Source organism: Erpetoichthys calabaricus, chromosome 14 (genome assembly GCF_900747795.2).
Source record: "Erpetoichthys calabaricus chromosome 14, fErpCal1.3, whole genome shotgun sequence".
NCBI classification, from domain to species: Eukaryota; Metazoa; Chordata; class Cladistia; order Polypteriformes; family Polypteridae; genus Erpetoichthys; species Erpetoichthys calabaricus.
In genome coordinates this window covers 111,992,868-112,108,577 of record NC_041407.2, presented here as the reverse complement: position 1 = coordinate 112,108,577, position 115,710 = coordinate 111,992,868, and the positions used below count along the sequence as shown (strand labels likewise).

The 115,710-nt window shown below is 45.5% G+C and overlaps 3 protein-coding genes across 3 annotated transcripts; 2 read left to right on the top strand and 1 right to left on the bottom strand.

Moving 5' to 3' along the window:
- The first annotated feature begins 28,375 nt into the window (after positions 1-28,375).
- Positions 28,376-66,577, top strand: tlk2 (tousled-like kinase 2). The gene is made up of 21 exons (XM_028818425.2): positions 28,376-29,014; positions 31,805-31,887; positions 32,540-32,608; positions 33,826-33,895; positions 34,137-34,180; positions 35,242-35,340; positions 36,010-36,105; positions 41,174-41,266; positions 43,944-44,054; positions 47,009-47,145; positions 47,306-47,458; positions 47,853-47,919; positions 48,092-48,189; positions 48,452-48,533; positions 48,745-48,836; positions 50,397-50,486; positions 50,943-51,112; positions 54,244-54,382; positions 61,744-61,855; positions 63,387-63,494; positions 65,662-66,577. Exons 2-21 carry the CDS (start codon positions 31,807-31,809, stop codon positions 65,833-65,835), a joined length of 2,085 nt encoding a protein of 694 aa, XP_028674258.1. The 5' UTR covers positions 28,376-29,014; positions 31,805-31,806; the 3' UTR covers positions 65,836-66,577.
- A 5,625-nt stretch (positions 66,578-72,202) lies between these two features.
- Positions 72,203-101,240, top strand: mrc2 (mannose receptor, C type 2). The gene is made up of 30 exons (XM_028819063.2): positions 72,203-72,472; positions 76,873-77,268; positions 82,626-82,799; positions 84,304-84,468; positions 85,412-85,525; positions 87,173-87,316; positions 89,463-89,651; positions 89,737-89,891; positions 90,019-90,123; positions 90,675-90,790; positions 91,719-91,867; positions 91,994-92,211; positions 94,146-94,288; positions 94,358-94,454; positions 94,661-94,793; positions 94,939-94,971; positions 95,495-95,661; positions 95,755-95,822; positions 97,279-97,379; positions 97,477-97,622; positions 97,696-97,810; positions 97,948-98,111; positions 98,214-98,322; positions 98,587-98,828; positions 98,930-99,095; positions 99,170-99,313; positions 99,449-99,568; positions 99,960-100,139; positions 100,212-100,238; positions 100,321-101,240. Exons 1-30 carry the CDS (start codon positions 72,394-72,396, stop codon positions 100,539-100,541), a joined length of 4,380 nt encoding a protein of 1,459 aa, XP_028674896.2. The 5' UTR covers positions 72,203-72,393; the 3' UTR covers positions 100,542-101,240.
- Positions 101,152-114,469, bottom strand: becn1 (beclin 1, autophagy related). Its single transcript, XM_028819066.2, has 11 exons — positions 114,273-114,469; positions 114,107-114,186; positions 113,974-114,032; positions 113,691-113,781; positions 111,983-112,119; positions 110,493-110,687; positions 110,262-110,408; positions 107,796-107,945; positions 107,649-107,709; positions 102,246-102,388; positions 101,152-101,488 (listed from the first exon to the last, which is right to left on the bottom strand). Exons 1-11 carry the CDS (start codon positions 114,397-114,399, stop codon positions 101,320-101,322), a joined length of 1,359 nt encoding a protein of 452 aa, XP_028674899.2. The 5' UTR covers positions 114,400-114,469; the 3' UTR covers positions 101,152-101,319.
- Positions 114,470-115,710: the final 1,241 nt, after the last annotated feature.

The window sequence follows — 115,710 nt, the reverse complement described above, 5'->3', positions numbered from 1 at the left end:
AAAATCAAGTGAAAAAGAAGGGTTAATTCAGGACGGCAAAAATCAAGTGAAAAAGAAGGGTTAATTCACGACGGCAAAAATCAAGTGAAAAAGAAGGGTTAATTCACGACGGCAAAAATCAAGTGAAAAAGAAGGGTTAATTCAGAAGTGTAAAAATCAAGTGAAAAAAGAAGGGTTAATTCAGGAGAGCAAAAATCACGTGAAAAAGAAGGGTTAATTCAGTAGAGCAAAAATCACGTGAAAAAGAACGGTTAATTCACGACAGCAAGAATCAAGTGAAAAGGAAGGGTTAATTCACAACGGCAAAAATCAAGTGAAAAAAGGTTTAATTCAGGAGAGCAAAAATCAAGTGAAAAAGAAGGGTTAATTCACGACGGCAAAAATCATGTGATTAAAAAAAGGGTTAATTCAGGAGAGCAAAAATCATGTGATTAAAAAAAGGGTTAATTCACAACGGAAAAAATCAACTGAAAAAGAAGGGTTAATTCAGAAGAGCAAAAATCAAGTGAAAAAGAAGGGTTAATTCACGATGGAAAAAATCAAGTGAAAAAGAAGGGTTAATTCAGGAGAGTAAAAATCACGTGAAAAAAAGGGTTAATTCAGGACAGAAAAAATCAACTGAAAAAGAAGGGTTAATTCAGGACGGCAAAAATCAAGTGAAAAAGAAGGTTTAATTCAGGATAGCAAAAATCAAGTGAAAAAGAAGGGTTAATTCAGGAGAGCAAAAATCATGTGATAAAAAAGGGTTAATCCAGGAGAGCAAAAATCACGTGAAAAAGAAGGGTTAATTCAGGACGGCAAAAATCATGTGAAAAAAAGGGTTAATTCAGGAGAGCAAAAATCAAGTGAAAAAGAAGGGTTAATTCACGACGGCAATAATCAAGTGAAAAAGAAGGGTTAATTCAGAAGTGTAAAAATCAAGTGAAAAAGAAGGGTTAATTCAGGAGAGCAAAAATCACGTGAAAAAGAAGGGTTAATTCAGTAGAGCAAAAATCAAGTGAAAAAGAAGGGTTAATTCAGGACGGCAAAAATCAAGTGAAAAAGAAGGGTTAATTCACGAGAGCAAAAATCAAGTGAAAAAGAAGGGTTAATTCACGACGGCAAAAATCAAGTGAAAAAGAAGGGTTAATTCAGGAGAGCAAAAATCATGTGATAAAAAAAGGGTTAATTCACAACGGAAAAAATCAACTGAAAAAGAAGGGTTAATTCAGCAGAGCAAAAATCAAGTGAAAAAGAAGGGTTAATTCACGATGGAAAAAATCAAGTGAAAAAGAAGGGTTAATTCAGGAGAGTAAAAATCATCTGATTAAAAAAAGGGTTAATTCACAACAGAAAAAATCAACTGAAAAAGAAGGGTTAATTCAGGAGAGCAAAAATCAAGTGAAAAAGAAGGGTTAATTCACGATGGAAAAAATCAACTAAAAAAGAAGGGTTAATTCAGGAGAGCAAAAATCAAGTGAAAAATAAGGGTTAATTCAGGAGAGTAAAAATCATCTGATTAAAAAAAGGGTTAATTCACAACAGAAAAAATCAACTGAAAAAGAAGGGTTAATTCAGGAGAGCAAAAATCAAGTGAAAAAGAAGGGTTAATTCACGATGGAAAAAATCAACTGAAAAAGAAGGGTTAATTCAGGAGAGCAAAAATCACGTGAAAAAGAAGGGTTAATTCAGGAGAGCAAAAATCACGTGAAAAAGAAGGTTTAATTCAGGAGAGCAAAAATCAATTGAAAAAGAAGGGTTAATTCACGACGGCAAAAATCAAGTGACATAGAAGGGTTAATTCAGGAGTGTAAAAATCAAGTGAAAAAGAAGGGTTAATTCAGGAGAGCAAAAATCAAGTGAAAAAGAAGGGTTAATTCAGGATAGCAAAAATCAAGTGAAAAAGAAGGGTTAATTCAGGAGAGCAAAAATCATGTGATAAAAAAGGGTTAATCCAGTAGAGCAAAAATCACGTGAAAAAGAAGGGTTAATTCAGGACGGCAAAAATCAAGTGAAAAAGAAGGGTTAATTCACGACGGCAAAAATCAAGTGAAAAAGAAGGGTTAATTCACGACGGCAAAAATCAAGTGAAAAAGAAGGGTTAATTCAGAAGTGTAAAAATCAAGTGAAAAAGAAGGGTTAATTCAGGAGAGCAAAAATCACGTGAAAAAGAAGGGTTAATTCAGTAGAGCAAAAATCACGTGAAAAAGAACGGTTAATTCACGACAGCAAGAATCAAGTGAAAAGGAAGGGTTAATTCACAACGGCAAAAATCAAGTGAAAAAGGTTTAATTCAGGAGAGCAAAAATCAAGTGAAAAAGAAGGGTTAATTCACGACGGCAAAAATCATGTGATTAAAAAAAGGGTTAATTCAGGAGAGCAAAAATCATGTGATTAAAAAAAGGGTTAATTCACAACGGAAAAAATCAACTGAAAAAGAAGGGTTAATTCAGCAGAGCAAAAATCAAGTGAAAAAGAAGGGTTAATTCACGATGGAAAAAATCAAGTGAAAAAGAAGGGTTAATTCAGGAGAGTAAAAATCATCTGATTAAAAAAAGGGTTAATTCACAACAGAAAAAATCAACTGAAAAAGAAGGGTTAATTCAGGAGAGCAAAAATCAAGTGAAAAAGAAGGGTTAATTCACGATGGAAAAAATCAACTGAAAAAGAAGGGTTAATTCAGGAGAGCAAAAATCAAGTGAAAAATAAGGGTTAATTCACGATGGAAAAAATCAACTGAAAAAGAAGGGTTAATTCAGGAGAGCAAAAATCAAGTGAAAAATAAGGGTTAATTCACGACTGCAAAAATCAAGTGAAAAAGAAGGGTTAATTCAGGAGAGTAAAAATCATCTGATTAAAAAAAGGGTTAATTCATAACGGAAAAAATCAACTGAAAAAGAAGGGTTAATTCAGGAGAGCAAAAATCAAGTGAAAAAGAAGGGTTAATTCACGATGGAAAAAATCAACTGAAAAAGAAGGGTTAATTCAGGAGAGCAAAAATCAAGTGAAAAATAAGGGTTAATTCACGATGGAAAAAATCAACTGAAAAAGAAGGGTTAATTCAGGAGAGCAAAAATCAAGTGAAAAATAAGGGTTAATTCACGACTGCAAAAATCAAGTGAAAAAGAAGGGTTAATTCAGGAGAGTAAAAATCATCTGATTAAAAAAAGGGTTAATTCATAACAGAAAAAATCAACTGAAAAAGAAGGGTTAATTCAGGAGAGCAAAAATCAAGTGAAAAAGAAGGTTTAATTCAGGAGAGCAAAAATCAATTGAAAAAGAAGGGTTAATTCACGACGGCAAAAATCAAGTGAAAAAGAAGGGTTAATTCAGAAGTGTAAAAATCAAGTGAAAAAGAAGGGTTAATTCAGGAGAGCAAAAATCACGTGAAAAAGAAGGGTTAATTCAGTAGAGCAAAAATCACGTGAAAAAGAACGGTTAATTCACGACAGCAAGAATCAAGTGAAAAGGAAGGGTTAATTCACAACGGCAAAAATCAAGTGAAAAAGGTTTAATTCAGGAGAGCAAAAATCAAGTGAAAAAGAAGGGTTAATTCACGACGGCAAAAATCATGTGATTAAAAAAAGGGTTAATTCAGGAGAGCAAAAATCATGTGATTAAAAAAAGGGTTAATTCACAACGGAAAAAATCAACTGAAAAAGAAGGGTTAATTCAGAAGAGCAAAAATCAAGTGAAAAAGAAGGGTTAATTCACGATGGAAAAAATCAAGTGAAAAAGAAGGGTTAATTCAGGAGAGTAAAAATCATCTGATTAAAAAAAGGGTTAATTCACAACAGAAAAAATCAACTGAAAAAGAAGGGTTAATTCAGGAGAGCAAAAATCAAGTGAAAAAGAAGGTTTAATTCAGGATAGCAAAAATCAAGTGAAAAAGAAGGGTTAATTCAGGAGAGCAAAAATCATGTGATAAAAAAGGGTTAATCCAGGAGAGCAAAAATCACGTGAAAAAGAAGGGTTAATTCACGACGGCAAAAATCAAGTGAAAAAGAAGGGTTAATTCACGACGGCAAAAATCAAGTGAAAAAGAAGGGTTAATTCACGACGGCAAAAATCAAGTAAAAAAGAAGGGTTAATTCAGAAGTGTAAAAATCAAGTGAAAAAGAAGGGTTAATTCAGGAGAGCAAAAATCACGTGAAAAAGAAGGGTTAATTCAGGAGAGCAAAAATCACGTGAAAAAGAAGGTTTAATTCAGGAGAGCAAAAATCAATTGAAAAAGAAGGGTTAATTCACGACGGCAAAAATCAAGTGAAAAAGAATGGTTAATTCAGGATAGGAAAAATCAAGTGAAAAAGAAGGGTTAATTCAGGAGAGCAAAAATCATGTGATAAAAAAGGGTTAATCCAGGAGAGCAAAAATCACGTGAAAAAGAAGGGTTAATTCAGGAGAGCAAAAATCATGTGATAAAAAAGGGTTAATCCAGGAGAGCAAAAATCACGTGAAAAAGAAGGGTTAATTCACGACGGCAATAATCAAGTGAAAAAGAAGGGTTAATTCACGACGGCAAAAATCAAGTGAAAAAGAAGGGTTAATTCAGGAGAGTAAAAATCATCTGATTAAAAAAAGGGTTAATTCACAACAGAAAAAATCAACTGAAAAAGAAGGGTTAATTCAGGAGAGCAAAAATCAAGTGAAAAATAAGGGTTAATTCAGGAGAGCAAAAATCACGTGAAAAAGAAGGGTTAATTCAGGAGAGCAAAAATCAAGTGAAAAAGAAGGGTTAATTCACGATGGAAAAAATCAACTGAAAAAGAAGGGTTAATTCAGGAGAGCAAAAATCAAGTGAAAAATAAGGGTTAATTCACGACTGCAAAAATCAAGTGAAAAAGAAGGGTTAATTCAGGAGAGTAAAAATCATCTGATTAAAAAAAGGGTTAATTCACAATGGAAAAAATCAAGTGAAAAAGAAGGGTTAATTCAGGAGATCAAAAATCAAGTGAAAAAGAATGGTTAATTCAGGATAGCAAAAATCAAGTGAAAAAGAAGGGTTAATTCAGGAGAGCAAAAATCAAGTGAAAAAGAAGGGTTAATTCAGGAGAGCAAAAATCATGTGATAAAAAAGGGTTAATCCAGGAGAGCAAAAATCACGTGAAAAAGAAGGGTTAATTCACGACGGCAAAAATCAAGTGAAAAAGAAGGGTTAATTCACGACGGCAAAAATCAAGTGAAAAAGAAGGGTTAATTCAGAAGTGTAAAAATCAAGTGAAAAAGAAGGGTTAATTCAGGAGAGCAAAAATCACGTGAAAAAGAAGGGTTAATTCAGGAGAGCAAAAATCACGTGAAAAAGAACGGTTAATTCACGACAGCAAGAATCAAGTGAAAAGGAAGGTTTAATTCACAACGGCAAAAATCAAGTGAAAAGAAGGTTTAATTCAGGAGAGCAAAAATCAAGTGAAAAAGAAGGGTTAATTCACGACGGCAAAAATCATGTGATTATAAAAAGGGTTAATTCAGGAGAGCAAAAATCATGTGATTAAAAAAAGGGTTAATTCACAACGGAAAAAATCAACTGAAAAAGAAGGGTTAATTCAGGAGAGCAAAAATCAAGTGAAAAAGAAGGTTTAATTCAGGAGAGCAAAAATCAATTGAATAAGAAGGGTTAATTCACGACGTCAAAAATCAAGTGAAATAGAAGGGTTAATTCAGGAGTGTAAAAATCAAGTGAAAAAGAAGGGTTAATTCAGGAGAGCAAAAATCAAGTGAAAAAGAATGGTTAATTCTGGATAGCAAAAATCAAGTGAAAAAGAAGGGTTAATTCAGGAGAGCAAAAATCATGTGATAAAAAAGGGTTAATCCAGGAGAGCAAAAATCACGTGAAAAAGAAGGGTTAATTCACGACGGCAAAAATCAAGTGAAAAAGAAGGGTTAATTCACGACGGCAAACATCAAGTGAAAAAGAAAGGTTAATTCACGACGGCAAAAATCAAGTTAAAAAGAAGGGTTAATTCAGGAGTGTAAAAATCAAGTGAAAAAGAAGGGTTAATTCAGGAGAGCAAAAATCAAGTGAAAATGAAGGGTTAATTCAGGAGAGCAAAAATCATGTGATAAAAAAGGGTTAATCCAGGAGAGCAAAAATCACGTGAAAAAGAAGGGTTAATTCACGACGGCAAAAATCAAGTGAAAAAGAAGGTTTAATTCAGCAGAGCAAAAATCAAGTGAAAAAGAAGGGTTAATTCACGACGGCAAAAATCATGTGATTAAAAAAAGGGTTAATTCAGGAGAGCAAAAATCATGTGATTAAAAAAAGGGTTAATTCACAACGGAAAAAATCAACTGAAAAAGAAGGGTTAATTTAGGAGAACAAAAATCAAGTGAAAAATAAGGGTTAATTCACGACTGCAAAAATCAAGTGAAAAAGAAGGGTTAATTCAGGAGAGTAAAAATCATCTGATTAAAAAAAGGGTTAATTCACAACGGAAAAAATCAACTGAAAAAGAAGGGTTAATTCAGGAGAGCAAAAATCAAGTGAAAAAGAAGGTTTAATTCAGGAGAGCAAAAATCAATTGAAAAAGAAGGGTTAATTCACGACGGCAAAAATCACGTGAAATAGAAGGGTTAATTCAGGTGTGTAAAAATCAAGTGAAAAAGAAGGGTTAATTCAGGACGGCAAAAATCAACTGAAAAAGAATGGTTAATTCAGGATAGCAAAAATCAAGTGAAAAAGAAGGGTTAATTCAGGAGAGGAAAAATCAAGTGAAAAAGAAGGGTTAATTCACGACAGCAAGAATCAAGTGAAAAAGAAGGGTTAATTCACGACGGCAAAAATCAAGTGAAAAAGAAGGTTTAATTCAGGAGAGCAAAAATCAAGTGAAAAAGAAGGGTTAATTCAGGAGAGCAAAAATCATGTGACAAAAAAGGGTTAATCCAGGAGAGCCAAAATCACGTGAAAAAGAAGGGTTAAATCTCGACAGCAAAAATCAAGTGAAAAAGAAGGGTTAATTCACGACGGCAAAAATCATGTGATTAAAAAAAGGTTAATTCAGCAGAGCAAAAATAATGTGATTAAAAAAAGGGTTAATTCACAACGGAAAAAATCAACTGAAAAAGAAGGATTAATTCAGGAGAGCAAAAATCAAGTGAAAAAGAAGGGTTAATTCACGACAGAGAAGAGTAATATCTCTGTATGCCCAGAGGGGACTGGGTGGTCTCGTGGCCTGGAACCCCTACAGATTTTATTGTTTTCTCCAGCCTTCTGGAATTTTTTTTTGTTTTTTCTGTCCACCCTGGCCATCGGACCTTACTCCTTTCTATGTTAACTAATGTTGTCTTATTTTAATTTTTTATTTTGTCTTTTATTTTTCTTCTCTTCATTATGTAAAGCACTTTGAGCTACTTTTTGTATGAAAATGTGCTATATAAATAAATGTTGCTGTTGTTGTTGTTGTTGTTGTATTATAAAACATTTTAACGTCACGCAAGACAAGGCAGTGAGACAGAAGGACAGCTGCTGGACAGGCTTTTAAAATTACTTACGGGCAGAGCGACAATCAGAACAAACATCTTGGCAGACGCAGCACAAAGTCGACTGCTCCTTAGCATGCACTCAGTTTCCCCCATTCACAACACAAATTGGCAGGTGTATAGTGCGCCTCTTGGGAGTGGGGGGGGGTTTTGAGCGAAGCGATCGAGACCGGATCATCTCGGACAGACACTTTGACGTCACGCCCTGCTTACAAACAATTTAAAACAAGCTCACTGACATCTGACCTCGCAGTCGTGGCAGACACTTCAGGTGCTCCCAGCTCTTAAAATAACGACAAGCACAGCACGCAGAAACCCAGCAGATGATCCGATCGCATTTCCTTAGCGTGCGTTCAGTCCTCCTCCCCCCCCCCCACTTCATAACGCGCAGAGCGACAAGCAGAACAGGCATCTTGGAAGAAGCAGCACAAAGCCAGCAGCTGATCCGTCCACATCTGCTTAGCGTGCGTTCAGCTCCCCCTTCACAATGCAGACGCGAATTGGCAGAAGGACTGCTGCTGTACAGGCTTTTAATTGACTGACACAAAGTGCGACAATCACGACACACAGCCGGCCAGCAGCAGCAGCAGCAGCAGGACACCAGCTGAACTGATCGGATCTCTTTAGTGTGCATTTGGATCCCACCTTCACAACGCGAGCAGCGTTATTAGTGTCGCGAGAAAGATCTAACCTCGCCCGGGCAGGAAATTAAGGACAAATAGTGTTTATACAAAAATTTTAAAGTAAAAATCAAAATAATGTAACAATTCCCATGACAATAACAATCTCTTTAAATTGTTTATCCGGTAAACTAAACTTGAGGGTGGACGAGAAAAGTAAGCAGGGGCCGAAGCCCCCTAGTAATAATAATAGTATTAATAAATCCACGATGTAGGGGTGGATCCCTGTATTGTCACATTTAGCTAAAAGTAGCTTCACTGACAACTAACAGGAATGTTCCAAATTCTCAATGGTCCAATATTAGCAGATGTAATGTTGTCCCGATCAGCCACCAAGGCACTCTATGAAGGAGAATTTGAAAAGCAATGTCAGAGACGTCACAACTGGCAGAAAGACATCAGAATTGGAAATCAGAGAACAAGCATCACGTCTAACCTAAGAATACAAAGACCATAGTAATGAAATGAACAATAAGCCACGTTGTCTTGAAGCTTCTAGTGTGACTCTGTTTGGAATCAGTCGGGTTTTATGTTTTCATCTTTTATTTCCTCTAATATTTTGGACTATACCTGGTTTCTTTTCAAACAGATAGAAGTTTAGATTTCTATAAAGTTTGGGCATTATCTTACTGAAACTGCCCTGTTGTTTATTGATTCCAGTAACCCAAAACCAAACTGTAAGTGTTAAAAGGTTCGATAGTACAACACTGCTGTGCTCAGTCAAGTTTAATCAGGTCCGAAATAGCAAACTTGGAGCAGGCAGTGTAATGTCATACGTGGATTTATAAATTACTATAAGTTAGATTTTTGAAAAGCAGCTGCATACTTACATCTTTAGCAAGTGATAAATTGCTTTTTTGTTCATCATTTTTGAAAAGCCTCAGGAATGGACTTCTATCCTTCACAATGCCATTCTTGCTTATCACACTAACTTTACAGATTTAAAATAACATTTTGGTCCTTATTTCATCATCCAAGGGGGGCTGATGGCTGCCAATACGCTTCATTCATCTGTACCTGTGATGTTATTTAAGGCATTAGCCGCCGATGGAGGGTTTGTCTTTCCTGATGAAGAAATGAATGATGAGATGGTCAGACATGACTTACAGGATTTATGCATTGATATAGTCACTTTCACATTAAAAACAGGAACACATTTGGAAGACAGAAATAGGTAATAAGTTACAAAATCATAACTCATGACGTCTACAAGAGAAACTCGTGAAAAACCCAAACTGAGGAAGTGGATAAAACAATGATTGTCAAAGAAGAATACTTGAGAGTCTCGGCTTTAATTGAGAAGCATGGTGGCCATTGGTAGCAGTGTAACCAACTGTCAGTGTGCTGAGGTTGACACTCCAGCTCCACTTGTGATTAGCCAATCCCAAGTCAGTCAGAAAATGTTTAATTGTGACAGCTACTACTAAAGATTCATTACTGGAGTTTGTGGAGTTTTGGCCAATTAGAAATGCCATTATTAAACATATCTCTCCATTGGTATTCCTGATAATAAAGCACAGACATTATTGATGTTCAGTTTGTGATTGTTCAGAACTGCTTTTGTCAAGTATTTGATGTTCAGGTATTGATTATTATGGTCTGTGTCTCGAGGGAAGAGTGTGATTTTTTGAACGCTGTATAGAGAGTTAGTTGAACAGGGTTAGAAAATAAACAGCATTAGAAATATTAATCTGAGTGTGACTCTACTTCAACCTAAACAAGACTACAAGTAATTTTAAGATTCTTTTATGTTTACAGCCACAACTGTTTCATGGATATCTCTGGCCACACATATAACCCTCGCTTTAACTGGAGCAGAAAACATTTGGAAACTTGAGTCTTGGAGTCCTCAATGTTTTCAGCAATTATAGGTTCTCAGTCTTCAGTTCTGATCAACAAATGTCTTGTCATTTCAGTATCAAGATTTCACAGAGGTTTTTAACAAAATGGTTCCTGCACAGTATAACATTAGAAATATCTAGACAAGAACAGGATAGTTAGCCTAACAAACCTTACCAGTCCCATCCATTTAGGGTCCCTAACTTCCTGCTCTCCACCACGCTCCTTGCTAGCTTATTCCAAGAGTCTGTGGTTCTCTATGTAAAGCAAAGGTTTGTAATGTTTGTGCGAAATTCACCCTTCACAAGTTTCAAACTGTGTTCTTGATGAACTCATTTTCATTGACTCGACTCTAAGGTCGAGTCCCATGATAAGGTCAGATGGTCAGATAAAAACAAATCTGCGGGGGTTTCAATGCCAAAGGACCACCCAGCCCCCATCTGCCATTCCACCGTCCACTAAACATGAAATCAATGAGAATCGACTCCTTTCGGGAGGACAAGATCCAGATCACAGTAGTAGAAACAGAAAACGCCAAAGGCTACTTTAAGACCCGGGTGAGTCAGGCATGGCAAGCCAGTTTTGGGGGAACAGGGCACTGAGGACAAGCACTAAAGTCAGCATATTCCACTGCAATGTCAAATTGGTATTTCTTTTCAGATCAGAAACATAGGAGTTGGAAACAAACAATTACCATATATATTCGTGTATAGGTGGGGTCTTGAAATCGATCATAAAATCAGACCTTGACTTATTCGCCCGTTCAAAAATATGACACTTTTTTTTTTACATCTTTTTCCTTCCTCCAATCTCACATCATTTTAATTTAAATCCAGCTTCATATTTTCTTCTTATCGAACGCTCCATCGTAGATAAGGGATGCTCTTACAATAAACGTTTTGAATATAGTACTATATAGCGCTTGACCCGGCACAGACTCACACTGAGGCACGTGTATAAAACACCAAGACTTTTATTTTCTTCACCTGTGGGGCACGTCTTCCCCGTGAACCCCACAGGCAATACACAGTCCCAAAAACACTCCAAAACCAAACACAACATTCCCTTCTCGTACCACCACTCCCCCCGGCAACCTTGTCCTCTAACTCCAGATTCTGGCCCAGAGTGGTGCTTGCCTGCCCTTTTTATAGCCCACCCAGAGGTACTTGATCACCTGCTTCTGATTGCACTTCCAGGCGGGGCTGTGGAGTTGTCCAGGCTGGCTCAGGGACCCATGCAGCATCCACTGGCAGCCACCCCAGATCCCAACAGGGCTGTGGAGAACTCCATCTCCCATTGAGCCCTCCATGAAACTGAGGTACCATCCTCAGCCAGGGAGGCTGCCACCAAGCGTCCCGGAGGAGTTATTGAGCAGTCCATGATTGCTCTAACCCGGAAGATATGTAGAAGGGGCGTCCCAGCTGGGCATGGGACCCGTCCACCCGCCACATTGTGTATGAGGGTGAGTTACAAAAAGCACAAAACTGTGCAAACATTGGAATAGTTTGGGTATTACTGTGTGGTCATGTAGGCACAATACATAGAAAAAAAAGGCTGTGTGCTCCATGGTGACTCTCTCAGGTGGCCGTTGGCATATCATAATCTCTTGGACCAATAGCGTTGGTTTTATACCGGATTCAACTTATACAACCAACATTATAAAATTGTAGAAATTATACGGTAAAATCAAGACCCGACTTATCCACAGGAGAACTTAAACATGAGTATATACGGTACCTCCATTATCAGCCGTTGTCTGTGAAACTTCTCAGGAGTGATGTGGCAAAAAATAATCAACAAACCCGCACTAATGGAAAGGAACAAAAGAACATCCCATATCCACTACAATCAAGATTACAAAGCGGAATTGGAAAGGCCACACAATCAAAAGAAAGAAAGCAATAGTAACATTACAAAACAAGCATTAGAGTGGAACCCACATGGAATGATATAAATGAGAATATTGTCATATATAATACTAGATACTGTAGGTAATATGATATCAATCAACAATGGCTATGGAACTTTACGATTCTGATCATGCATTCAAATACAATGATGATGTGTCAGCAATAGTAAATAGTGATAGAAATGTGAATGTTGTACTGTCATTGCTGCAATAACTATAACTCAGAAATGTATTTCACGGGGTGCATATGGGGCTACATTTAGCTCCTGCTGGGACTTGTAGACAAACCTTCACTCTCCAGTAGCACGGCTCAAAAATATTTTGCCTTTGTTTTCTGAGCCCTTCTCTTCTCTCATAGTGCAATCATCTTTTCAACCTGCAACTCCCTCACCATGGCTTCTTGTGACATTAAAATTGCCATATTTAGCCTGTGTTCATTTTTGGATAAGAGTGACATGGAAACAAGGGAAAGCCCTATAATGTATTGCCCTTTGCATGCTTGCATTTTATCATAGGTGGTCTTTTCTTGTTTTCGCACCCCTCACATTCCACAGCAAGGGGCCCACTGATAGCTGCATCACACGTTGCTGTATCAGCTGTGGTTCATGATGTACCTACACCATGAGAGCTGGAATGGTGCTGATCGCCTGGTGTGTTGCATATCAGGAAGTGGAGAGAAGGGGGACAGCATCGCCAAGTGAGGAGAATTTCAGTGACTGGTTAGAAACATGCCATCTTTTCCTTTAAGGGAGGGTCTGTACATGTGACTGTGGACTGGATTGTGGTTTTGACACAACAATCAGAGTGGAACCAGAATGGACACATAGAGTTTGGCCTGAGGGAAGGGATATAGTGGAGCTCCCCTCATGCTGAGAACCTGTAGAGGTGCCAGACTGTAGCTGAAAAGCATATGACATTCTTATTACAACAAAACAAAGTGTTATATTGATTTACATTAAATAATTTAGTAGTTATTGTGCTGGAAGGTGTACACATATCTGGTGTGATAGATTCTGCAAACTACATCACTCTAAATGTCAAAGTCATAGGACATTGAAAAATTTAGGAGCAACTGCAACAGTTGAGACTCCACAAGCGTAGCCATTGTCTGATGGCCTGTAATTCCCATTCTGGCCCCTACTTTCATTCGATTCCATAATTTTGTTAGGTGTGCAATTCTCTTTGACTGTCAGTTTGAAAATTGTGCATGGTAAGATGCTGCCAGTTTCTTCCAAGTGCTTTCTCTTCAGAGTGTCATGGAGGTTGGGGAAGCCACTCTGTATAAGTGAAACAAAAATGCAAAAATCAGAAATCAAACGTTCTTTACAAAATAAGTTTAAGAAAGAACTAAATTAATGGTAACAAGATTGAGTTTTTATAGCCAGGTCATAGGAAATGATGTCACTGGGGCTGGAAACGGAAGTGATGCCAATGGGGCCATAACAGGAAGTGATGTTAACAGGCTCAGGCAGGGTTTCCCTTGGTTGGTCAGCTGGTGAAAGAGAGAAAGAGTTAGTGAACACTGCCACACCCTGGTCAGGCATGTCATTACTGGCTTTTGGGAATGTTTTCTTCCTCCTATTTGCACGTGTGTGACACGGCCCCCACCTCAGCCCAGACCCGTTGGGTTGAGCATGTCTGAACCAAGAGGTTATGAACCTGACAAAAAGCATCGTGTTGGCGTGGGAAGAGCCTCAATGATGAACGAATGAACACTTGTAAGGCTGAAGGTCCTTGTGACATGCAGATTTGTTTCCTTGTGTAAGGCCATCCACTGTACGAGTGCATAGTCCATAAACAAGGTGAACTCACGGCCCAGGAGATAATACCTCAGCTGTGTAATCTCCCATTTTATCACCCAAGCTTCCCTTTCCACCACCACATATCTAGTTTCCCAGTCCAGCAGTTTCCAGCTCAGGAACATAACGACAGGGTGTTCAACACCATCGGCGCTCTGGCTCAGCACAGCACCAGGACCTGTGTCCCAAGCGTCTGTCTCGAGAATGAAAGGTAAAGAAAAGAAAAGATAACCGCTTTCACCCCCAGTGCAGACATAAGGGCCTGGTTTAGGTTATTAAAGAAGCTTCTGCTTGACCATCCCATGCCACAGTATTTGGGGCAATCTTCTTTGTCACATCTGTTAAGGGCACAACTCTCTCTGAGAAAGAGAGCACAAACTGGCAATAATAAAATGCTAGACCGCGAAAGGTTTGGACTTGCCTTTTGGTTATCAGACAGGGCCATTTACATAAGGCACCAACTTTGGAAAACTCTGAATTCACGGTAACCCTGCCCACCAGGTAGCTCAAATATTTGGCCACAGTTAACTCAAAGAAAAAAATTTTTGAATGAATTTGAAGACCGGCTTTACCCAGTGTATGGAGCATTGTTTGGACTTGCTGTAAGTGTTCCTTGCATGTGCTGGAATAGATTAGAACATCATCCAGACGCTGAAAGGTTGCTGGTGCCCCATGTAGCCCAAATGGAAAGACAGAATACTGCCAGTGACTGGAGCCTGTTAAAGAAACCTGCCAGCTCTGGAGGTCTGCAGCTTCACTCCTTTGGGGTTATTGCTGTTTTATGAGTCGTCAAATTAATGTTGTTGACAGTCACCTGTTGTGGTCATTTTTCATGAACGAGCAGAGAGTTGGCTTCAAGTCAACACCAGTCAGGAACACAAAAAAAAAATAACACATGAAGAAGAAGCTCAGGGTGCACTTGCAGGTGTATTTACAAATGTATATTTGTCCAACTTACAGTAAGTTAGCTAATGTTACATTAATTGCCACTACACTTAAGCTAGCAGTTTAATGGAGTAATGGAGTATTATGTGTATTAGTTTTAATATTGATTCTTTAAAAGATATTATCTGTTTCAGTACTCAGCTCTCACATAGCTGGGGATTATTTATTACCACCATGTAAATTTCAAAACTGACACACTTTGTTAAAGGCTTCTGACATTAGTCAACTTATGTCACTGTATTGAGGACACATTTGTAAATGTCACTAACACACAGACAGCTCTCTGGATCACTAGGTAGTTAATAGCAGAATTGTGGAAAAGCACTAGGCATGAAACTGTGACATCCAAAAGGAGAATTCAGAACTTTAACTGTTGGTTTGTTTTATTGGCAGCTAACATCATTGATTTAGTTACGGCTCTGATGGACACCCGGGCATCAGCCTGCCCAAACCCCAACATGATCACAAAAGCAAAGTCCTTTATCAAAATAAATGAAGGTTATATTTTAAATACCTCCAAAAAAGTATTTACACAAAGCACAAAACACTTGTCTTTCTCTCTCCACAAAATACTCTCTCTCTTTCTTACCACCGCACTGCCCTCCTCCAGACAAATGTTGCCCATCTACCTCCCAGCTCCGACTCGCCTGAATAAGACCCGGGAGAACCTCTGGTGGCAGGGCGATTGCCTGATGGAAGTACCTCCGAGTCACACGGAAGTCCATTATTAGAGTAGGGAGTTTGCTTCCCTGGAATGCCCTCTTGTGGCACCCCATGACACCAGCAGGGCTACCCTGCCAGACTACATTTCCCGGCATGCCCTGCTGGCTTCCCACTAGGTGTGGATATCCGAAGCTGCTGCCATCTAGTGTGCTGGGGGAATAACAGTTCCCTAGTGATATCTCTACTTTTATAGGGGCTGTCCGTCCATCTCTTCTTTCCGTGTCTGCTTCTTTTCCTGGCTGGGATGTCCATTCAGCTCGTGTGGCATCTACCAGGTGTTATCGCTGTCTGCTGTCATTGGAAGGACAAAATGATGTCTAAATATATTCATAAGTATATGTGATACATTCATGTGTTCATTTTTTAAATATCTAAATATTCAGCTTCATTTTGACCCTACATTTGCTGCATTTAGTAAGTTTATTAGATAGATAGATAGATAGATAGATAGATAGATAGATAGATAGATAGATAGATAGATAGATAGATAGATAGATAGATAGATAGATAGATAGATAGATAGATAGATAGATGCAGTGGCATTAGTACTTTTTATTTTATTATTATTAGTAGTAGTAGTATTTTGTAAATATTATTAGCAGTATTAGTAGTAATAGTTGTTGTATTTAACATTATTTTGTTTATCTATAATAATAAAAGGCAAAGCCCTCCCTGACTGACTGACTGACTCACTGACTCACTCATCACTAATTCTCCAACTTCCCGTGTAGGTGGAAGGCTGAAATTTGGCAGGCTCATTCCTTACAGCTTACTTACAAAAGTTAGGCAGGTTTCATTTCGAAATTCAAAGCGTAATGGTCATAACTGGAACATATTTTTTGTCCATACACTGTAATGGAGGAGGCGGAGTCACGTATCGCGTCATCACGCCTCCTACGTAATCACGTGAACTAAAAACAAGGAAGACATTTACAGCACGAGTCACACATGGGAACGAAGGTAAATGACGTTAATTTTTGACTGTCTTTTAATACTGTGTGAGCATACATATTAACACATGTGCAATTAAACGTGTGCATTTACGGGGTGATTTCTGAGGCTTAAAAGCTCACCTTTTATCAAACGCGGGAAGAAAGGTAACTGACGTTGTTCACTGTCTTTTAATACTATGTAACCATACATATTAACACATGTCCAATTAAACGTGTGCATTTACGGGGTGATTTCTCAGGCTTAAAAGCTCGCCTTTTACTAAAAAGGTAAATGCAAAACTATTTTCAATCAGTTTATTGAAACGCTCCCGTTAAGGATTGCAATAACATATTCGCGAGATAAAAGAATGAAGTAGGGGGAAATGGAGGAACAGCCGCAAACAGCGAAGAGCAAAAAATTAATTAAACAATTGAGAACGGAGCGAGTTAAGCATACAAGCATGTTCATAAGGGAAACAAAGCACGGTGTAAAACGTAAGTTTAAATTAAGTTAATAGAAACGCTCCCGCTGTGGATTGCAATAACATATTCGCGAGATAAAAGTTTAATGAGAAGACACGAGGTATAAACGAAGCACACGCCGTGGCGCAACGTTAGGGGCAACAGTTTCAACCATTCTATGATCTGCTTCTCGCAACTGAAAGACGGCACATGGCGGATGTTAGCCGACTTGCTGACCGCAACGTTAGGGGCTTCAACTATGGCGCTGACGCAACATCTCAGTGCCAACACTTTGCAGACTGTACTTAAAAGACACGCCCTCCTCACTGGACAGTTAAAAACACCAATCAAACTAACGATGACATCAAGTATTACCCAATCAAAAATAGGAAAGGAGGCATCTTCATAAAATGCGTGTGGGATGATTTGCATGAGACGCTGCTTTAAAAAAAAAATGATAAAAAAAATACGGGATAAATCCCGTCCAGTATTGATTCAAAACGGGACGCGCAATTTCATTCTCAAACGCGGCACGATTCCGTATTTTAAAGGACGGGTGGCAACCCTACAGTGCCAGGTAACCACCCATACAATCAGATTGTGATTCAGACTAGGAATGCAATGAATGTAATTACCCCGATCTACATACAAGGCGAAAGTCTTGCAACATTCAAAGATGATGGTTTGGGATAATTAGTACTTATTAAGTACAACATTGAGCATAAAAGAGCTTATGAAGCCTTGAACCGAAAAAAGCAAGATCTCAGAGATCGTAAAAAAAAAAAAAGGAGGTAATGTCGTTTTACTCGCTGTACATTTTAGTCAAACATTACCAGTTATTCCACGAGGGAGACCAGCAGATGAACTCAACGCGTGTTTAAAATCCATGCTTCTCCCACGGTCGGTTATATGTCGCGTGTTCTCGGGTAGGTACACCAAAAAATGTATACATTTAAGCATGTAATGGGCAAAGAAAAAATGAGGTATGCCCGAAGGCACTGCAGTAGTACTCAATGTAACTTTACTTCTTAAATGTTAATGTTTTACTGTTTAATAATTTATACGCTTCTTATATATTGTTCAAATTCTTTTATCAAAATACCAGTGACAGCGCAATGCACGATAACATGGAGTGAATACACCATACGCATCTGCCCACGGCCGCCCTGGTGTGCGCAGATAGGAGTTGATTCTAAAATAAAATAAACATAAAAAGAGTAATACATTTATCACCCATAAAACGGATAGCAGACGTGACGTATTATATGTGTACCACATTTCAAGTCAATACGTGAAACGGTTTGCAAGCTACATGTGATTTAAAATCCTGGACAGACCAATGAAAAGCCACGGTAGCAAATTATAGAAGAAGATTTTACTGTTTAATAATTTATATTTATATGAAATGTGCTTCTTATATATTACTTCATATTCTCATACGATAATGATGTTAATGTTGTTTACATTGATTTCTATGTTATTGTAAGTGCATCTATGTGTGTATATGTATGTATGTATGTGTATATATATATATATATATATATATATATATATATATATATATATATATATATATATATATATATATATATATATATATATAAAATATATATATAAAAAATATATGTGTATATGTATATATAATATATCTGTATATGTGTGTATATGTGTGTGTATATGTGTATATGTGTATATATATGACAGCAACACTCATAACAATGACAACACAATTACATTGACAATCATGTTACGTTATTTTTAAAATGTTTCCTTTACTTTTTCATAACCTCTTTAACACACTACTTCTCCGCTGCGAAGCGCGGGTATTTTGCTAGTTATTATTATTACTATGCCAAATTCCCTATCTATCTATCTATCTATCTATCTATCTATCTATCTATCTATCTATCTATCTATCTATCTATCTATCTATCTATCTATCTATCTATCTATCTATCTATCTATCTATCTATCTATCCATTGTTATTAGTAGTAGTTTTAGTATTAATATAAATATCATTGTATCACATATCACAAGTGACACCCTGGACCATTATTATTATTGTTGCTATTATTATTATTAATTAGGCCTTAATATATAACAGAAACAAACCAATTGGTATATCATTGCCAGTAAATACCATTGAAGTAAAAATCTGAGTGCCTACTGAATTGCATCTGACCTTATCATGAGACTGACTCATCTTTAGAGACTTGAGCTCATCAAGACACTTGAGAAGAATGACCCCAGATTGGCTTGGGGTGGCATTGGGCATTAATCTTCTTCTCCTGTTCACTGCAACAGTGCTTAGACCTGAGGGTCGTCTGATCTTAGTACCGCACTACACAGACTGGTCCTGATCCGTGGCTAGTGCAATACTCACATACACTGCAGGTGACTCCCTATGCCCCTTATGGAATGAAGTTGACTAAACTAACTAAACAACAGTTTGATGTCCAAATCAATCGGTAATGATTATGTTGATTCTTGATTATCTGCCAATTCACCTAGCTTGGTATCATCTACAAACTTAACCAGCATGTTACTTATATTCCTATCCAAATCATTTATTTATATTAAAAATAGCAGCAAAAGCAGCACTGACACATGCTAGATGTCACTCTTAACTTCACTTAATTCTGAGAAGGTCCTTCACACCATCGCCCTCTGTGCCCTATGTCTGAACCAATTCTCCACCCATCTGCACACCACACCCTGAACTCCAAATTCTTTTAGTTTGGTAAACAACCTCTCATGTTGCACCTTATCATAATGGTTTCTGAAAATTAAATAATATCATAACCACCTCTCTGATTTCAGCATATTACTAAAACACTGCCTCCCCCGTCTGAACTTGTACTCACTGCTCACTACAACTCCTGTTCTTGCCATATGCCTTTCAGTCTTCACTTTAATAATCCCTTCCATTAATGCACATTAAGCTTGATGGACTATAGTTGATTGGATCTGCCCGCTCTCATGTTTTTTTTCTAACACAATCATATTTGCTGTTTTCCAGTCCTTAAGAATTCCACAACGTGCAGTGACTATTGAAAAATAGGTGTGAAGGGTTTACATCTACACTCAATAACCTCTTTAAGCACACATATGAAAAAATATTGTTTGTTAGATTTTACATTATTTAATCTAAGCAATATTTCTCCCTCTACAATCTTCAAATCCCCCAGTACCTCCTTAGTAGTCCCTGTTACTGCTAGTTTATAGCATTTGCTATTTAACTGTCTGTTTTGACCATTGCAGCACCCCAATCCCAAAACACAATCTCACAAACCCAAATTCCAGGTTTCAAATAAATATATCTTTATTACAACTATGATACCTTAGAAAGGCTTCTTTTTCCCCCATTTGCAAAAAAGCACAATACAATTCTTTATTTTCTCTCACAGTTTTCTTCCTCCATTCCTCCCAGGTGACCTTTGTCCATCCTCTACTCCTGACTCCAGTTCACCTTGATAAGGCAAAGTGGCTCATTTTATAGAGAATCTGACAGTACTTCTGGCACTAGGGCATAGCGGAAGATCCCAGAAAACTGGGATCAGAACCCACAGAACAAAACAAGCTGCCTCATGGGACTACAGATCCCAGCATACCCTGCATGTGTACAAATGGGTACAGAGGCCCAGGGGTGCTACCATCTAGCATGTCAAGGGAGAATGTAATCATGAAAGGTTATCTCCCCAGGTCCCTCCGTTATATTGGCCTCCTAGCCAGGTAAGGGTTTTTTCTCCCTCCCACTGGGATGCCAACCCATGTGTGCCAACCATCGCTCTGTATATTTCATTTCCCCCTAACTGTTCCTGATACATTTCACCTCTGCCTCTACTGTGCTTTTGCTACTAAAATACTGAAAGAATCTCTTTGGGTCATCCTCGGACTTTTCTGCTATATGTCTCTATAACTGATTTTTAGAATTCCTAATATTCTTTTCAAAGACTGTTCTCATACTCTCATATGCTCTGCGGTTAGATAGGTGTTATTAATATTGTACGCCATATTCATCTTCTTTTTTCCTTTGCACCTTCTTTTTCACGTCCTTATTTACGCACTGCAGATTTTTGTTAATTAGTTCCTTACTACAACTTTTGGGATGTATCTGCCCTGCATCAATGTAAATGTAAATGTTTTAAAGCCAGTTTTCTTAAAAGCTTATCAAAATTTATAACTTTTAGACTTGGCTGCATCTGCTCAAGATTTACACCACTAAAGTTAAACTTAATAGATTTAGCCTTTGCATCTGTGCTCTGCAAACACTGAAAACTGTATTTTATTTGGGTCGATTAACCCTAGCAGTCTAATCAACTCTACACCATGAATTCTATCCTAATTATTACAGAACACTACATCTAGACAGGCTGCCAACCCCCCGCCATATGCTGGTGCTTTTCAATATACTGTGTTAAAAAAAAAGTCACTGATTACATCTACAAATTCCTGCTCTTGTACGCCATTATTTGTAATGCTAATCAGTTAATATCTTGGTAATTAAAATCCCCTTTTACTCTAATATCAACCTCTAAACTTACCTTTTAAATATTATTAAAAAGATGCACACTGAAATTACTGTCTGCATTGGGGGAGTCTATAAGGCCTCTGACTCTAATGCTGTCCAAACACCCTCGCTAAGCTATGGCTTGTCATCCAAATCAAGAAGACCTGCATTTCAATTGTTTTACATAAACCGTGACCATCCTCCTTTCTTTTTGTCTATCCTTCCTAAAAAATGTGTAACCATACATGGGTCAGTGCGAGGGCTCCTGCTATTTTTAATACATACTGCTCAAAACAATTAAAGGAACACTTTTTAATCCAAGTATAGCCTCGAGCCAATGAAACTTGTGGGCCATTGATCTGCTCAATGAGGTAGCAGAGGGACTTGTTCATCAGTTTCAGCTGCTTTGGTGCACTAGAGGGGCAACAATGAGACGATCTCCAAAACAGGAATTTTTTCTGACTGTTTTGTCACTCATTTTGCATTTGGCTGTGGTCAGTGTCACTACTGGTAGCATGAGACCATACCTGGACCCTACAGAGCTGGCACAGGTAGTTCAACTTCTCCAGGAGGACACATCTATATGTACCATTGTCAGAAGGTTTGCTGTGTCTCCCAGCACAGTCTCAAGGGCATGGTGGAGACAGGCAGGCAGTTACTCTAGGAGAGCTGGACAGGGGGGTCATCAGCAGGACCCACCGGTATCTGCTACTTTGGGCAAGGAGGAATAGGATGAGCACTGGCAGAGCCTACAAAATGACCTCCAGCAGGCAGGCCACTGATGTGAATGTCTCTGAGCAAACAATCAGAAACAGACTTCATGAGGGTGACCTGAGGGCCCGATGTCCTCTAGTGGGCACTGTGCTCACTGACCGCCCAGCACTATGAACCTCAATTGGCATTTGCCATAGAATACCAGAATTGGCAGGTCCACCACTGGTGCCTTGTGTTTTTCACAGAGGACAGCAAGTTCACTCTGAGCACATGTGACACACATAAAAGGGTCTGGAGAAGCCATGGAGAATGTTATTCAGCCTGTGACATCGTTCTGCATGACTGGTTTAGTGGTGGGTCAGTGATGGTCAGTCTGGGGAGGCATATTCATGAAGGGACGCACAGACCTCCAAAGGCTAGACAATGGCACCTTGACTGCCATTAGGTATCAAGATGAATTCATTGAACCCATCATCAGACCCTATGCTGGTGCAGTGGGTCCTGTGTTCCTCCTGGTGCATGACAATGGCCGGCCTCATGTGGCGAGAGGATGCAGGAATTGATACCATTGACTGGCCCCCACGCTTGCCTGACCTCAATGCAATAGAACACCTCTTGGTGGGACATTATGTTTCGGTTCATCCGACGCCTCAGCCTGTCCAGGAGCTCAATGATGCCCTTGTCCAGATCTGGGAGGAGATCCCCCAGGATACCATCAATTGTCTCATTAGGATGCTGTCAGGCATGCATACAAGCACGTAGGGGCCATACAAACTACTGGGTACAATTTGGAGTTGCTTCAGTGAAATTTGGGAAAAATGGACTCGCCTGCCTGCCGCATCATTTTTTCACTTTGATTGTCTCTGAATTCAGCCCTCTGTAGGTTGATCATTTTCATTTCCATCAAATGATGTGCATCCTTTCGTTCCTAACACATTACCCAGTCCATATCAGTACAGATATCCAGTGTGATTTTTTTCCAATTGAGATCTGATGTGTTTTCAAAGTGTTCCTTTAATTTTTTTGACCAGTTTATATTAATGATTTGGATAGGAACACAAGTAACAAGTTGGTTAAGTCTGCAGATGATGCCAGGCTAGGTGGACTGGCAGATAATAGAGAATCCATTGAATCTTCACAGAGGGACTTAGAGAGCATACAGCTTGGGCAGATTTATGGATGATAAATTTAATGCAAGTAAATGTAAAGTATTACGTGTAGTAAGTAAAAATGTGAGGTTTGAATGCACAATTGGAGGTCTGAAAATCGAGAGTCTACCTTATGGGAAGGATTTAGGAGTTGTAATCGACTCTATGCTATCAACTTCCAGACAGTGTTCAGAAGGCATTAAGAAGGCAAAGAGAATGTCAGGTTACATAGCGCCTTGATGTGTGGAGTACAAGGTCAAGGAGGTTCTGCTCAAGCTTTATAACACACTGGTGAGGCCTCATCTGGAGTTCTGTATGCAGTTTTGGTCTCCATAAAGGACATAGCAGCACATGAAAAAGTCCAGAGAAGAGCGACTAGGCTGATTCAGGGCCTAGGGCCTGAGGAAAGATGAAAAGAGCTGAGCCTATACAGATGATTACATCTTGCCTGAAGAAGGGGCCTGAGTTGCCTCGAAAGCTTGCATATTGTAATCTTTCTAGTTAGCCAATAAAAGGTGTCATTTTGCTTGGCTTTTCTCTACATTCATAATGGCTAACACGGTACAGCACCCTGGGACCTTCAAAAGTAAGCTTGATGTTATTTTGGAGTAGTTAAGTGGTTAGGACTGGCTAGTTTTTTTTTTTGGGCTGAATGGCCTGCTCTTGTCTAGATTGTTCTAATATTATTTTCATCCCCATCTCTGCTATTTAGCCAGGCTTATGATGTGTATCTCTGCTTCTAATACTGCATAATACAGAACATTCTCTGAACAACAGGCTAAATAATAAGTCCACCTGAGGGCATCATCAACCCACAAACAGACTTACTGTATATTACCTAATCTGGGCTGCAGTGTAGAACCCCATGAGCTACAGGGACCTTGTAACATAAGTTTAATATGTCACTGCCCTCTGTACAAAAATAGTTTATAAATCTACTTTTCTTTCTTTTCACATGCACAGTGGACACAGATTTAGCACATCTAGAACTGCTAGGCAAGCATTTTAAGACAAGACAAGTTAGGGACAACTGCAAAATGGGCAGTCAGACTGAGGGTCATTCTATGCTATTTCTGTGTGTCAAACTCAGCATGAAACTGTATCCTCTGTGCCTTGTTTGGAATGGGAAAAGCATTGAGCATAGGAAAGGCGCTATATAAATAAAAAGTATTATTATTATTATTATTAATGACATGATTCACCTAAGTGGGGGCCTGCATATGAAGAAAGAGTATAAAGCCTGGGAGCATTGCCTGGCACACCTGTATTATTGTATTATTTCCCTCTACTTATCCTTTACCTGTTTTTCAAGGGTAAGTGTTCTCGTCAAGTTCGTTATCGGGTTGGTCTACTGTTGCACTTTAAGGTGAACACACACATACATAGATATACGCATACACACAGACCCTCACCACAACAGTGCCCCATGAATGACACACACACGCTGATTAACCTTAGCACTTTAAACCACACAAGCTGTTTTAAAAGTGAGGTGTAAGGGAAGAAAACCTGCTTTGATTTGTATTCATCTGTTGTCTAGTCTCGAATAAAACAACACCTTTGAAGCCGACGGACGGATGGGAGATAACGTCATCTGATGCTGAAAATCCTTCCACTGCAGCGGTGAAAATGGCAGACTCTATATATCGGACCCCCACTCCCGAACTGGGTTCTTACTATGGCTTCCTTTCTCTGTTATGCTGAGTAAACCATCATTAAAGAAAGCTAAGTTATTTCTCCTATGTGATTTCTTACTGCCGTATCACCTTTTTATATTATATCTATACAGTTTTGTGTTATGTAAGATGCCGCAATTACAAAAAAAAATCATTCCAACAAAGGAGCTAGCACCCCCTGCAGGATACAGGCCTTACGATGAATTAAAATGAATTAAAAATAATTGTTTTTGATTTCTCAAAGAAATATTACTGCTGCTAGACTGGCTGGTCAAATCTTCTGTTTCCTGAAATAACTCGTCCACAACTAGTCACACAAGCACCATTGTCCCCGACTTTGCTCATCTCATGTGAAGCGCAGCTGGTGACAGGGCCAACTGTTGAAAAAGCATTTGTGGGCTGCTGGAACGTAAAATGTGTGAAGATGAAAATGATTTATCATGTGACTGCAGAGGCAGTTCTTCAGAAATAGTCAGGGACACCATGACAGCATCTAGTTCTAGTGACAGTGAATCATAAAGAGAGGAGTGATGATTTTTCTCAAATGGTAAACTATGATGGCCCTTCTGAATTGCTGTGCTATCACAAGAGTGTTTTACAACTCTGGAGGATGCAAGACAGATGGAGATGACCTCCGACAGATTTTTCAGAGTATGTTCATTAGTGATGGAATGTAAATGTGACTGGGCCCAACAAGTGGGCGCAACAACTCAAAAACCTGAATTTGAAATGTGCTGGTCAGTAAAACTTTACTTGAATAGCCTTGTGGAAAGCAGATCACAAGTCACAAACATGTCGGCTTATTTCTCAGGTGTTTGCATTTTGTGTTTTTCATATTTGACATGGCGTACTGTCCCTGCTGAAGGATCACTTGCTGTTCTTCAGTGGTGCTCTGATGGTTACCAAGTCTAATTTTAAACTTTTGCATGCCCTCTCTACACATATAATCTCCTCATCTCAGACAGCTGTATGAGTTCAGTCCTGTCCAGGGATTGTTCCTCCCCACGACTGCCTTGCGGTCCTACCCTCTCTACACCGTGTAAGTATTGCTCATAATCTCGGATGCCGTTTCTGTGGCACTTTATGTCCCTAGTGCATGCTCTCACCCTACGTGGCTGTTCAAGTCAAGAGTGCTCCTACAAATTAGTTGCTTTTTTCCCCCCCAGTACATTTAGGTGGGGCCCAAACAATGGTTCAAGCTCAGGGGCTCTTTACAGTGTAGCCAGAGCGAACCTGAAGAGAGGCATCCGAGAGGCCAAGGCAGCATACAGAAGGAGGATAGAGGACCATCTGAGGAGTAACAACACCAGGCAGGTGTGGCAGGGTGTCCAGCACATCACCGGCTACAAATCCAGCAACTCCTTGGCCGCTGAGGGAGACGCTTCTCTGGCAGAGGAGCTGAACATCTTCTTTGCCCGCTTTGAGGCGACACCAACAGCAGCTCCATCACAGCAGCCTGTTCACAACAGCAATATACTCACAGTGGAAGAGTGTGAGGTGAGGCGGGTGATGAGGAAGGTGAACCTGAGGAAGGCTGCAGGACCCGACGGTGTGGCTGGACGGGTACTGAAAGACTGTGCAGATCAACTGGCCGGAATCTTCACTAGGATTTTCAACCAGTCCCTCTCTCAGGCCACTGTCCCATCCTGCCTCAAGTCCTCAATCATTGTTCTGCTGCCGAAAAAATCCATCACGAACAGTCTGAATGATTTCCGCCCAGTGGCACTCACATCTGTCATCATGAAGTGTTTTGAGAAACTGGTGCGGAGTCATATCATTGCCTGCCTGCCTGCCAGCAGACCTGGACCCATTTCAATTTGCTTACAAAGCACAGATATCCATGGAGGATGCTGTGGCCACAGACCTTCATGCTGCCCTGACCCACCTGGAGCAGCAGGGGAGTTACGCCAGACTGCTCTTTGTAGACTTCAGCTCGGCATTTAACACCATCCTCCCACAACGACTCGTGTCCAAACTGGCAGATCTGGAACTTCCATCACTCACCTGGAGTTGGATACTGGACTTCCTGTCTGGTCGCTCCCAGAGGGTCAGTCTGGGTCTCCACACATCCACTGCTCTCAGCCTCAACACCGGGACGCCGCAGGGTTGTGTGCTCAGTCCGCTGCTCTACACACTCTACACATTTGACTGTGTCCCCACTCACCATAGCAACAAGATTATAAAGTTCGCGGATGACACAACGGTGGTTGGACTCATCTCAGGCAAGGAGGGTGAGCTGGCATACAGGGGTGAGGAAGAGCGGCTGTCAGAGTGGTGCACAGTCAATAACCTGCTCCTCAACACCAAAAAAACGAAGGAGCTTGTTATTGACTTTAGAAAAAACAAAACTGACATCCAGTTACTCATTGGCGGGGCCTGTGTGGAGAGGGTCCCGGTGTTCAGGTTTCTGGGTATTGAGCTGGAGGATGACCTGACCTGGAGCGCCAACACCAAGGAGCTGCTGAAGAAGGCGCAGCAGAGACTGTATTTTCTGAGAATTCTCAGAAAGAACCATCTCCCAAAAAATCTGCTCCTTGCTTTTTATCACTGTTCCATCGAGAGTGTCCTCACGTACGGACTATGTGTGTGTGGTACGGCAGCTGCACTTACTCAGAAAAGAAAGCGCTCCACAGGGTCGTCAGTACAGCGGAGAGAACAATTGGTTGTTCCCTCCCCACTCTGGAACAAATCTACACCTCCCGATGCCACAAAAAAGCAATAGACATTTCACAGGATTCATCAAATCCCGGTCATTGCCTCTTCCAGCTTTTGCCATCGGGCAAGAGATACAGAGCAATGAAAACCAGGAGAAACTGCCTTAAAAACAGCTTTTATCCAAAAGCAATCATGGCCCTGAACTCAGAATAAAACTGCTCCATATCATTCTACCAATGTGCAATATAGACCTTAAGTCAACAAGTGCAAATTGTATATTTTGTAAAGTACTTTTATTACTTATCGGTTTGTTATTATTTTCTCTCTTCTTGTCTTTTTAACTCTTATTCCTCACACTGAGTCGACTGCACCTTCAATTTCGTTGTTCCTTTGTAAAAGTGATAATGACAATAAAGATCTATCTATCTATCTATCTATCTATCTATCTATCTATCTATCTATCTATCTATCTTTCTATCTATCTATCTAACCCCTAAGTCTGCCCCTGGTCCGGGCCACAAGGATGATTATTTGAGGCAGGGTTCATAGTGTGGACTGAAAAGCAGCTGAGTGTGCACAGGACCATAGCGGGTTAGGGCTGGAAAACGGGCTTAAATGAGAGGGCGCCTTGGGGACGTGCGACAATGACGTCTCACACGTGAGAAGAACAACCAAAATCTGCTCTAAACCGAGCAGGTATGTCCAGCGGCGGTATATTCGGAATAGTCTATTCGGTGGTGGCGGGGAGGTACTTTTATATCAGCTAATGCCGCATTCCTCCCGAGCCCCCGGACGCGTTGAAAGCACGACAACCGCAAAGTCTGCTCATCATGACCGCGGCCAAGTGAAGTAAGCGCTGCACCCGCAGCAGCGCACGCAGGGGCGCCAGGGATTTTCCCGTCAGCATCCTCTCCATCAAGCGGGTCCAGGCAGCTCCAGTTTTCTGATTGGTTCACACTGGGAAGGTGGAGTGCAGACCACGTCGCAAAACACTCTCGCGAGAAATAATGTGGCTTCTCGATTATTGTTTACACTGTTAAAAAGAACCGAACCCGACCGATCCAGATTTTAAACAGAAGGAGAACCAGCAAAAGGAACAGCTGCATTGGCTACGGAGCCTCGGCACGAGCGCCAGCCGCTCGCCACACTTCAGGACGCCGCCCGGGCGATCGGCGAGGCTGCTGACTGGGGGCTTTGCGAAGTTGCTTCTCCGAAAAATAAGAAACGTCAAACGTGCTGTTCAGCTAAGGTGCCCTGCAATGAAGTTACTCCACAGGCGGCCTGCTGTTTGAAAAGCCAGGGCGGGACTGCTGGCCTCCAGAAGACGCTGTCGCGGAAGCAACCCGGGCCTGTTGTGCACGCACGGGGGTGGGGGAAACGGTAGCGCGGATTCAGGAAACACCGAGGATCTGCAGGCCGCCAGGCGTGAACCACCCCACCCCCCGTCTGCCACCCTTTGGGCGCTTCGTCGTGGGAGTGTTGGGTGGGGACAGACTAGGAGCATCATCGCTACCACCCGGAGAGTCGCCTTGACACTGGGGACCGGCTGATTTGAAACCCGCGCAGGTAAATTTGAAGATGCTTCTAGAACTCCGTAAGTGTGGCTGTAATTGCCTTGTAATTGTGCACCGGGGCAGGTACGAGGCCTTCTGGGGTGCTGCCCACTGACCTGGTCCCGTAAATCGGCGTGGCGGTGCGGCTGGGCTGCAGCTTTCCCACTGCGAGGCCCGTCGGGCTTTGGGGGTAGGAGGCTGACAGCAGAGCCTCGTGCCTTCGCGGTGTTCGGCGCTCAAGTTTTGGGGACCCCCGACTTGCTTGCTCGTGCAGAAGTGCTTCTCAAGAGCAGGCCCAACTTTAACTTGAACTCCTTGTGGGGTCAAATGGTCGCATCGTGTGGCGGGCAGCCCTCTGCCTCAAACTGAAGACCTTGACCAAGATGCGAGGTGGGTTCTGACTGGGTAGCTTCATGTGGTCAGCGCTGGGTGCCACCTCGAAATGACACTGCCCTCCTATGTTTGTTTCACTTGACAGCCCCCGGTGAGCAGACACTGGGGTGCCAGTGCCGGGGACCCAGTTGTTGTCATGTGCCAGTTTGTGACTTGTCTTAATTTGTTGTGAAAGGATTGTGGCACTTCCCTTTGAGGGTAATAGATGTGGCACACAACTTTTACCAACAGCCTGCTGGTTGGCATTTTAGGGCTGTGGCATCTTTGCAATTTAGGTGTTGAATTAAAAGGCGACATGCCAAGTCTCTGTTGTCTAGTTAATAAAATGGATTGACAGAAAACCAAAGGTCATGAAACCAAGATGGGAGAGGGCTACTGGAACTGAAGTAGCTCAGCAGTTGAGGATTGTGTAGACCACGCTAGCAATGGTGTTGCATAGCTGAACACTTGTGACGTTCAGAAGTATCCATCCATGTTTTTGACCTGCGTATACAGCTCACAGTTGAGGGCAGCAACGATGGGTGCGAAGTGGCAGTCTATCTGGGCACACATATGAAAACCCTCACGCTCGCTCCACCTGGCCCAGTTTAAAGTCAGAAGGTACCGTAACACACATGACATTGAATCTGTGGGACAATACCGCACACTGCAATGAGGAGAACATGGCTGGAATTTGAAGCCAGGACCATAGAGGTCCATCCTCGTTATTATCCAAGTTTGCGTTTTTTTAGCGAGCTTTTCTTGCTACCTTATAGTGAAGCACCCAGCATAGCACACCACTGGGCAGTTAAGTGCAATACCTGGGGCTGACAGTGTCGACAATTCATTTGGTGTAACATGCTGACTTGCAAGAATGCTTTGTTGTAAGCCTTGGCTTTCTTTAGTGTGGCTTAGCAGGTGAAATGTCTTCAAATAAGAAGATTCCTGGAGGACCCCCTGCTCTGCTCATCTTCTGGGATTGGGGCCCTTTCACTACTGGGAATGGTGAGGAGCGACATTGAAACTCGTCGGACTCTCTTTAGGCTCCGCTTGATTCTTCTGAAACAGTTCACAGCTGGTTGTCTGATGCAACTTTGATTCCAACCTAATCAGCAAAATAGCGAGTGGATTTTGTGATGTGTTGTGCCTAAAGTGTTTAATAGATATTTTACACGTGTGTTTTTAAATCTGCATGCATGATGACTTATTAGGAAAAACGGGCTTCATCTCAGCAAAAAACACTTCACCAGGATGGCCTTCAGCAGCTCTCTGTGCTATTCCAGACTATTTCATGTCCTGTAGAAGTGAAACTCCAGTCCAGGCTTGATCAGGTAGGTTCACTAATGAGAACAACAACATTTATTTCTATAGCACATTGTCATACAAAAAGTAGCTCAAAGTGCTTTAAATAATGAAGAAAAGAAAAATAAAAGACAAAATTAGAAATTAAAATAAAATAAGACAACATTAGTTAACATAGAAAAGGAGTAAGGTCCGATGGCCAGGGTGGACAGAAAAAAAAAAAAAACAACTCCATAAAGCTGGAGAAAAAAATAAAATCTGCAGGGGTTCCAGGCCACGAGACCACCCAGTACCCTCTGGGCATTCTACCTAACATAAATGAAATAGTCCTCTTTGTAGTTAGGGTTCTCACAGAGTCACTTGATGCTGATGGTCATACAGATGTCTGGCTTTTAATCCATCCATCATTGTTGAAACATCGTGGTGCTTTGAGTAGATGGTGGTGGCACAAGCCACCACCAAAAGGACACCGGAAAAGGAAACAGAAGAGAGAGTAGGGGTTAGTACAGAGAATGTGACAGGAGTCCCAAGTCTTGTTTATTCTTAACCTTAATCTCTTAGACTCTGTTGTGTATCCTCAATGGCAGGTAGCGTCATGTATGATAACTGGGCCTCGGCGAGTTCTCTTCAATGCTGCTTTTACTTTGCCATGCTCTCATCGCTGCACAAATGGCAGTCTACTCCTAATCCATCATTTATCAAGCCTGCTTAATCTGGTTAGGGGTGGCCTTGGAGCCTTTCCCAGCATTCCCTGGTTAGCACATCAGTCTTTTACAGGGGCACACCTTGATTCACTCATATGAGGGCAGTTTGAAGTCACTAACTGAGCTATCCTGTATGTCTTTGGGAGGTTAGTGGAGAGCCCATGCAAACTTGGGAAAACGTGTCAAATCCACGCATACCATAACGTGAATACGTTGACATTCAGACCTCGTCTCTGGGGTAAGGCACTAGCCCGATGGCATCATGGATTGTCTGTTAACTTGGGTTGACCTGGCGAAGTGTTAACACAACGAGATGCATCATAGTGTTGTAAGAGTTAAATAGATGGAACATGAGAGCTGGAAAAAGGCAAACTGTCTCCTCTGGAAATGAGAAAGTTTACAATAATAATTTGTTCTTTTTTCAGAAATGATGGAAGAGTTGCATAGTCTGGATCCTCGGAGGCAAGAACTTCTGGAGGCCCGGTTCACTGGCGTGGGGGTCTCTAAGGTGTGTACGTTTCTTGCTCTGCTGTTATATATTGAAGTGACTGGCCTTGTCTCTTAGAAGGAAGTTAGAGACTGCAAGGTACGTTGTTGAGCATGTGTGGTGCTTTACAAGGTGACGATTGACTTGTATGAATATGTTGAGTCCTCATTGATTGAACATTAATAAACATGAATCCACTCCTAGTTTAAGAGTGCATTGGGGGGGGGGGGGGGGGGGGGAATAAGCATATTAAGATCTTTATCAGTTTTCATGATGACATTCTGTTAAATGTATCGTGGCACACACTTAATTGTTAGCACCTGTGGCAGCTGTAGAGACAGGAAGTCAAAGTTTAAATCATAAAGCGCCTTGCATTTGTCAAGGATCACTTGCAGCAGTTTTCAGTTATTAAAACTGTGAAAAATTGTTTTAATATGGAAATTACAGTGCTTTTATAAAATTTGCTGTGTGCTGGAATTAAGAGGATCCTGCAAAATATTAAAAAGTTGTCTGCTGAAGACATTTGCTGTTGGCGTATCAAGTCTGTTTGTTTTTCATTTTCCTTCCCACATAGGAGAGTGGACTGATGGGGGTGGTTGGTAGGAGAAGGGTAATAAATCATTTTAGAAATTTCACTTTGAATTTTTACTTTGTTTTTTTTTTTCCCCTTTAGGGCCCACTTAATGAGTCTTCCAATCAGAGCTTGTGTAGCGTGGGGTCTCTGAGTGATAAGGAAATTGAGGTTGGTACCTTTAATACTTGTGTGTGTGCTCACATAAATGAGATTTGACAATTCGTGTTCCTCATAAGTTACCGAATTGTCTTTGCTTTCGCTCAACCATTGTGCTGCTTATTTTGTATCTGATGGGATTTTTTTTTTCGCTTGGAGTTTTATTTTGTCACCGAGATGGTTGACATCCTTATTAACGCAACAAAAACATATCTGCCACAAAATGGTGCAGGTCAATGAGAATCCGGATCATTCTGAAGCGTTTTCTTGGACTTTAGTGCAAGCTGTCTTTGGTAAACTTTTGTCTTTTTATATTGTTTGCTTGAAAATCCATTTATCCAGGTATTGACTTCATTTCTGACAGCGTAGTGCATTACAGACTTAGAGTTTGTAAACAGTCACCTCTATATTGGTTACAACCAATTAACCTCAAAGAAAGTGAGCAGCTCCTATCAAAAGTATGAATACACCTTTGTGCACCCGTTAATTGCAGTGAATGAACATTTTTTGGAGACCCAGACCTGTTTTCACAGTCGTGATTGTCCCAAATAGTCCCAGCTGCACATGCTTGCCCACTAGCAGGGAGTCGAATGCAGCCGTACTTCATGTTATTAGGGTTAGGGTCTTCTGTTTTAGGAGCTGTTACTGAGCTGAAGATTTTTTGAGACACATTGACATTTTTACCCCTTTGGCTTCCTGTGGTGTAGTTCTCTTAAAGAGTAACCAATGAGTAAATATGCACTGGCGCACCTGCAAAGCCATCAGGCCTGCTATATTGTAAACATAGCCTTTGATATTGGGTACCATTTGAGCACTGTGGAACCAGAATAGTGTGTGCTTACGCCAAGTGTGAGAGGAAACCATTCCTTGTCCTACTTGCTTGAGTGTTTTCACTAGAATTTCTCTTTAGTTCTTCCAGTTGTGGTCCGTGTGTGTGTATTCCAGTTTCCTGCCAGTGGCACTCTCCAGCACTGAAATGATTTTCCTGTTCATGTGTTGACATTTGGGATGTGCCCATTTGAGTTTGGAATATCTGTGCCTGCACTGTGCTTTTGATTGACCAGTGGAGTGAGACGTCCTGAGTTGTGGCTGTCATCGTCCACTCTTGGGTCTGCTTGCTCCTAAGCATGTCAGACACCCTGCAAGAACTGGTGTTTGGGTTTTGTCTCACTTTTACACAAACTCAAATTTTTTTTTTTATCTTTTTTTATATGCATGCATATATATAGACTCCTGAAAAAAAGCAAAATGAGCAACGCAATAGAAAGCGAAAAGTGGAGCCATATGACAGTAGTCAAGGTAAGGGCTTTTATGTAATATTTTATATTTTCCTTTTTCTGGTTCATAGTCCAGTGATGATTTTTATTACACTAATGTCTTATCCAGCTTTTTTATTTTAAAAAAAAAAAAAAAAAAAAAAAAACAAACTCCAGGGTCTGTTATGTATACTGAAAACTCAGACTTATGATTTTAATGGCTATCTGTTGATCCAGGTTGACAAAATTGTTCAAAATTAAGTTGTTTTTTTTTTGTGCTGCAGGGAAAGGATCGGCGAGAGGACATAAAATTAGTGATTATTTTGAGGTAAGCTTTCATCCAAGGAGAAGTTGAAAATAATTTGAGGCTAATGTTAATACTCCGCCAACTGCACAGGTTTGCTGAATGTAATCTTAGACTTTTCTTTATTTCCGGTGTCTCTCCCTCCCTCTTTAGGAGTCGGTGCTGCAGTGCCAGAGTAGCACAGTTCACCCGCTCTCATCCGTTGCCTTCTCAGAGGTACCCTCTCTGACAGCTAGCAGAGAAGCTTCTTTCAATTGATGCTTGAGAGGATGACACTGTAATGGCCCTGCACGAGCTGCAGTGTAGCACTGTGGCGAGCTACAACATATTCTAGGAGATCTCCGTGTAGAGGCCAGCTCACGATAAATTACTTTATATAGAATATTTTTTTAAAGACTTCTCCTGCCCACTTTCTAAAAGTTCCATCCTGCCCCTGTGCAGAGGACTAAGTATTAGTGTATGGATGACTAATGTTCTCATGTCCTCCACCTCAGGTGCCTTTTCCATCTCTGCTGAAGAGAAGTCACATGAGAGGATGACATTTAACATCTGGATATAGCACTTGGGTATTGTGGGCAGCAGCTCTATTTCTGCCACAGTCATTAACAAAAATATTTTACCTATGAGCAGAACATCCATTTTGAAAACATTGAGTTTCTGGATCAGTAAAGACAGAATGTTATAGGCCATGGTCTAGGTGCTGGGCTCAAATTGTGCAGAAAGAAAAGCACTCGGGACAACCTTGTAGTTTTCATTGATGCAGATAAATTGAAGGTTTTGTAATAGCTTTCCAGTCAAATATCGGTTATCATAGCAGACCTATGCAATGCTGTGTGATAGGTGACGATGAAATCTGGCTCACTCACATGTTGTCATATCACTGAAGGCTATGGTAGTATTGTATGGATGGCAAGTCCTGGCTGCTGTGTCTGCCATGTGCTCCCTAAATTCAATAAAATAAGTCATTACCAGACATGGTGTAATATGACTGGATATCCTGGAAGTGCTGGTTTGCAATCTGGCAGGCCTAAGTTCTTTTGCTAGACTCTCAAAGCTTGCTAACCTTCATTTTTTGTCTTTTACAGTTTGCTGGTGGCAGTGGCCCTGGAACGAGTCCTGGCAGAAGTGTCCCCCCAGTGGCACGATCCTCTCCACAACATTCCTTATCCAACCCACCTCCTTCAGTGAGTGTTTTTGAGGAATGTTTAGTTCCTTCCATCATTTAGTGTGCCTTTTACTTTAATCACACGTTTATAGACAAGCACACACTGCAAAATTGCATCTCTGTTGAAATGCACAACACAGCCCAGATTGGAACTTGGTGAGTCCACCAGCTGAGCTGTTTTTGTCCTCCATTTATTTTTCCATAAGTAACGGAAGAGCAGACTTACAAAGCAGTTAAAATAAGTTTAATCTCCAACAGATTCAGCTTTGCAATTTGTTGGCATGGTAAAATAGTGGATGTGCAACCATGCGCACTTCACATATTCTGTTTGGGAAAAGTTGATTGAGCGTTTGTTTGTTTTCTGAAGAGTGCACAGTTTAGCCATTTGTTGCTCACCCAATTCTCCTTTCTTGCTGCTTCAAAATAAAGTTTGCTTGCTCATGAGACCAGTATGTGGCTGAACCAGAAAATATGTTTAATGTTAATGTGGTCAAACAAATAATTCATAGCTAAGACACTTGTTGGTTTAATGGGTTGTGAGTTGACTAGTCTGGCACACAATGCTCTTTTGTTGTAAAAAGCTACAGAAAGGCAGACAGCAAGTGATGGGAAACCCCACAAAGACTCACATGGCTGTTTGTACTTTTGGAAGTTAGTTTGGTTTTTTAAAAGACTTTTTTTGTTTCAGATACAACAAGGAAGCCCCTCGTCCAGTGGCTCGGCAAACACTGACCATTCCTGCAGCTCACAGAAGCCCTTCTTGCTGTCTCACAAAAGCACACAGGTATGTGGAGTATCATTTCTCATCTCTGAAGCTAGCGTCTCTAACTTGCTTTTTAAAGAGTTGTGAAGAGGCAAAGTTTGACTTATTTGGGGGATGAATGTCATGCTGAAAAATAGGAAAATATTTTAAGAGACTCGAATTACTATTAAATACCGCAGAGCAGTCATTGTGATGCTAGAAAGGACAACCGGAAGAAGCTGTCGTCTTAGGTCTCAATACGTTTCGATGCATTTGACAGATTAAGGTACTGTCATAAAAAGATGTTTTGTAAAAACACACCAAACCCATGTGTTTTACGGTTGCAGTGAAAGGCCACAAGTTCAAACATGAAATAAACTCAACAGTGTAAGGAATATGTCCAAATTGAAGTCGCATAGCTTTTAGTTTCACAAGACATGTCTTTTTGAAGGAACTGTTGAAGTTAAGTTACCAGCCTGTGGTGATGTTTTTTATTTAGACCGCTCTGTATTAGTCAGATGTAATCCAGTAGTAGTGATTAAAATGTTCAAAACAAGCAGGGCTGTGAAGATGACACTCCAGCACTGAACAATCCACATGAGTGAAGCCCAATGTAACTTGCACCGTTTGGAAGTTTTAAACCATAATGATGATAAGGAGAGTCGGAATACTGTAAGAGGCCATTTACTGGTGTTGCTTCAGAAAAAGAGGACTTTGTGCGCACACTTAAAACACAGAGATGATGTTTTGCTTTGTTGTCAGCCTCACCTGCGCACCTTTTGGCCTTTTAAGATGTCTAGATGTACAGTGATCCCTCCTCCATTGTGGGGGTTGCGATCCAGAGCCCCCCACGAAAGGTGAAAATCCGCAAAGTAAAAACCATATGTTTATATGGTTATTTTTATATTGTCACGTTTGGGTCACAGATTTGCAGAGAAACACAGGAGGTTGTAGAGAGACAGGAACTTTATTCAAACACTGCAAACAAACATTTGTCTCTTTTTCAAAAGTTTAAACTGTGCTCCATGACAAGACAGAGATGACAGTTCCGTCTCACAATTGAAAGAATGCAAACATATCTTCCTCTTCAAAGGAGTGCGCATCAGGAGCAGAGAATGTCAGAGAGTGAGAGAAAAGCAAACAATCAATAGGTGTTGTTTGGGCTTTTAAGTATGCGAAGCGCCGTGCGGGAAGCATGTCGCTTGACAAAGCAGCTGCAAGGAAGGGAGCAATGTGAAGGTAGTCTTTGAGTGTTTTTTAGTCGAGCGTCCGTATCCTCTAGGGGTGCGAACAGCCCACCCTGCTCACAATATATTCGAGGAGTTTTATTTAATTCGTACTCTGATTGGGTAGCTTCTCCGCCATCTGCCAATAGCATCCCTTGTATGGAATCAACTGGGTGAACCAACTGAGGAAGCATGTACCAGAAATTAAAAGACCCATTGTCCACTGAAACCCACGAACCAGCAAAAAATCCGCGGTATATATTTAAATTAGTGCTGGGCGGTATACTGGTTCATACCGAAAACCGTTTTTTATTTTTTTTATGATATGGATTTTTCTTATACTGCAACACTGGTTTAAATTGCCTAAACGACGTTCGGAACGTGGCACAGCGGGAAACTGTTCAAGTGGGGACCTTTTTCACTGCTACACCGCTAAACACAGATTTGTTGCACTAGGGCTCTTTTTCACTGCTACACCACCAAATAGTGGGCGGTAGCATAGGAATGCTGCGTGGTGAAAATGGACAGAGAGTCTGGAGATTCTTTAGTTTTAAAAGGTCAGATGTGTAAATACTGTTTCTATACTACTGGATAATACTGCAAGCCAAGTTGTACTTGTTTTATTTGTTTTAAATACAGTATAATGTACCTGGGTACTGTGTAATAGTGTGACGACATGTTTTCAAACCCCGTCATAAGTTATATAGCACATTAAATGCTTTGTGTTAAGTGATTCTTAAACTGACTTCTTCTTGCACTAAGAGGAGGCGCCGGCAGCGAACCCCGCACAGAATATATTCACTTCATGATCTTCCTTCTCTCTGAACATTTAGAATGCTAAAATAAATACAGTAATCCCTCGCTATATCGCGCTTCGCCTTTCGCGGCTTCACTCTATCGCGGATTTTATATGTAAGCATATTTAAATATATATCGCGGATTTTTTGCTGGTTCGCAGATTTCTGCGGACAGTGGGTCTTTTAATTTCTGGTACATGCTTCCTCAGTTGGTTCACCCAGTTGATTTCATACAAGGGACGCTATTGGCAGATGGCTGAGAAGCTACCCAACTTACTTTTCTCTCTCTCTCTCTCTCTTGCGCTGACTTTCTCTGATCCTGACGGAGGGGGTGTAAGCAGGGGGGCTGTTCGCACACCTAGACGATACGGATGCTCGTCTAAAAATGCTGAAAGATTATCTTCACGTTGCTACCTTCTGTGCAGCTGCTTCCTGAAACGACATGGTGCACGGTGCTTCGCATACTTAAAAGCTCGAAGGGCATGTATTGATTTTTGACTGTTTGTTTTTCTCTGTCTCTCTCTATCTCTCTCTCTCTCTCTTTCTCTGCTCCTGACGGAGGGGGTGTGAGCTGCCGCCTTCAACAGCTTTGTGCCGCGGTGCTTTGCATACTTAAAAGCCAAACAGCCCTATTGATTTGTTTGCTTTCCTCTCTTTTTCTGACATTCTGTCTTGTCATGGAGCACAGTTTAAACTTTTGAAAAAGAGACAAATGTTTGTTTGCAGTGTTTGAATAACGTTCCTGTCTCTCTACAACCTCCTATGTTTCTGCGCAAATCTGTGACCCAAGCATGACAATATAAAAATAACCATATAAACATATGGTTTCTACTTTGCGGATTTTCTTACTTCGCGGGTGGCTCTGGAACGCACCCCCCGCGATGGAGGAGGGATTACTGTAATTTTCATGGTGAAATGCATTAAAGAATGCATTAATCATATGGGGGCACGGCGGCGTGCCTGGCTTGCATTTGCATGTTTTACTGGTGGGTTTACTCGGCGCTTCAGTTTCCTTTCAAAGTCATGTAGGATGTGGGGTTTTGTTGTGCTATATTGACCCTGCTAGTGTATGTTTTGCTTATATTCATCCTTTGATGTGCTGGCGACTCGTTCAGAGATGGGCGCAACTCTGAATGGATGGCATAATTAAACATGTATAACGAAGATATTTTTAAAGTTCTGAACACTCCGTGGGCTAAGTTTATAACTAGTTTTAATTTCACAAAGACGTTTATCGTGTGGTGATTGGTTATGTGGAGAAACTAAAACCCCAGTTCCTATCCGTCCTTTTTCTATGTCAGATAGAGACAGCACGCGTGCAGTAAAGAAAGCCCGCTCAGAAGAACATGCATTGAATTCTGTGTTCGTGTCTCCGACCACCAGATCACAAACCCAACATTTATACAATATTTCAGTTAAACCTGTGCGATACCCATTCATACATCCAGTTTTTTGGAGCCTCGTCACACCTGCGATAAAGTTCTCTACACTGAATCATAATAGTGCAACTATCAGTAATAATACTATTATTTATTTTATTGTTATTATTTATTAGTTTAAATATTATGCAGTTTAATGATGATAAAGTTGTTTCAAAAGTCTCTTTAACGTGTCAGTGGACAGAGATTGTTAACATTAACAGAAAGTGTAGTTTTGGTTTACAAAAAATATTTACTATTTATTCCTTTTCTAAGACATATTCAGTGCAAATACAACTTTTGACAAGCACTTCTGGATATTTTACTAAGTCTAAGTGCCTCTTTGTATGGTTGAAAATATGTTGTCAAAATTATAGTTTAAGTTTTTGCAAAATTTGTTCAATAAAAAGGTTCTATATTTTGACTGCATCTGTCATGCAATGTGATACCTTCTCCATTAGTGCCACCCCCTTGAAAACTGTCACTTTATGGGGCAATGCAAACCTGTATTAATACTTGTGTGCACATTAAAATGTTTTTTTTTTTTTGTACAATGTACAATACTCTTGACAGTGGAATAGATTATTCTTAGCCAGTAATTCCAGTGGAAAATGTGGTTAACATCCACTCATGCATGGGGAAAAAAATACCGTCGAATACCGTGAAACCGGGATAATTTAGAAAAATACCGTGATATAGAATTTTGGTCATACCGCCCACCCCTAATTTAAATATGCTTACATATAAAATCCGCGATAGAGTGAAGCCGTGAAAGTCGAAGCGTGATATAGCAAGGGATTACTGAACCTTCATATGATTCCCTCTTCTTTTTTTTTTTTTTCTTTAGCAGTTCTAACTGTGGTGTTTTATTTATTTATTTATTTTTATAGGTGTCTCTTTGCAGTAAAAAATTTATTTAAACAAATCCTACTTGCATCTTTTTTTTATACATAAAATATCTTAATTATGCTACTAATGTATAATTATGTACATACTTATTTATGCATAATCCATACATATCTGTTGGTAGAGGAGCAATGCACTGTTTTAATTAAAAAGCTCTGTTTGCTTATAAAAAATAAACCAATTTAAAATCTGTTGCAGCAGTACCCCAACCCAATCCCTGGGACAGCAAGCTGACATGGCAGACTGTGGTAAACCTAACTGAAGAGTGCAATTTAAAAAGGCCTGCATGTTAAAAGGAATTGAATTAATGACAGGACAAATTATCCAATCAAAAATATGAAATGTTGGATAGGGCTGTCTACAGTAACAAGATGCTTGTTTTAGACATTTAGAAATATTGAATAATCAGGCTGTACTGCACATTCAAAGACGACGTAAATCTGTATATAAATATGACAGTCCTCCTTCCTCCATGACTAAATTTTGAAATACAAAACTTGACCAGACTAGCGTAAGAAGTGAAAACATTTGGGAACTGAATTCAAATTTTACTTCATACCATTTTTTTTTTTTTTTTTTGACATTTTGTAACATTGTTTTTCATCTTGTGCTGTTGAAGGCACAAAGAAGAAGGTAGTAAACTCATGTGTGTGATGTAATGCATGCTGGCCTGACATGCCAGTAATAATTTGACTGTACTCTGTGCTCTTGACCCTGCTGCTCTCATGGCACTTGAGAATTTTCTTTTTTTTTTTTTTTACAGTCGGATCTCACAATAGAAAAACTCGCTGCCTTGGAAAACAACAAGAATTCTGACCTGGAAAAGAAGGAAGGCAGGATAGATGACTTGTTGCGGGTGAGAAAATGAACAACAGTATTTTCTGTCTTGAATTGCAGTGTTCAATGTTGCTTTGTGATAATATTCACTACATTAGTAGCAAGTGATTGTTTTTTGGCATTTAGATAGATAGATAGATACTTTATTAATCCCAAGGGGAAATTCACATACTCCAGAAGCAGCATACTGATACAAAACAATATTAAATTAAAGAGTGATAACAATGCAGGTATACAGACAGACAATAACTTTGTATAATGTTAACATTTACCCCCCCGGGTGGAATTGGAGAGTCGCATAGTGTGGCGGAGGAACAATCTCCTCAGTCTGTCAGTGGAGCAGGACGGTGACAGCAGTCTGTCACTGAAGCTGCTCCTCTGTCTGGAGATGATCCTGTTCAGTGGATGCAGTGGATTCTCCATGATAGACAGGAACCTGCTCAGTGCCCGTCACTCTGCCACAGATGTCAAACTGTCCAGCTCCGTGCCCACAGTAGAGCCTGCCTTCCTCACCAGTTTGTCCAGGCGTAAGGCATCCCTCTTCTTTATGCTGCCTCCCCAGCACACCACTGCGTAGAAGAGGGCACTCGCCACAACCGTCTGACAGAACATCTGCAGCATCTTATTGCAGATGTTGAAGGACGCCAGCCTTCTAAGAAAGTATTAATCTTCTCTGCCAATTGTATAGACAAAGTTATAAGCTAACCCACTTAATTTTGATCAGTCAAAATGAGAGTTCTGTAGTTTTTAGAATCCATTTTTATATGTAATCATTTTTTATTTTGTCAGATTAATTAGTCTTCATTTTCTATAAGGCCTTTCTATAGCAAACGCACAATTCCAAGGAATTTTACTAACACTTCACATTTGTTTTATGCACTTGAAGTGCAGGAACATTATTTGTATTGACCCCCACTGCACGTCCAACCTACCTGGAGAGGGGTCTCCCTTTGAACTGCCTTTCCGGAGGTTTCTTCCATTTTTTTTCCCAACTAGGTTTTTTTTTGGGAGTTTTTCCTTGTCTTCTTCGAGAGTCAAGGCTGGGGGGCTGTCAAGAGGTAGGGCCTGTTAAAGCCCATTGCGGCACTCCTTGTGTGATTTTGGGCTACACAAAAATAAATTGTATTGTATTAAGTGACCACCCTGAACCAGCAACTCTGAGAGCCTAACTTTCATTTCTAACCTGATCAGTGTCTGAATGGAGTTTGCATGTTCGCACTATAAACCAAGTGTGCTTAACGCAAATATTGTTTTATAGCTGGATATTTGTAGTGTGCCAATAGGCATTATATTGTATAAACATTTAACTAAAAGTTAATTGAAGAAAAACTCAAAAAATCAAAAATACATAAAAAAACTAAAACTAAAAAATCTTAAAACTCAAAAAATACTGCTTCTGATTAGAAGTCATGTAATGTGACATTGGCTTAAAAATCACTGCCTTGTGATGGATATGAAAGCAAGAGTTTTTAAAAGACACTTTAAATTTTATATAGGGAATTTGATGCAGGCAGCATCATTAGAACAGTTCAGACAAGAACAGGTCATTTAGCCCAACAAAGCTTTCCAGTCCTATCCACTAAATTCTTCCAAAATAAAATTGATTTTTGAGTACTCCTAAAGTCCTACTGTCTCCACACTATGTGGTCCCTTATTCTGTGTGTCTGTGGTTTTCTGTGTGAGGAAAAATTTACTAATGTTTGAATTTTTCGTTAACATTTTCCCCACTGTGTCCCCATGAGCTTGCTGAACTCATTTTAGTGTCCCCGTCTTGACCCACTGGATTAATTGCTTTCCCTATCATTTTAAACACTTCAATCATGTCTCCTCATAATCTTCTTTTGCTTAAACGGAAGAGGCTCAGCTCTTTTTACCTTTCTTCATATATAATGTGTGTGTGTGTGTGTGTGTATATGTATGTGTGTGTTAAAAGTTTAGAAATAAAAAAACTGTGTTAAGATACGTGACCCATTTTCTCCCATTGTGGATCTCTCGCTACAAATATATTTATTTAAAATAGCAGCAGCCCTAGCTCGACCACTGAGGGTCACCACTCTTAGTATCAGCTGATTTTGATGAGGTTTCTTTCACTATAACCCTCTGCTTCCTGTGTCTAAGCCAACACTCAGGACTGCATCTCCTTTTAGTTTGATGCCCAACCTCTCATGTGGCACCTTATCAAATACTTTCTGAAAGTCCAGATAAATAAAATCACACGCTCTACTTTGATTATTCTTTTGTGGCTTCCTTGTAGAATTCCATCGTGTTAGTAAAACATTACCTTCCTCTTCTGATCCCATGCTGACTGTTCAGTAAACCTCCTCTTCTGATGTGTTCCCCAATCTTTTTTTTTTCTTTTAAATAATTACTTCCATTAATTTCTCTTGATACACATTAAGCTTACCTGCCTATAGTTGCTTGGATCTGCCATCTTTTATGTAACAGAATAATATTTGCTAATTTTAGTCCTTTGGAATTTCTTAGTGCACAATGACTTCCTATAAATAAATAATAATAACTCCAATAATAAATAGAACTCCACGTATCAGTGATGCGCAAATGCTGTTTGTCTCCTGTACTTTCATTTAGAAGTTCTAAGTGAAATGTAAAAGCCAGTGGGCCCCAATGAATAAAGCAGAATTACAGAAAGCCGCGTAGGAGCTACCACATTCTTCATTTGTGTCTTTCTTTTCCAGGCAAACTGTGACCTCAGAAGGCAGATTGATGAGCAGCAGAAAATGCTGGAGAAGCATAAAGAACGGTTAAACAAATGCGTCACGATGAGTAAAAAGCTGCTAATTGAAAAGGTGGGTCTGCTAACATTCAAAGATCATTTAAGTTAAGCATCAGGAAGAGTAGAAGAATGAAACTTGATCCATTTGCTTTCATATTACTTTATTTTCCAGAAGTATTTAATTTTATTGCGGGTGGCACAGTGGGAGCGCTGCTGCCTTGCAGTTTGGAGACACGGGTTCACTTCCCGGGTCCTCCCTGCGTGGAGTTTGCATGTTCTCCCCGTGTCTGCGTGGGTTTCCTCCCACAGTCCAAAGACATGCAGGTTAGGTGGATTGGTGTTAAATTGTCCCTAGTGTGTGCTTGGTGTGTGTGTGTGTGTGCACCCTGTGGTGGGCTGGCGCCCTGCCCATGGTTTGTTTACTTCCTTGCGCCCTGTACTGGCTGGGATTGGCTCCAGCAGACCCCCGTCACCCTGTAGTTAGGATATAGCGGGTTGGATAATGGATGGATAGATGGATTTGGTTTTATTGCTTTTAATTCCACTCCATAGGGTGCCATTACTTTGGCAGCTCAACCATCTTTAGAAGTTCTGTGTATTTGGGTTTTTGTTTTTTTTGTTTTTTTTTTATATATAAAGAATAAGTACAGAAAATATTGAATTTAATTAAAAAAAAGAAACACACCCATCAGCATCTTCTGTTTCAACTCAAACCAGCAGTGAATGAAAGAATTTTTGCTACTGTCTGAGCGCATCCTATTTTAACAAATATATGCTTATGCCTGTGAAAACTTCTAACTATCCTGACCTTTGTGTTCATCACTGAATTGATTTGATAATATAACTGCTAGCTGAGGGGCATGTCAGTGCCAATTGAGTTGGCAGAGTGGAAATATGTAGAGGTCTTCTTCACAAGACTTGCTAGAAAAGTAATCAATCATTGTAAGCGGCATTTGAACTGTTTCGGAGAAGGCCAGTTTGTGCAGATTCATAATCGCAGCCATCTGACTAAAAATCTGGCACAACAAATTGGGTGTTATAAGGTTTGGTGTTACTTTGGTATCATTGGCATGGCAAATGACTTGACAGAGCTGCACCACTCCAGACACGGGCTCTGCAATATTTAGAGTAGTGGTGTATTGTTTACGTGGTCCCACTTTAAATTCTGAATTCAGTGCAGGTTCGATCCACCTTTAAGTTTGTTACTTACACACATTTAAATGGACATAAAGTAGATCTAATAAGTTACACCATCAGACCCCCTTTTTTACCCCCTTTGTGTTGCTGGAAAATAAATACTTGACCATGTCTTGTTCTCTGATTGCAGCTTCAGTGCCTTTTATTTTCAGCGGAGTTCAGTATGAATTGAAGAGACTGTTCCATTATACGCGCTTACACATGTTTAAGAAGTGAGTTTTGCAGACACCTCATCTCCAACTAACGGTTTAGAATATCTGCCTTTCTGAATTTGCCCAGAAATGAGCTTTGGTCTAAAGCACATCACAGTGAACATGGATGAACTCTCAGAAATTCTGTTTATCTTCTGTGGCTCAAAGGTTCAAAACTGAGGATTACTTCCGATTCTGGGCAGCTCCTACAAACCAACTATCATATGCCTATAAAACATAAAAAACAGACACAGATTTCACATTTAATGGTGACCCTAAGGGCCGGTTTATACTTCACGCTCACAACGCTTACGCGTCATGGCTGCCACTCGTTCCCTGTGTTCAATTGACACGAAGCGTCCTCTGAGCACGTCTTCAGAAATGAACGCAACTCTTTGCAGATTGGTGGGGGCGGGGGGGCGCAATGTGATCAGGGCAGAACGTGACGTCGGAGTCTGTGTTTACTATCAACATGTGACAGAAAGCCGCTTTGCAGATCCTACAGGCTTGATGCTGTGATGTCTGATGAGTGGTTCGATGTGGTGAAGCAAAATGCAGACATACAAATGCATTTGTGGTGCTTTTATATTCAAGCGTCTCGTATTCCCCAGCATAATAACACAATACATTTTAAAAGTCTCACACACCATCTTCTGTGCACCTTCACAACAGCATCAGAATGTCCGGCAGCGTATTTGAGCCACAGTGAAAAGGTCTGTTTTGTGATTAAAGTGGAAATTTCAGCTTTAATCTCGAAATGTCCAGTTTAATCGTGTAGTTTATTTTATCATTAAAGTGGACCGTCGTAAACATCATCTTAAAATAGACCCAGTTGTTAATCGCTATGTGCTTCTGGAGATTCCCCCTGAACTGACCGCAGCGACAAGCAGCAATCGCCACACAGAACACGTTACGTTTATGATATTCCAGCTCTCTGCACATTTAGAATCCTTAGATTTATACTTGATATCACTTTCATGATGAAATGCATTAAAGTATGTATGTATGTTACATTTTACTGATAATTGTTAACTTAATTTAAATAATACTGTTAATAGTTACACATGTGGGGGCAGCACAGTGACAAAGCGGTAACACAACTGTCTCGCAGAAAGTCCCGTCCCTGGTGTTCCCTACCTGGAGTTTGCATGTTTTCCTGGTGGGTTTCCATAGTGTGCTCTGGTTTCCTTCTGAAGACATGAAGGTTTAGGGATTTAGTGATGTATGTGTGTGCTTGTATTCACCTTGTGATGAGCTGATGCCCTGGCCAGGCAATGTTTCTGCCTCACGCCCGATGCATGCTGGAATGGGCGTACCCCTGGATTGATGAGATGTAATCATTAATCATCCCTTTGTGCAATAAACGCCTTCCTTCGCACTCCACAGTCGCTTATAGCATTTAAGATGTTTCTGTACACTGCACTGCATTGGCAGATATGAGCTATAGAAACTCGAACATAATGAAACCATTAAGAAAACAAAGAAGGTCCAACATATGAGCAGCAGATTGGATCATTATGTAATTAACAGATATTTCTGTAGCTTCTGTTGAAACTTGGGAATGTTTTATCAGATCATAGCAGCTCGGCCAGTGCATGTAAGCAGCATTAAGGTTGCACTTCTTTTTTTCCTTCTTTAGTCCAAACAAGAGAAGATGGCCTGTCGAGACAAAAGTATGCAAGATCGGCTGCGTTTGGGGCATTTTACTACAGTCAGGCATGGGGCATCCTTTACTGAGCAGTGGACGGATGGCTACGCCTTTCAGAACTTGATCAAGTAAGCTGATGCTGTGATCTTTTTAGAGCTAAATCAAATGGTCTTCACTTCTAAGCCTTATTCAGTGCTTTGTCTCCTGAGTCTTGGCTATCTGTTCAATTTACCCCAAGCCTCTGCTGTTCGCGGCTGATTAATTGTACCTCTTTGGTGTTTAATTCAGACAGCAGGAACGAATTAATTCTCAGAGAGAGGAGATTGAAAGGCAAAGAAAGATGTTAGCCAAACGGAAACCTCCAGCGATGGGTCAAACTCCTCCACCAAATCTTGAACAGAAGCAGAGGAAAAACAAGGCGAATGGAGCTGAAAATGAAACGTGAGTCATGGTGGACAAGAAGATGCTTCTGGATGGATTGGGCTTCAGAGGGCAGTGTCTGATTTTATTGCAAATGCATGTTAACCTTGAATAATTGTATCTCTAAAATTGAATGGACAGCCCCCTTATGGAGGTTATGGAAACTGTTCAGAAGTAACTTTTTAAGGTTTAAACGGAAATGATAAAATTGAGCATGTCAGGAGACTTATTTTGTATTTGGCTCGCCCTGGAGGGACTTAAGATGTTAACGGTTGCTTATATATTTTTTACATTTGGAGGACAGACCGGTTAAGTGTCTTGCTCAGCACCGTATACTGAATCAGAAGCAATAGAAATTTACAACATATGTTAATCCTGCTTGACCTTAAATTCTTACCATTAATCTTTAAAATAGGTTGACTCTTGCTGAGTACCATGAGCAGGAAGAGATCTTCAAGTTACGACTCGGTCATCTGAAGAAGGTAATTTTATGGGTTGTTTCTTAGAATGTCATGGCTTGCCAATGCTGTGTGTCCTCTTGCATTTCTCTTGGTTTGTCCACCGAATGATTTGAAAAACATGCAGTAGATTTTGCAAAGGTTTGGAGCAAAAATGTATCCTGAAATTGCTATTGAAATTTGATGTGTTTTATAGGAGGAGGCAGAGATTCAAGCGGAGCTGGAACGGTTAGAGAGAGTTCGAAATCTACACATCCGTGAGCTGAAGAGAATACACAATGAGGACAACTCACAGTAAGTTGTAGTTCAGCTCCAAGCTCCTGTGAAATGAGCAGTGCTGAGGTGACCACCACTTGTCTTTCTCCAATGGCTTAAGGAGCCTCGTGGTCTGAAGTGTGGATCTGATGTGTCTTGATGTTTACATACGTGATTCTTGAAGCTCGTGTAGAGACCGTTAGGGGTGGTTGGTAACAGGTCCTAAGCTTGTCGTGCTTTGTCATTTATAATAAATTTTGCTGTTTCAAGTGGTCTTTTTTTTTTTTTTTTTTTTCTTCAGGTTTAAAGACCACCCTACGCTTAATGACAGATATCTTTTATTACATTTGCTGGGAAGAGGAGGTTTCAGTGAAGTCTACAAGGTAACTTTTAGAAAATGATTTTCTCTCCTTCTGGTTTTCTCGGTCTGCTGTTTTGAATCTTTATCTTTTAAGCTTGTATTTGGTTTGACTAGAGCAGGGCTAGCAAGATGGGGCTCTGCATATGTTTCTGTGCATTTGATTTCCACACCATGAGATTTTTTTTCCACCAAAGGTCACTTGTGTTTTTTTGTGATTTTATTTACCCCCCCAGGCCTTTGATCTAACAGAACAGAGATACGTAGCTGTAAAGATTCATCAGTTAAATAAAAACTGGAGGGATGAGAAGAAAGAAAACTACCACAAGTATGTCAACTGTGCTCGTTTGTCACGCTAGTGAATGTCTGCCTTGCTATCTGTGTCACTTTGAGGTCCTTTGTATTAGTTGATCATCAAGTCAGATTCTATCCCGCTGTCCCCTTAACTTCTTCAGACACAAGCTCTTGATGTGCTTTCTTCCTTCTCTTTTTAGGCTGTTTAGGTCCCTGAACATGAAGTCCAGTACTTTCTTTGATTTCTCTTTTATTGTAGTCATTTTAATTGCCTTGTGAATACTCTCACTTTGGAATGTACCTACCATCTTCAGTACCTTCATATTTTGCTGCAGGAAGCACCTAAGCTGACAGGTTTTTTTTTTGTTTTTTTTTGTTCAAGTTTTAAAAGAGTGAAAGGCCCAGATGGGGTTATGGCAGGGCAAGGGCAGTGACAGAGAAGGCACTAGGCTTGGTGACTTTCTGTGGAAATGCAAAGCTTTAGCAGAGAGCCGGACAGTGTTGTTGCTCCTGCTACTTTGTGCATGTCCACTAAGAATATTGTCAGACACAGAACTCTCTCCGTGAATATTTTAAAAATTTATGTTGCTCTAAAACTTAAACCTTTTTAATTGGGCATACTGCAAATGCCAAGAGACAATTGGAACATAAATCACCAAGGGTGTGGTGGGCATAACAGGGGATTCATATAGAACTCTTACATCTTCTCATTCAGAAGAGGCAATTTTGTCTAATTTAATGTGTAGTACAGTAATCCCTCCTCCATCGCGGGGGTTGCGTTCCAGAGCCACCCGCGAAATAGGAAAATCCGCGAAGTAGAAACCATATGTTTATATGGTTATTTTTAGAATGTCATGCTTGGGTCACAGATTTGCGCAGAAACACAGGAGGTTGTAGAGAGACAGGAACGTTATTCAAACACTGCAAACAAACATTTGTCTCTTTTTCAAAAGTTTAAACTGTGCTCCATGACAAGACAGAGATGACAGTTCTGTCTCACAATTAAAAGAATGCAAACATATCTTCCTTTTCAAAGGAGTGCAAAGCAAGCAGTCAAAAAAAAAATCAATACGGCTTTTTGGCTTTTAAGTATGCGAAGCACCGCCGGTACAAAGCTGTTGAAGGCGGCAGCTCACACCCCCTCTGTCAGGAGCAGGAAGACAGAGAGAGAGATAGAGAGAGATAGCGAGAGACAGATAAAAAAAATCAATACGTGCCCTTTGAGCTTTTAAGTATGCGAAGCTCCGTGCAGCATGTCCTTCAGGAAGCAGCTGCACACAGCCCCCCTGCTCACACCCCCCTACGTCAGCGCGAGAGAGAGAGAGAGAGAGTAAGCTGGATAGCTTCTCAGCCATCTGCCAATAGCGTCACTTGTATGAAATCAACTGGGCAAACCAACTGAGGAAGCATGTACCAGAAATTAAAAGACCTATTGTCCGCAGAAACCCGCGAAGCAGCGAAAAATCCGCGATATATATTTAAATATGCTTACATATAAAATCCGCGATGGAGTGAAGCCGCGAAAGGCGAAGCGCGATATAGCGAGGGATCACTGTATTAGTAAATATGTGTTATGACTTTTCTTTTTTTACAGGCATGCCTGCAGAGAATACAGGATTCACAAAGAGCTAGATCACCCCAGAATCGTGAAACTCTACGACTACTTCTCTCTCGACACAGATTCGTGAGTAATTCGATGATCTTCCTCACTTTGGAAAGCCAGAGCTGAGTGTTTGGACAGAAACCTGCATGTTCACATTTTCTGTTCTGTTTAATGTTGATCACATTAATGCATATTTCTGAAGTCCCTTGACTGCCTCTGTCTTTTGATGCTGTGACTGCATTGGACATTCAGTCGCACGTAGAAGTCTGTAAGCTGTTTGAGGCTCAGGGATGAAGTCATTTGAAGTGCCAACTGTGTCCAACAGCAGGCGATGTGTGGGCTTCTTTAATCTCAAATGCCTGGGCGTGAAACTGATTGACAGGCAGCTTTTTAACCAGACAACTGGAATTGCACCTAGAGAAGTGCTATCTATCTGAAGTGGTAAGGTGGCCACTGTCCTGTTCCACTTCAGGTCTGGTGTCAGAATGTGGTCCTAGAGAACTATTTTGGTGACTTATGTTCTTCTTCTTTGTACAGGTTTTGTACGGTTTTGGAGTACTGTGAGGGCAATGACCTTGATTTCTACCTGAAGCAACATAAGCTGATGTCTGAGAAGGAAGCTCGCTCCATTATCATGCAGATTGTAAATGCACTGAAGTATCTCAACGAGATCAAGCCACCCATCATACATTATGACCTAAAGCCAGGTTTGTGATTGCATGTGTTCCAACAATTACATGCAAGTCTTTGCAACACTCTTTTCTATATGCTTGTTGCTCAGTGAAAGAAATTCAACCTGGTGGGTAAAATACCCCTACTTGGCAGACCTTTGATTATTTTTGGGAGAAAAGTATGAATGGAGATGGGATGTTGGCACAAAACGTAGTACTGTTGCCTTGCGTATCCAACTTCCTGGGCATTGTCTTGGTGGGGATCTGCCTGCGTGGGATCTCCTCCTACATCTGGAAAGACACGCTGGCTTGTTTAATTGGCAACTCTAGAGTTGGAAGTGCAGTGCTGCAGACTTTATGCTTAGGCTGATTTCTGTTTTATGGAAAATATTTTGATAAAAATGTAGCAGCTATGAGTAGTGTAACTCTGAGAGAAGTACCAGAATATTGAGATAAATTTGTGTTTTAGATAAGCTGCTGTTACAGAGCGAACTCTTTGTCTGATGAGGGACAATTGAATATTTTGGATTTAGGGTTAGGGCAGTTGTGGTGCAAGTGTTTTAAATCTGATGGATAGCTGCTGGTTAGATGAAAGCAAATTATTTGGCAAGGGCACAGAAGTACATTCTGAGCAAATTACTACGTAGTGTGCACAAACCAAATGTCCCTTGGCAAACAGGCCAGGCATGTGGAGAGAGGCAACTAGATGTCCCCCTCATGGGTTAGGGCAGCATTTTCATACAAAAGTGTGTTTTTGTAATCTAATTTATATACTGCCTTAAAAAACTGCAAGATATCTCAAAATATCTCAATACTGTGATTCACCCTGCTTCGCCATACTACAAGCTTCTTGGCGTCAAAACTGTGCTTTTGCATTTCAAAGCTATGTTTCAGCAGCTGGTATTAATGTTTAATTTCCTGATTATTTTTTTGTTTTTGTCTCTTTTCTTCCCGTTTAGTTGATTTCCTTGTTAGTTGTATTTTTGACAAAACTTGAAATGCTTAAAAGAATACCCCACCCAAAAATGTTTTTTTAATGTTTGTTTTACCCCATGTAGTTTATACTGATGGCAGAGAAAACATTTTAGTCTTGCATTTTCATACAGAATGAGAGAAAGCTTGTAATAAGATAATAGAAATCAAATCAGTGCTATACAATGGCAGACAATATGAAAAATGTCCTTGAAAAAAATTCTAATGTTACTTGTGCCACATAATCCATGTGCCTGTTTTCCAGTTGTATGCTCAAAATATGCGACAATGCGTGTATTTTTTGTTAAAATATTAATACTAGTTTCTTTCAGAAAGATCAGCACACATCAAAAACTGGAAAACACAGTCCCATAATAGTGTCCTTTAGAATCGAGGACAGGGCTCTTGACCAATGAAATGAGGAGGAAAGACAGATCATCAATTCAAATGCACTCTTGACCCCCTGAAGCAAAACTGAGTGCCATTATGAACAAAGCAATGACTTTCGGAGGCAACCCTCTCTCTCATTGAGTTTTTCTTGAACCCCTATGTTGTAATCTTGCTACCTGACTAGACACCCTAAAACTCAAATGAAAAGTGCTTATGGTTCAAGCTCTGCCGGGGTTTAAAGTTCCCCCCCCTAAAAGTTTTAAGCAATGGTCTCTTGAAACTGCATCCAACAATGGGAAGTGTAGGATGTTGCTCACAGGGTCATCACTGCCTTGTAAAATGGGCACGATGTGAATATTGGCATTGGCATGAATGGCCATGGAGTATGGGTGAAGTTACCAAGGAAAGCAAACCTCAGCAATTGGTCAACTTTAAACTAGAATATGATCGGCACAAAGGACCAACCAGCACCTTGCTGGACTGTTTTTTTTTTTTTTTTTTTTTTGTTTTCTTCTTATTGTCTGATACCCTGCAGTTTTTGACTTTACATGAAATGTCTGGCAGTGGCAGTCTTTTCTTTTGCCAGTTTTACTGAACTATCTGAATGTGACTTCCAGCTGGCGGGGATATCAAACTTGGTGACTCCAGTTGTTGGATCTCTTTGGCTTGAGGATGTCCGATTACTTGATGTGCCATTTTATTGTCCTTTTTTCATTGTATTTGTGGGTCAACCAGCATAAGACATCAGACAGATTAACCTTTTTTCTGTCTGCGAGTCCGAAACACCTGTGGTTTTATTATCCCATACCGAATCATTAAGCTTTGTGTGAGTATTTGTTAGCTGGCACAGATAGGCCACAGAGCCCCACATACAACATAAGAGAAAACCAAGCCAAATCCAAATCCCCACCCAGACAAGTTCTAGACCAGTTTGACTGAACTGCAACGGTTGTCAGACTAAACAACTGGCAGTCATGGGAGCGTACTGCGACGACCTCAACTTGCTATGATTATGTGAGTGATGTCTGCAACTGAAATTGGTTGGAAAATTATATATTGTGGTGGGGGTTTAAGTCTTTCATTCGTGCCTCTAAAATAAACATTTCATCATAACTGAGAAACAACAGTTTCCAACACTTATTCAAGAAAATCCGGTTCAAGTTGTGTCGGTTATCCAGAACTCAGCCGGGTGTGTGGATTGTCCTTCAAGGCTGCAGTCTCTCACACAAAGGGTCTCAGAAATTCATGCCCATGGCATTTCTGGCACTTCGGAAACCCTGTGCCGACAGAGCGGGTGTTATGTAAATGTTTTCTTCCTTTGAGTCTGTGGCTCAGTGCCCCCTCTAAAACATCACTTGAGTCTCTCGGAACAGAGTCATCCTGATGAGGTCATGTCTGATCCCGGCAAATCCTGTGTTTTTGTTTGCACTGAGATATAAATTGGTTCTGCACAAAGATTTTTTTGTTTGTCCCCTGCCCCCCTTAATATTTCACTGTGGTATAGGTATCCTGCCTTGTGCCAACAAATGTATTTTTTATTTCTAAACTGTGCTCAGATTTTAAAATGGATGCTGGACATGTCTGAGTAGTGTCATGTAAAACTTGAGCATTGCCAGCAGTATGCATTCGATTGTGCTGAAATGTGTTAACGTTTGTTGTGGTCCTCGGGCAGAGTTTGTGTTCTCTTTATTATTCTTGGAGAGTCAATGTAACGTCTGTCTGTCTTAGTGTGTTTTTGTTTTTTTCCCCTCTAGCGTTTGCCGTCCTCCTATTATGTTGTCATCTGATGATCTGTTTTCATGCAGGTAACATCCTTCTGGTAAATGGGACTGCATGTGGAGAAATCAAAATTACAGATTTTGGTTTGTCTAAAATTATGGACGATGACAGCTATAACTCAGTGGAAGGAATGGAGTTGACGTCGCAAGGTGCTGGTACATACTGGTGAGTATTTCGTTTTATGTGATCAAGTGTCTGCCTGTATTGTAAAAGCGCTTAATGAAACTGTTTACAAGCACATGTGACCAGATGTTGAGAGTGAGGGTAACATACCCTAACCCAGTGCTACCTAATATACTACCAAAGCAGACCACAGCAAACTGTAAACCATACGGCATCGAGGTTAGCTCTAGGATTTAAGGCGAAACTCGTGGACTAACTGAGGGTACGGCATCGGTGGTGAGGTAAATTGATATTCCAGTTAACAGCATTCCTGGAGATAATGACCTTTTTAGTGTCCTTGTTCAGACCTCAGAAATTAGGGAAGGAGAAGATGGTAAAGTTTTGTTTGACCTCAGATGTTTTCTTGAAGTATGTTTGTTAGCGTATATCATTTTGATGCCTTGGACAAGTCATTTCTGAATTGTGAACATTATGAATCTTTCCTCCTTACAAATGCTTTATAATCCCTACAATTCCGTTTATCCTTGCATGTACTGTTAAGAGTGTTAACAAAGTACACTTACACAGGTTTATAAATGGAATAGACTGCGAGAGGAAGCCTTTCTCTTGTCAGCCCTCCACATCACACAACACACAGAAAGCCACGGCATACCGCAGCAGACGCAGAACACCCAAGTAAAAGGGAAATCACAAAAGTTTGTAATTGGTCTGCCTCTTCAAGTCTTGAACTTAATTCAACTGCTTTGGCCTCAACAGGGTGCTTTCTGTCTTGCTTCCCACGTCTCTATTTCACTACACTTGGCGTCTCTACCTCTGCCAGTTCAAGGTTCATCCCCCTCTCATTTTAATTTTACTGTACATTCAGTGAACCTTTAAGGCCACCTTGTTCATTCAAAGTGCATCTCGGAGTCACTTCCAGCCAAGTTCAGAACTTTGTGCTGTGGTTGAAGTTGGCCCTTTGTTTACTTCTGGGACACCAAGCTAAACCCCCTCTTTCGGGGTCCTAATGTTCCTGCACCCTTGAGCTTTTTTCTTTTAAGTGGCCAGGTCTCCAAATCACTCCATTTTCATGGGATTGCACTGTCCCCTATGTTCCCTTATGAGATTGTATTGCCCTCTAGTGGCCAGGAGGTGTTGCTATCTCTGGTATTTCCTTCTTGTCCCTAGTCTCACTTTGAGTAGTTGGCCAGGCTTCCTTACCAAAATATTTGAAACTGGGCATAATGTTTGGGCTGGAATAACATTATTGTCTAACAAGGGAATATTTAACAACTGAAATTTCAAAATGTTTTGATATGGAGGAGCCGCCCCCTGTCCTGTGTTTTTTGTATATAGCAAATTAGTGGTATGAAGTACTTTCTAGAAAAATTGACTTTGTTTACAGGCCGTCTACTACTTTCATTTGTAGCTGGTTTTGATTCCTTTAGAAAAGGCAGTTTGCAGGGATTTATAGTTACCCTGAGTGGACAACTGGGAGGGATTATATGTAACCAGTAATAAAACACCAAAGTGCCGATTTCCAGAGTTCCAAGGATTCTCTTGTCTGTCATCCACACAATTTTCCATGGCATTAAATTTGGTTTTAGCCCTTTATTCTTGCCTGTTCTTAGAATCCCACCAGATATGCCTTTGGAGCAGTGCAGCCTGACATATTCCAGTGTCTCCGCCATCCAGGTAACTGCAGCAGGCTGGGTGCTAACGTGTGTGTTGTATTTGCTCCAACTTAGAATTCGTCATTTGACAGTAAATGTCTGGTAGCCTGTCAGTGGATGAGGTAGAGCTCCACTTTGGTGGGGTTTGTGGACCATATAAGATGTCTTTGTTGAGTGAAGGTGTGAGTTACAAATTTTAAGCTCCTGTTAAGAAGGCCTCCAAGTGTGCTTACAGGGCAGACCTGGTGGTGTTGGTGGGATTTCAGATTCTAGAGACCTTGACATATCTGTTAGTTGTATTTATTTTGCATGAATTGCTCGAGGTCTACAGAAATCAGCATAATCGTGATATGCAGTCATGTTCACTAAGAAAATATTGTGAAGAATAGCTGGCCAAAGAAATGTTAATTTTAAGACATAGAAAAGGTAAGATGTTTATAAGGAAACAAATTCTAATGGTCCGTAATGTGGTGTGTTTTGAAAGGGTCACAGACACCACAGGCACTATTCGAATAGATGTCAAAAGAATTTATTTTGTAATCTGCTTTCTGTTGCTTGTGCACGACAGTGTGGAACATCCGTGCCTGGTCCATACAATTAACCTGCCCCTTGTGTAATTGTGGGCTACCACAGCACAAGGCATAGTTGTAATGGCCGGCAACTACACTACCAAGACTGTTCCTTGGATCACCTGAGGCTTCTTGCTCTAACAACAAGCCGTACTCCTTACAAGTTGTCTTACTTTTCCCGACACAAAGAAATAAACAGAAAACAGTAACAGATATGTAAACTCAAACACGGATATATTGTAAATTGAAAAGACAAACAAATATTCAATAATATATATATATATATGTGTGTGTGTGCACAAAATACCACTATCCCAAATGATACCAGTGACGAATTATTATATAAGACACGACTATACAAATATTTACATCAGTTACGGGGACAACATTTACTGACGCAAGTATAACGGGCAGTAAACGGGACGATGAAAACAAAACGCACTCAGCCCCACTACATAGTGACTTCCACATTTTCCCTGGCAGTTGTTGCATTATGAAGAGTGATTAGGAGGCAGATGTCTGTCTTGTTCTTCCACCTGATCTCCACCATTTTGCCTTTGTGCCACATGGCTACTGCTCCACAGTGCAGCTTGACGTGTTCACACAGCCGATTCAGTCATACACTTCCATATACTGTACGTCATTTTTTGTTTTGTGGTTATATTTCAAACTTGTTGAGGTGAGGTATAGAAACTGTCCATTGTGACCATACAGAGGATGTAGTGATGGCGTATACTTTACACCGGTAGAGGGACATAGTGAGGTGGTAAGTATCGAGCTCCACACGTACCCAGGGCCTGCATCACATGGCATGTAGAGCTCAATGGCGAAAAATGTCCATTTGGATGTCGTATCTATGACAGCCTTCCCTTGTAACCCATGAGTTTTTTGTTAATATTTGTGTTATGAACAGGAATGTACTTTCTGCATATTTTTGATGAATGCCTAATGCACTTAAGCACAGTTTGTACAGTTTAGGTGCCGGATGATTGGCTTCATCATAACCATCGTGATTAGCGAAGTGCAGGTACGTTTCATAAAGAGTTAAAACAACACTCTCATAACTTTCTGAAAGTGGGTGTTACTGGGCATACTGATAAACACCCACATGTCATCTGCAATGTTAAGAAAATGGTTTGCTGTGACTTTTCGGAGCCTGCTCAGCATAGCGGTTCATTTACACCACTGTTTTCTCCACCAGACTATCACTGACAAACCGTAAATAGTCCAGATAAATCCTGATCGTTGGGTTTACCTGAAAGTGAGCAATGAGGAGGCAATCCTATGATTGTCTGCAGTGGTATGAAGGTGACACCAAACATGAACGTCACTGAAACCTGGCTGGTCAGCATCTACTGAACAAGGTGTGCGTTTCACTGTCCGTCGCAACATTGGATGACATTGTAATCACTCTCGCTATCACTGCTCAGCTAATGGTTCCGTTTCAGTTTGATCTCAAAACTGGCTTTAGTTTCCTAATGTGTTTTTGATTGAAGGCTCCACCCCTCATGAATATTGATGAGATACCATTGAGCACCCTAAACTAGCAGATATTCCTGATTTTTTTTTTTGCTGCATGATATTATTTCATCCACTAGATGGCAGTGTGACAGTCCTGTTTCGGGGGCTTCTTTCACCCTCAGGTTGCCTCTCAATCCCCAGCAGCCATGCTGCCACTCTTCGGCAAGTTGCTTCATCACTTCAGCTTCCAGGTCACTCTGCAGACCATCAGCCTCTGAGTGTTGACCACACACTCCCTCGAGGGACTTCCTTCTGGCTGTCTGCCTTCTCTTTTTCTGGCTCAAACACACTCTCTCTCTCTCTCTCTCTCTCTCTCCTGCCTTCTCTCTCCTTCCGTTAACCTCCTATCATTTGTTTTTCCTTTTAGTTCTCTGATCTCTCTTTTTCATTTCTTTCCCTTGATCTGTTACTGTTTGATTCTCCGATCCTTTCTTTCACACATCGCCTCTTTCTTGTATCCCCTCCGCAGGTGCAGCATTTCCATCGTGCACCACAGGAAGCTGCTGAAGCAGTTGAGACAGACCACACTCTCATGCGCCGGTGCCGTCTCACCCCAGTTACTCCACCAACCCTTCACATGGTGCCGCAAAAATTAAACTTGACCTTGCCAACCTCACACAAAATATCCTCCCAACTCCACCAGATATGACCTGCTAGATGAGAGAGAACCTGATGTTTTAAACATATGCCTTCAAAAGGACTCATTGTGTGTGTTTGCATGTGTACGAATACATGACAGGGAGCATTACATGATAGTAATCTGTTATCGATATGAGGAGCTGATCGAAAAATGTCCAGTTTAAAGAGCTGCGTCGGGCAGTCCTTGATCGCTGTCCCTTTTTGTATTTATGTTACATTCAGTTCTAGTGGGTGTTTTACTTTGGTAACAGCATTCCTGATGTTGCTTTATGATATTTGGTTTTTTAAATCAAAAATGTGGAAATTGGCTTGACAGTAACAATACCCAGTGTAAAATATTCTGAGATCGATGCACAATAAACTTCAATAACGACTGCGAAAATCTGCTTGTGAGACCACAAAGTACAAGACAGACGAAATTTTTCCTATTGTAAGATACAATCGGTCATCGCAGCTCCTCTCATACTGGATGTGAAACTATGGCCATTGAAGTGGAAATTGGGCTTCAAATTGTACCAAAGTCACCCAGCGTATGGATGGTACACAGCAAACTCTTTTGTGTTCTGCAATAGAATGGGATGCCATGTTTGCTTCTTGCCATCCACTCAGTGCTGCTATGATCATCTCTGCCTCCCCGTGACGTGTGACTCTTTTTATTTGATTGCTTCCTATGCCAAAACATCATTTCTTCCTCACTATAGGAGTGCGCCCATGCATTGTGTCACACAGCAGCAAGGCAATACTTGGGCAAAATAACACAGTATTTTTTTTTTCTTATTCCTTCTTTAAATAAGCTTAAGTTACACAGATATTTTACGTCAGTAAAATAAGTATTGTGTTAGGTTCATTGTTGCTTTAAAAATATATATTTTCTAGAAATTATTTTGGTTTAAATTTTCATATTTGGCTTCCTCTGGTGACGCATTTTTCATGGTAGTTTATGCTTAAAAGTTCAATCGCTGGTTTATGTATGAAATGTATGCAATATTTTCTAAAGGATTAATCTATCGACTAATTTTGTCCAAATAATTCAGACAGGTGTTTGAGTTTGTCTTGAATAATTTGATAAACAGAATTTGAAAACAGCAGGATATTGGGGGGGGTGGACAACTAAAATACCCCCTAAGAAGACAAACAAGATAACTCTTATTAATCAGGTATTTAAAAGTGTTTTTTTATTTTTGTTTAATAATGGACTGATCAGCATAACTTGGCGTCTGCAGTCTGACTTGAGACGAGAGCAGATAAGTAGGTTTGGGGCTCTTTCAGACCCACAAAGGATCCCCTCGGACTCCTCACGTGTCGAGACAAATGGTATTCTTAGACATCATGAGTGCACTGTAGGTTTTAGGCTTATGAAACGTAAAGCAGTGTAAGAAGACTGCTGTAAATCCAATATTCTGTACTCTTGCAACCACAGAACATTAAATGATTTTAAGTTAAACTTTTCCATAACTGTTCATTTTTGCACTGCCACCTGTTCTGAAAGGTAGTGACTGCACAACAAGCACTGTTTTAAAATCCCCATTGTTTGTTATCGCCATTATCACAGTTAAATGTTTTATTATTTCTGGAAATGGTCACAAGCATGGCTGAGAATACACTCAAAGGTAGGTGCTTTGAACACAGGAAAGGAGCTATTTAAATACAATGCATTATTATTGTGTTTGCATTTTATTGTGATTTCAAAAGTGGCCTACTAGATAAGTTAACTAGCAGGGTACCACGTAAATGTGCTTTAATAATCCATCAAAAATCATGTGTAAAAGGTTCTGTGCAACATGCAAAGGAACTCGCACAGAACTGTCTCAGATTAGTGCAAATCTATCACTCCTGCATGTGAACTCTGATTCTTAGTGTGATGAGAGGAGTCACAGAATCATCCGGAATGTTCAAGCAAAATTTTACAAAAAACCCGATTTAAATCTGTTAAGTAGTGAAAAGCGGACAGACAGATAGATAGATAGATAGATAGATATAAAATCCAACATCAATCTGTATGTCTATCTATCTATCTATATATCTATATATCTATCTATATATCTATCTATTTAAACACGGACAGAAATTTATCATGTCAGTATTTAAAGATTGCACATGCAGAGAGGACCCTTACAAATGAAAACAATATCAGCTGTTGACAAACAAACAATGCAAAAATGTCTCATTTTCTTTTTTCTCCCCCCAAATAATGCACACCCCAGACTTCGACACTAAGCGGTTCTCCAGGTCAGGCCAGGTGTCACTAGCACGTGTTACACTGTGGCTTCAGGGTGACCCCTCGTAACTGGCACCCGACATGTCGTTGTGCTTTGCAGCCTGATATCTTCCTGGCTTTCTTCTCAGTGCAGTCAGTGGTTTGGATGTGGACTCTTACGGGTCTGCTGTACCTCCTACATTACCTCCTGTGTCCTGCTTACAGGGTGTATTTCCAAGTTGAAGTGCCCCCTTGTCTATTTAAACAGCATTTTTACTTCTTAAATTTATTGACATTAAATCTTACCTGCCGCATGCCCCCTGTAATGATTCTTCTGTAATGGTCTGGCTGACTTGAGGGGGTCCTCTGTTCCACGTTGCTTTGTGTCATCTGCAGTGCTAACCAACTGAGTAGTTCCCTTCTTCCCAAGGTATATAAACGGATCCCTGACGAGACATCCCTTCAGCATTGTGGAATTCATTAAAGGCCCCTCTGCCCATAACCCTTTACTTTCTGTGTCTGAGCCACTTTTCGGTCCATCTGCATGGTGTGCCTTGTTTTAGTTTGGTCACTGGTGTCTACTGCAGTCTGTGGGTGGTGTGCTGGTCTTGGCCTGTCATCAAACCTGCCTTAAACTAATGAATAGCAGCCAGTAATTGTAGGTGTGCCTGCCATGTAAGTGAAGGTCCAAGTATTCAGACATGTAGTACACTCCATACGGAAACAATATGCATTAAGAGAGTTCTGGAATTGGGTTGGGATTAAGTTTTCTTTCCTCCCTGAATGATGTCATTGACGCCTTCCCTTTTTTGTTTTCTCATGTAGGTACCTTCCACCTGAATGTTTTGTAGTAGGAAAAGAGCCTCCAAAAATCTCCAACAAAGTAGACGTGTGGTCAGTGGGCGTCATCTTCTATCAGTGTCTGTATGGAAGGAAGGTAATTTCTGGAGTTACTCTGAATTTTGGTTTGTATTCTGTGAGATTTCACTACGTTTGCTTCACTGACAGCCAACCTACAATCAAAGCCTTCGTCTGTTTTTCATGAAGGCGCATACATATTTGAGATTAAAAAGGTCACTTCTAGTGCCTGCACATTTTCCTAAAGCACAAAATGAGTGCAAGATGTTAAATGAAAATTCATGTGATTGTGTCTTTAACTTGAGTATGCAAAACAGAAAAAGGGTTGGCAGAGGGATGCCCGTGCTGGACTGGTACTCCATCCAAGTTCAGTTTCCTGTTCTGCGCCTGATGCTGCTGTGATAGGCCCCTGAGTCTCCGAGTTGGGTTGTTCAGGTCGGTCGCTGTTATGTTACACTGGGATCTTCAAATCAGACAAACGCGGAAAGACACAAATGTAACAGGTTTGTAGTGCGCTGTTAAGTGTACGTTACGACGTCTCTGTGCGGTGAAGCCTCCTCTATGCTCCATGCTTGGCAAGGATTCAGCTTCACTCGGAGACGTATTTTTGTTTTAGTGAAGTGTGTATTGAAGACAGTTTTACATGTAATCTGCCAATGGTGCATTTTTAGAATTTTGTAGAATAACAGGCAGAGGCTGACAGAGAGTCTGTTCCAGGTGAGCTGCCGGTGCCCAGAAGATCTTCTTGGCTTCTTATCATAGATTTCGCTTGGTTAAATGCAGAGATGCCTTTTTTCGGGTTCATATCTATATTTCCAAGTATGTTGTCTGCCAGAAACAGATGCGTTATTCCCTGTCATAAGCTCTTTTATTGGGAAGCTCTTTAAATATTGTGCCTGGCTTGAATCAAATGCTGAAGAATCAACAATGCAAGCCAGAAATGTCCAATTGCTTCTAGTAAGTTTAGTGTTTAATATGCTGGTCTAAAAAGTGCACAATTAAAGTGGACTTGTCCTTTAAAATAATCAGTCACAAAACGACAGTCAAGATGTGACATCCAGATGAATAAGGACGGACGGACGGACTTGAATGGCTCTGCCACCATTTTTCAACAGCAGGTTCATCTGAGCCTTCTCAGTACAGTCTGGATCGCTGGTCCATCCATCCATCCAGTATCCAACCCGCTATATCCCAACTACAGGGTCATGGGGGTCTGCTGGAGCCAATCCCAGCCAACACAGGGCGCAAGGCAGGAAACAAACTCCAGGCAGGGCGCCAGCCCACCGCAAGGCACACGCACACACTAGGGACAATTATGGAATGACAAGGCAGGATCACTGGTCCTTCGTCATTAAAGTGTATTGTTATTCAAAAACTGCCTTCTGACATAACGATGAAGAACAACAACACAGAAATTGAAGGAAAGGTAAACTTTAATAGGGCCAGAGGTGTTTGGGGCACCGTCTTTGGAACCTACACAAGTGTTTTGCACTATAGTAGACCACTTTAATAATCATTCTGAGGTAAGAATATTAATTTAAATCGACATTTTAGTGATTACATGACCAATGGTGCACATTCATGTCTTTTTTTTATTTTCCTTTTTTAAGCCATTCGGCCATAACCAGTCCCAACAGGACATCCTTCAGGAGAACACCATCCTAAAAGCCACAGAAGTCCAGTTTCCGACCAAGCCAGCTGTTTCTCCAGAAGCTAAGGTAAAGCAGACATTGACTTAACCTTCACTAACGTTCACTCCCTGGCCAAGTGTGTATGTGTGTGTGTGTTCCAGTTAATGATATCGGCCATGTAAAGGTCACATTTTATTACTCAGTTTAATTGTGATTAGAGAAGTCCTGCTTGTACACACAAGGTTCCTTCAAGAAGAACGTGTATACACCAGTATGGCCGGCACTGGGAACATAGCAGACTGACGGATCTCGAAGACGAGTTTCTTAAATTCAGGGCTTGGGTACAATTCTCGTACACAAAATGCCAGCTTACCTGAAACTACAAAACAGCTTCTGTGTCTTCTCTTCAATCATCCCATGTAAATATGTCTGCTACTTTAAATATCGCCATATCCTTAGAGAATTAATTTTGCATCAGGGTGCTGCTGGAGCCGAGGGTCCGTTGTGCAGGCGTTTTCTCTCCGTCTAAATCTGGCCTGCCTTGTACTTGGTGCGCTGGCCTCGGGTGCATGAAGGGGTTTAAGAAAGTTATGAAGTGAACGCTTATTGTATCCAGCAGAGGGAGCTAGCTGTCTGGGAGTGCAGCCCTTTAAATCAGCGTTAAGAGTTAATGTGCTCCCCCACCCCGAGATGAAAGCCTGCCGCTAGCTGCTTTAGTGCTGATAGTTTCTGCTCCAAGTTGAGGACAAAACGCAGCTGTGTTTTTGTTCAGCACAGCAAAAGATGCCATTGGCAGGCTTTCAGCTTTTTTGATGTTTAAGTTGTTTTAAAGTTTTTCACACCCTTTGTGAACCAATCAAGTAAAGACCCTCTTTACAAGTCACAGACACATTTTTTCTCTTGTTATTAAGAGTATAAAGTTTAACATAACGGGGACCTTTAGCCTTTTAGAAGAGGGAGACACAAAAAAGCACTTGAGCAGACATTTGTAAGAATCGTTTTTGAATATATTGCTATTTACTGTACACTACATCACAAGACACTCTACGTTGCTAAAAAGGTTACAACGTCGGACTGAATACTTTAGACAGTGGCAGACATGAGATGTGCGTACCTCTGGTAGACAAGTGGAATAACATGGAGGTTTGCCTGCAGGTGTCACGCTCATGAACAGTTGAGTATAAAATTACAAAATGCCTGCACAGCATCAGTGATGGACAACATAATATGGCAAAGCTCTACAGAGAATGAAGAAGAGGAGAAGGAGGAGGTTAGGAGCCCACGCTGATACAGCACATCTCTGTACCCACCACATGACAAAGCAACTCAGGATCCCAGATTAGGACCCGAGTGCAGCCCTGTGATGGGTGACGCCTCCGTACCACACCAGTTCAGATGGAATGGAACCAGTGGGAGGTTTTTTTATGGTGGCTGGAGTGCCAATTCTTCCACCAACCCCCAGGTTTTCCCTGTAGGTTGGAGGGCCGGATGCAGATTAACGTCATACCCGGGACAGGAATGAAGAGGACATACTGAAAAAATCATAAAAGAGGCAAAAGCAAGACAAAGTAAAGTAACGGAGCGACAAAACATTTCGTTTGAACTTCCCCTTCCTTATTTGCAAGAAAGTTTGAAAATTCGGAGAGCCTGCATGGCACAGATTATACCTATCAAGACAAGTGGGGCACCTGAGCAACATGACATCAAAACCAATTAATTTTGCCAGAACATTCCAGTGGCTGCTATTGTGGATGTCTGGTGTTTTGATAGCGTAGACGGGGGACGTCCCCGTTTGCAGAGCAGGATGGCATGAAGTCACATGTTGCACTTCGGCCGCTCATCTTCCTGGCACTGTTTGGGCCATTGCTGCGAGACCTCAAGTGCTGCAGGCAGTAACTGAAAACAGCCATCAGTCGAGATCTGATACGTGTCTGTCTGGTGATACGAGGACCAAAGACGAGTGTCTTGGAATGGCTTGTGTGTGTAGTTCTCGTCTTGGCCATTAGTATACCTTGGTGGCTTTGCCTGGTTTGGGTCGTATATCTAGGAGGAGCATGTCATTGTCCCAGTCTTCTGCTTCTCTTTGCCATGTCATCCCCTGTCGTTGTCACAGTTCTTTTGGCTTCTCTGACCAAGTGGTCTTCTCCCTCCAGCACAAAAATGGGTCTGATGGCAGATTTTGTGACGTGTTAAAGTTGTCCTGGGATTCCAGTGATTTAAAAATGTCTGTTTTTGTTTTTTTTTTTTTTTTTAGGCTTTCATCCGACGCTGTCTGGCATACAGAAAGGAGGATCGAATCGATGTCCACCAGCTGGCCAGCGACCCCTACCTGATGCCTCACATTCGAAAGTCGGTGTCCACCACCGGTGCTCCAGGAACTGCCATCCCCTCCACGTCAGGATCCTCAAACAGCAGCGCCTCGAACTGAGTTACGGATCTTGGACACTCGCTTTGAACACCATGCTCTAAGGAGGGACGACGCAGCTCAGAGAGAGGAGGGCCAAACAAAGGGAGAGAAACCCAGGAAGGGCAGCCACTTGGGTGTTGATGCCATCGGCTTTTCTGTCCTTTGAAGAGTGGAACAAGAAGAAGGGAGCGCAGGCAAACCATGTGTCCGAGGTCTTGAGACAAACGACAGCTCTGAGCGGCTGGTGGTGGCGACCATGCGGAGGGAGGCCCTTAGACCGCCGCAGGCCTTGGCGCCCATGCTGCGAGGGCCCCTTCCTTTCTTAACGTAATCCTTGCTCCAGTTAAGACCTTTTCCACAGAAATGTAAGCACAAGAGTCGGGCGTGGGGTAAATATGCATTAGAGCTACTAGCCTTCCAGGACGTCTGGCTACCATTTGGTAGGGTTAGAATTAGACGGGTTTTTTTGTTTGTTTTCATTAACATTTTTAAGAGATGAGGGATGATTACAGGCTACAGTTTGTTGGTTTGCCTTTATAAATTGTGTTTTAATAGAAACCAAACTGGAATCGGCCCTTTTTTGTGAAAAGGGCCTTCACTGTTTGTACTGCATATGCCCCAAAGTGCCCCTGCCTCCCGTGGCTTTTACTTTTTCCCCTCTTTAGAACCTTTTCAATTTGGGCGTATTTTGACTTGGGGAAGAGAGGGAGGAGGGCAGTCTACATGACAAATGCATTTAAACCATTAAATATGAATTATTGAACGCACTTGGGAAGTCTGGTTTCTCTCCAGGCCTTTAGTTGTTCTCCTGATGACTTCTCTTGTGGTACTTATAGCTTTTCTGTGTGGTGTGGGGGGCATTTTGGGGCTCCTGACCTTTGAATTTGCACTTTGAGACATCCTGGCTGGCCGGCCGCGGGCGAAGAGGCTGACATCACTTCTGCTGTAAACGCAGCTTTAACGTTTCAAGGGACGAATACCGGCAGCGACTTTCAGTGTCATCTCGTCTGCTTCCACGCGTTGGCCTTAGTGTTCCGCCATCAGGGTACTGCAAGGTGGGCAGGACGGGAGTGAGCCCGGGTACGGTAGGTCCTGTCAAGTGCGGCCATTGCCCCTTTTTCCGCCTATTGTGTCTCCTTTTGACTTTTTCCATTCCAGAGTTGACTCCGGTTTGTTGGTGCCCAGGACAGGTGGTGGTAATCCAGACGCTTGCACAGCACCAGTTGGGAGGTTGAGATTAATGTAAAATGCAACGGTTTGGAATGCTGCATACGTGAAGAACCGCCACGTGGTATGGGAGTTGAACCCTGGCTAACCAAGATACCTGATCTGTGGTACCAAAGGAGGAATTCCTGGAACTCAAATTCCCCCAAGAATGTCGGCCCAAATAAAGTGAAACACTGAGGGAGACAGGCTGATGTACACTGGCGCTGCTCCCATCTGTTGGACCTGCTGTTCTAACACCAGCTTTTATTTTGTTAGAGGTGATGCCCATCCTGGCAGTGCTTGGGGACACACTCGGGCACACCCGCATTCACAAATTAAAGGCACATATGAGGACACCACGCGTGGCTTTGAGATGTGGGACTGTGACACCGTGGTGCAGGTTTGGGTCATCGAGTGGCCGAATGGCAGCCTTTGGCTCGTGGTGTGACGTCTTGGCCTGCCTGAGCTCTCTGTGTCTCCGGCTCCCTTTGGACTTGCAAAGGAAATGGCGGCCAGCGAGGCTTCTTCAGGTGCAGCCAAAGCTTTGCTCCCATCCATGGCTCTGTGGCTCCACGTCCAGCTGCTGATGTCTGCACTGCAGGTCAGTGAAGCAGCAGGCGACCACTGAAGAAAGCCGCGTGGGAAATGAAGACACGGATCCCTCGAGACCCACACTCGGTGTTATTAAATACTTGACCCTTTCCTGTCCATTTTGTTCTTTGACGTTTTCTTTTTCTCTTTGTTGTGGTTTCTCCTTGACTCGTCTGCAGCTGGAGGGGTGGACATTCGGTCACTTTTTATTTATTTGATCACAATTGCTTTAAAGTTTGTGGATTAGGGAGGTAGATGAGAGTCGTGAGAAATGGCCCACCCTCTGCTAGTTCAGGCTTGTGGGGCGACGGGAATAGGGGCTGAGCGTCCTGGGGGCTTTGTATTTAAAAGTGGGATCAGAATTACTAAATAGTCACGCGCCTTCAAAGTTTCTTCTCTTGGGTGAACATTAGAAAAACTTTTGTGGAGAAGAGGCCAACACACGTGGCCAGTGCTGTCCGTCCGTGTCTTGAGGAGATTTAGCTGTGGACGCTGCTGCCTTTCACGTCACTTCGACTTTCTGCCCCTCTGCGTTTCATTTCACAGTCGCTCACTCACTCTTCATCACTTGCTCACTCCAGTGAATGAAGGTGAGCGCCGCGGCGGGGCTAACGCGCATGCGTGATGACGTCAGACGGCTGTGGAGCCTGAAGTTCGTCCGAGCGCGAATTCGAAATCGAGCGATAAGCCGCCCGCCGGCCACTTGTCGTAGCGTGTGTGGCAGTGCAGTAAAGCTGTCGACACGTCACCGAGGGCTCCAGTTTCTCCGGCCTCCATCACACAACCAGTGAGGCAATCAGACTGCGAAGACAAAGACACGAATTTGAGAGGAGGACACGACAGACAGAAAGGCTCGGGCGGTGAAGCGACCGCAATGTCGACGTGAGACCGCAGGTGCGGCTCGGGGATGTGACGGGGGAGGCTGACATATAGCGCCATGGCGGGGCGTCCTACGAAGTGACGTCTCAGGGACCCCCGCTTGGTCCCTCCTCACGTGTTCACCTCTATGCCTTAAACGCAGGGGCAAAGGGGACTTTGTGTGAAATCTCACAGGCCTTGCCGAGGAAGAGTCCCTTCTGGTCCCACAACTGTGAAGCACTTCGATAAACGACAGACCACCAGAAGACAGAAAAAGGGGACACTTGAACGATTCTTAATGAAACTGTTAAATCGAAATCCAACTGTACAAGCTCATTTAGACAAATATGTTGCTAATGGTGGACCATCCATCCATCCATTTTCCAACCCGCTGAATCCGAACACAGGGTCACGGGGGTCTGCTGGAGCCAATCCCAGCCAACACAGGGCACAAGGCAGGAAACAATCCTGGTCAGGGTGCCAACCCACCGCAGGACACACACAAACACACCCACACACCAAGCACACACTAGGGCCAATTTAGAATTGCCAATCCACCTAACCTGCATGTCTTAGGACTGTGGGAGGAAACCGGAGCGCCCGGAGGAAACCCACGCAGACACGGGGAGAACATGCAAACTCCACGCAGGGAGGACCCGGGAATCGAACCCAGGTCCCCAGATCTCCCAACTGCGAGGCAGCAGCGCTACCCACTGCGCCACCGTGCCGCCCATAATGGTGGACCTCCCTTGGAAAAAAAAAAACAAACCATTGATGTTATTTCAGAGAAGGTAAATCAGCTGATTCGTGTCGTTCATGCGTCCTACAGAACTCCTCAAGTCCTTGCGCCACCCGTTGAAATTCTTAAACAGAGCAACGGCTCATCTCAGGATGACATCTCGTCCTGTTTTGAATAATCAGAGCAGTTTTGGCTTCAGGCGCTCGCTCGCTGTGTGGAGTTTGCATGTTCTCCTCCCTGAGTCCTCACACACGCAGGTTAAGGTTGTGTGTGGGTTCGCCCTGGGACCCTCTCCAGAAGTCCGTCCTGCCTTGTGCCCAGCGGTTGCTGCTCCTTGACCCAAACTGCTTTGCAGGCACAGAGTGCTGATATAACAACACCCTCGTCTCCCGCTTTCCTCTTTTATTCACATTCATGGGAGAGAATATGCTTGAAAGAAAACAAAAAATCGACCTGTGTTATTATATGGCCATTGCTATTTGTCACTCTTTTGTCACTTTGATAAAAATCCTCTTCTGGGGTCCCAGTACTGCACCAGTGGTCTGTCTAATTTGAGTCCTCAGATTCCAAAGTTCCACACGTGTGACGCTGTCAGTCACTTCTGTTTGGACATTTAAAGTGTGAGTACAAGTGGCGCATCTTGCTCATTTATTTGTACATCTACTTAAGTAAAATGCTTCCTTAATGCCTGCAGCTCTGCTCTAAAACATCATCCAGTCGAGTTGTGGGGGTCCGTGAAGTCCTGCTGTCCACCACGCTGCTTGGTCACTCATTCCAACTGTCTGTGCTTCTCTTCTTAATATTTGTGAGAAAGTTTCCAGCTGTGTCCCCCCCAAACCGTGTTCTTGTTGAACTCATTTTAATGTCGCCATCTCGATCCACTGCACTTAAACACTCCAGTCAGGTCTCCTCTTCATCACTGCGAAGGCTCGGCTCTTTTAATCTTTCCTCATAACTCGACCCCTGTAGCCCCCTGAATCAGCCTCACTGCTCTTCTCTGGACTTTTCAGGACTCCAGATGAGGCCTCAGTAGTGTGTTATAAAGCAGACCCTCCTGGGACTTGGACTGCACACATCAAGGCGCTATATAACCGCGCACTCTGTCAGCTTTCTGCACACGGTCTGGCAGTTGATAGCACTGAGCCCACCACAACTCCTTAAGGTGGACTTTCAATGTTCAGCCCCCCATTTTTACTTCCTACGTGTCATACTTTACATTTACTGACATTAATTTATTGTTGTGTGCCTGCCTGCTGTCCGAGTCCCTCTGTGATGATTTAACTGATTCTCGGTGATCTGCAGTCCACCTATCTTGGTATCCTCTGCCAACTTCACCAGCTTGTCCTTTATATTCGTATCCAACTCAATTTTAAATATTAAAAAACTTCAGCTGCCCCAGCACTGCCCCCTGCTGGTCAGCACTCAACACCAGCCAGCCAATTCTGATGAGGACCCTCACACCATCACCCTCTGCTTCCTTTATGTCAGGGGTCTCAGACTCCCGGCCTGGAGGGCCGCAGTGGCTGCAGGTTTTCATTCTAACCTTTCCTTAATGAGTGACCTGTTTTTGCTGCTAATTCACTTCTTTTGAATTCATTTTAGTTGACTCGCTCTTGAAGACTCCGCCCCTTAATTGTTTGTTTCTCCTTAATTAGTTGCCAGACAATAACGAGATACAAAATGAGCTAAAACAGGACCAGCAAACTGTGTCCATCACTCAACATCTGAAAATAAAGAAAGACGAGGGTCTCGGGAATGTCGAGCTGCTCAGGACCCCGGTGCTCTTAGAAAAGAGAAAATCCACAACGTCGGACGTGTCTGCTGTGGCACAATGAGAGCAGCGACACACCAAGGAATTAAAGAACGAGTTTAATGAACGACAAGACTCGGAGCCTGTTGGAGATTGAGGCCCTGATTTAGGTGGTCTTCTGTCGGCTCCCTCACTTCACATTTCATTTCTGTTTAAGGAAAGACGTGAAGCGATTCAGAGGAGTAAATCTTAAACAAAAAAAAAAAACCACAAGTCAATTAAAATGAACTCACAAGAAGTTAATTAGCAGCACAAACAGGGCACTCATTAAAAATAAAGGTTAGAATGAAAACCAGCAGCCACTGTGACCCCTGCTCCAGACCCCTGCTTTATGGCCATTATAACATGTATAAGGAAATGTGTCTGAGCCAGTTCTGCACCCACCTGTGTGCCACACCCTCAACTGGCACTTCCTTTAGTTTGATGCCCACCATCTCGTGTGGCACCTTACCCAATGCTATTGGAAAGTCGTCCTGGTAAATAACATCATCTGCTTCACTCTGATCGTATCCTGTTGTTCTTCCTCATAGAATTCCAGCATATTAGTAAAAACACGACCCTCCTCGTCTGAGCCCACGCTGACTGTTCTTGTTCTGTGCTGTGCCATCTTATTTCTTAATAATTCCTTCCATTAAATTTCCTCTGATGCCCATTAAGCTTACTGGCCTGTAGTTGCTTGGGTCCACCTGGTCGCCCTTTTTATATAAGTTGTTGGATGAGGGTCTTAGAAAGCTCGTGGGCCTCCGGGCACATGCCAACTGTGCCCAGGTCGTAATCTGGCTGCCATTCGATCATGTTTGGGGTCCCTTGCTGGCATTGGGACAAGTTCAGAGAAGGGCTATTTGTCACAAACGTTCTAAGCCTGGGGACGTTTGATTTTTTTTTAACACTTTACTAGAATAAATGTGTCATTGGCGTATTGCTATTTTTTGGAGATGTCTGTGTTTTTTGAGCACTTAGCCTAAAGAAAGACCACCTTGTATGGCCCTGTGCGTTTTTGACCCCGAACCCCAAGCGGCTTTTTTTTACCGCGTGTCCTGCGCCTCTCGATATGACAACGCCAAACACATCGGCCTGAACACTCGGAACCGGCATTCCCGTAAATTCCCCTCCCATCTTTCATCCTGACCGAATCCGCCGAGGAAACAGCGGCCCACACATCGCTTGCGCGGGCACGAGCGCGCGCGTCAACGTCTCCTCCTGCGGCGCGTGCTGACGCAGCGTCTGCTCGGCGCGCGGCCACTCGGGGTCGGCAGGGGACGTGGAGACCGAGAGACGCTCACTCGCTCACTTTCCTGACTGGCGCGCGGTCGGTCGGTCGATCGCTCGCAGGCACACACTCGTCGCCCTTCGCCGGTGGAAGCAAGCTTGAGCCATGAGGACTCGCGGCCGGTACGCCTTCGCCCGCGCCTGCTGGGGATGCGCCGTGTTGTGCGCGCTCGTCGGCGCCTCAGGTAGGACGGGCTCGATTCGGTGGGTTCGGGTGGGCGGCCGCGTCGGAATGTGACACGAGCTGAGTGAAAACAGATGTGGAGGGAAGGGGGGGATGGGGCCGGGAGGAGAGGGGCGAGTCGAGCGGGGGCCACGCTTCGCACTTTCGGTGTCAGCGCGCGGACACTTCGCCTCTGATGCTGCCGCCGAGTCCCGTTATGTGGCTCGAGCTTTGGCCCCGTGCGGGGATGTGGTGACGCGGAGGGAGGGAGTGCAGGGCAGCAGTCTCGGGGAGCGCCCCCGCATGGCGAGAGGCAGGACTCGTGAGCCGCTGACTGACGTCGGGGGTCACTTTGTGCTTCCCTTTGCCCTGCCTGAGGTTGTGCCCTCTTATCACATGACCCACCTTGTTATGTAGTGCTGCGTGGCACCGTTTTCTGCTTTGCCCAGTGAAGTGCCCAACAGGGCTCTCAAATATGGATGTCGACGTCTGCACTCTGTTTAAATGGCTGGCCGAACCATTCTGGTGTCTTTAGGCCAACTTTGTGCCAGTCCTCCGTGAAGGGCGCTATACAAAAGTAAAGGACAGTGCAGGTATGGTGAGGACATTCCAGCAGACGGACGTCTCTCCCTTGGATTGGACTGGCTGACGGTGGCATCGCTTGCTGCTCGCTGGTGGTCCCACACTGGTGGTCTCACATTTCTGCTGCTTACACTTAGTTCTCATTGCTCCTGAGCAAAACTCGGGTGGACGTGTCAATGTCTGAGGTGGTGTCCTGCACATTCACTTGAAACGGCTTCATGTCTGAGGTTTGCTGTTTTGTGGATGATTGGCCTCCTCAGAGTTGATGAACGTCTAGTCCAAGCCAGGCCACCAGAGTCCCCCTCGGTGCCATGGAAGGGTAGCTGGCACAATGGGCTGCCCAGCGCACGATCACCAGTGGCGCCCAGGAGGCTTGAGGTTTTATTTAAAAGAGTGAAGTGTGACAATGGTGTCATCTGTGAAGCTGTTTGTGCCATGTGCAGGCCGAGCAGATGTGGTCCTGGTGAGGGCTACAGGCCAGGCAGGTGGTCGTTCAGACTGATGTTCTTTGTGGTGGTAAACACGGGACCACCGGCAGGCACACCAGCTTTTCTACCATCAGGCCCTTCCTGGTGTTCAGACACAGAAAATGGTTGGTTAGCTCCAGTGGCTCAGCCTAATCGTGCCATCATTCATGCCAGTGTTCTCTCCAGCATAGGGAGTAGCCTACGATGGCCCTGACGCTTTGCCACAAGTGTCTGTATACAGTCCCTGCATCGCCATTTGGCCTGCTTCAGTGCCCATGCTATCCTGCATGATGCCATCTTGTATTCCTCCACGTCACCCGATGCAAGTCCAGAGTTCTACACAGCGATGTGAACGTTCAGAGTGTCGTGTTCTGTCGGGAAGGCCCCTAACAGTCGCCGATGGGACGATATTTCCTGCCAGCGTTGCTGTAAGCCCCCCAACATCCCTGGAGCTGGACTGGGACGAGACTCTGTGCCCACAAGAAAGGCACGTCAGGCTTGATGCGGAGCGTCTGGAGATTTGTTTCGTTTTTACGTCGCAGTTCCATCTCACACGATGCACGTGAGTCAGTGCCAACCCTAGCGGCAATGGCTGAGAGTCGGGGAGCCAGGCTGGGCGGGTCAACTGTCTGATTTCAGGGCAGACTCAAACAATCGACTCATGGGTGCCAGTCTGCCTACAAAAAGCGAGAAGAATTGAGAGCCCCCAATGAGAAGGAGAGTCCAACCTGCAGCTGGGAGAAGTGAATGTTATGGAGCCGCAGCCTGGCGTGCCACCCTGCCACCGGTCAGCCTTGAGGCTCCTTCACTTCACTTTGGTCGAGTTGTTCTCGCCCATCCTGGTGCTGGAGATGTGTTGCTGAGACCTTAGTCTCGTAGAGGCAGCTGTGGTGACAAATCAGAACGGCATGACGTGTCCTATCATTTGGAGTCCAGTTCCACCTGCCATTAAAAGACATTTTTGCTTGTGGATCTTCTTCTTCGATAGTCTGCCTCACTGGTTTCTGTTCAGTCAGGCTGCTCCATTTGGTGCTTGCTGCATGTCTGACCCCTCTGATATTCTCCGTCCCCACCTTGGCTGATCTCTTGATGGTTTCTAGTTGGTTTTGCTTCACCATCAGCGGACCCAACTGAGACCCCTGCTGGTCTTCGTGCATTGAGCGGTTTTGTCTTCTTATGTTGACTTATTTTCTTATTAAGGTGCCACATAAGGCCAAGGCTGGTTATTTGCTATCTGACTGGCATTCCCGCCGTCGTCATTCGCCAACACGTCAGCCACGGGACTGGACAGGACCATCCGGGCTATCATCCTCCTCATTTTTTTGCTGTTTCTGTTATTCACCCCGCATTGTTTGACGCCATGGCGGAGGTACAGTTGTCATCTTGTCAGTCATCTTGTCATCTCGTTGTGTCCCGGAGAGCAAACTTCCTGACATGATGAGCTTGTGTGGCGACCCAGCCGGAACCCCACCAGACAACATCAAACCGTCCACGCAGAAATCTCAGATGACGCGTCCGATATCGAAATGGCTACGCTATACGGTCTTAAATATTTTGGAATGAATGAAGTGCACTCGGCCTCAGCCTCGTCCATTGGCCAGAAGCCCCCCAGATGTCCACAGATATGAGGCCTGTTTTTAACTTTTAATCTCCAGTTGCTCACCTCTCAGAGCACATTCCGCCATGTTGAGGTGACATGAAGAGCCATGGTAGCCAATGAGACGCTGTTACCGGGCAGAACGGAGCAATGGAGGAGAGGAGTAGGCGGGGCCTCTCATTCCGAAGCTCGATCCCATTGGACACACTCCACTGCTGAGCACCAGCGTATCTTCTAGAAGTGATTTATTTGGCGACATTTGACTAAGAAGCGCATGGCTGACGTGTTGTTGGCCTGACGTTTGGGCTTTTCACGGACTCGCTGCAGTTCGGGCTCAGCCTCCGTTTAAGTCCATTTTAGCAGGAATTGGATCATTGCTGCCGTCCATCCCTCTAGAAGAGATCACTAAAAACCGCGAGGGGTGAGTAACAAATGCAGCAAAGAGCACTTTTGGGCGGTGAGCCCCTTGAGTGTGGCTGGACAAACGAGCTTCTTCCAGAGGTCGCCGGCTCCATGGCAGAGGCCTCCTGTCCGTCTTGGGCTCTTTTTTCACTCCCTGCTGCTCGCCCCTGGCCCTGTCTTACTGTGGGACCCTCTTACTGTGGGACCCTGTTTTGGGGCCAATGCTTAAATCCTGATTGCCCTGCCTTGTCTCCTTTGGTGCCTCACTGTGCAGCCCAGGATGTTGAGACAATTCTGTAAGGTGCCCTTTAAAATAAAGGGTGCTCAGCTTTTCTTGGGGAGATCCCACCTTGGCACCAAATCCCCACCATTTGTGATTCCCTGCCCTGCAGCCCTTGAGCTTCTCACCATTCGGCTTGGCGCACTTCAAGCTCCGCTCAGATCGCTCTTTGGTGATGGAGGACGGCGCGTGTGGAGAGACGAGAGAAGCGTCGGAGGCCGCTCGGGCTCCTTAGCAGGGATAAACACGACAGGGACGGGCGCAGAGAGGAGCGGGCAGCACAAGGCAGTGAGGCGTCTAGTTGCTGGCAGCTGTAAGTGGAGAGAAGAGGAAAAGGAGCCAAGAGACTCTGGGGGCGGCCCGAAATTCAGCGCAGATCCAACCAATTGGGCGCCAAAGGGCAGCGAGAAGCACCCTGGGTTAACCCCTCGTTTTCTGGATGCAGCTTCCTTTGCTCTCTGGTATCTTTGGTGTCCCTGAAAGCCTTTTGTCCTTCTGCCTTGCTACCCGCGTTTGAGGCATTTCTGCCAGGTCTCGTTATTCTTCGACTAACTGAACAAGCAAATAACGTAACAATCCTAGTAATCTGCCCCCCGCCCCCTGGGTCTCCACTGGCCAGCGTCCAGGAGGGTCCCCAGAGAAGGTAAACCTGCAGGCTTAGGCCCAGTCCTGCAGCGGCTCCTACTTGGCATCTGACTTTCCTGGGTTAGGCCCTGGCTGGCTCTCGAGATCAACACTGAACCTCGTCATGGCAGGCTAAGACCCCCACAGGCCCCTGGGTGGCTTAGCTTCTTAAGTGCTGATCGTAGCTTTAAGAGTGCGGTGCTGAGACGCCGGCTCCTCGACCTCTTCACTCAACAGGGGTGGCGGGGTCCCCCTTTGGTTGGGGGGGGCACACACCCTGAACTGGCTGAGAGGTGGGTGGGCATGACTGGCATAAGCTTAGAGCTCGAGATGGACAAGGTGCAAAGCTTCAGCAAATGGAGGCAGGGCAACAAATACCCGAGTGAATGAATGTGACCGTCTGCATGTGACATGTGGCCCCCCTGGTGACACTGCTGCCATTTAACTGCCTTTGTTCCTTTTCTCTCCAGATTCAGGTGTGTTCCTCATCTACAACGATGGCATGCAGGGCTGCCTGGAGGCCAGAGATTCAAGTGTGTCGCTGTCACGGACCTGTAACACTTCGGCAGGTGCCCAGCAGTGGAAGTGGGTGTCGAGGAATCGTCTCTTCAATCTGGGCACCGCTCAGTGTCTTGGGGTCTCCGGATCCAATTCTACCTCGGGTCCCCTGGGCTTGTACAGATGTGACAAGGAGTCGGCCAATATGCGGTGGAGCTGTGGCACCCTGGGAGATGTGCTCACCCAGACTATTTCCTTACCAAGCGCCAACGGCTCCTTCAGCCCACCCGAGCGTGGCGACAAGGGACACAGCAGTCAGTGGAGGATCTTTGACTCCAGCCAGGATCTCTGTGCCAAGCCCTACCAAGGTATGTGGTCCTGGTTCATGCAGGTCGAGTCTGCATGCGTGCCCACAGCTTGGCCTCTTTATCTGCTGGGATGAGAGGTCTGTTCAGCTGGCAGCCTGTTGGCGCGTGAGGGGCACTGGCAGAGGACCTGATGAGGTGGAGGGCTTCTCAGGGGGTCAGTGAGTGTGAGGGGGAGCCAGAAGTGGTGGGATGGCTGAATTATGGACCCTCGCCTGCCCACTCACGGCACTGCTAAGCGGCTGTGGCTGTTCATTTGCCCGTTTGGTGGGCTTGCAGCCTGCTTGTTTACGCCATTTCTTTTACTGTTTAATGAGTTTCGTGTTGCTGAGGCTGAACAATATGGTGGACACTGGCTGTTTTATTGGTGTTAGCGCATTTGAAACGACACAAATTAGGGTTCAAAGCTGTTCTGATGGTGGGCTCACCTTCTTGTTCTTCTTCTTTAAAGCCTTGTGCACACATTAATGGTGCTGCGCTTGGGTGTGGATCGGTGCCCTTTGGGACTGGTCAGCTGAAGTCCAGCCTGTCCTGCTTGTTGGTTACGCGTCCAGAAGTGTTCCTGTATAAAGCGGGAGGCTTTAAGAATGGCTGCTGAATTGGCATCACCGGTTGGCTTTGTGCCAGGTGCTTCTCTGTGGCACACAGTTCTGTCAGACATGTTCCTGCCATTCCCTGCCCGCTAACATGAGCACTTAGCAGGTAAACGGGCACCGTCTGCTGGAAACAAAAAGTTCCCTTTGTGGGACCACCGCATGCGGTGAAGTGCGTCCCACGCTGATTGCTGCGGCAGAGCTTTACATCAGTCACCTGTCCCAGGACAGCAACCCATCAGCACCCGCTAAACTGCCCACGGCGTTTCCGATACGTGGAATAAGTCATTGCATTGTTTTTGATTCCATGTGCCGTCTCCCAGCATTCATTTCATTTATTTTTGGAATTGTTAGAAGGCTCTGACTGTGTAAGTCGTTCAAAATGAGAATTAATGGCACCTGAGCTGTGATTGGTGGGGGGCGTCGGCTCCTTCTAATTAATATTAAGTTTGTAATGAGGGATTATGCTAATTAGCCCATGGAGGTCACCATTTTCCATTTCCAGCCTGTCAGAAGGTCCACATTTGGGGGTCCCCAGGCTGTGCTCTGAACTTGTCTGCAGTACGGACCCCCTTGTGCGCTCCTTGTAGTGCGCTCTGCGCCCCGACATCTGTTTTAATGAAGTGTGCACATTGTCCGTTTCAAGAGCGCGTGACTGCCAGCTGAAGACCACCATTGTCCTGTGTAGGATTTGACATTATTGAGATAATCTCGCCTTTGTCTCGTTTGTTTGGTTACGCTTCCTATTTAAAGCCTGATGACTGCGTTTTCTTCAAAGTCAAGAATTAACATTTAAAAGAGCGTTGAAGCGCACACTCGCTCCCCCGTGGCATCGGTGCCCTGCTCTGTGCGCCCGTTTGTGTGCGTTCACGGTCAGGCATAGGGTGGCACGTCTGATGCTGTCCTGCACACCTCTGTAATCAGGAGTCCATTGTGGGGGGTCGCTGCGGCGTGGGGGGCTCGCCCTCGGGGTCATCCTTTGTACCTCCTCTAACCATTCCCTGATCCCAAATCTTTTAATTTGCCAATGGAAAGTGGCAGCCTGACTGGCATGCATTTCCAGCCGGTCACCGTCTTTCAACGTTTGTTGGGTTGCGGTGTGAGAAATGTGACAGTCGCCCGGAGGCCATTGGCTGCGTTTGTCTGACATTTGCTCCGCGGTCCTCGTCTATCTTCAGGTTCTTCTAGGAGGCACTGGGAGAACTTGGCTAGGCAGCCACGTGCGGGGGGAGCTCCACCCGCCCACTGAGATGATTCATGGTCAGGGTCCGTGGCAGTTCACTTGGCAATGAGGGTGGTCTGCATAATAAAGAGTATAAAGGGGGAACCTTAGGAACCGCATTGTCGGCCCCCCGCTCTTCTGCTGCCATGAAGTGTGGACTAGCGGGGTCTTCTCAGGCGGTTATTTTCTACTTGTATTCTGTTTGGCACTGGAGGGTCTTAATATGAGGGTTGTGTTTCATCTCCTCTTCCTCCTTTCAGTGACGTCGGTGTCTCTGCTGCTCTGCTCTTCTTTCTCAAGCACATCCTTCTTAGGGTTCCTGAGATTCTCCATGTTGGCTAATTAAAGCAACAAGAAGCGTGAGAGCCGAAGTCGTCAGTGCGCCGCCTCAGAAGATGGCCGCCGCGCTGTTAGTTGGCTTCACCATTGCATTGCAGGGTCTGACGTGGTGCCCCCCCCCAATCCCCCTCTTCTTTAGTCTCTATGTCTACTGTGTGTATCATGTAATAATATGAAGTCTCTAACACACCGAGCGCCTAACAAGCTTTATGCCTTTATGTTCTTGTCACCCGATCCTTAGGGTGCAGCCAGGGGTCTGCTAGTCAAGGTCCCCTCACCCTGACACAATAGCAGTTAGTTTGAAGTCAGCAGATTGCAAGGGGCCTTTGCCATATTGTTACTGTGTCAGACATGTCCCTCCCGCTGAAGTCGTTTTTCAAAGACCCCAAAGACGCACCTCCGCCCTGCCTTCACGCTGCCAACAAGTACGCTGACATTGGGGTGTCCACATTTATAATTTAGAACGTATTCGAGCACTTGGGGGCTACGTGCACGTATGGTGGTTTGACATCCTGCCGTCACACAAAAATAAAATGTTAGCTCGGGCAAAAGTGCCACGGCCATTGATGGGCAGCGACCTGTACTGGGCAGTACTGTGAAATGGAGGGCACTTTACAGCTGCTTAGACTGGGGGGTCTGCGGCAGCGCAGCATGGATGTCGGTGGCCTGCAGAAGTGATGCCCGTCATTATACAAGTACGGGGCAAAACCCACGCAGTTGTGATACCCGCCTGCGTCGACGACAGGCTGTTGGTGTTGGAGTACCATTAGGGTTGTAAGATTAAACTCGATGAGATCAACCAGCCTGACTCATGAAAATGGATACCAACACGCAGAATCTTCATAAACATCCTGAGTGGTCTGCCGTAACGTCGTGATTGTCGTCTTAGTGAGAGCTCCTCCTTGGGGACGCGCACATAATGGTGGCCAGTGCACCGTACAGACATGTGGACATGTGGCTTGGCCAGTGGCATGGGACTAATGGAGGAAACATCAAAGCAGCCAGTGAAGGAACTCGGGAAGAAGTCTGATGAGCACGACGTCCAGGCCACAAAGGTTTATGAATCGGGGCTTCAGACCATCTGCAGTGGTCTGCACTGTGCCTCAGACGAGGGTCCCTCTCCTCCTGTGACCGAGATTTTGAAGGGTTCTGCAGACAGCATTGCCCACCACGCCCAAGAGCCTCAAAGTCTGGTCACCATTCAGGGAGCGCATGTGAAGGTGGTGCATTGCTACAAGTACTTGGGGGTCCGCATCAGTGACAGGCTGGACTGGCCTTGTGACACAGAGGGACCGGAGACAAAAGGGCAGAGCAGGCTACTCGTTCTTGGGAGACGCTGTAGGGAGTGACGCCCTTCATGGCCTCTACAGCTCAGTGATGGCCAGCGTGGTGTGCTGGGCCAGTAACGTCACTTGAAGAGAGGACCACCAAAGCAACCGGCTCATTTATGGGACACACTCCGGACCCCCTGGAGGTAGCGGTGGAGGAGAGACTGAAGCCAAAAATCTATCTATCTATCTATTATATAGTGCCTTTCACATCTATCTATCTATCTATCTATCTATCTATCTCTCTATCTATCTATCTATCTATCTATCTATTGTATAGCGCCTTTCTATCTATCTATCTATTATATAGTGCCTTTCACATCTATCTATCTATTATATAGCGCCTTACACATCTATCTATCTATCTATCATATAGTGCCTTTCATTTCTATCTATCTATCTATCTATCTATCTATCTATCTATCTATTATATAGTGCCTTTCACATCTATCTATCTATTATATAGCGCCTTACACATCTATCTATCATATAGTGCCTTTCACATCTATCTATCATATAGTGCCTTTCACATCTATCTATCATATAGTGCCTTTCATTTCTATCTATCTATCTATTATATAGTGCCTTTCACATCTATCTATCTATCTATCTATTATATAGCGCCTTTCACATCTATCTATCTCTACCTATTATATAGTGCCTTTCATATCTATCTATCTATCTATTATATAGTGCCTTTCACATCTATCTATCTATCTATCTCTTATATAGTGCCTTTCACATTTATCTATCTATCTCTATCTATTATATAGCGCCTTTCACATCTATCTATCTATCTGTCTATCTACCTATTATATAGTGCCTTTTATATCTATCTATCTATTATATAGTGCCTTTCACATCTATCTATCTATCATATAGTGCCTTTCACATCTATCTATCTATCTATCTTATAGTGCCTTTCATATCTATCTATCTATCTATCTATCTATCTATCTATCTATCTATCTATCTATCTATCTAATAGTGCCTTTCATATCTATCTATCTATCTATCTATCTATCTATCTATCTATCTATCTATCTATCTATCTATCTATCTATCATATAGCACCTTTCACATCTATCTAGCTATCTATTATATAGTGCCTTTCATATCTATCTATCTATCTATCTATCTATCTATCTATCTATCTATCTATCTATCTATCTATCTATCTATCTATTATATAGTGCCTTTCATATCTATCTATCTATCTATCTATCTATCTATCTATCTATCTATCTATCATATAGCACCTTTCACATCTATCTAGCTATCTATTATATAGTGCCTTTCATATCTATCTATCTATCTATCTATCTATCTATCTATCTATCTATCTATCTATCTATCTATCTATCTATCTATCTATTATATAGTGCCTTTCATATCTATCTATCTATCTATCTATCTATCTATCTATCTATCTATCTATCTATCTATCTATCTATCTATCTATCTATCATATAGTGCCTTTCACATCTATCTATCTATCTATCATATAGTGCCTTTCACATCTATCTATCTATCTATTATATAGTGCCTTTCATATCTATCTATCTATCTATCTATCTATCTATCTATCTATCTATCTATCTATCTATCTATCTATCTATCTATCTATCTATCTATCTATCCAAAGCCATTGTTAGTTTTCATGCCTCCAAGCTCCTGATTGAACAGAAAGACATAAAAGAGGCAAACAGAATTTCCGGCCAGTTGGCAACAAAAGCTGAAAAGTCCAAAGTCTGGCGTCTGCAGAGAGCCCACGTTTAGAGGGTCCACGGCGTAACAAGCTGGGCCAGAAGGCCTCCCACATATCTATGCCTCATTTTCTCATTTTCTCCTTTCATGTTATGTCTCTTTTCTTTTCAGAAATCTACACCATTCAGGGCAACTCCCATGGGAAGCCGTGCACCATCCCCTTCAAGTATGACAACCTGTGGTTTCATGACTGTACCAGCACAGGCCGCGAAGATGGCCATCTGTGGTGTGCCACAACTATGGACTATGGAAAAGATGAGCGGTGGGGCTTCTGTCCCGTTCAGGGTAAGCCTGCATTGTATCTGTGCCATCTGTTTGGGCGTGCGAGTGTTTGAGCTGGCGCCCGTGCCATCAAAACCAGCAGTGAGTGCAGGAGCGCCGCCCGTCTGCAGCAGGTCTCCCTGGACATGTGGATAGGAACTGGCAAGCCAGGTCAGTACAAGTGGGTGAGACCGCGGCTGTAACCAGTAAAGAAAAGGTCGGTGACACTCGGGTGCCACCTTGCTAACCTTAAGAAGTGAATCTGTGAGTGTGACTGATTGTTGATGGCAGACGGACCTTGACGGCACTCTGCTGGTGCTCCTCTCACTCTTGTGAATGGCCTGTGCCCAGTGCTGCAGTGATGGTCTGAGTGCGTCTTCTTGGCACCACAGCAAGTTATTTATCAGGTGAGGCCGTTGGGGGCTTCCATCGCAGTCACAGGTCACCGCCAGATACTAAAAGTCCAGTTTAAGGGTTCCGCTGGCCAGAAGACTTTGGTCCTTCAGTGAATTAGGGTTAGGGTACCATGCGCTTCAGGGCCCACGTTGGGGAGGGCAGCACACAGGAATGTGGCTCATGGACTAAGCGCCACCCCCCCCCCCCCACCTGCTCAGGTACCTTGAGATTCGCTTCCGAGTTTGAGCTCAACGTGAACACCTGGCATTGTCATCAAGCGCCATGTCTAGGATTAGGCCCAGCAGCTCTGCCATATGTAGTGAGCATTTGGCGCAGTAGCAGGGTTACGGTTAGCCGCTCTCTTGTCCACTGGCACAGTCTGGGCAGGAGTGATTACCCTCCAGTGTCGCCGATTCCTCGTTTGATCAGCTAATGTTGGCTCATCTTCAGTCCTTGCGTCAGACTGCCACCTCCATGGCGTATTGTGCCCAGCACAATGGACTGTTTCTCCATCTTAAACGACAATACGCTGGGCCGTTGCCCGTGAGCTGAGAGGCCAGTCCTGCACTTAGTGGTCGTGCAAACTGCTAAATTACAGGATGAGGTGAAAAAGAAATCGCATTTGCTAAAAATGGAAACCACAAAGGGGGTAGAGAGAGGCAACTGCTATGTTGGCGGAGGCGCAGATTCTCGTCTTCTACTCGCATTCCAAATGAAGAGCAGACTTAAGGACTCTCGGTGGCTTTGCTGGCCTGACATCACTGCCAGCGGTGGCTTCTCAGATGGTGACAGGGACAGCTCTGCTCGCTTTGTCAGCTGCTGTCCGTAAGATGAGCAGCAACTCAACTTGGCACGGCCTTTGTGATTTGGTTTCTTTGTCCCCCCAGGAGACTGTGAGCCCCTAAAAGCTCCAATATGGGGCACGGGCACCAGGGGCTATCGGCTTTTAATAAAGTGTGCCAAGCGAGGAGGCTGAGGCAATGAAAGGGTTATTAGCAACGCGGCCAGTGCGTTTGCAGCCCGTTGTCTTGTGCCAGGCTATTCCTGAGAACTGCGAAGCTCAGGTGGCACAGGCTAAGGCACCGAAGATGGCGTCCTCTTCACCGTTTGCTTTCCTGTATTTTGTTTTTAGGTTCTGGCTGTGAGGCCTTCTGGGACAAAGACCTGGTGACGGGCAGCTGCTACCAGTTTAACTTCCAATCGACGCTGTCGTGGAGTGAAGCCCGGGTGAGCTGCCAACAGCAAGGGGCCGAGCTGCTGAGTATCAATGAGATCCACGAGCAGACGTACATCAACGGTGGGTGGCATCTTGCATGTGACTACTTGGGCTGGGGGCATCAGGTCTGTAGAGTCACCCCCATGAAGATGAAGCTCACTCGCTGAGACCAAACTGCCAAGGCTAGAATTGCATTTGGCCTGCAGACTGCGGGTGGTGAAAGGCGCTATATAAAGAGGAGCCCCTGCGGTGCAGTGCATTCTGGGTCTTAACGAGCTGTCAGGGTTTCTGAACCCTTTATGAGGTGAGACGATGGCAAAGGGAATCTTCCAGAATGTCTGAGAGCTGGCAGCGGGTCCTGGCAGCTGAATGCTTGCCCGCCTGCCATCTTTGTCAAATCCCCATTCCCGTCCCTGGGAGATTCGCTTCTTTGGGATTTGCACAATACAGTGAAGACCTTGGCGGGGCAGCCTGAAACATGCCTGGCGCAGCCAAAAGGTGGGGGCAAAGGTTGCAGCAAGTAGGAGTGGGGGGTTTCAGTGGCACGGATAGCCTGGCGAGGCTCAGCAGTGTGAAGGACATGGCATTTTACTGTGCCTTTTGTTGTTGCCCGTGCCCTCGCCACCATATGCCCTCTTGAGCTCTGAAGAGAAGATGAGGGGCTCTGCAGGGAGGCTGATGGGTAGCCATGTGGATGAGCCTCGCGCCCGGTCAGCGCTTCTCTGCTCCTCTTGTTCGGTTTGTGGCTTTACCTGAGGGGAATGCGCTCACAACTGGTGCCCCTTTACCTCCGGCTGGCATGCGCTGACCACGAGATTCCTTGTGGCTTCAGAAGTGACCTGGCAATTCTGTGAGACTGGTGCCCGTCGGTGCTGTGCTTCTTCTCCTTTTCAGCGGCGTGCAGGGCAGGGAAGCGGCACAGACGTGCTTCTTGTACGATGCGGTTCAAGGTGTGAGAAAGGAAGTGTGGTGGCATTAGCGCCAGCCTAACTGCCATCTGTCTTTTGTGTCTGCTTGCTTGCAGGTTTGCTGACCGGCTACAGTTCCTCCCTATGGATCGGTCTCAATGATCTGGACATCAATGGAGGCTGGCAGTGGTCAGACAGCTCGCCGCTGAAATACCTCAACTGGGAGGCAGGTGTGTGGGGGGGCTTGTTCAATGGGACAGCGGGGGGGGGGGGTGTGGGGGGGGCTGGCATGGCATCTGGGACAATTTACAGCCAACTGAAGGGAAAATCTCCGTGGCTGAATAAGGAAGTGGCAGAAGGGAGAAGCTGGCCAGACGACTGGTGCAAGTCCAGTAAGACCAGTGCCACCCATACGCTGCAGGAGAGCACGAGGAGGTGATGCGTGCCATCTCCCAAGCGTCATCTCTGTGAAGCCTTCGCCACGACTGCAGGGGGTGGATGGTAACGGAGCTTTCTGAGCTTTAGCTGAAGTGGGGGTCCCTCAGAGGCGGGCGTTTTAAATGAATCCAGTGGTCTGCATGACGATGTCGGGAGGAAGCAGCCCAGTTTGACGAAGACTCCAAGCTGTGGGAGTTGAGTGGAAAGTCGAGGAAATCGTCACAGGTGGAGTTCAACATATCAGATGGCGAGTGAGAATATCAGACTCCACTACCCCATGGGGGATGTGCCCCCTAATGACAAAAACGAGCAGGTCAAGTGCCCTCCGCGCCAGCAGTGGGCAGGATGTTAGTTTATATAGCGCCCTGCTGTGCTGTGTGGGCCAGGCTGTTGTGGCATTTTCCATCGGGGTACACTGAGGAATGTGCTAACTGAGAACAATGAAACTCGTAGGCATTGTCACCTACTGCCAGCCAGCTAAACGTGTGTCTGCTGCACTGACAAACTGATGACAGGATGACAGAAGCAGCAGAGCAGACCACCGGCCAGCAGTCAGAGAAAAGTCCCACATCCTCAATAGAAAGAACGCGGCGCCCTTTGAAGCCCACCGTGGCCCACCCTGAGCAGGACGGTGACGATATGCCAAGGCGTCTGTTATAGCAGGGCTACCTGGCGCTGCCCGTGGTGGGAAAAAAAGCAAATTTCAGCGACTAAACCATCGGAGTGAGACAACTTCACATACGTGTGTCCTGGGGACAGTCCCCTAATGGCACAGGGGCCATCGCTACAGAAAATGACATTCCGAGTGACACGCAGCCTGGGGTCTTCCCCTGTGAAAATGGGGAGCCGTCCAGGGGGGGTCAAGCGCACGTCCCTGGTCTGGTGGTAGAGACGGCTAAGACCCCTCCAGCCCAGGTCCGGAGGCCCAAGTGGCTCTTTGAGAGATGGACTCGAGGTCACGACGTCAGCTTCGGGAATTCATTGCTGGCTTTCCAAAGATGGACTGAGAACCCTTAAAACTCTGAATATTGTCGGCTTGTGAACGGAGCATCGGGCTAATGTCGTATTGTGAGGACCAAGCCAGGGGAGTCCTGGGACGAGTGACCCGACTGACCACCGGGGACGGTGGGGCTGTGAACGTCTTCTCGGTTTACGTGGGCAGAGATTTACAAATGGCATGAGGAGAAGGTCCGCATGGCACCACCCGGCGGCTCCTTCAGCCACCACCTTACTTAAAGGAGCCGAACCAAAGTGAAGAAGATGCCGGCCGCAGGTACGCTTGACCCCCCCCCATTAAATAAAGACCCCGTGCAGTGGAGCAGAATGTGACTCGCAGCCAGCAAGCTGGGGTGGGCTGACACGAGAAAGCAGGATGGCAAAGAGAGTGGCACAAAGTGAAACGCGCCGACTTGTAACACTTCCTCTGCTTTTCTTTTCAGACCAACCTGACAACACAGAGGAGGAGAACTGCGCCATCATCAGAACCGAGTCTTCTGGGCGATGGCAGAACAAAGACTGTGGCATTGCTCTGCCCTACGTCTGTAAGAAGAAGCCCAATGCCACCCTGGATCCATTTCACACTGGTGAGAAGCCTTCACGTGGCCCTGCCGTTGTGCTTAGTAATTCATGACCAGTCCAGCCCGAGGGCCCAAGTCTGGAGAAACTGGCGATGTCCCGCAGTTGCTGTGTCCTCCGTTTCCCGAATGTGTGTAATCTAACAAAGTCCTAAACCGGTGGAGGTAAGAGACCACATGTTGGGCCCCCCACCTACCGGCATTTACAGCTGTGAGCGGACTTGAAGGGGAGGAGCAGCAAAGGGTCCGAGCGCATTTCCAGACTCCCACCTCGCACCCGCGTCACTCTCACCGTCCTCACTTCACTCCACAGACTGGCATCCCCCGTGTCTGCCATCCAACAGGACACTCGGCAGCCCTAATGGCTGACCTGTTTGCCTTAGAGACGCGCTGCCCTCGTGCTGCCGGGCCACAGATCCTTCTGGTGAGTGCCAGGGTGTTCGGTGGACCGACAGGGCAGCGTAACGCATCCCATTGGCTGTTTAGCCACTGACACTGGGAGACTCCCACCCCCCCAGAGCAGCATGGCTTCCATCTCCTGTTCTCCTTCAGGCCTCCATGATAACCCAGCAGTGTGTCACATGTGTTGAGGTGACCGATCATCTTCCACGTGAATGAAAGTGATGAAGGATGTGTGCAGTTAGACATGGAGATGAGGTAGAGATGCCAGCTGAGGAAAAGTGCAGAGGCTGTAGAGAAGATGAAGGTGGAAGGTGACGGGCACTCTGGGGAAGCAAATAAAAACCTTAGACAAGCAGCTGGGGGGCACAAGAAGCCAAGAGGTGGGAGTCTGGTAGGCAGTCGCAGAACGAGGAACGAAAGTTCAACGTGGAATGTGGGCAAAGATCGGATAGAAGTGTCTTCATAGCAGCGGGCAGAAGGAAGGCCGTGTAGGGAAACAGTTAGTATTGGGCAACATCCGACATCGATGTCCAGTTTTAAATCAGTCAGAAATCTCTTCAGTTTCTCAATTTGGGAAACGCCAGGAAGCAGAGGCTGGCGGTGACGTGGCATCCCATCCAGGGTTGTGCTCTCTGCCCTCCTGTGATTCCACTTGGATGAAGAACGTTATCAAATGGATGGACTGAGGCTGCCATCGGCTCCCTGACAGCACCCAAGGAGAAGCGCCCGCGAGTTGGACCAAGCGTTAGCGGGCATCGCCACAGCCTCACTTGCACTCTGCTCCTCTTGGCCTTTGGTTTGCCAGGCCTCTCGTTGTCCTCTCAGCCGCACCCCAGTTGCCCCCCGCCCAGGCCACATTAGATTAGGGAAGGACAGACGCTGTTGTTGGACTACGACAGGGCGATCCTTCGGTGGGACAGTTGGCCTTTTCAGAATGGTGGGTCTCATGGGGTGGGGGGGGGGGGCTTTTGATTGTGCCGCATTGAGTAAGTTTGGATGTGCGGCCCTCTGTCTCGTCATACAGCGCAGTGCGGACCCTCAAGCTGTCAGCTCGGCGTCGTCTCCATTTTACCCTCCGTTGACAGGAAATTGCAGCGTGAGACTGGCTTGGGGACAATGAACCCCAAATGGTTAAAGCCATCAGACATGGCTGATGACGGTGACGCTAAGTAAACTGAGCAGCAGCGCTTGAGAAACTGAGATAGGTGGGGGGGGTTGGGGGGGGGGAACAGAGCTGCAAATACAAGAAGGACAAGAGAAAGCTGGAGAAGGCCAGTTTGGTGTTTTGGGAAGTGACACTAGAAGACAAGCCATAAAGTGGCTGCCACATTTCCGGTGACACAGCATTGGTGTTTGATCTCTGCCTTGTCACAGATGGGGGGTGTAGGGGGAGTGCAGCTGAGATCATAGCTAAGGGGGGGGGGGGGGGGGGGGGGGGGTTGGCTTGTACCCTTGTTAGGCCTGGCAGGTCTGCCTTCATTGAGCTCGAGGGTCTCCACCCTGCTGCGTGTTTAGGGCACCAAGAGTGGCACCACTGGTGAATGTGAACAATGGCGTCAAGTCTGCTCCCAGAAGAGAATCAGAGGAGAGTGGCACTCGTGCCAGGTGGTCTCGCTGATCTCGGACTTATTTTGCTTCAAGTGTTGGAGACGGTTAGTAATGCAGCAAGTGGTCCGAAGGAGTTCGGGGGCTAATGGCCTGCCGGACCACCCTTGTGGGGACTGATGTGCTTTGACCTTCCATTCTCCTGCAGACTCCTGGGCCGACCAGAAGACCGAGTGCGATGGGGCCTGGCAGCAGTTTCAGTCGAGCTGCTACTACCTTAATACACAGAAGTTGAGCTGGCAGGATGCCAGAAAGAATTGCTTGACCATGGCATCGGACCTGGTGAGCATCCACACCCTGCCAGAGCTCGAGTTCATCATCAAGAACATGAAGCAAGGTGAGCGTGAAGTGTTGGCGTGTTGCTTGTGCTCGCTGAGCCTCTCCTTCTGGGTCAGTAACCTGGACCCCCGTGTTTTCTTTAGGTGCGGACGAGCTGTGGGTTGGGCTGAGTGACGCCAAGCAGCAGATGAACTTTGAGTGGTCCGACCACACACCGGTGCTTTTCACTTACTGGCACCCGTTTGAGCCCAACAACTTCCGTAATAATCAGGAGGACTGCGTCACCATGTGGGGGCCGGTGAGTGTCACACACGTCCGACGCTGGCCGTGCGTGTGCTTGTTTCGAAGGGGTCCTTGCATTCCGACTTGTCTTTCAGTTCCGTTCCGAGTTTTATTCTCAAGAAGTCCCCTCTTGTTCTTCCCAGGAAGGTCGTTGGAATGACAGTCCCTGTAACATGAGCCTGCCATCGATTTGTAAGAAAAGCGGCCGGCAGAGCGACAAGGGAGAGGAAGAGCACGGGTGCAAGAAGGTAACCCTGAGGTCTCGACGGAGTCCCCTTTGGAGTGTCCCTGCCTGCCATTTGGTCCACGAGCTGACATTCTGGGCCTTGAATTACAGGGGGCACCGTTTCCCTTCTTGAGCCCCCCACTTTCTCTTCTCGTGCTTTTGAAATGCGGAAGTGCGCTGAGGTGGAAGCACATTCCACTTTCATTGACTCCATATGTGGAGCTACTGGGAGTTGAAGCAGAGCACAGCACGTGTCCCTTTGGTGGCCGCTGACCCGGTGCACACACTCGCTCACTTCTTGTGCCATCTGCAGAAAGACTTGATTGGGACACGCTGCGAGGATGCCACCTGCCCTGCCCGGGTCTCCTACGGTGGCACCTTGTGCTGGTTTGCCAGGCTTGTGTTTCAGCTTGAGGATGAGTGGCGCCATTCAAAGGCCGACTGCCCGGTGGTTTGTGTACATCGAACGACACCAAATGCCAGCGTCGCTTTGGACCTGCATGTTGTTGGGCCGGGGGGCATTTCTCGGCAGACCTCCGGTGCCCTCACTTCTTCTTCTTCTTGTGTCTGCAGGGCTGGAAGTGGCACAGTCCATCCTGCTACCAGCTGGGTGAAGAGCTGCTTACCTTCGCGGAAGCCAGCAAGGTGTGCAGTGGACAGGCGGCGGGACTTGTCACCGTCACTAACAGGTACAGACTGCACATCAGTCACTTCACTTTGCACTCCAAGGTCTCATCTTGTATCCGACAAACCTTTGGTTTTCCAGCGGCATTTGGAAACTGGAAAGTGTACAGAAAACAAGAACAAACCAGTCGGGGGGCACCATTTCTTAGGGGACACCTGGCGAAGCTCAAGCAAACAGGAACCCAGCAGACTAAGCCGCCACAGATGAAGTGTTGTGCCTCGGGTCTGACAGTTCAAGGCCAGGCTTGGGCTATCGTTGGCATTTTGAGCACAGCGGTGGCAGGGGGTCTCCAAAAACTGAAAGAGTGTGGCACTAGGGGGCTGCGCCTTTGATTAGTGTTGAGCAACATCAGAACATATTGGGAGTCGTTGGACTGCATGTGTGGTCACTGCATGACTTGGGGAGTGGCTGTGGGCATCGTGCCATTCAGACAGACCACCGTGATCTGAAATAAGTGAAAGACAAGAGCAGGGCAAAGATGGCAGGAGAAAGGCCGGGCAGCTCTTTATTGTGCTTGACGCTCCAGTGCCACCATGTCAGTCAGTTGTGTGTTTGTAGTTTTAGAATGGTAAGAGGGAGGGGCGGGCTGGCATGGTCAGGTAACTCGCGGCAGTTAAATGTCAGAAGCCTATGCCTGGCGAGGTTGGGTGGTCCGCAGCAGGTATTCGCAGCCTGCTGTGTTTGAGTGACGTAGTAAGAAGACCGGGAGCCCCCCGGTTCACATCGAGAGAGGGTGGGATTGTCATTCCACGCTGGGCACAGATGGACTTTTCCGCCGTAGAGGGACGGGTCAGGTGGTCTGAAACAGAAAAGCTGCATTTTGTTTCTGTCCTTGTACTGCACATTGAAAACTGGAAGGGGGGAAATGCAGAAGGAAGCAAGCAGCTAAATGCCCTATGCCCCCCGGTGCTGACCACACGTCTCTTTGCCAGGTTCGAACAAGCCTTTGTCAGCAGCCTTCTGTATGGCCGCTCGGGAGACTACATCTGGACGGCTCTCCAGGACCAAAACAGGACGGGGACGTTTCGGTGGCTCGGTGGCGTTGAGGTCACCTACACCAACTGGAACAGAGAGCAGCCAGGTACGCCTCGCCCAGTCGAGATGGCTTTTCTCCCACAGGGTAGCGGAACTGCTGCATTATGAAGAAGGCAACTGTCGTGTCTGCGTACCTGAAGGAAGTGACCCCAAAAGTCTTTGTCTCCCTCAGGCTATCGCAAGGGAGGCTGCGTTGTCATGGCGACGGGCAGCTCCACGGGGCTCTGGGAGGTGAAGGACTGCGACACCACCAAGGCCAAATACGTCTGCAGACAGACCCTGGGGTCCGCCACGAGCCCCGCTCTCCCAGTGCCAGCTCCCACTCCCAGTGTGTCGGGCTCCTGCCCCCAGGGATGGGGCAGCTCTGGCACGCTGCACCACTGCTACAAGGTACGTGTGGACCCGGGTGGTCTCCCTTGGCTTGCGTGTGCCCCCCGTGCTGATGCTGTGTGGGGGTCTTCCTCTCTGCTTTGTCATGTCCCTGGCTGCCAGGTCATAACGAGGGGCAGTTTATTTGTGCCTGTGAGACTCTGTGATTCGGGGTTAGAGTTAGAGTGAGGGTCAGTGTGCCCAGTCTGTGGTGGGCTTACTGGCGATGCAAAGCCGCTGGCCCACCCTCATAGCCTCATGCCACTTGTGGCGCTTTGTTCGCTGTTGTTGTGCACAAATGTGTGCCAATGCAGACCCACTTGGCGTCTTGGAAGAGGAAAGAGCTGATTTTTTTTTTCATGCTGATGGGTGGTCTTTGTCCAATGTTCCCAAGAATGAACTGAAATGCTGCCTTATGATTGGATTCATAACTGCTGTTTTCAGAGCCCCCCGATTTGTTTCTCTGTCAAAAACCATCGGGTTATGCTGAGGGGCAGCGGACCCCGGGCAGTGATCTGTGCCTACGACACCAGACCCTTGGACTGTTAAGAGGGTCTTCATGTTAGTAAAGATGAGGTGTAGGCTGGAAAAAGGCTAACAGCTCGAGTATTTAGACGACCCTCGGGGTATGCGTCAGGACCCCCGAGGTCACATGGGTTAATGGAGAGTCCCCAGCTCTGTCCCCTCTTGTGTTATTAATGTGCAGCCAGACTCGCCACTCTTTCTTTATAACGTCTCCCACCTTCCCTTCTCCCTTTCAATAACGTACCATTGATCATCTTCGTGAATATTGGCATCCATGTCACCTGATGAATGCTGATGTGGACTTTCGGGGCACACGGACTTGTTTGGAGTTAGGGTTAGGGTTCCTCATTCGTGCTCTGCTCGTCTTCTTATGGCTGCCATGCTGTGCTCTTCATTGTGTTGTCCTTTCCAGTTCATGGTGGGTGAGCTGCTCCTTCATCAGTTTGGTTAAAGCAACGACATTTATTGGCCGTCTGTCCACACTGTAGAGCCAATCGGGCGTCACGGTACTTAAAAGCTTCTGATCCAAGCCAATCCCAAAGAGCCAATGGGGCACAGAATGCCCTCACGCCTGCCACCCAGGACCATGTGTTAAGGTGACGCTTGCCAGCTGGGCAGCCTGGTCTGAGGCGCTTTGCCCAACCCTGTCGTGAAGTCCAAGGGGGAGACATGATTGCTTCTCCCTAATGTCGCCCTAATATTCCTTTTGCTGAGTTACAGACGTATGAAATATTTTATCACGTTGTACGCAAACATTTCACACCACAACATCGGCGTCCTGAGGACAGGAGTGGCCATGGCGGTGGCTGACGTCGCTCAGTGCGTTGTGGTCCCCCTCTCCCTGTTTTTAATCCGCTGTTATTTCAGAGGGGCTTTTCTCGTTGTTCCTTTCACTTGTAACTGGTACTGAAGCAGCGGTGGGCTGGTGCCCCTTGACCCCTCTTTGTATTTATGTCACGGTAACTGATGAACCATCGCCGTTGTCCTCACTAACGCCGTTTGCTTGTCTTGCTTGCTTGATGGACCTGCAGCCCGAAGTCACTGTGTGGCTCACTAGTGGGTGGGCGTGCAGACCCCTTAACCGAAGGAGCGTTTGAGATTCTCGTGAGCGGCTGACGTGCTCGATAAAGAGACGCGCGTCTCCCTTGCACCTCGAGGACTTGTCACATCCTATCATTCAGCCCATTTAGGGTCCACGGCGCTGAAACAATTCCGTGATTCTGGCATCCACGTGGATAGAACCGAGGCCTAGAAGAAGGGGCCTACGGCAGCCATCTTTAAAGGACGGAGTATGGGGTCTTCTGTCGCTGATCGGTATCACATGAACCTGTGCTCCCGCGGGGCTATGCGAGGCCGATAGTCGTGGGGGTCCGGAGCAGCGATTTCGGCGAGTCGACTTCTGACGAGCGAATGCGGCTTGTGCTCTGCAGGTCTTCCACTACCAGCAAGTCCAAGGCAAACTCAGCTGGCTGCAGGCCCACCTCTTCTGCCGGGAGCGCGGTGCCGAGCTACTGAGCATCGCCAACTTCGAGGAGGAGCAGTTTGTCTCCCAGCTGCTGCACGACCTCTTTGGGTGAGTCTCGCCAGGCTGGGCGATTGAAAGGCTAGGCGCCCATCCTGAGCTTCTTCTGTTCCAACTCAGGTCGTCGGAGGACCACGAGCAGCACTGGTTCTGGATTGGCTTGAATCGCCGGAATCCTCTGGACAACGGGAGCTGGAAATGGAGTGATGGCTTAGGGGTGAGTGGCCTTTCTGAAGGGTTTGGGGTCAGGAGGACCGCTGGCCGTGTGAGAGACGCTCTCTGAACTTGTTGTTTTCTTGCAGCTCTCGCTTGTCGGTTCACCTTAGTAAGTCTCGAGCGCCCCTCGCGGTGTGTGTGTGTGTGTCCTGGTGGCTCCCTGTCTCCACAGACGCTCGGTGACCCATCCTCCTTTGTTTTCCACAGTTTGCCTACCACAACTTTGGGCGCCACTATGAATACGACATCCGCCAGTGTGCTGTGACAGACCTGGGCACCATGCAGTGGCTGCCAATGCAGTGCGAGTCGGAGTTGGACTGGATCTGCAAAATTCCAAAAGGTAGCGCAGCTTTCAGCAGGAAGGACGGGTGAAGGCCACCCCCCTGCACAGGCCGCCTTCATCCCAGGGTGGCGAGCGTGGAAATGGGCAGCAATGGGAATGCTGACTTAGGTGACATCTTGCTGTCATCTGCTTGTCTTTGCAGGAAGCATCGTGAAAGAGCCAGAAGTGACAGAAGGTACGTGTGTCTGATCGACTTGTCACCGCACCTCCGCTCGACTGCATGAATGCGATCACAAGGACAAGATGACATTTATCGGACTTTTCATGGGAAGGTGTTCTGTAGAAAAGCCGCAACTTGAGGCCTTCAGTCCACAGTGACGCCTTGGCAGCCCACACGCCAGTGGCTGTTGGTGACGTGACGCGTTTCGTAAGAGTCGCTCACGCCATACGCTCTCAGCGCAGCACCACAGCGGGATGCTTCAAGGTCTTCACGGACTTGTGGCCCTTAGGCCCCCGCTTTTGTGTCGTTGAGGTGAACTTGTGCTGCATCAGCTCAAGATTGTCGGGACGTCAGGCGGTCCTCTTATGGTGGCGGCAGTTTTTAGTAACCACCTTCAGACAGTTGCAGGAGCGCGGCCCACCACACAGCTCTACTTTTAGACCGATCCCGTAGCTTTTATCCCAATGGGGACTCCGTGTGTCACCCGTCGTGTCCTTGTGGTCGTAGGACTTTGCAGCTTCTGCTTTTCCCTCCTCAGACCCAAAGCTCAAGGAGTGGGTGACATTCCAGGACGCCGAGTACAAATTCTTCGACCATCACGCCACGTGGCTGCAGGCGCAGCGCATCTGTACCTGGTTTGGTGCGAGACTGGCATCCATCCACTCGCAGCAGGAGCTCAGCTTCTTAGGGCAGACCATCCAGAAGGTGAGGACTTGGTGTGACCGGGGCATGGAGGAGCTCCTGGCCGCTCCTCTCCTCTCCACTTCTCTTATTTGTCAGACACTTTTCCTCCCACAGCTCTTCCGAACGCAGGACCAGCACTGGTGGATTGGACTTCACACGTATCAGAATGACGGCCGCTTCAGGTAACCCTCCGAGTTACAAAGATGTCCTCCCTTCACCCGTCAGCGGCACCCTGCTCTGCTTTGCCATTTGCCCTCGGTGAGGAGTGAAGTTGGCAGAAAGCTCAGAAGTGCCGCTGATCAAGTGCAGTTGACGTTTATTACAGCAGGGGGCAGTGAGAGTCTGAGAGCACAACTGGTGGGCAGGGGGCACACTGTAGTTTGGGGTCCTGGTGCCAGCTGGTATTTGCTGGGATTTGGGGTTGGCGGTCTGGGAAGGGGGCTCTTTGGAATGATGAGGGTGGGCGACTGCTGAGAAAGTCTCAGTCCAGGCTGATATGAAGCCCACCGAGGAAGAGCAGCAGTGTAAGAGTTAGTTAATTAAAGAATACCCTAACCCATTACAGTGAAGGGTGGCATCGTGTGCCCCATCACCTGAGGCTGTTCTTTGATTTCGTCGCCCCCTTTGCCCCTCACTGACCTGGCATCGCCCGTCACTCTTTTTGACTTCTGAGTTTGCTCCTCTGGGTTCTTCTTTTTTTGGCTCAGATTGATGTTCAGAAGTTTGAGGGGCTTTGTGGCAAGCGTGCAGCTCCCGTCAAACACACGGGCTCTCCTGGGGTCTCAGGGTCCCGTGTGTCATGAGCAGTCACGTGAGACAATGACAAGTGACAGTCGGGGACCACCTCGGTCACCTCACGCTTGGGGGAGTGTGGGGACTAATGGTGTAGGCACTGGAGCGTATGCTGAGAGCGCATTGCTGTGCCCACCACATGCCGAAGCACCTGGATTGGGACCCCCCGGGTGACCCCTCGGCACCACACCAAGTACTCGAGAGGTGGTAGGGGTGCAGTAAGTGGTAAGCCTGAGACCCTCAGCTGTCCCATTTCGCGTCACGCGTGTCTTTCTGTGGGTACCTTGGAATTGTGACCCAAATGTAAAATGTGTGACATGAGTTTGGAGCTCACAGAGGACCCCCACATATTGCTGCCAATGGGGTGCACTGTGAAGAGGGATGCGGTGCCAAGTGTGGTGCTTCATCGTCACCGCTGACTCTCCAAAGTCCCAACGACCAGCGGATCTGTAAGATGGCACCAGTGCTTGTGGTCAACCAATCAGCACAATCCCTTGCCCAGGCCCCACCCACAACAGAGAAACGTACACACCCTGGGGGCAGAGTTACAAAAAGTACCAGGAAGTGCCAATGGGCCGAGCCCCAGTGGTGCCACATGATTTGGGAGTGTGGTGTGCGAACTCCGTAACGGGGGTCCTCACCTGCTGGCTAAGATGCCCCTTCAGTTGCCCAGCAGGTTATTTCACTCCCAGGGGCCTGTAAGGGCACGGGGCTTAGTACAGAAAGGCGCTATATAAAGGCAGGTTTGCTGGGTTCTTCAAACGAGCAGCTCACGTGCGTCTGTCCATGTCTGATGTGCGCCTGCCGGGGTCCTTCTGCCCTTCATTCGCTCTCCGCTTCTTTCAGGTGGTCTGACCGCTCCGTCTTGAACTTCGTGTCCTGGGCCTCTGGGAAGCCACAGCCTCCTGGAAGGGAGAAGAGATGCGTCTACTTGACTGCCAGCAGGGGTAAGCGTGCGCTGGCCTCCCCGTGCCCACCCAAGTGACCCCGAGCGTATCAAAGCCACCACGTTTGGGTCACGCCTCGCGTGTTTCTTGTTTGCAGAGGACTGGGGGGATCAGAAGTGTACGACGGACCTGCCGTACGTCTGCAAGCGCAGCAACAGCACCAGCGCCATCCCCGTCCTGCCACGGCCGGCCTCTCCGACCCCCGGCGGGTGTCCACTGGGCTGGTCGCCGTTCCTCAGTAAGGTGCGTAATGCGTTGGTGGCGCTGCCCACCCCTCGCCTTCGGGCCCCCATGTAACGTCCCGCTGTCTCTGCAGTGCTTCAGACTCCACGGCCAGACTCCGCAAGAGAGGGGCACGTGGCTGACCGGCCTGGCCACTTGTGAGAAACAGGGAGGAATCCTGGCGACCATCTCCAACCATCTGGAGCAAGGTGGGCTCCTCCGCGTGCCCGCCGCCTTACCTGGCATGGAGTTGCTGGGATGGCAAATAGGGTCAGGACGAGTTGGCCCAAGCCTGGCTGCCGAGAGGACGGCCATCTTAGCTGTTGTGCTTTCTGCTCCTCCACAGCCTTCATCACTACACTCCTCCCCAATGTCACCTTTGACTTCTGGATTGGCCTGAGGGACATCAACAATGAATTCCAGTGGTTGGACAAGGAGCCTTTGACGTACGTGAACTGGGCGCCGGCTGAGCCATCGGCATATCGCACAGCTCCCGATGTCCCTGGACCGGTAAGTGACTTTCAGAGACCCCCTGAGTGGCGTGGGGCTTGGTGGGCACGATGCGTTATGGTCATCGGCCCTCATCAACCCTCTCGTTCGCTCTTTTTGAAGACGACGTGCACTGTGCTCCGCCACGGAGACCCCATCCAGCACACGGGATTCTGGGATGACAGGAGCTGTCAGGACGAGAAGCACGGCTTCATCTGTCAGAGGAAGAAAGGTGAGCCGAGGAGCCCCTCCGAGTCGCATCTGCAGGGGTCCACAGGGGTGCCAAGCAAAGAGCTCAGCAATTGGGTACCAAGACGGGAGGTGGAATAACGCCCCTTGAGGTTGACCACCCTTCTATTGAAGTCGGGCAGGAGGGCCCCGTGGAAAATATGGCGGGCAGTCCTGCACTTTGGGATGCTGGCACGCAGCAGCGGGCATCGCAGAGGCACCTACATGGGTGGCCATCTATTTACTCTGCTTGCTCTCTTCTTCCCAGACGTCTCCCTGCCCAGCCCTGTGAACACCTGCTGCCCGCCTGACCTCGCCTCTCCGCTGCGTTTCCAAAATCAGACCTACTGGGTCATCCAGAAGCCGCTGAGCTGGGAGGAGGCAGTGCTGCTCTGCGAGAGTCGCAATGGGAGCCTGGCAAGCGTGAGGGACCCCTACCAGCAGGCGTATCTCAGCCAGCTTGTGAACGTCCTGGACGTGCAGCTCTGGGTGGCACTGTACAGCGATGGGGTAAGAGTGCATGGCCACCGCCGATGACGATGATACCAGGGCAGTGTCTCACCCCCGCCCCAGACTTATTCATTCACTTCACTCGTCTGTTTCACCCAAAGGCTCAGAGCTTCTCCTGGCTGGGGGGGCACCCTGTGACCTACGCCAACTGGCAGGATGGAGAGCCCGAAAGGTTCTCGGGATGCGGCTACATGGGCGTGGATGGAAAGTGGGTTACCACCCTTTGTGAGGCCAAAGTGGGGGGGGCTCTGTGCGAGAACAGCTCAGGTAGGGCTTCATTTGAAAAGGGGCAGCTGGGCAGGCACAGGGGCCCTGACTAACTGCTGGCATCCCCTAATCAGGCTCGACCCACAAGTTCAGCTATGGCGGAGTCTGCCCACACTCGCTTGCTGATTCGTCCTGGGTGCCGTTCCGCGAGTACTGCTACGCCTTCCACTTGGAGAAGCTGGTGACGCCCAAGGAAGCTGGCAAGATGTGCCACCGAGGTATGTGCCACAGCTAGGAAAAGAAACAAAATGGTGGGACTGGGGGCGCGGGGCTCAAGGTGCCATCTTTAGTACCTTCACCAAGTGCTGAATTACCGTTCTAAATCAGCCCCTTTCTCTGTCCCTTGTGCCCAGTGGGAGCAGACCTTTTGTCCATCAAGGATGAGACGGAGAACCTGTTTGTGTGGGAGCACATCCAGAGCGTCCCAACCCAATCGCAGGGCGCCTGGCTCGGCCTCGTCTACAGCCCCAAAGGTGAGTCCTTGGGTCGCATGAGAAGAGCGGGTAGCGGAGTGTGTGCCTGCGGTATCCCATAATGCATCTTGATCAAAGGCTCTGACCACATGTGCAGACGATGCATTGTGTGTGTGTGTGTGTGTGTTTCTCGGTGCACACACGCGCGTGCAGAGCCAGCAGGATCCTCCAAACCCCACTGGTGTCAGACTTCTCGGACCCTCGTCACCCGTCTGCACTGGGGTGGCAAGTGGCAGCTTCTCCGTTTTATCTTCACAAAGCACTGAGGCCTGCCAGCCAATGGGATGACTCCGCTGACTTGATCAAGGTGCCTTATGGGATGTGGTTTCCAAAGCAGCCGTAGTACGCGACCGAGGACCCGATTCTTGGCTTCAAAATGTTTGTCTTGCAGAGGGCAGCCTGGTGTGGCCAGACAGCGTGGTGGTCCAGTACACCAACTGGGGCCAGATGGACACCAATCCCAGCATGCTCAGCCCCAACACCTGCTTCTGGATCCTCCGCAGCAATGGCATCTGGGGCTTGGGTTCTTGCACCAATGTGACCCTGGGCGTGGTCTGCAAAATGCCACGTGGTGAGTAAAGCCTCCGCTGAGCAGTCCCCAGTGCGTGGGCCCACCACTAATCAGGATTCTTCTCTCCCACAGTTACGGACCCTCACTTCTCCCGATACCGTAAGTACCAGCCTCATATTTGACAATTTGCGATCTCGGTCGCTTATGGTGGCACTCACAGGGTCTCCTCCTGCTCCTGCAGCTGTCCAGGACAACAAGACGGTCATTGTGGTGGTCGTCCTGGCGACGCTGGCTCTCTGCCTCTTCCTACTGGCCATTATCTACCTGTACAGGAAACGGGCGGGCAGCAGGGGGCGAGCGTTTGAAAGTGCCCGCTACAGCCGCACCAATTCTGCCCCCAGTGAGGCAGCTGAGAAGAACATCCTGGTGTCCGACATGGAGATGAACGAACAGCCAGAGTAACAGCACTGGGCATGCGCCCCATGAGGAGCACATCCATGGCCTCCAAGACAACTGGGACACTTTGTGAACGTAGGGGAGACGACGCTGTGCCTTGGTGGTGACAGCAAGTGCCCGACTGCCCGCACCTTCTTTCTTGCTCCAGTGTATAGAATGCATGCATAGCTTTAGACGTTTGGCTTTACCTGCTTCTCCCAGATGCCCGTAGCATTCCTTGCTCCCAGGTGGCAGTGGGCCACAGCGCCTGCCTGAACATGTCGCTGTGGCACAAAAAGGACCAAATAGGAAGAATTGCTGTGAAACTTGGCAGAGATGGCGGGCCTGAAAGGATCTTGGGCTGCTGCTTCTCGTTTTGCCCAAAGTGGGCATCCAGCAGGGTGTGCTGTGACCGTCGAGCTGTGGGGCACGTCCCAGCTGCAGGCACCAATGGGCACAGTCCTCTCCTTTGGGCAGCACTGTCAAGAAGAAGTGCAATATAAAGCGCCTGCCGCACCCTCCTCCTCCTCCTCCTCGCTTGACGCCACGGGGCAAGGCACACGCGTCCTTCGGCTCTCCTCGTTGTTCTGGTCGCTGTGACTTTTCTATGTTTGCTTAAACGAACATTTCAACGATGTCGAGTATCAAAGTGTTTTAATGCAATTTTCTACAATTTTTTTAACTGATCATGTTTTTAATAAAAATGTAAAGTCCTGTGAATAGCAATCTGTGAATGTGAGTCAGTAAGTGGCGCCAATGCACACGCCAACAGCACATCCTGGCATGACTAGAGCAGTGCCACCCGCTACTTGTTATAGAACTGGGAGGAGACCCAGGCAAGGCCCCACTTCAGGTTGGTCAGCATGAACTTGAGGGCCTTCGTCCACTGCTCCTCGGAGTTGAACTGGGTCTTGATGGAGTACGAGCCGCCACTCCCACCCGTGTCTTCAATTTTTCCTTTTTCAACGTCCATTCTATAGCAACAAAGAAGAAAAGGGCAACATCAGAATGATGGAGGCCACAGGTGGTACGGGCACCAAGCAAGGTGGAAAGAGGGAAAGGCCAGAAGGTGGCACTTGTGCTAACAAAGAGCAGACACAAAATCACACCAGTCCATTAGACGGACTGGCACCAGTGGGACTTGCGTGTTTTGCTTTGCAGCATTTCTTAACTGCTTGGGGGGTCTGCAATGAAAGGACCCACTGCTCTCAAACCAAAAAAAAAAAAAAAAAAAGGCCCGCACAGAGGACTGAACTGTGGCCAACAGCGATGACCAGAAAGTCACGGGACAACCTGGGAGCAAAAACTGAGGAAGAGCAAGGAGGGCATTCAGGACACACAGGGTGGGCCACATGGTTCCTAGAATAGGAATGTGACCCCAGGTTCAGGGGCCATCCGATTCCACAGTCCATAATCGCCAGGTCACGTATGGCTTGGGTGCAACTGTCAAAAACACAACAGGCTAGCAGACAAATGTAACGAGCCGCATCCCAGCATTCCCTGCAGCTGGGCCCGGTCAAAGTCCACAGTCGTCCAGGCCTGCCAACGTGGGCTGCTGCTCACTTTACGCTTTCATCAAACCACTGGTGTAAAGTAAAACGCACTTCAAGCCCACTGAAGGACCTGAACACACAAGAAAACGGCTCAGCACCACCATGGGGGTCTCCGCGACCTTATGGGATGAAAGTGCAGTTAGCCCCAACCACATGGCAAGCCCACCTGTACACTCACCTGTAAGGCAGGCAGAAGCCCGTGTCCCCTTTCTCCACTTCCTCCTTAAACTGCTGCACGCAGTCCAGAAATGCCACCATGGCGTGGTCAAACTTGTTGTCCCAGAAGAAGCGAAGTCCCCCTGAGCAGTAGAGGGGCAGCTCCTGAAAAGGCAGCAGACATTAAAACAACCAGAGGACAGCAGGCCATTCAGGCCAACAAAGCTCGCCAGTCCTGTCCACTTCATTCTTCTAAAGAAACATCGAGTTTTAAAAGTCCCCCATGTCCCCCACACGACTAGGTCGCTTAGTCCAAGTGTCTGTTGTTCTTCGTGTAACGAAAAACTTCCTAATGTTTGTGTGACATTCACCCTTCCAGCTGTGTCCCCGTGTTCTTGATGACCTCATTTTAAAGTCACCGTCTCGATCCGCTGGACTAACTCCTCTTCATCATGTTAAACACTTCACTCCGGTCTCCTCTTCATCACTGTAAAGGCTCAGCTCTTTTCATCTTCACTCCTAACTCATCCCCTGTAGCCCCCCCCTAATCAGCTAGTCACTCTTCTCTGGACCTTCTCTTGTGCTGCTATGTCTTTATGGGGACCCAAACTACCCACCGTACTCCAGCTGAGGCCTCACCAGTGTGTTATAGAGCTGAGCAGACCCTCCTGGGACTTGTACTCCACACATCAAGGCGCTATATAACCAGACATTCTGTCAGCCTTCTTAATGGCTTCTGAACATGTCAGGAAGTTGATAGCTTGGAGTCCACTACGACTTCTAAGTCCTTCTCATAAGGTGGACTCTCGATTTTCAGACCCCCATTGTGTATTCAGACATCACATTTTTCCTTCCTATGTGTCATTCTTTACATTTACTGACATTAAATTTCATTCTCCACAAATTTAGGGCGGAGTGGTGGCTCTGAGGCGAAGGATCTGTGCTGGTATCCAGAAGGTTGCCGGTTCAAATCCCCGTCCCTGCCAAGACAGATCCTACTCTGCTGGGCCCTTGAGCAAGACCCTTAACCTTCAATTGCTCCAGGGGCGCTGTACAATGGCTGACCCTGTGCTCTGAGCCCAAGGGGTATGTGAAAACTGACAAACTCCTAATACAAGAAATTGTACAACGCGAAATAAAGAACAAACAAACAAAATCTGCCCAGGCCTGTCTGCCGTCCAAGTCCTCCTGTGATGATTCAGCAGATCCCAGACTACCTGCCAATCCACCTCTCTCTGTGTCATACGCAAACTTAACCAGAGTGTTACTTTTATTCCTTTCCAAATCATTTATAGATATTAAAAGTTTGGACGCAAGCGTCAGTAGGCTTTGTGCCCTGAGAGCCAAGTTACCCAAACTATAATATATCAGTCATTATTTACCGCTCTGATGCCGATCTTTCTTATCATAAAACAGGTCATTACGATGGCAATTAATGAGAAGGATTTACAATTAATTACAGAATTACGGCACTTGAGGGTCCTCTGGAGGGTCTCTTTCTATTACACGATTTGGCTCAAAAAATAATCAGCACATTGTCATCTCACAACAGGCTTAAGTTTCCAGTTTGGCATTTTTCCCTCTGGCTGTTTTAGCTCAAGACCATCTTCAATGTTTTCAGTATCAGGACACCCTAAAACGTCGAGATCCATCACTCACAGGAGATTGAAATTCTTTGACGAATCTAAAGCTTTCGCTCCCTCCACACAGATGATAGGTTATGGTGGGGGGCACAAAGCAAAAACAGCACTGACCCCTATGGAACACCACTTTTAAAAATCGGCCAATTCTGAGAAGGTTCCTCACACCACTCCGAATCTCTCATGTGGCACCATATCAAATGATTTCTGAAAGTCCATAAATCATTTTTAAATAACATTATAAGCCACTCTGGTCGTATCCTCATAGAATTCCAGCCTGTTAGTAACACACGACCCCCTCTCCTGAGCCCACGCCGACTGTCCTGTCCTTGCCAGGTGTTGCTCCATCTTCTCCTTAATAATTCCTTCCATTCATTTTCCTGTGATGCATGTTGAGCTTTCTGGCCTGTAGTTGCTTGGATCTGCCCAGTTATCCTTATTATAAGATCTGACATTTTCCAGTCCTTCAGAATCTCTCCAGTGTGCAGTGACTTCCTAAAATATACATCAAGGGTTTATATCTGTACTTGCTAGCGTCCTTACGAACTCAATATTATCTGCTCCTGGAGATCTGTTGGATTTCAGCCTATCTTCTCGTTCTCAAATAAATCAGACCCTCCTGGGTAGTCCTGTTTACCCCACTTCCTCACTTGTGTTTAGAGCATCCACTATTTCACTGTCTGTATCTTTTAATTCCCCTTTAGTATTCCTGACGCACTTCACCTCCTCCTTGACTGATCTCTTACTATTTAAAGAATCTCTTGGGGTCGTCTTTAGCCTCTCCAACGGTCTTTTAGCCTCCCTGATATCCTTCTTAATGGTTGCCCTCATGTTCTCATACGCTTTACGATTCACTGTGGAGTTGTTAGTCTTCTACACCGTAGTCATCTGTTTCTTCTTTTTTTTTTTTATTAACCCGCTGCAGTTTTTCTACATTTCCTATTAATTCCTAATGTAGGGATGTCCATGTCCTGCATTACATGTCAAACATTTTTAAACCTGTCCCACTGCTCCTCAACTGTCTCAACAGCTTATCCCAGTCTGTCCTCCTTAGACTTTGCCACATTTGCTCAAAATTTCACTACCAAAGTTGAACTTAATTTTAGTCTTTGCATCCGCACTTTTACAAAATACTGAGAATTGTATTGTATTACGGTCACGTGACCCTAGTGGTCCAATTACCTCTACACACTCACTCAATTCTAACCTGACTATTACAAAATACTAAATCCTGACAGGCTTCACCCCGTGAAGCTGCTTTAACATAAACAGTTACTGATTCCTTCTAAAAACTCCTGCTCTTGTGCTCCATCATCTGTACGGTTATCCCAGTTAATATTCAGGTAGTTAAAATCCCCCATGACTATCAACTCCCACTTTAAACTTGCCTTTTTAATATTACTAAAAAGATGTGTGTTGAAATGACTTCCTTCACTGGTGGTCTACCACACACTCCTAAAATAAGACCTCTTTCCCTAATGCTTTCTAGGTGAAGCCAGACGTCCTCACTAGGATGGGCTCATCGTCCAACTGAAGAGGACTGGCGTTTAAATTCTGTTTGACATAAAACAGCAACCACACCTCCTTTTTTGTTCTATCCTTTCTAAAAAATGTGTATCCCTCGATGTTCTACTCATCCCCATCATCATTATAGCAGTAATGCCAACCTGGCTAAATAACATCATAATTCTGTTCCTCTACATACCACCCCAACTCACTTGTTTTATTTTTAATACTTTTAGCTTTAAAGCAATCTATTTTTAATATGTTACTCCTTTTACATGTAAACATTGGGTTAGAATTTACATTGCTATGCATTTTTATTTTTACACTGTTTGTTCCTCCATGTACAGATCCAAACCTGGCCTGTCCTAAACTCTCATAGTTTAAACAATCCTCGACTCGCCTACTCCTACCCCTCCCCAACAAGTTGGTGCCCCTCCATTTCAGATGTAACCCGTCACGGTCTAACAGGTCCCATCTGTTCCAAAAGGAGTCCCAATGCCCCATAAACCTGCACCAAGATCTGAGCCACGAGTTAAGCCTTCTAATCTCCTCAATCTTACCTGCACTGGCGTGTGGCACAGGCAGAACTTCAGAGAAGACTACCTTGTCAGTTCTGCTCCTCAGCCTGGCACCTAACTCTTCGAATTTGGATCACAGAACTGACAGCTTACCCTGATGTATGTCATTTGTTCTAACATGGACAATGACTAGTGGGTCCACCCCCAGTCTGGCCAACAGCCTATCCACCCTTCCAGGGAGGTCCCCCTACCTGTGCACCAAGAATGCAACACACCATGCAAGGCTCTCCGTCTCCGGAGCAAACCTGAGCTTCAATCCCCTTACTGATGGAGGTCCCTGCTATCACTACCTCTCTCTCTCTTTTTCTGGGGTCTAGTTTTGAGGTGGTCCACTGGGGCTCCTCATCCCTGCCTACCACCTCAGAATCTTCAACTCGTCCAACTCTGCAAGGACCTGATAACAGACTGACCTTTCCAATTCTGGGGGTTATGTCCCCAGACAGTGTGCATCCTTTACCTTACACTTGTGACAGTGTCCCATCTAGGAATCTCCTCCTGTGCCACCTTAGGGGTGCACACTCTCTCTCTCTAAAGGACACCTCCGCCAGGTCTGCCGATTCTCTACTACAACACAGGCCAGTTCAGCGACTCCGAGCTCGAGGTGCTGGATGAGCTGGCATCTCCCAGCTGACATCTAAAAAGTCCAACATCCAACAGGACTTGCATTGCACTGGCCTCATTGTTAAAATTAAAATGACTAAAACTGCCTTAACATTTTTGTACTTAAAATGACACAACTGAACTTCGATGGTAAAACTAAAACAATGTAAGCCAAAGAAATGAGACTACAGAACAGCTACACCAGTTTACACCTTCTGGGCCCCTAAACTCCTGTAATCTTCTCTCTCCTGACTGCCTGCCGTTTGTTTACTTTTCTCCGTCTGTTCTCCTAAGTTTGCGCTCCTTTTACTCCTTAGTTTAAAGCTCTCCAATCGCACCGTTCGTACTCCTTCATATTAATGTCGCCCTCCTTTACTGCTCTACTTCATGACCATTAAAAACTGTTCAATGTAGGAGAGGGAAAAAAAAAAAAAAAAAAAAAAAACACCACACGTGCCCAGTGAATATCTGCTGCCAGTTCATTTCCTATCTGCTCCTGTAGCCTTTTTTGTCTGATCGGGGGTCTTAACGCCCACCTTTCCCTTTACTGCTTTGAGGTCAGCGGAGGCCCCTTTTCTTAACTAAGGAGTCACAGTTTCTGTTACTTAAGACGCTGGTTATTTACTTCCAGATGCCGGTAACAGCTACTGCTGCTTTCTGTCCTGACGGTTCAAATACGCGTACCAAGTAACTTCTATAACCGCACCGCTAATCACGTAGCTGCTTTTGCTCCTGTGCAGAAGGAAAACAAAAAGCAAAACACCCTTTAAAGGGAAATTAAGCTTTAAAAATTCCACACGGCTACTTAGCGGCAAACAAAACTCAAGTTTCTAGGAGCACAATGTATTTTTTAACCAACAACTGGGGGTTACACACATTCACATCACCACTGCGCTTTTCATGGACATCAGCCCTTCTCGTATGCCATCCTGGTACCCAAGATTAAACTTTGAGGCGGACAGTTTTGCCGCAGTGGTGTCTGCACCCTCAACATTCTGACCTTGATGTCTGTTATCATGTCTCCTGGATGCCGTTGAGATGTACTCAAACAACAATAACAACAACTGATGCCAGGCTCTACGCAGCCTGAGGCCTCCTTACCTTTGATTTGTCTGTCAGAGACTCCAAATATGAGTGATTTCCATAGGGGACAAGATGGTACCTGCAAAAACAGACCAACAGCACACTGAGCAGTTCGGTCTCCACCACAGGCTCTCCATTCTCATGGGAATGAGGAGCTGCTCTTACCGTTCAAACGTGAGGCCCATCTTGTTAGCGAGAGCATGAAGCAGCAACACCGTCTGACCCCATGCCGCATTGATCTCATTCCATTCAACAGGGACACTGGGAAGGCGGCCCAACCTGAAATTGTTAATAGTACCAAACTGGCCGCTGTGCCTTGAGACAAAACAAGAAGGTCACTTACAGAGATGGCATCACAAAGTCCAGGAAATCCAGCAGGCCAAGACCCTTAAGTGGGAATTCACATAAAAAAAGAAGCCCGGAGAAAACTAGCAATGAAACGCTTTGTAAGATGGCAGTAGGCTGCCTGCTTGCTCAACGGGGTCCCTGCAGAGAGTTGCCAAACAAACAGTCAATGTGTACAGATGCCTCTGTGCCAACGTACTGAAAGTCGCAAGGCAGCAGTCAGAGGCTGGCACATGGCTAGGCCATCTGTTGGTCAGAGTCTGACTCTCACGTCTTTGGGAATGGACTTGACTTTTTATATCAGTGCCACCCACAGAGGGGCTCCTGCTCGTGTCTGCCTTCACATTTCCGAAATGACTCGTCTTAACCCTAAGGACTATGGTTTGGCATTCCACACTGTGCCCTCTTGTGTACTTCTTTACCACACTTTGGGTGTGGAAGATGACAAATGGCCAGCTTTATTAATCCAGGAAAATATTTAGAAAATACATGCCAGCCAACTCTCAGGAGTCCAAAGGGGGCCTGGCACGACAAATTTAACTTTGTGGGCCGCTTTGGGAAACAGTCACTGCTCACACACACTTGGATGTTTCTGCTCAAAGGGTCCAAGTGAACAAACTTAAAGCTTAATATCATAAAGAGCAGGAGAAATCAGTCACTCTCAGTTCTCTCTGGAAAAACAGCACCAACCAAGGGGCCACAGCGGGCAAGCAGCTCGACAAAAGTCGGCTCTCAGCAGAATACAATAATACAATACAATTTATCGTTGTGTAGCCCAAAATCACACAAGGAGTGCCGTGATGGGCTTTAACAGGCCCTGCCTCTTGACAGCCCCCCAGCCTTGACCATCAGCTACAGTCACGACAGTAGGGTGACGAGGACGGAGACATGGGACACCACTGCGGACCCTGACCTGCCAGAGAACCACACGGTGACCACAACGAGGACTGGCAAGAGACGCACGTGTTTCATTTGCTTCGGTATGTTAGGTAACACACATTTTCTTTATTACCTTCTATGGAATTGTCATTAATTAGATTACAGTTCATCCCAATAGAAACTAACGTATTCGCTTTTCATTTCTTAACCTTTCCAAGTACTGGCCACCGCTTAATTCTCTGCTGTTTTCATGCCAGCCACTGGCCATTCTAAAAAGCCATTTCTATTCAGCTTTGTTGTAGTAATGCCATCCATCCATCCATCCATTATCCAACCCGCTATATCCTAACTACAGGGTCACGGGGGTCCGCTGGAGCCAATCCCAGCCAACACAGAGCACAAGACAGGAAACAAACCCTGGGCAGGGCACCAGCCCACCGCAGGGCGCACACACACTGGACAACATAGGACCACCAATGCACCTAACCTGCATGTCTTTGGACTGTGGGAAGAAACCCACACAGACACGGGGAGAACATGCAAACTCCAGGAAGCGAACCCGGGTCTCCTAACTGCGAGGCAGCAGCACTACCCACTGCGTCACCGTGCCGCCCTTGTTGTAGCAATGCTTTTTATCAAACACCCAGGATTCTCAGGGTCTCCAGTCGTGGCACGATGGGCTGCTCTGCTCTAAATAAGTTTATCGGGTTTCATTCTGTGACCTCAACTCTGTTACTCTGCTGGCTTGTGGGACAAGAGACATCACGACTTACACGTGTGTGCAATCACTACAGTAACTCTAATGACACGGACGTGGATGAGAGACGACGGGGGCACAGAAGAACATCAACGTGAAGCTAAACGGCCTGAATTCATGCAGCTGGGGCACCCAAAATGATTTGTGTTTATCAGGCTTAAGCTGCAAGAGGCCAGTCAAACCTTGGGAACTGAACGTAGAGTTATGAGGCGAACGAAGGTGACTGCCCAGCACCAGCGAAGTGGACAACAGGACAGGCACCTGAAGTGCAAGGGGCTCATCGTGCGAGTCGGCCTGCTCCCCTGGGGTCTGATTTGACATTTTTGATGCCCACATGCAGGGCGCTGTGCGTTTCTGCTTGAATGCCAGGTTGGCTTTGAAGAAAACACCATTTTTAAAATGGCCTCCTTCGGAGTGAGACGACCCCAGCCAGCCCTCAGTCCAAGTGAACTTCTCTTGATCTTACATTAAGTGCTCCTGGGACCACCAGGATTTTCAGTTTCCATTTTCCTTTGCTTATGAAATGGCTCTGTGATGGCGTTTTTCACAGTCCAGACACGCAGTATCTTTAGGTGGGCCCCAGAGTTGAGGCAGCATGCCAGGTCTGCGCACAAAAAACACTGAAAAGTGCTGAAGGTGAAGAAACCTACCATATGTGAAAGGTGGCATTGAAAACGTTGGTCTTCTTCAGCCTGTCCAGCTGGATCTGTGCGTATCTCATCTGATTATCCACACTCTTGAGCTCGTCGTCCAGTTCCAGCTGCTGCCTCTTGAACTCGCTGTACTCCTTCTGATACCTACGTGGGAAATCAACAAGACCTGAGATGGCTCTGCTCCCAGCGCTCTCATCTCCCAATAAGCCCCAGCCCAGCAGCACCTACTGGAGTTCCTCGAGGTCGAGCCGCTCACTCTCAGCCCGCACCTTCGTCAAGTCCTCAGCGGCTCTCTTGCGCTCGCACTCAATTCCTTCCAGTTCTTGAATGAGCTGCTCCTCCTCTGTGCTGAGCTCCTTCAGCTCCGCCAGTAGGTTTTCCTCCTCTTCCTCTGTCATGTGCACAAGGAGTTCCAAGCAGTTCCTTTAAAAGACAAACACACACCAAAGTGGACCCTCGCCACGCATGACGTGAACGGACTGAAAAGGCTCATTGATTCCTGCTCTAAAATAATGCTGGGTCCCCAGAACATCTGCGCTGTGAAGAAACAGCAGCTTCACTGGGGCTCTGTGCCCACCACATGTGCTCCCTGGTGTCGCTTTTACTGTCTGCTCCTCTGATCTTCCTCATCCTCACTGCTCTCCCCTGCTTAACATGCCAACGTATTCCAGATATGCCATGCCAGGCCAGAGTGGCCCCCAAGTAAGTCAACATCCAATCGGTAGTTTTAGTCCCTTGAATGTGCCTGCTGGGTTTTGAGCAGCAATGCGTCCACCAACAACCCCCGAGTCTTTCCCGTGTGTAATGGTTTACTCTGACTTTTACAAACCACAAGTCAAACAGACATCAGCCAAAAGCAAATTAGATGTGACATCACAATCATCTAAGTTTAAAGTGCAAACTCAACATGTCAAGCCAATATGGCGTCGCTGCTCACTTCCATGAAGACACCACCCAAAGTTAAGCAGGTGCCCAGCTGGCTTACTGCACAACTGCAGTCACAAAGGCCGACTCTTACAAAGCTTTAATCAGGTGGACCTGAAAAGATCTGCAGCTTTGGAGGGAGATTCAACCAGACGGGTAACGGAAGGACATGGTGAGACTTTGTCACTGCACAGCATCCTGCCATCCACTGCTACCCCAAATGGTTTAAATGAAAGGACTGAGAGGAACTGTACAGCAAGGGCAGTCTGACGAGGTCACCTCCTCACAAAAATAAGACCCCGCTGCCTTACAGTTGCCGAGGAGGAGAACACCTTGTGGACGGCCAATCAGAGGTCCTCATTGACATCTTTAGTGCCATCACTGCCTAAGCCTGTCTAGAGCTGCTGGCCTCATCATCCTCATTGCTAGCTGGCCCAGTATCAGGCTCACACAGTGACTGAAGAGTCTTTTAGATACAGGAAACCTTCGAGGTTTAATAAAGAAAGCAGCAGGATACCAGAAGGTGGCATTGTGTGTTGTGTTTAAAGAATGTCAACATCTCATCAGTTACAAAAAGCCTCCTTATGGTCCAGGAATGAAACACAGTGGGGGTTAATGGCGGCTGGAAAAGAAGATCATCACAGAGCGGACAGGAGCACCTCCGCCTCAAAGCTCGTCTGACTCTCGACTTTCTGCTCACTGACTCGGGCAGACGTGTGGCTGTGCAGCAGGAAGACCGACGTCCAACGACACACAAGGGGCTTTCTCAAGGCAAACAGTAAGGCAAAACCCACCTATAATTCTGACATTCATTTTCTGTGATATTCAGTTGCGTATCCAAGTGATCGAGTAGGGTGTCCGTACACTCCTCACAAAGTGGGTGATCCACATCTGTCTGACCGGACATGATGTCAAAGAGGTCACTAGTCACCTGGGGCAAAAGGCAGAGATGGCATTAAAATCACTCATCTACAGAGGAAAAGGAAACAGAGAGATACCAGGGCAGGGGGTGGCAAAGGTGGCACCCGCTCATGAAGCTGCACAGCTCTGAACAGGCGACAATGCCCAGCTAGGGCTGGCACTCTGTGTATGGCTGCATGATGCCACAATGGAAGGTGCAGATTCAGAAACAAACAACCAGCTACTCGGGCACAAACTGCGCTAAACCGCTCACGTTTCAGGAGTAAGTAACTGTTTCTGCAGAATGACTGCCCGCTTTTATCAACTGTGAATGAATGCGCCAGTGTGCAGCAGCACGTTAGAAACGTAAAGGCAGTCATGGCAGCGACCAGCACCGAGGACTCGTGTTGCTGTGCTCACACAAACAAGTCACTAACATGAAGACGAACACAAACATCATGCCAGCATCCAACATCTACCAGACTGTTCAGTTCAACGTCACGGGGAGCCCAGGCCTAACCGTGAAGCACGTCCATCACACCAAGAGCTGCGAATTAGGGTCAAGTCCTCAGAATGTACATGGAGTGTGCCACAGAAAACGGAGCAAACACACATACACACGAGACCGAGGCTTGTAACAAAACTGCACATCATGAAGAGCTTTGGTTGCTGCATGCGAGGTCAGACATTCTTCTTTATTTATAATAAAAAGCTAAAATCTGTGTGTGTGTCCAGTGCCCGCCTGTGGTCAGTTTCACCTTGTTGGTTTGGTCAAACACGATTGAAACAGAAAGCGCCAGGCAAGAGAGGCACACAGGAGGTTCAGTTCTGGACTGTGACAAATTTACTTTGCTTAAATGGAGTAATTTAATGACAACAAAGCCATCAACACACCAAGCAACGCTGGGTCATTACTTACCAATGTGGCACAAACCGAGTCCTCTTCAAAGACGCCGAGCAACACAATTACAGTCTGGGAAGGAGCGAGGACACCAAAAAAAGGCACACACAAACCAAGACATGTGCCATCTTTTGAAATGCGTTCGTCACCTTTTACACCACTGCATTGCCTGCCAAAGGACACTCCAATGAAATGATGGAGACGCCGGGCCAACACGCGAACTCCACTCAGGACTTGAACCCCAGTCTGCACCACTACCACTGTGCCTGCCACCTTCATATACGCTTAACTCACGGTGGTCTGCACAATGGCAATGACATATCACACCCACTTTGGCAAAACACGAAAAGCTCATCCGAAACAGCAAAACAACGCAAACACCTGAACGCACCAAAACGTCAATTCCGCACACACGCATTTGTCTTTCAGGGTCCAAATTCAGGCGCCCCGTCGCCACCACGTCTCTGCTCCTCACAGCACCCGCCATCAGGGCGTTAGGTCCACGACTCGCAGCGGCCCCACTTTTTAAAGGGACGAGAGAGCGCACGTCGGGGCCTCGTTTCATGGCACAGCCCCAGACCGAAATGCTGACGCGCTGGACAGCTCCCTCCATCCCCGGGTTCAAACGACCCCCGACTGGGCTCCAGCAGAGCTACCAGACCCAGACCCCCCCGCACCCGGGTGTCGGTCTCCTGGCTTACCTTGAGCCGCCGGCTCAGATTTTCCATGGTGGCGCCGTCGGACGCCTCCCCGATCAGCGTGAAGCTGTTGGCGCTCTCCGTGGACAGCATTCTGAAAGTCAGAGAGCCTTTGTCAACAATGGCGAACACCTCGACGGATGAGCTGGCCGAATACACCGCGCTCCGGGCTTCTGCGAGCTGGTAAGCCCACCGCTCCGGGCACTCGGGCCACTCAGCGCCCCGTCACAGAGCCGAGCTGGTCCGCCGGACAGGGTGGGAGACCCCGACACGCCGCTTTCGTTACCTCGCTGGTGGGATGTACTTTCGCGTGACTCCATCCTGCTTGCTCTCCACGAACGTCTCCTAAAAGACAAGGAGAAGGTAGTGAGCGGAGGCACGAAGCACTAACCCTGCTTCCACGTCCACCGTCCCCTCACCTCCGCCGCCTCGCTCTTCTCTCCGTTGCTCGCCTCCGCCTCCGTCTTCACCTGCGCCGCAGTTACAGTGACAAGCGGAGCTGCGAAGAGCGACAGGCAGAAAAGTGAGCTGCAGCCTCCGCGCAGAGACGACACGCCGGTCCCGAGGCCCGTCCCCTCCGCTTACCGGTCAGTTCGTGGATGGTCACCCTGTCCAGCACGTTGAAGGACGTGTCCAGCTTGAGCGGCTGACTGCAGCGCTGGCACACGAAGCTCACTTGCATGGTTGAAGTCGACGACTTGGAGGCCTCCATGCAGCCGGCGCCGTTCGCTGTTATTGCGGCTTCGTTGAGCCACCCTTCGGTGGCCGTGCCTCGACGTGATGCTGCCACCTGCCGAGCAGGAGGCGGCACAGCTCATAAACGCATTGAGAAATAGCAAGAGTGTGTGTACACGACTCGGCCGCCAGAGAGCGCACGTGATCGCTTGCACTACAGATTAAATGCTGCCGATCGATTTATTGGGTCCTTACTGTCATGTGCACGAGCCCATCTATTATATAAATACAATATAATCAGATGTATCATTTATACGTTGTATCATTACAATACATATAACAAAATATACATGACACAAATATTCAGTGAATAATATAATGCCAGGGGAATATTGTCATGCATAACAGACAGACTGTACATATACATGGAGAGCACATTTAAGGCTTTAATTGCCTAACTATTTTTAATATTTTTCATAGAGTATATAAAAGAATTAAGGTCAGCAATAAATATATCATAGTTTGGATTTCTGTTACTAAGTCATTTTGTGGATAAAGTATTTTGCAAGTATTATGAAGATATTTATTAAGTGGTTACTTAATAAAACAGGATATCACGACTCTCTGTATTTATTGTACTACTGTATTCATTTTTTGTCCAAAATCCTTCATTAAAGCAAGCCAAAACAGTTACAGAAAACATGTTTAATAAATTCATTATTTTCACCACATACATTTAATATTTCTGGGATACATTTAGATATGAAACTATTATATTGATAATATTTATGAATGAAGTTTTCTTATTTTCCAATCAAATGGCACAGCAGGAGGGTTTTTGGAATCAGCAGATCCTTAATAAACTTGCTGTTCAACTTTCTTTCCGTTATCGTAATCCCATTTACACAAACACCTGCAGGAAAATGCAGTTTAATGTAGAAAAGTGCAAAGTGCCACACGTGGGCAAAGAGAACAGCCATTTTAAATACAAGATGGGAGACACTGAGCGACAGGAAGCAGACTCTATAAAGGGTTTCATTATTTTCATCATCTAAGCAAAGCACACAATCAATTAAAAAGGCAATCAAATATTAGTTTATATCAGATGAACTGCCGAAGTGAAGTCAAGGGGCGTATGTGAGGCAGCGGTAAGAGCACTTGTGGGGTGTTGTGTGCAATTCTGGTCACCACAGTCCAAGACAGACAGAGGAGACCACCATCTGAGGACTTAAGGACACGGCCCACTGGCACAGCCTCCGAGAGTTAAACCTGCTTAGACGGCGAGGGGAGCTCATCCAGGTCGATAAAGCTAATGGCAAATGAGATACTTGAGCACATCGGAGGAAAT

Excerpts from the sequence above, each read along its gene's own strand:
- tlk2 (XM_028818425.2), top strand. The coding sequence starts at position 31,807 with ATGATGGAAGAGTTGCATAGTCTGGATCCTCGGAGGCAAGAACTTCTG. Across the intron at positions 31,888-32,539 it reads CTGGCGTGGGGGTCTCTAAG|GGCCCACTTAATGAGTCTTC; the intron begins GTGTGTACGTTT and ends TTTCCCCTTTAG. Across the intron at positions 61,856-63,386 it reads AGTGTCTGTATGGAAGGAAG|CCATTCGGCCATAACCAGTC; the intron begins GTAATTTCTGGA and ends TCCTTTTTTAAG.
- mrc2 (XM_028819063.2), top strand. The coding sequence starts at position 72,394 with ATGAGGACTCGCGGCCGGTACGCCTTCGCCCGCGCCTGCTGGGGATGC. Across the intron at positions 87,317-89,462 it reads CCTGGATCCATTTCACACTG|ACTCCTGGGCCGACCAGAAG; the intron begins GTGAGAAGCCTT and ends ATTCTCCTGCAG. Across the intron at positions 100,239-100,320 it reads CCCTCACTTCTCCCGATACC|CTGTCCAGGACAACAAGACG; the intron begins GTAAGTACCAGC and ends CTGCTCCTGCAG.
- becn1 (XM_028819066.2), bottom strand. The coding sequence starts at position 114,399 with ATGGAGGCCTCCAAGTCGTCGACTTCAACCATGCAAGTGAGCTTCGTG. Across the intron at positions 112,120-113,690 it reads ATCTGAGCCGGCGGCTCAAG|GTGACTAGTGACCTCTTTGA; the intron begins GTAAGCCAGGAG and ends CTTTTGCCCCAG. Across the intron at positions 107,946-110,261 it reads AATGCCACCTTTCACATATG|GCACAGCGGCCAGTTTGGTA; the intron begins GTAGGTTTCTTC and ends TTTTGTCTCAAG.